Source organism: Acinonyx jubatus, chromosome D1 (genome assembly GCF_027475565.1).
Source record: "Acinonyx jubatus isolate Ajub_Pintada_27869175 chromosome D1, VMU_Ajub_asm_v1.0, whole genome shotgun sequence".
In the NCBI taxonomy this organism is placed as follows: domain Eukaryota; kingdom Metazoa; phylum Chordata; class Mammalia; order Carnivora; family Felidae; genus Acinonyx; species Acinonyx jubatus.
Window position 1 is genome coordinate 50,902,799 of NC_069390.1, and position 122,588 is coordinate 51,025,386.

The 122,588-nt window shown below is 38.8% G+C and overlaps 2 protein-coding genes across 4 annotated transcripts; both read left to right on the forward strand.

Moving 5' to 3' along the window:
* Positions 1-14,884: 14,884 nt before the first annotated feature.
* On the forward strand, positions 14,885-74,570 carry LOC106989642 (interferon-induced very large GTPase 1-like). Of its 3 annotated transcripts, XM_053203542.1 has the most exons (4): positions 14,885-14,972; positions 31,960-32,056; positions 63,947-64,151; positions 65,513-74,570. In XM_053203542.1, the coding sequence occupies exon 4, from the start codon at positions 65,515-65,517 to the stop codon at positions 72,808-72,810; it is 7,296 nt and encodes a 2,431-aa protein (XP_053059517.1). In that variant the 5' UTR covers positions 14,885-14,972; positions 31,960-32,056; positions 63,947-64,151; positions 65,513-65,514; the 3' UTR covers positions 72,811-74,570. The 3 variants fall into 3 exon arrangements, with proteins under 3 accessions (XP_053059517.1, XP_053059516.1, XP_053059518.1); XM_053203541.1 differs by lacking the exon at positions 63,947-64,151; XM_053203543.1 differs by lacking the exons at positions 31,960-32,056; positions 63,947-64,151 and having other exon boundaries at positions 14,888-14,972.
* A 40,552-nt stretch (positions 74,571-115,122) lies between these two features.
* MRPL17 (mitochondrial ribosomal protein L17) lies at positions 115,123-118,209 on the forward strand. The gene is made up of 3 exons (XM_015079305.3): positions 115,123-115,382; positions 115,682-115,750; positions 116,102-118,209. Exons 1-3 carry the CDS (start codon positions 115,209-115,211, stop codon positions 116,375-116,377), a joined length of 519 nt encoding a protein of 172 aa, XP_014934791.1. The 5' UTR covers positions 115,123-115,208; the 3' UTR covers positions 116,378-118,209.
* Positions 118,210-122,588: the final 4,379 nt, after the last annotated feature.

Consider the following 122,588-nt stretch of genomic DNA (forward strand, 5'->3'; position numbering starts at 1 on the left):
AATGAAATCTTGTCATTTAAAACAACGTAAATGGAGCTAGAATGTATTATGCGAAGTCAACGAAGTCAATCAAAGACAAACACTACATGATTTCACTAATATGTGGAATTTAAGACACAAAACAGATGAACATATGGAAAGGGGATACCACAAGAGACTCTTAATGATAAAGAACAAACAGTGTTGATGGAGAGACGTGGGTGGGAGATGGGATAGATACGTGATGGATATTAAGGAGGGCACTTCTTGCGATGAGTCCCGGCTGTTGTATGTAAGTGATGAACCTCTGAATTCTACTCCTGAAACCAATATTGCACTGTATGTTGACTAAATAACATTCAAATAAAATTAAAAAATTTTTAAAGTCACTCTAACTGCTTATGCTCTTTTAAGTAACTTTATTGTTGGATGACGAGATGACCTGAAGGAAATTATTGTGGATCTCCTTTCTCAGATTTCCCAAATGGAGCTGAATGATGGTGAAAGTCGAAGTGTTGACCAGGTGCCAACAAGACACATGGTGCCTTTGGCAAAGGGCTATGACTTCCATCCAGTAGCAACCACTGGAATTCTGGACTAGAAAACTACCCATGTGTTTAAGGTATTTCCCCCACTTGAAAGGCCTGTTGGCCTATTATTAGGTTTTAAAAGAAACCTCTTAAATTATGAAAGAACATAAAATATTTTGAGATCTGAAATACCCATTTTGTCCTAGGTTATAACATATCATCATTCTAAGAGGGAAGGAAATGCATGAAGGAGTTCTGTCATTAAACAGTAATACTACATTCAAGAACATATAACAGTGGGGACCACTGGGAATACCAATTGCACACATAAACAGGTGGCTTTCATGACGTTGGTCCCCGCATTATATCCCCTGAGGACTTCCTAACCCCCCCAAAATAGGTCACAGTTGATAATGTTTTCAGACAACATCAACAAGAAGTATTGTTTACATACGGCAACTCAATGTTGGAGGGCCAAACATTCAACTTCTAAAGTAGCTGCACTCAAGTTTGTTGATGATTGTATTATAACTTAGGAGGAAAGAGGAAAATACACTCAATGGGCAGAATTAATAATAATTTCCCCATGGCATCAGAGGAACTAATAATAGTGATGGGGTATGGATTTTTATCAATGCTTGGGCTTAGCCAAGAACTGGCAGTGTAGTCCAGAAAATGGGCTTCAAGCGACTGAAGGATAAAACCAGCACTATGTCATAGAAAATTTTATGCATTTTGAGGACAAAATCAAAGTTGGGTATCTCAATGTTCACTAAAAACACTCTTCCCTGATATTATATACCCTCTGATATTATATTTATGAGAAGGGCACATTGTCTCTGTGGTATTTTTACCAACAACTCATAACCGCAATATAAACATCAAAGGAATCCAAATTGAGGGAAATTATATAAAATACTTGGCCATTATTCTTTGAAACTGTTAATTAAGGCCATGATAAATAAAGGCCAGACTGAGAAACTATCACAGACCCAAAGAAAATAAGATGTGACGACTAGATGGAGTGTTATCGTGGAACAGAAAAAGATAATAGTGGAAAAACTGGTGAAATTCAAATAAACTCTGGAGTTCAATTAATAGTAATGTACCAATGTCAATCTCTTAGTCTGATAAATGTTTCATAGTTATGGAAGATGTTAACATTAGGGAAAAGTGACTAGAAGGTAGGCAGAAACTACACACACACATACATATACATATACATATACATATACATATACATATACATATGTGTGTGTATGTGTGTGTGTGTGTGTGTGTGTGTGTGTGTGTGTGTGTGTGTGTGTGTAAAACTCACTCTACTATCTTCACAACTTTCCTTTAAAACCAAAATGATATTCTGGAGGTTGGCTGGGAAGACGGTGAAGTACGAGGACCCCAGCTCACTTCATCCCATGGATACAACTAGAGACCACTCACATCAGCATACACAACCCAGAAAATGATCTGAACACTAGAGGAAATAACTGCACATCTAAAGGTAGAGAAGCCACATCAAAGAAGGTAGTAAGGGTAAAGATGTGGCCTGGGAGCAAATGGATCATGGTCATCCACAGTGGAGAGGGAACTGGTGGCACAGGGAAGGGCAGGAAACAGACTTTTACCCCAGGGAGCCCATAAAAAAATCCCCATAATATTTGCCTTTGAAAGCAAATTTCATGAGTTCTTAAAACCAATGTGACTTAAAACTTGGAATTTTTATCAATTGGTGGGCTTGGCTCTAGGAGAGCCAAGAGGGCATTAGCAGAGTCCCTGCCCTTAAAGGGACAGAATGGCAAACAGACTGTGCAGATACAGCATAAAACCAACAGTTTGATTTGTTTGCTTTTTTTAATATAATTTATTGTCAGATTGGCTAATATACAGTGTGTACAGTGTGCTCTTGGGCTTGGGGGTAGAAGAACCAGCAGTTTGAAAACACCAGGGGCAGATGGGAAGAAGAGTAATTTGCTCATTTCAGAGTATGGCCCAGAGACACAAGGATCACAGGGGGACCCCTCCAGGAAAAAAGGACTGGCAGGCACCATTTCCCTCCCAACCCCCAGCATAAACAACAGCCACAGCTGACACTCATCACCTAACTTGCTTACACCAAAGCACACTCCCCACCCCGGAACACCGCTGTGCTTTGGGTGGATCTGCCTTTCTTACACATACTTCCCTTAATCTCAGCACTGTGAGCCCTGTCCCCGCAAGAATTTTGGCACAAACCCTACCAACACCACATCTCCCAACCCACATGTTGTGTGGGTCAGTCCCAGTGGTGGCAGGGGAAGGTCCCATTTCCCAAGCAGACCACCACACACCTTGTTAAAACATGCCCCACCCCTCCCTGGTGGGGACCAAACACTACCCAAAAGAGGCAAACAGAGCCTCTGCAGACAATCAGAGTAAAGGAAAAAGAGGCCAAAACTCAACAGTAGTACTCTTCCTAGAGTGCCAGGGGAGCAAAAGACCCTGCAGTGCAGGGCACTACAAGACCTCTTCTTCATAAGTCTACTACCATTAAGAACAAAAGAAGTAGGGGTGCCTGGGTGGCTCAGTCAGTTAGGTGTCCGCCTTCAGCTCAGGTCATGATCTCACAGTCCATGGTTTGAGCCCCGCTTCAGGCTCTGTGCTGACAGCTCAGAGCCTGGAGCCTGCTTTGGATTCTGTGTCTCCCTCTCTCTCTGCCCCCTCCCCTGTTCATGTTCTCTCTCTGTCTCAAAAATAAATAAAAACGTTAAAAAAATAATAAGAGAAGTAACTGACTTTCCTAACACACAGAAACAGACACAGAGCGTTACAAAAATCAGGAGACACAAAATATGTCGCAAACGAAAGAACACAACCACACCATAACAAGACACCTAAGTGAAATGGATATAGGTTAATATGTCTGAGAGAGAATTAAAAGTAATGATCATTAAAGATACTCATTGGACTTGAGAAATGGGTGGAGGACATCAGTGAGACCCTTAACACAGAGATAAAAAAGAACCAATCAGAGATTATGAACACAATAAATGAAATTAAAAATACCTTTGATGGAATTAATAGCAGAAAATATGAAGAAAGGGAATGAATTAATGACTTGGAAGACAGAATAATGGAAAGTAACCAGGCTGAACAAAGGAGATGAAAGAAAAGTAAGCAAATTCAGAATAGTCTTAAGGAACTCAGTGACTCCATCAAGTATAATAACATTCGGATTATAGGGATATCAGAAGAGGGAGAAAAGGGGGCCGAAAATTTGTTTGAGGAAATAATAGCTGAAAACTTCCTGAATCTGTGAAAGGAAACAAATATTCAGATGTAGGAGGCAGAGATCCCCCTCCCAAATTCAACCCAAGGAGGTCCACACCAAGACACATAGTAATTAAAATGGCAGAAAGTAGTGGTAAAAAAATTTTAAAGCAGCAAGAGAAAAGAAAGGAAATCCCATCAGACTATCAGTGGATTTTCCAGCAGAAACTTGATGACCAGAAGGGAGTGGCATGATATATTGAAAGTGCTGAATGGAAAAAATCTGCAGTCAAGAATACTTTATCCAACAAGGCTATCATACAGAATAGAAAGACAGATAAAGATTTTCTCAGAAAAACAAAATCTAAGAGTTCTTGACCACAAAACCAAAAAATGCTACGTGAAATAAGGCAGTCAGAGAAAGACAAATACCATATGATCTCACTCATATGTAGAATTTAAGCAACAAAAACAAACAATCAAAGAGAGAGAGAGAGAGAAATCCAGAAACAGACCTTAACTGTAAGGAAAAAACTGATGGTTACCAGAGGAAGGGTAATTGGGAAGATGGCTGAAATAAGTTATAAAGATTAAAGAGTACACTTATCATGATAAAAATAAATAAAATAAACACTAAAATTATATTCTTCATTATTGTAGTTTTATAGTGAGTCTTAAATTCAAATAATTAAATTTCTCTAATTTTATTTTCCTTTTTCAAATCATCTTTCCTATTCTAAGTCCTTTGCATTTCCATATAAATTTTAAAATCTTCTTGCCAATTTCTTTAAAAAAAAACCTTTTAGGGTTTCTCCCATTAATGAAAAGTACACTTCATGGGAAGACATTGGAGTAGGAGGATCCTAAACTCAACTCCTCCCACAGATAAAACTAGATAACACCCACATCAGTGTCAATGAGCCAGAACACAATCCATACACTGGTAGGCCAGACTTGCCACGTTTAAATGTACAGAATAATTCACACTGAAGAGGGTAGGAAGGACAAAGACACAGTACAGAGCTAAATCAGACTGTCCACAAGATGGAGGGACAGCGCAGCCATGGAGAAGGAAAAAACCAAACCCTCACTCCAAGCACTCGGGCACAGGCAAACTGGATGAGGATGAACCCACATAACATCTGACTTTGAAAACCAGAGAGGCATAATTTTATGAATTCCTACAATGAGTTGGACTTAACACCTGAAACTCGTTTCTCTTTTTCCCCCCAAATTTTTATTTAAATTCCACCTAGTTAACAAACAGTGCAATATTAGTTTCAAGTGTAAAAATTAGTGATTCATCACTTACATACAACACGCAGTGCTTTTCTAAAGGGCACTTAATACTCATAACTGGTTTAACCCATCCTCCCACCCAACTCCCCTCCAGAAACCATCTGTTTGTTCTCTATAGTTAAGACTGTTTCCTGGTTTGCTTCCCTTTTTTTCCATGTTCATCTCTTTTGTTTCTTAAAGTCAACATATCATTGAAATCATAGGGTTTTTGTCTTTCTCTGACTGACCTAGTTTCCTTAGCATAATACTCTCTAGCTCCATTCACATTGTTTCAAATGGCAAGATTTCATTCTTTTTCATGGCTGAGTAATATTCCATGATATATATTCAATTTTGGATGTTGAGTTTATATATATACACACACTCCATCTTCATTACCCACTCATTAGTCAATGGATATTTGGGCTCTTTCCATATTTGGCTATTGTTGATAATGTAGCTATAAACATCGAGGTGTGTGTATCCCTTTGAATCAGTATTTTTTTTTTATCCTTTGGGTAAATTACCTAGTAGTGCAATTGCTAGGGTGTAGGGTAATTCTATTTTTAATATTTTGAGGAACCTCAATACTGTTCTCTAGAGTAGCTGCACCAGTTTGCATTCCCACCAACATTACAAAAATGTTCCCCTTTCACCACATCCTTGCCAACACCTGTTGTTTCCTGTGTTGTTGATTTTAGCCACTATGACAGACGTGTGGTGATATTGTAATTTGGATTTGTAATTCCCTGATGATAAGTGATGTTGAGCACCTTTCCATGTGTCTGTTGGTCATCTGTGTGCCTTCTTTGGAAAAACGCCAATTCATGTCTTCTGCCCATTTTTTAATTGGATTATTCAATATTGGGTGTGAATTTGATAAACTCTATAGATTTTGGATATTAATCCTTTTTCAGATACGTCATTTGTAAATATCTTCTTCCATTCTGTAGGTTGAGTGTTTTCTTCACTATGCAGAAGAGGCTTTTTATTTTATGTAGTCCCAACAGTTTATTTGATATTTTGTTCCCTTTGTCTCAGGAGAAACATCTAGAAAGAACTTGCTACTGATGATGTCAAAAAGATTACTGCCTATGTTCTCTTCTAGAACTTTTATTGTTTCAGATCTCACATTTAGGTCTTCAATCAATTTGAAATTGATTTTTGCGTATGGTGTAAGAAAGCGGTCTAGTTCTTTCTTTTGCATGTTGCTGTCCAGTTTTCCCAATACCATTTGTTGAAGAGACTATCCTTTTCCCTTTGCATATTCTTTCCTGCTTAATCAAAGATTAGTTGACCATATACTTGTGGGTTCATTTCTGGGGTTTCTATTCTGTTCTATTGATTTATGTGTCTATTTTGTGCCAGTACCACACTATTTTGATTACTACAGATTTGTAATATAACTTAAAGTCTATAATTGTGATGCTCCCAGCTTTGCTTTTATTTTTCAAGGTTTCTTTGGCTATTTTCAGTACCATACCAATTTTAGGATTGTTTGTTCTACCTCTGTGAAGAATGCCTGTGGTATTTTGATAAGGATTGCATTAAATGTGTAGATTGCTTTGGGTAGTATAGACATTTTAACATTTGTTCTTTCAGTACATGAGCATAAAATATCTTTCCATTTCTTTGTGTCCACTTCAATTTCTTTCAACAGTATTTTATAGTTTTCAGAGTACAGGCCTTTCACCTCTTTGGTTAGGTTTATTCCTAACTATCTTATGGATTTTAGTGCCACTGTAAAATGGGATTGATTCCTTGATTTCTCTTTCTGCTTCATCATTATTGGTGTATAGGAATGCAACAGATTTATGTACACTGACTTTGTATCCTGTGACTTTACTAAATCCATGTATCAGTTCTAGCAATTTTTTGGTGGAATCTCTGGGGTTTTCTATATAGAGTGTCATGTCATCTGCAAATAGTGAAAGTTTGACTTCTACCTTGCTTGTTTGGATGTCTTTCACTTCTTTATGTTTCCTTATTTCTGTGATTAGAATGTCTAATACTATGTTGAATAAAAGGGGTAAGAGTGGACACCCTGTCTTGTTCCTGATGGTAGAGGAAAATTCTGTTTTTGTCAATTAAGGATGATATTTGCTGTGGGTTTTTCACATATGGCCTTTATTATGTTGAGGTATGCTTCCCCTAAACCTACTGTATTGAAGGTTTTTATCATGAATGGATGTTCCACTTTGTCAAATGCTTTTTTAGCATCTACTGAAATGATTACATGGTTCTTATCCTTTCTCTTATTAATTCTTTTATTGATTGATTGGAGAATATTAAACCACCCTGGTAACCCAGGAATAAATCCCAGTTGATCATGGTCAATGGTTTTTTTAAACATATTTTTGGATTTGGTTTGCTAGTATTTTATTGAGACTGCATCTATGTTCATCAGGAGTATTAACCTGTAGTTCTCTCTTTTAGTGAGGTCTTTATCTGGTTTTGGTATCAGGGTAATGCTAGCCTCATAGAATGAATCTGGAAATTTTCCCTCATTTTCTGTTTTTTGGAATAGTTTCAGAAGAATAGGTATTACCTCTTTCTTAAGCTTTGGTAGAATTCCCCTGTAAAGCCATCTGGTTCTGGAGTCTTGTTTGTTGGGAGATATTTGGTTTGGTTACTGTTTCAGTTTCTGTCCTATTATCAGTCTGCTCAAGTCTTCTTCTTCCTGTCTCAGTTTTGGTAGTTTATCTGTTCCTAGGAATTTATCCATATCTTCTAGTTTTTCATAATATGCTCTTATAATTATTTGTTATTTCTGTGGTGTTGATTGTTATTTCTCCTCTCTCATTTGTGATTTGTTTATTTGAGTCCTTTCTCTTTTCTTTTTGATAAGACTGGCTAGACATTTGTCAATTTTATTAATTTTTTTAATTTTCTCAAAGAACCATCTCCTGGTTTCATTAATTTGTTCTATTGTTTGTTTAGTTTCTATATCATTTATTTCTCTCTAATCTTTATATTTCTTTCCTTTTGCTGGAAAGAATTCCTTCTTTTCTTTTTCTAGCTCCATTAAGTGTAAGGTTATGCTGTTTATTTGGGATTTTACTTGCATCTTGAGATAGGACTGTATTGTTATGTACTTCCTTCTTAGACCGCTTTTGCTGCTTCCCAAAAGTTTTGGCCTGTTGTGTTTTCATTTTGATTTCTGTCCATGTAATTTTTCATATCTTATTCAATTTCCTGGTTGACCCGTTCATTGTTTAGTAGCATGTTGTTTCACCCCCATGTATGTCTGATCTTTCCAGATTTCTTCTTATAGCTGACTTCTAGCTTCATAGTGCTGTAGTCAGAAAACATGCATGGTATGACTTTAACATTTTGTATTTGTTGAGGCCTGTTTTATGACCCAATATGTGATCTATTCTGGAGAATGTCCTATTCTCACTTGAAAAAATTGTGTATTCTGCTGTTTTGGGATGGAATGTTCTGAATATATCTGTTAAGTCCATCTGGTCCAGTGTGGCATTCAAAGCCATTACTTCCTTATTGATTTTCTGTTTAGATGATATGTCCAGTGATATAAGTGAGATGTTAAAGTCCCTTACTATTATGGCATTATTGTGGATTAATTCCTTTATGTTTATTATTATTTTATATATTTGGGTGCTTCCATGCTGGAGGCATAAATACAATATAATATAATATAATATAATATAATATAATATAATATAATACAATTATTATATCTTCTTGTTGGATTGTCCCCTTAATTATAATATAGTGTCTTTCTCTGTCTCTTATAATGGGCTTTGTTTTAAAGTTTAGTTTGTCCAATATAAGTATTGCTGCTCCAGCTTACTTTCGACACCCATTTGCAAGTTAAATGGTTCTGCATCCCCCTCACCTTCAGTCTGCAGGTGACTTTAGGTATAAATGAGTTTTTTCTAGACAGCATATAGATGGTTCTTGCTTTTTTTATCCATTGTGACACCCTATGTCTTTTTATTGGAGCATTTAGTCCAATTACATTCAGAGTAATTATTGATATATATATATTTATTTCCATTTTATTACTTCTTTGGTGGTGGTGTCTGGAGATTTTCTCTGAACCTTATGGTCTTTCATGTTTTGCTGATTTTCTTTAGTGATATATTTGGATTTCTTTCTCTATCCTTTGTAAGTTTATTTTTGGTTTTTACCACATAGTTACCATTAGGTCTATATAAAACCTCCTCTGCAAATTAACAGTCTATATTAAGTTGATGGTCACTGAAGTTTGAGTCCATTCTTTTTCCTCTCCCTCTCCATGGCCCCACATTTTAGGTACACATTCTATTTTATACCTCTTTTTGTGTGCGAGTTCCTTGACTCATTTTTACAGAAAGATTCATTTTTACTGCTTTTGTGTTTCCTGCCTTTACATTGTCCCTTTTGGTCTCTCTTTTTGACTCAAAGAGTATCCTCTAATATTTCTTACAGAGCCGATTTGTGGTCACAACTCCTTTAGTTTTTGTTTCATTCTGAATGATAGCGTTCCTGGATGCAATATTCTGGCTGCAGAATTTTCTTATTCAGCACTTTGAATATACCATACCACTGCCTTCTGGCTTGCCACATTTCTGTTGAGAAATCTCCAGCTAGCTTTATTGGCCTTCCCTTCTAAGTCAATGACTTCTTTTGTGTTGCTGCCTTTAAGATACATTTTTGTACTCTTTTTTGAAAATTTAATTATAATATGCCTTGGTGTTGCTCTGCATTTGTTGATTTTGATGGCAGTCTCTGTGCCTCCTGGATCTGGATGTCTGTTTCCTTCCCCAGATTAGGGAAGTTTTCAGCTATTATTTTTTCAAATAAATTTTCTGCCCTTTTTCCTCTCTCTTCTTCTGCTGTATAACACTAATGTTATTACATTTCATGCAGTCACTGAGTTCCATAGGTCTATTCTCACTCTGCATAATTCTTCTTTCTCTCTTTTTTTCACCTTCCTTGCTTTCTATTGCTTTGTGTTCTAGGTCATTAATTCATTTCTCTGTTTCTGCTGTTGATTGCATCAAACACGCTTCCAATCTTGTTTATTGCACTCTTCATCTCTGATTATTTCTTTTTCAATTTTTTATCTCTGTGGTAAGGGTCTCACTGATGTCTTCCATTCTTTTTTCAGGTCCAGTGAGTATCCTTATGATCATTGCTTTAAATTCTCCATCAGGTATGTTACTTATATCTGTTTAGCTTAGATCTCTGGCCATGGCCTTATCTTTTTCTTTCATTTGGAATAGATTCCTGTGTCTTCTCATATGCCTAAGTATCTGGCTGCTTCTGTTATTAGAAAAGCCAGTTGTGTCTTTTGCTCCTGAAAGTAATGGCCTTATGAAGAAGAGATCATGGAATGCCTAGGGCCTGGCAGTTCAGGGACTGTCTTCAGTGTGTGCTCCATGCACTGTGCTTTTCTTTTCTGGCTGTTCTATCTTTCAGGCCAGTCCTCTGCAGAGGTTCTCCTGGCCTGCTGTTGGCAGTGTTTCATCCCTAGTCTGAAAGTGGTGAATTTTAACTAGGCGTGCTGCTTATAAAATGAGACCTGTCACCACCTCTTCTAGAACTGGGGCCCTGCAGAACTCTCTGGTCAGGAAATGGACTGTGGGCAGGGGCCTGTGCTGGTCTTCTGGGGAGGCACCCACACACACACACTGGGACTGAGGCAAGCATGACTAGGTAGTGGGGTTCTACCAGAGCACACGGGGGTGGGACTCGGTGTATGCAAGTTAGGCAGCCATTGTCCTCCTACTGTGTGCTCCTTCCTACAGGTGGCTCTGTGTTTATGCTGAGGGGAAGGAGAGGAGAATGGTGCAGGCCAGCTCCTTTTTTCTCAGAGAAGTGTCTCCATAAACACTGCCTCTCAGGGACAAGCTCCAAGAAGAGCAAATATTCTCCTCACTGTGTGTCCAGGTGCTATTCATCACACTGTTCCCATGCTATCCACTGACGGGTTGTTTGCCTGCCTTCTCTCCAGAAGCAGGGCAGTACCCTCCAGGCTCTATCCCAGCCAAACCCTCTGACCCTTAAAACTCCAGGCTTTAAGTCCCGCTGGTTTCAAGAACTCAGGAAATTCGGCGTCTTCTGCTTTCCGAGTCAATGGCTATGGGGAAATGTTCCTCTTGTGCCTTCCACCCCACCCCACCACCCCCCAACACACACCATGTTCTCCTCTCTCTCTCACCCTCAGCTGTACCTAAGGCTCCCTCACCTCCAAGCTGCCATAATTTATTTCTGCCCTAAACCTCATCTCCACACTTCCTACCTTGTTTGATGGGATCTCTTCTCTCCCTTCAGTTATGGAGTTTGTTCCATCAGTCTTCATGTTATTTCTGGAGTATTTAGGATGATTTGACAGTCATCTAGTTTATATTCATGGGACAAGGTGAACCTAGGGTCCTCCTACTCTTCCCCCATCTTCCCAATCAATGAACATTTTATATGTCTTCATTTATTCTTCGATTTCTTTGGAATTTTTTTATAATAGAAGAGAGAGTTCATAAATACACTAACACTTACATAATCAGTGTTTTTTTATAGCTACTCACTGAATTAACATGGAAAAGATGTTTTCAAGAAATCGTGCCAGAACAACTAGATATTTGTATAGTGGGGGCAATGAACCTTCATCCTTGTTTCCCACCATTAACAAATGTTAACAGAAAATGGGTCACAGAAGTCAATATAAGAGCTAAAACAATTAATTTTGGGGAAGGAAACAAGAAAGAAAATCTTCATAACATTGGGTTAGGCTAGGCAAGACTTCCTGAAACAGGACACACAAAACACAACACAAGAAAAATTGATAAAAGAGCATTCATTGAGGTTAAAATAGTTTTACCCTCTGAAAGACATAGTTAACAAAAGAAAATCTCAGAGGCACATGGGTAGCTCAGTCAGTTAAGTATCCAACTCTTGATATCAGTTCAGGTCGTGATCTCACAGTGGTGAAATCAAGCCCCACATCAGGTTTTGTGCTGAGTGTAGAGTCAAATTAGGATTCTCTCTCTCCCTCTCCCTGCCCTCCCCCACTCTTGCTTTCTCTCTCTCCCTCTCTCAAAATAAATATATAAACATTTAAAACAATATCAAGCCACAGAATGGGAGAAAACTTTGCAAGACATATTGGACAAAGTCTTGTATCCAGAATATATAAAGAACATTTAAGAGTCAAAAAGAAAAAAAAAGACAAAACTGGGAGAATATTTGAACAGACATTTCACAAAAGAAGATATACAAATGATCCGTAAGTACATAAAAATGTTCACAAGAATTCATTACTAGTGAAATGCAAATTAAAACCATAATGAGATAGCACTGCACACCACACTCAAATGACTAACAATACTAGTGTTGACAAAAATATGGCCAACTGGAATTCACAAACACTGCTGGTAAGAATGCAAATGTAAAATTATACAGTCACTTTAGAAAATGTAGTTAACCAGGGGCACCTGGGTGGCTCACTCATTAAGGGTCTGACTTTGGCTGGGGTCTTGATCTCACAGTTTGTGAGTTCGAGCCCCGCTTCGGGCTCTGTGGTGACACCTAGGAGAATGAAGCCTGCTTCAGATTCTGTGTCTCCCTCTATCTCTGTCCCTCCACTGTTTTTGCTCTGTCTCTCTCTCTCTCAAATATAAATAAACATTAAAAAAAATTTTTTTTAAAAAAAGAAAGAAAATGTAGCTAACTGGAACAAATTTGTTTTCCAATTCTCCATCCCTGAAAGACTCCAGACTCATTTTTACAGCACAACTATATACTCAGAAACAAATGCCTATCTCATAAAATAGTTTGGAGAAGGGAGAAAAGAGAGAGCAATCAATTTCCTTTATAAGGGTATTTCATCGAGCCACCAAGTTGGACAAGGACCCTGCAAGGAAAGAAAAGTATAACCCAAACTTATTCATGAAGATGCAAAAATTCTTTATGATAATGTTTGCAAATCACATCCACTATGCCTAAAATGGAACAGACACAGCTCTTGTTCACAAGCAGCTCACAATCCAGGAGGGAGCAAAAATACAATGAGTTAAGTGACACTGAAGATATGAAATGTGACAGTTGGTCAACTGGTCAAATAGAGAATGCAACTGGTTGTTCATCCAAGAACTCTTTACAGGGAGGTAGCCTTTCAACTAGCCTTGGAAGAACAAGTTAGACAAAGTTAGAAGCTCTTTTCTCAGTGTAAGACTTGGGGTGACATTCCTCATCTCTTGTGATTAGCATCTTTTAACTTCATTATTTACTTGCATATCTGTTTCCTACCCCTGCCCCTTAAAACACGGTTTGTATGGGCAATGGTCAATTTAGTCACACATATTTCTGTGATATTAGCATAAGGCCTCACACTTAGTACATGTTCAGTAAAGATTTACTGAAGTCTTAGGAAAAAGAATTATTAATCTTGTTATTCCCGATCTGTGTATGGAAGAGTCTTTTGAAGAGAAAGCAGGAAGGAAGAAGCCAGAAGACCTTGGAGCAAGGAAGATTAGAATACATCAGTTATCTCCCCATTGTAGGCCTGAAAATCCAGAGACAAACAAGATGCTGAGATGGAATGAATGTCCAGACAGTGGTAAGTGAAATACAGAGGGAATTACTTTAAGGGAAGCGAAAGTTTGTTTCCACAAGCCTGACCTCCATTCATGCCTCTAAAGAGAGCATGGCTAAAGTATTCCTTTGTCCTTTCTCTTTCTTCTAGATGACTAGATTAGAGGCTGGAGGAAAGACATAGTGGGGGAATGTAGAAGAAATGTCCTGAGGAAAGACAATCTTGTCACTGAACTCTAAGACTTAAGTGATTCCCATTTCTTAACTCCACCCCAAACTCATCATCATCCAATCTCCTAGTAAGTTTCACAGAAAAAATCCAAAGGTAGTTATTTCAGGCAGAGGTTAACCATAGCCCATCTTGCCCATAGGACTATATATAAACCAAACATATAAAACAAACATAAAAGGAAAAAATCCTAGGACCTGTAATGCAAATGCAAGTGAGGTGATGTTGATTTATTTATAGTACAGATGTCAGGAAAATATCATAGATTATAGTGTAGCAAATTGTTCAGATATCTGAACCTGGATTGTGTGGTTTGCTGAGCCCCAGAATTACTGTTTTTCCTCTATCAGGAAGTTGTTTCAGGGAGTGGATGGGTCAAAGGTTGCTGAGTGCCATAGACAAACTTTACACCGTTTCTTGGGTACAATTTATACCTGGTGAATTCCTCACCTGACCACCAGTCATCCTTACCACATTGAACACATTTCCTATAAGAAACCTAAGGGGAATGTCAAGCAGCCTAATAAACTCAAATATATCTCTTATCTCTGCAATTCTCTTAGTCATCCTTTGAATGATTTATAAATCCTATGAGTAACCTGTTGGGATGAGCACTGGGTGTTGTATGGAAACCAAGTTGACAATAAATTATATTTCATATAAAAATAAAGTAAAGAAATAAATAAATAAATAAATAAACAATAAATCCTGTGAGTAGAGCTGACTGTGAGCTTCATTTTTGCCAGTTCTCATAGATGTACTCCTTAAGACATGATTTCTAAAGTTTCAGATATGAAAGCCTGTGCTCTTTCTACTATGCTGCACTAACTCTAGGCTGGAAATGAAAAAGGGTATTGGAATAAAGCACTATAATGTGGAGTACAACTCCTTTTTTGGGTGGTTGATATTTGACTGCTAACAACTTTTTAAACTCCTCTTTCACTCTTCCCCTTGCATCCACATCTGGGTAAACTAATGAGAAAGCCCTGATGTTCCCATATTTAGCATCAGCACAAATGCAAACCACACACACCCTTCCCAAAGTACAGGAAGTTTTACCCAGCCCCACCCCTCACCACAATAGAAACCCAGGCCACTTCCTTTCCTTGCTCTTCAGACATTTCAGACGTCCTCGAAAGGTCTTCCCTATTCTCCACAGAGATCTCAATTATGTAAGTAATGAACCTTTTCATTCAATGTGTGTGTGTGTGTGTGTGTGTGTGTGTGAGAGAGGGAGGGAGGGAGGGAGGGAGAGAGAGAGAGAGAGAGAGAGAGAGAGAGAGAGAAGGAGAGGGAGGGAGGGAAGTAAGAGGGAGAAACATGTTATCAGTCATAACATCCAAACCAAATTTTGGAGGGGAAGTTCATCTGTGTGTGCTGATAGCCATACCAAGCATCCTAGGAAAATCTATTTATTCTAGCCTCTAGGACTCATAGAAGCATCCTTACCTCTTTCCAAACTTCCTTCTTTGTCATTTGGGGGGGAAAGATCACAGAATCTTAATTGTGCCGATTTATTCCACAAACATTGACAGACTTCACATTACAGGAGAGTAGTTAACAGCACAGGTGGGGGTTTAGGATTTCCTAAGCTGAATCCTGGCTATGTGGTCAGGACAAGTCATTTAACTTCTCTGTGTCTGATCTTTTCTTCCATTTCCAAAATAACACTATCTAGGAGTGGTGTTCAAAATGGTAAATGGAAAGGCAGAAGCACTGAACATTCTGGGTGGAGTCTGGCTCTCTATAGCACCCAGAATTAGCCTTTTAGCTGCTGTTGGATTGTGGGGAAGGGTATGCAGTCTGGATGACCAGGACATCAAAGACACCCTTGTAGCAGCAGCTGTTTACCACTCCGTATGGAAGTATTTCAACATTTTCATAACCAGCGAGCTGAATGTGCACCAGTTTAGTTGATGATAATAACAACAATAACAGCAGCAGCAGCACTTACTTCAAAGGATTGTTGTAGAAATTACAATTAAGAAAATTAACACCAATGCTTAGTATCCCACAGTTAGCAAGGGATTAAAAATGTATGAACTATTATTACTATAATACTGGGCTCTCCTCTAGGTATAACACAGCACACACAGACAGAAATAAACCTCTGTAAGGGAGAATATGATTTAAAAAAATCTGATTTAGCTAGTTTTGTCAATGATTGAGAACAAAGTCATATTTCTCATAATCAAGTAAGGTCTGCCATAACCAGCTATTTTTATTTAATAACAGATCAAATATCCATGAAAGTTTTCATAGATATCCAAATTCTTTGACATTCTTCACATCAAGAAGTAGGGTCTCTGTCCTCTCCTCCTGAAACTGACCAGGTTTTGTGATTACCTCAACCAAAGAGCACTGCAGAAGTGACACTATACAGTCCATTGCTAGGTCATAAAAATGCCATGTATTTTCCACCTTGTTTGCTAGGAACACTATCTTATGGGGTCTTTAACCACCATATAAGAAGCCCAACTACAATGAAGTTACCATCTAGGAGACAACATGAAGAGATCACACAGAGAAAGGGGGCAAAAAGAAATAGAACAAAGTCTATATTACACAACTATTTATATAAATTAATAATATATACTCATGTAAAAAAAGGACTATACATTTTACCAGTACACTTACATGGCCACACACATTACCATACATATCAAACCCATTAAAGTGGGTGTCTATGAAGGAAATGAGAATAAAAGTGGAGATGGAAATAAAAGGGAATAAATAAATAAGAGGATGTGGTAAAACTGAAATCTCCATTACATGGCTGGTAAAAATGTAAAACAGTGCAATGGCTGTGAAAAACAGGAAGCTCTTCAAAAAGTTAAACACAGAATTACCATATGACCCAGCCTTTCCACTTCTAGATTTCAATTCCAAGAGACGTTCACATAAAAACTTGTAAACAAATTGATAATGGCAGCATTATTCATAATAGCCAAAAAGCAAAAATAACCCAAATGTCCATCACCTGATGAATGGATAAACAAATGTGGTAGACCCACACAATAGAATGTCATTCAGCCATAAAACAGAATGAAGTACTGATGCATGCTACAACATGGATGAACCCTGGAAAAAACATGCTAAATGAAAGATGGTAGACACAAAAGGCCACATACCATATGATTCTACTTATATGAAATGTTCAGAATGGGCAAATTCATAGAGATAGAAAGTACATTAGTGATATCTACAATAGTGAGGAGGGGAAATGAGGAGGTACTGTTGAATGGGGATGAAGTTTCTTTGGGGTGATAAAAATGTTCTGGATTTAGATAGATGATTGACAGATAGATAATAGATAGATAGATGGGTAGATAGACGAAAGAAAGAAAGAAAGAGAAAGGAAGGAAGGAAGGAAGGAAGGAAGGAAGGAAGGAAGGAAGGAAGGAAGGAAGGAAGGAAGGAAGGAAGGAAGGAAGAAGGAAAGAAAAGCAAGAAAGGAAGGAAGAAAGAAAAAATTGTCTCCTATTCACTGGATTGTCTCTTCACTCTTCTGGTAGTGTCCTTTGATGTACAACATTGTGAACATAGTAAAAACCTTTGAATTATACACTTTAAAATGGATAAAAAATGGTGAATGTTATGTTATGTGAATTTATCTCAATATATTTATTAGGATTTATCAGTACATATACTAAAATTGTAACGATACAGAGATTAGCGTGGCCTCTGGGCAAATTCATGAAGTGTCTTACATTTTTCTGTTTCTGGTCAAGAGCCATATTCACTAGTTGGCCCAATATTGTAAAATCATATGAGTCCTCCTCTCCAACTGGAAATATGAGTCATCCACAGCTTCTGCCCTGGTTGCATACATTTGTCTAATCTCAAGCAACAAAATCATTGTTTAACTAAAAAAAAAAAAAATTCAACACAGATTCATAATAAAGTTAGCACACTGACAATACAATGAAAGTTGTTTAATCGGGAACATCTCCCACAAATATATAGGAAACATCATATTTAATGGTGAAATGTTAAAAATATTCTCTTTAATGTCAAGAACACTAAAATATACCCTGTATCAAAGTCCTTGTTCCACATTTAATTACAGCTCCACTGATCACAGTCAGATAACAATTACAACACTAAGGATTAAAAGATAAGAAATAAAATGTCTAGGGGCACCTGGGTGGCTCAGTCAGTTAAGCGTCTGATTCTGGCTCAGGTCATGATCTCACAGTTCGTGGGTTCGAGCCCCATGTCAGGCTCTGTGCTGATAGCTCAGAGCCTAGAACCTGCTTCAGATTCTGTGTTTCCCTCTCTCTCTGCCCCTCCCCCACTCATTCATTTTCTCTCTCTCTCTCTCAAAAATAAATAAACATTAAAAAAAATAAAGTTTTTAAAAGAAATAAAATGTCTATTATTTGCGGATAGTATGACTACCTGCCTAAAGAATTCCATAACATCTATAATCACATTGTTATGATTAACAGAAGGGTCAGCAAGTTTGTTAGGAGAAAATCCTGATGAAAAAGTATAAACCTAGCCTAAGAAATTGGTGTTAACAGAATGACATGGAAGACACTTGTCACAAATACTCCATAATTAAATTCACAGGGTTTTCAGAGAATCCATAAATCATTTTGAAGATTCCAGCCAGTCTGCTCAAGGTCAGACTAGATTTACCTCTTTGTCTAGATTTACCTCTTTGCTGGCTAAAAGTTAATTTGCTTATCAATGAAAAAAAGAGCAAGACTTAAGTGATCCCAGACTTTTACAAATCTGTTTTTGCAGTTTGTTCACTGACAACAGTCTACTCTTTGTATCTATCCCATGAGTACATTTGCATGTGAATATATAACTAAATGTCACCTATATTATTCTTTCATGTCTGTATAGAAGCTAAATTTACAAAATTGTATGCCTGCAAGAAACCATACAGAACGTAATTTTTATTTTTATTTTTATATGAAATTTATTGTCAAATTGGTTTCCATACAACACCCAGTGCTCATCCCAACAGGTGCCCTCCTCAATGCCCATCACCCACTTTCCCCTCCCCCCTAAACCGCCCCCCTCATCAACCTTCAGTTTGTTGTCAGTATTTAAGAGTCACTTATGGTTTGCCTCCTTCCCTGTCTATAACTTTTTCCTCCCTTCCCCTCCCCCCTGGTCTTCTGTTGAGTTTCTCATGATCCACATATGAGTGAAAACATATGGTATCTGTCTTTCTCTGCCTGACTTATCTCACTTAGCATAACACTCTCCAGTTCCATCCACGTTGCTACAAATGGCCGATTTCAAGAATGTAGTTTTTTTAAAAAAGAGAAGCAAACCAAGAAACAGACTCTTAACTATAGAGAACAAACTGATATTACTGGAGGGGAGGTGGGTGGGGTGGATGAGTTAAATAGGGGATGGGGTTAAGGAGGGCACTTGTGGTGGTGGGCACTGGGTGTTTTCTGTAAATAATGAATCACTAAATTCTACACCTGAAACTAATATTACACTATATGTTAACTAATTGGAATTTACATAAAAATTTGCAGAAAAAAAATAAATATATATGTAAAAGCATTAAAAAAAGAATGTAATTTTAAAACCATGTAATTAACACTAACAATAGAATAATAAAGAATCTAAGAGTAAATCTACTGAAAGTGTATAAGAACTTTATGAAAGAAAGTTATGGAACTTTATTGAGGCACATAAAGAAATACCTAAATAATAGAGAAACAAACCATATTTGTAAAGACAAGTCTCAACAATGATGGCATTTTCCCCCCCAAAAAAATTCTCAAACTCAATGTAATTATAGACAAAAGCTTAACAAGGTTAAAAGTTTACATTAAAATAATATGAGAATCTATTTAAAAGTCAAAAGTAACCAACACTACTAGAAGAAAAAAAATAAAGGGGAGGTACTTGCCGAAGCAGATAATAAAGTATTTTACAAGTCAATACCATTTAGAATAATCTCTAATAATGACAGAGGATAAACAAATATGGCAAAGGCAGAGAATAAGAGCCTAGAAAACAAAAACCTTCCATACACAAGCTCTGTTTATTAGAGAGACAGTGATACAAATCAGAAGAGGAACATTATTAGATTAATGAGGGTAGGAAAATCATCTATCTGTATGGAAAATATTCAAGATTCCTACTCACATAGATTAATGATTTCTTTTTTTTTTTTAACGTTTATTTACTTTTGAGACAGAGAGAGACAGAGCATGAATGGGGGAGGGTCAGAGAGAGAGAGGGAGACACAGAATCTGAAACAGGCTCCAGGCTCTGAGCTGTCAGCACAGAGCCCGATGCTGGGCTCGAGCTCATGAACCGTGAGATCATGACCTGAGCCGAAGTCGGACGCTTAAGCGCTGAGCCACCCAGGCGCCCCCAATGATTTCTGATAATAAGGCAATTCCACTCATATGAGTACATCTTTTAGAAAAATTTCAAACATCTTCAAATAGGAACTTGCACAAAAATTGACCAGTCTTTATGTTGCAGTATGCTCCCCCTAAACATACTTTATTGAGGGTTTTTATCATGAATAGATGTTGTACTTTGTCATATCTTTTTTCAGCATCTATTGAAATGATATGTTAAAAATATCATCTATTGAAAGGATCATTCTTATCCTTTCTTCTATTAATGTCATGTATCACATTGATTGATTTGTGAATATTAAACCACCCTTGCAACCCAGGAATAAATCCCCCTTGTCCATGGTGACTTTTTTAATGTATTGTTGGATTTGGTTTGCTAGTTTTTATTGAGAAGTTTTGCATCTACATTCATCAGAAATACTGGCCCATAGTTCTCTTTTTAGTGGAATTCCTATCTGGTTTCCTATCAGGGTAATCCTGGCCTCATAAAATGAATTTGTAAGTTTCCCTCCCTTTTCTATTTTTTGGAATAGTTTGAGAAGAATAGGTACTAATTCTTTAAACATTTGGTAGAATTCCCCTGTGAAGCCATCTGGTCCTGGACTTTTGTTTGTTGGGAGATATTTGATTACCGATTCAATTTCTTTGCTGACTACCGGTCTGTTCAAGTTTTCTGCTTCTTCCTGTTTCAGTTTGGGTAATTTATATGTTTCTAGGGACTTATCCATTTCTTCTAGGTTGTCCAATTTGTTGGCATATGATTTTTCATAATATGCTCTTATAATTGTTTGTATTTCTGTGGTGTTGGCTGTTATGTCTCCACTCTCATTTGCAATGTTGTTTATTCTGGTCCTTTCTCTTCTATAAATTTTGATAAGTCTGGCTAAAGATTTATCCATTTTATTAATGTTTAATTAATTATTAATTAATTAATAATTAATTATATATTTTATATAAATTATATATTTTTATTATATAAATTATATATATTATATATATTTTTAATATATATAATATATATAAATTATATATATATTATGTATATAATATATAATATATATATAAATTATATATATTTTTATTATATAAATTGTATATATAATTAATTAATTATTAATTATAAATAATTAATAATTAATGTTTAATTAATTATTAATGAAACCTCCTGGTTTCATTGATCTACTCTACTGGGTTTTTTAGTCTCTGTATCATTTATTTCTGCTCTAATGATTCTTATTTCCTTCCTTTTGCTGGCATTAGGCTTCATTGGTTGGTCTTTTTCTAACTTCTTTAAGTGTAAGGTTAGATTGTTTATTTGAGGTTTTTCTTGTAGACCTACACTGCTATATACTTCCCTCTTAGGACTACTTTTATAGTATCTCAAAGGGTTTGGAGCAAGTGTTTTCATTTTCACTTGTTTCCATGTAGTATTTTTTAAATTCTTCTTTGATTTCCTGCTTTATCCATTCATTGTTTAGTAGCATGTTGTTTAGCCTCCACGTATTTCTGGGATTCCCAAATTCTTTCTTGTGGTTGACTTCTAGCTACATAGTGCTATAAAAAGGTGCATGGTATGACTTCAATCTTCTTGTGTTTGCTGATACCTGTTGTGTGACCTAATATGTCATCTATTCTGCAGAATATTCCATGTGCACTTGAAAAGAATGTGTTTTCAGGATGTCTTAGGATGGAGTGTTCTGAATATATCTGTTAGGTCCATCTGGCCCACTTTGTCATTAAAAGCCATTATTTCCTTGTTTATTTTCTGTGTAGATAATCTGCCCATCGATGTAAGTTAGGCGTTAAAATCTCCTACTATCATTGCATTGTTATCAATTAATTCCTTTATGTTTGTAATTATTTTATGTATTTAGATGCTCTCATGTTGTGTGCATAAATATTTACAACTGTCTAACTTCTTGTTGGACTGTCCTCTTACTTATAACATAGTGCCCTTTTTTGTCTCTTATCACAATCTTTAAAGTCTAGTTTCTCTGATACAAGTATTGCTATTCCACCTTTCATTTGACATCCATTTGCATCATAAATGTTTCTCCATCCCCTCACTTTCAATCTGCAGGTGTCTTTAGGTCTAAAATGAGTCTCTGTTAGGTAGGATATAGATGAGTCTTGAGGGGTTTTTTTAATCCATTATGATACCCTATGTCTTTGATTGAAATATTTAGTCCATTTACATTCAGAGTAAGTATTGATAGGTATGTATTTATTGTCATTTTATTACATGTTTTGTGGTTGTTTCTAGAGATTTTCTCTGATCCTTTCTGTCTTTCTCTCTTTTATATTTGCTGATTTTCTTTGGTGATATATTTGGATTTATTTCCCTTATTCTTTGCAAGTTTATTTTTGGGTTTTGATATATGGTTACCATTAGGTTTGTTTATAAACTGTTCTCCAATTACCTATATCGGATTAGTCTATAGTAAGTTGAGGGTTGTTCCAGTTTGAACCCATTCTTTTCTCCTTTCCATCCTCCATGCCCACATTTTAGGGTTATGTTATTATATTTTATATCCTTTTAATGTATGTGAGTTCCTTGACTGATTTTTAAAGAAATATTCATTTTTATTGCTATTGTGTTTCCTGCCTTTACACTGTCACTTTTGGTCTCTCTTTTACACTCAAAGATTCTTCTTTAATATTTATTGCAGGGCTGGTTTAGTGCTAATGAACTTTAGTTTTTGTTTGTCTGTAAAACTCTTTATCTCTCCTTCTTCTGAATGACAGCCTTACTGGAAGAGTATTCTTAGGTATAGATTTTTCCCACTCAGCACTCTGAATATATCATGCCACTCCCTTCTGGCTTGCCATGGTTTCTGCTGAGATATCTCCAGTCAGCCTTATGGGTTTTCTGCTGTAAATTAAGGACTTCTTTTGCCTTGTTGCTTTTAAGGTTTTTCTTTGGCACTTTTTTTTTCAAACTTAATTACAATATATCTTAGTGTGGGCCTGCTTTTGTTGATTTTGATGGGAGTTCACCGTGCCTCCTAGATCTGGATATCTATTTCCTTCTCCAAATTAGGGAAATTTTCAGCTATTATTTTTTCAAATAAACTTTGTGTCTCCTTTACTCTCTCTTTTTTTGTCGGACTCCTATAATACAAATGTTATCATGTTTGATAGAGTCACTGAGTTCCCTAAGTCTATTCTTGTTTTGCACAATTCCTCCTTCTCTCTTCTGTTCAGCTTCATTTTTCTCCATTGCTTTGTCTTCTAGGTCATCAATTCAATCTCTGCTTATTCCAATCTGCTATTCATTGCATCTAGCATGTTTCTAATCCATCAATGCACTCTTCATATCTGATTGACTCTTTTTTAACTCTTTTATCTCTGTGGTAAGGTCTCACTGATGTCTTCCATTCTTTTCTCAAGTCCAGTGAGTATCCTTATGATTACTGCTTCAAATTCTCCATCAGGTATGTTACTTATATTTGTTTCACTTAGATCTCTGGCTGTGACCTTATCTTGGTCTTTCACTTGTGATAAATCCCTATGTTGTTTTTGTATTTTATCTAAGCTAGTTATTTCTCCTGCTCCTGAAAGTAATGGCTTTATGAAGAAGAGGTCATGCAGTGCCCAGGACCTGGTGCTTTAGGGAGTGTCTCCAGTATGTGCTGCATGCTCTGTGCTGCTGTGTTTCTCTGCTCTATCCTTCAGGCCAGTCCTCTGCAGAGGCTCTCCTTGTCTGCTGTGGGCAATGTTTCACCTCTGGTCTGAACGTGGTGAGTTTTAACTAGGTGTCTGGTCTGCTTATGAAATGAGACCTGCCACCACCTCTTCTGCAACTGAAGCCCTGCAAAACTCTGGTTGAGAGATGTAGTGTGCACAGGGGTTTGTGCTGCTCTTCTAGTGGAAGGGCTGATCATGCTGCGATTGAGGCAACATGAATGAGAAGGGCAGTTCTACTGGAGCACAGAGGATGGGGCTTGGTGTATAGAGTTAGGCAGCCAGTGTCCATGCTCTGTGTACTGCTTCCTGTAGGTGGCTCTGTATTTATGCTGATGGACAGGGGAGGGAAATGATGCCAGGCAGCTCCTTTTTTCTTAGAGAAATGTCTCCATGAAAGCTGTCTTTCAGGAAAATACTTCAAGTAGAGTAAATAATCTCCCCACTGTGTGCTCCAGGTGCCTTTCACCTCGCTCCTTCCACTCTATCTGTCCCTGGGTTGTTTGCCTGCCTTCTCTCCAGGAGCAGCACAGTGCCCTTCACACTCTACCCCAGCCAAGCCCCCTGACTTTTAAAACTCCAGGCTTTAAGCCTTACTTGTTGCAAGAACTCACAAAATCCAGCCCCTCTCACTTTCCAAGCCAATGGCCATGGGGAAATGTTCTCCTTGTGCATTCCCCACTGTGTGCTCCTCTCTCTCTCTCTCTCTCTCTCTCTCTCTCAATCTCTACCCGCCCCCTTCTCTGTGACCATGTCTCCCTCCACTCTGCAACAGCCAGGGCCCATTTCTCCTCTAAACCACATCTCCATACTTCCTACCTTCTTCAGTGTGGTCTTTTCTCTTCCTTTCATTGTGGAGTTTATTCTGTCAGTCTTCCTGTCAATTTCTGGGGTATTTAGGATAAGCTGATAGTTATCTAGTTGTGTTCATGGGGCAAGGCAAGCCTAGAGCCCTTCTATTCTGCCATCTTGTTTCCCCTAGCTGGTACTTTCTTATACTTTTTATCTCCTTGTTGAAGTTCTCACTGTGTTCGTCCATTTTTCTCCTCAGTCTGATGAGCACATGTATGACCGTTACTTTTAACTTTTTACCAGGTAAATTATGTATCTGTCTCATTAAAGTTTTTTCCAGAGGTTTTATCTTATTCCTTCATTTGGAACTTATTCATCTATTTCTTCATTTTTCTTGATTCTCTATGTTGGTTTCTATACAGTAGATGAATCAACTATCTCTCCCAGTTTTGAAGGAATGGCCTCAGGTTAGAGGTGAGCCTTGTTGTTCAACCCTTCTTCAGGCCTTTGTTGTCTCTCAACCTTTGTGCTTGTCCAAGTAACCTATTATATTTTTAATAGTTTCCAGTAGTTGAAGACGTGCCAAGACCTGTCACTGTTCCTAAAGGGATGATCTAAACACCTAAATTCAGGATTTTTAGAAGCCAAACCTTCATACAGCAGATTTTAAAAGAATGCAAATATATACAGTTCTGTAGAATCACAAATATAAGCCCCACTTGCCAGATGATCTAGTGGTGTCCCCAGGTGCCAGTCTGAAAAATTGGGGCTCCAGGTGAGTATGTAACATTTTTTCTTGGAAATACCAGCAAGCTGGAGCAAGGCAGAGGGAGAGCCCCAATATGGCATCCACAACCTATATTCCTTGAGAGAAGCTCCACAGTTCACTAAATGTGTGCCAAACCTGAAGCCTGCCCCTCAGGCCAAACTTAAGGACAAGTAAGAAGCCTCCTTCACAGAAATATTGGGGAGTGGGTGGAGTACGCCTCAGGCTGCTATCTGAATACAGTCCCGGGGTGGTAGCCTATCAAGAATCACCTTTCTGATTGCCACAGTCCCATGGAACTCCTGGCCACCAGAGCAAGGTAATCAAGGGGCCCTGTGGAGCATGGCAGGAGAGTACAGCAATAGCTCCTGACCTCCATGTTTTTTGGAAAGGATTACAGCCAGCTCTTAGGTGCATGTTTAATTAGAAGTCTGATCCTCAGGCTACAGCCATGATGATTAGCTAATAGGCCTCCTTCACAGAAAGACTGAGCTCCTAGGTCTGTGGCCTCTTGCTGTGCCCTAGGGGTAACAGGGGTCTAAAAACTCTTCTCCTTTGATTATAGTCCTTTGGGACCAACAAGCATAAGTTCCACTGGCTTCCAGAGCCAGGTGATGTAAAGCTGTCCTCTGGCAACAGCCACAAAAATCAGGGTGCTGGCTAGGGGTATGAGCTCCCTTCTGGGTGACATTGACTACTACAATCCCATGAGACCAGGGCCTGAAGCTCCCCTTGACTCCAGACACAGGTAGTCAAGAGGCATCCCCTGAGAAAAACTGCCACAAAGATTGGGGGACCAGAAATATATAAAATCCCCCTTTCAGGAGATACTGGTGCTCTGGAACACAGTAAAGGGAGAGTGTAAAGATGGTGCCCACCAGTCTCCATCCCCTGAAGGTGTTCCAGCAGGTTCCCAACTATGTGTGTTAAATTAGATGCCCACCCCTTAAGCCAATGCTTTAATATGAGCAGGTGAGTCTCCTTCACTTTAAGCCTGGACATGGTCAGCTACTTCTGAGCTGGGCCCTAGGGCAGGTAACAGAGTGTGTGGGCCTTTTAATAGTTGTGTCCCAGATCACTACAATTTTGTGGGTTTCAGCTCACAAGTCTAATTGGTTTTCAAAGTTAGATATATTTGGGGGTTCATTTCTCAAGGGCAGGTCTAAAAGTTGAGGTTCCAATGGGTTCAACCACTTCACTCTTTAAGGGAAGCTCTGGTTTTGAGGTTTTTCTTTTCCCATTTCTGGTTTGTCACAACAGGGGTACAGTTTATGGCAAAACTGTGTCCCAGCCTTTCCTCCCCACTTCAATGTGGTTTTCTTCTTGTTTGCCCATTGTGCAGTCATCACTCAGCCAACCTTAGTTTTTTTAAGAGGAAATTATTCCATATGTAGCTATAAAACTCAGTGTATCCATGGAAGGAGGTAAGTTCAGGCTCTTCCCATGCTGTCATCTTGAACTGGAGATGAGTGTATAAGCTCTTTTCTGGGAGATACCAGTGAGCTGGAACAAGGCAGAGGGAGAGTGCCAAGATGGTGTCCACAGCCTACATTCCACAAAAGCAGCTCCATAGTCCACTAGATATATGCCAAACCTAAAGGGTGACCCTCAGCCTTGCTCAAGACAAACAGACTGGTATCCTTCACAGAAAGACTGAGAGTTGACATGAGATTGAGAAATGAAACCCAGTCCTTTCTCAGTACTGGGGGGTTGACCTACGTAACAGGAGCCAGCTGTATGGTGGAATGAATTTGCTTGTAAATCTGATTTTGAGGTCATGGGATTTCTTCACCCTCTTCACTAGTTTATACAACATTTACTGAGATCTTGCCATATACAGAAAATGTGCTCATACCATGAAAGAATCTGAAGTGGATCAAACACACTCTGTCATCCATCTATATACTCATAGCATAGCAATAGAGAAGACATGAGCACTGAAACAAGACTCAGCAGAAGAGTGCAAAAAAAATCCGCTAAGAACTGTAACATGGTAGCACTCATATAGAAATTCTCAGAGATTCAAATTAAACACAAGGGAACACTGCACCTAGAGACATTTCCCTTGATGCCCCTTGTTCTCATAGAGTTGATCTTAAAACCAATTATGTGCTGGGGAGAAAATAACTCCTATTTGAATGTTTCTTCAGGCCAAGAAACTTATAATATAACCTATATCATTCTATTGTCATTAATGTAATGTGAGCTAGTACTACCAGAACAACTTCTTTCCATTACTCAGCTCCTTCTCACTGCTTAGGTCACCTTCCTCTCCCCCAAGACTTAAGTAAATGTAGCTAGTTACTGTTGGTTCTTGGATCCAAATTTGTCTGTAACTGATATCAAAACTCTTGCTTGTTAGAAAACAAAACACTTTCCATGGGATTTACATATGAGGGAAAACTGTCAGCAATAACGTGACTAAAAAGTTCTAATATAAAAGATAGAGAACAGTGAAATTCTCTCCTTCTCACCATAAACACACAATATGCGTTTAACAGTTTAAGCTTGCTTTAGTGTTGAATCATCCAAATGAGCCAACATAATGTTGGGAATGTTGTTAATTTTCAACTGAACAACTGTAGAAAAACAACTTTAGCAAAAAAAAAAAAGTCTTTTACAGGAGATAAAAACTAAATCTAACATAAAGGTCTTTCACAGAAAATAAAAGTAACAAGTTTTATTACAACCGGGGGCCTGCTTCTCTTTGTCCTTGAGTGACTTGTGAACTGGAACAGTAAAGCAGTTAAAGCACTTTTCCTGAGGAAGAAACTCTAATGTGCCCATGTCTTTTCTCCCTAATTCTTCACCTATCCTGTTTCTGCTATGTTTATTATCACGCGTTCACCACCCCTCACCATTGGTACACACACACACACACACACACACACACAAACATCAATTTTAGTCTTCTATTTACAGTAATTTTAAATTCTTTTAATGTTTATTTATTTTTGAGAGAGACAGAGTGTGAGTGGGAGAGGGGCAAAGAGAAAGGGAGACAAAAATCTGAAGCAGACTCCAGGTTCCCAGCTGTCATCAAAGATCCTGACACAGGGCTCAAACTCACAAACCGCAAGATCATGACCCTAGCCAAAGTTGGATACTTAACCAACTGAGCCACCCAGGTGCCCCTATTTGCAGTAATTTTTAAAACCAAGATCTCACACACACACACACCAGGCATCACAATATAAACAAATAAATAAACAGGATTCTTTTTAATCAGCTGGATTTTTTATTTTATAAACTTGATATGTTACATTTTCTAAATTTAAGGTGTTCGGTGTATTACTTGATTCATTTATGCAATATGATTGCCATTCAATATTATGTATAAACACATTTATATATTATTATCTATATTCACTATACTATGCGTTAGATTTCTATGGCTTATTTGTCAGTCATTACAAGTTTGTAGTCTTAAATAGCATCAGTTTTTATTCCCCCATGCCAGCTATCAGCAGAGAGCCATTTTACTCTGTTTTTTTGGTAGGTTTGACTTTTTTTGATTGAACATATAAGTGATATCCTACAATACTAGTCTTTCTCTGACTTATCTCACTTAGCATAATGTGCTCAAGGTCCATTCATGTTGTTGCAAATGGCAGGATAACCTCCTTTCTTGTGACTTAATAATATTCCATTACAAATATACACCACAGTCCGACTTTGGCTCAGGTCATGATCTCACGGTCTGTGAGTTCGAGCCCCGCATCGGGTTCTGTGCTGACAGCTCAGAGCCTGGAGCCTGTTTCAGATTCTGTGTCTCCCTCTCTCTCTGCCCCTCCCCTGTTCATGCTGTCTCTCTCTATCTCAAAAATAAATAAACGTTAAAAACAAATTTTTAAAAACAAATATACACCACAGCTTTTCTACCTATCATTCATTGATGGACATTTGAGTTGTTTGCATATCTTGACCAGTGGGAATAATGCTGCGATAAACATGAGTGTGCCTATATCTCATCAAAATCTTGTTTTCACTTCCTTTGGGTACATACCCAAAAGTGGAATTGCTGGATCGTATAGGTCTATTTTCAATTTTTTGAAAAACCTCTATATTGTTTTCCACAATAGTAAGACTAATTCCAGCAGTAGTGTATAGGGATTCCCTTTTTTTTTTTTTTAATTTTTTTTTCAAGTTTATTTATTTTTTTTGGGACAGAGAGAGACAGAGCATGAACGGGGGAGGGGCAGAGAGAGAGGGAGACACAGAATCAGAAACAGGCTCCAGGCTCTGAGCCATCAGCCCAGAGCCTGACGCGGGGCTCGAACTCACGGACCACGAGATCGTGACCTGGCTGAAGTCTGACGCTTAACCGACTGCGCCACCCAGGCGCCCCTAGGGATTCCCTTTTAACCCTATCCTTGCTAGCAATTATCATGCCTTCTTGAAGATAGCCATTCCAATAAATGTGAAGTGATATTTCACTATGGCTTTTATTTGCATCTCCTTCATGATCAGTGATGCTGAACATCTTTTCATGTGCCCATTAGCCATTTTGATGTTCTCTTTGAAAAAATATCTATTTAGTTCTTCTGCCCATTTTTTACCTGGATTGTGTGTTCTCTTGTTGTGTTAGTTCTTTACACATTTTGGATATTAATCCCTTATCCAAGATATGGTTTGCAAAATTTCTCTCATTCTGCATGCTGCGATTTCATTTTGTTAATTGTTTCTTTCATTGCATAGAATTTTTGCTATTGTTGGTGCTTTTGGCCTCATTCCCAAAAAAAACTATTCCCAAGACCAATTTCAATGAGTTTCTTCTCTATACTTTCTTCTAGGGGGTTTAAGGTATCAGAGCTTATGTTTAAGTAATCCATTTCAAGTTAATTTTTGTCAGTGGTGTGAGATAGGAGACCAATTCCATCATTCTACATGCGTTTCTCCACTTTTCTCAGCAGCATTTGTTGAAGAAACTATCCTTCTCACCATTGAATGTTCTTGGCTCCATTACCAAATATTATTTGAGTATATAGGGCATGATATAATTCTAGGATTTCTATTCTGTTCCTTTGGTCTATTTATTTTTACACTAGAGCTACACTGTTTTTTATTGCTATGACTTAGTAGTATAGTTAAAATCACGAAGTGTGATACCTCCAGATTTGTTCTTTTTTTCCTCAGGATTTCTTGAGCTACTCAGGGTCTTTTGTGGTTCCACCACAAATTTTAGGATTATTTCCTCTTATTCGGTAAAGAATATCTTTAGCATTTTGATAAGGATTACATTAAATCTGTAGATAGCTTTGAATAGATTGGCCATCTTAACCATATTTATTCTTAGGATTCATGAGGATGAGATGTCTTTCCATTTGTTTTATGTCTCTTTCAATTTCTTTCAGCCAAGCCTTCTGGTTTCCATTATACAGATCTTTCACATCCTTAATTTATGCCTAAGTATTTTATTGTTTTTGAAGTTATTGTGATTGGGATAATTTTCTTTCTTTCTTTTTTTTTTTTTAAGTTTTTATTTAAACTCCAGTTAGTTAACATACAAGTGTAGAATTTAGTGATTCATCACTTACATACAACACCCAGTGCTCATTACAACTGCCCTCAAAACCCATCCCCCACCTACCTCCCTCCAGTAACCCTCAGTTTGTTCTCTACAAATAGTTAAGAATCGGTTTTCTGTTTTGCCTCCTTTTCCCCTATGTTTACTTGTTATGTTCCTTAAATTCCACGTATGAGTAAAATCATATGGTATTAGCTTTAATTGACTTACTTATTTTGCTTAGCATAATATTCCCTAGCTCTACCCATGTCGTTGCAAATGGCAAGATCTCATTCTTTTTTATGGCTAATTGGCTAATATCCTGTGTGTGTGTGTGTGTGTGTGTGTGTGTGTGTGTGTGTGTGTGGTGTGTGTACTCACCACATCTTCCTTATTCATCCATCAGTCCTTGGACATTTGAACTGTTTCCATAATTTGGCTAGTGTTGACAATGCTGCTATAAACATCGAGGTGCATGTATCTGTTCAAATCAGTATTTTTGTATCCTGTGGGTAAGTATCTAGTAGTGCGATTGCTAGATCATAGGGTAGTTCTATTTTTAACTTTTTGAGGAATCTCCATGCTGTTTTCCAGAGAGGCTGCACCAGTTTGGGTTCCCACCAACAGTGTAAAGAGGGTTCCCTCTTTTCTCCCCATCTTCACCAACACCTGTTGTATCCCATGCTGTTAATTTTAGCCATTGTGACAGGTGTGAGGTGATAGCTTACTGTAGTTTTGATCTGCATTTCCCTGATAATGAATGATGTTGGGCATCTTCTCACGTGTCTGTTGGCCATCTGTTTGTCTTCTTTGGAAAAATGTCTATTCGTGTCTTCTGCCCATTTTTTAAACTGGATTATTTGGTTTATGGGTGTTGAGTTTTATAACTTCTTTATATATTTTGGATACCAACCCTTTATCAGATATGTCATTTGCAAATATCTTACCCCAGTCCATAGGTTGCCTTTTAGTGTTGTTGCTTGTTTCCTTCATTGTGAAGAAGCTCTTTATCTAGATGAAGTTCCAATAGTTCATTTTTGCTTTTCTTTCCTTGGCCTCAGGAGACATATCCAGAAAGAAGTTGCTATGGCCGATGTCAAAGAGATTGCTGCCTGTGTTCTCCTCTAGGAATTTGATGGCTTTCTGTCTCACATTTAGGTATTTAATCCATTTTGAATTTATTTTTATGTATTGTGTAACAAGTGGTCCAGTTTCATTCTTTTGCATGTTGTTCTCTAGTTTTCCAAACACCATTTGTTGAAGATTTTCCCCTTGTATATTTATTCCTCCTTTGTTAAAGATAATTTTCGGTTTATATCTGGGTTTCCTATTCTCTTGCATTGATGTATGTGTCTTTTTTTGTGCCAGCACCATACTGTCTTGATCACTGTAGCTTTGTAATATAAATTGAAGTCCAGAATTGTGATGCTACCAGCTTTGCTTTTCTCTTTCAAGACTGCTTTGACTGTTTGGGGTTTTTTGTTGCTTCATACAAATTTTAGGATAGTTTGTTCTACCTCTGTGAAAAATGCTTGTGGTATATTGATAGGGATTGCATTAAATGTGTAGATTGTTTTGGGTAGTACAGACAATTTACCAGTATTTGTTCTTCCAATCCATGAGCTTGGAATGTTTTTCCATTTCTTTCTGTCTTCTTCAATTTCTTTTTTTGTTTGATGTTTGCTGTTGTTGTTTGTTGTTGTTTTTTAAGTAGGCTCCATGCTCAGCATGGAGTCCGAAGTGAGGCTTGAGCTCATGACCCTGAGATCAAGACCTGAGCTAAGATCAAGAGCCACACACTTAACTAACTGAGCCACCCAGGAGGCCCCTCTTCAATTTCTTTCATCAGTGTTTTACAATTTTCAGAGTATAGACCTTTTACCACTTTGGTTAGGTTTATTTGTAGGTATCTTACAGGTTTTGGTGCAATTGTAACTGGAAATGATTCCTTGATTTCTCTTCCTGCTGCTTCATTATTGGTGTATAGAAATGCAACCGATTTCTGTACGTTGATTTTGTACCCTGCAACTTTACTGAATTTGTGTGGGTATTTTTTGGTGGAGTCTTAAGGGTTTTCTATATCATATCATCTATAAATATCATATCATCTATAAATACTGAAAGTTTTACTTTTTCCTTGTCAATTTAGATACAATATTATTACTTCTTGTTGTCTAATTGCTGAGGCTGGGACCTCTAGTACTATGTTTAACAACAGTGGTGAGAGCGGACAACCCTGTCTTATTCATAACCATAAGGAAAAGCTCCACTTTTTCCTCACTGAGGATAATAATAGCTGTGAGTTTTTCACAAGGCCTTTATTATGTTGAGGTATGTTCCCGCCACCACTACTTTGTTGAAGGTTTTTATCATGCATGGATGTTGTACTTTGTGAAATGCTTTTTCTGCATCTATTGAGAGGATCATATGGTTCTTATTAATGTACTGTATCATGTTAATTGATTTGTAAATATTGAACAACCTTGCACCCCAGGAATAAATCCCACTTGATCGTGGTGAATGATTCTTTTAATATACTATTGAATTTGATTTGCTAGTACTTGTTGACAATTTTTGCATCCATGTTCATCAGGGATATTGGCCTGTAATTCTCTTTTATACTGGAGTCCTTGTCAACATAATCCTGGCTTCCTAGAATGAGTTTGATAGTTTTCCTCCCATTCTCTTTTTTGGAACAGTTTAAGACGAAGAGATATTAACTCTTCTTTAATGTTTGGGACAATTTCCCTGTGAAGCCATCTGGTCCTGGAATTCTGTTCCTTGGGAGATTTTTAACTACTGATTTAATTTCTTTGGTGGTTATCAGTCTGTTCAAGTCTTCTATTTCTTCCTGTTTCAGTTTTGGTAGTTAATATGTGTCTGGAGATTAATCCATTCCTTCCAGATTGTCCAATATGAGGGCATATGATTTTTAATACATTCTCTTATAATTGTTTATATTTCTGTGGTATTGTTTGTTATTTCTCCTCTCTCATTTGTGATTTTATTTGTTTGGTTCCTTTCTCTTTTCTTTTGCATAAGTCTGATAGACGTTCATCAATTTTATTATTTCTTTTTTTCTTGTATTTATTTTTGAGAGAGAGAGAGAGAGAGAGTGCGCGAGTGAGCGCAAGCAGGGAAGGAACAGAGAGAGGGAGACACAATCTGGAGCAGGCTCCAGGCTCTGAGCTGTCAGCACAGAGCCTGATGCAGGGCTCGAACTCACAAACCACGAGATCATGACCTGAGCTGAAGTCGAATGCTTAACTGACTGAGCCACCCAGGCACCCCCAACTGTATCCTCATTAGTTGGTTAGTTGGTTAGTTAGTTCGTTCATTAGTTAGACTTTTTGGCAATTTGACACTCCTCTTTATCACAACTCTTCTCCATTTGATTCTTTTAAGTCTAATTTCCTGAACCTAAAGTCAGTTAATATTTGATTTTTGTCTCACTTATATGCCAGTCACTAGGTTAAACTACAGAATAATCACAACAAATGCAAAAGTTTCTTATTACAGCCAGTGTTTCCACAAACCTTGGCACCCTTCTTTACTATTTCCTTGTGTCTTTCCAATACCCCTTCCATAGCTGGGGGAACAGAATTCTTTCCTAGTCCCTACCCTAACCCAACCTGGTTCCATCTCATCACTCTCAGGATTCTGTCTTTCTGACCATACCACGGAGAAATTAAAAGCCTCAACGTAAATAAATTAAACCACTCACCTCTCTGACCACACATACCTACAAACCTGTAGCAATCCATCCTTTCCTCACAGGGAAGAGTTGTCTTTAAAAAAAAAAATTGCCTTAGCTACAATAAGGGTATTCCCTGTGCTCAAAACTTCACATACTTCTTCTCTGGCTATTTCTCTAACAATTACAACCTCTTTTCTCCCTTTATCTTCCCTATCTCCTATGCTATTGGTTTTCCTTCTAATAAAAGAATACATATATTTATCATCTTACCCTTCACTCTAAGCTTCTCCATGTAGTGTGCTTTTCATCTCTCCGATGAATCTGTTCTGCACAATTCAAAGACACCTTTCAATGGCCAAACATACTGATTTTGCTTTTGGTTATCTTGCTTGATCTCTCAGTCATAATTAAAACTATGGATACTCTTGAAGATGCATTCTCCCTTGCTTTCTCTTATTCCTTTTTTTCTCTAGTGACACCCTTTCCTTTATCATCTTTTTCCTTCTGCTCATCATTTAATATTGACATTTCCTTCATTTTTTCACTTTCTGAGTCTACACTCTCTGAATGACCTCATTTCTTCTGACTTTGGCTATCATTTAATTGTTAATGACTTCTAAATCTCCATAAGCAACTGAGGCTTTTTTTTTCCAGAGTTCTGATTTACACATCAAACATCTTACAGGACCTCACTGACAATTTCCTTACATATATAATAGAAATAATGATGATGATGATGATGATGATAGTATAAGTTTTGAGAACAGACAACTTGGTTTGAATCTGAGTTCTATGAATTAATATATAGATCATCTTGAGTAAGTAATTTCAGTTACACAAACCTCAGTTTCCACATCTATAAAATGAGGATATTAGTATCTAATTTCTCCATTTGCTGTAAGAATTAAATGTAATAACTTATATAAACACAGTTATTATTTGCTATATGACAAGTATTAATTATCTGTAATAATAACAAATATATATTACTTAATGCACAAATATGAACCAGTCACTCTACACACATTTTCTCATTTTACTTTCAATTTAGGACAACAAAAATTGAAACTATTTTACTCCTCTGTTTTTTCCATAATTTATTTTCTACATAAATACTCCCTTTCTTTCTTATATGGACACAAATACTAAGACAGTCTCTCAGGCTGAAAAGGGGAGACATTTCTCTCCCTTCCTTTCCTTTCTACCTACTAGACAGGTGAAATAGTCACTAGATTATATCTCAGATCTCAAATTTCTCTCCCCCTCTCTATTCCCAGTTATCATCAACCTATTTTCTGACCCTATACTTTCTATCTGTTATACTTCTATGATCTCTCTGCCTCCTGTATTGCTCCTTCAAAAAAAACAGAATAGAAGAGGGGCGCCTGCGTGGCTCTGTTGGTTAAGTGCCCAACTCTTGATTTTGGCTCAGGTCATGATCTCACAGTTCATTAGTTTGGGTTCTGTGCTGGCAGTGCAGAGGCTGTTTGGGATTCTCTCTCTCTTCCTCTTTCTCTGCCCTTCCCCTGCTCATGTTCTCTCTCTCATTCTCTCTCCCTCTCTCTCTCAGTCTCTCTCTCCCTCTCAAGATAAATTTTTAATAATAGAATAGAATAATCTTTAGAAAGTGACAATCGTATCATTTTCAATTCCCCCATTAAATCAATTCAGTGATTCTCCGTTGCTTATAGACTGAAGTCCAAATGCCTGATCAAATCCTACAGCATCTCTACCTGACTGCAGCTGTCTGAAAGGCCATCCTTCCATCCTTCCCCATCCATGTTTCCCCTTCATCCTAACTGCTAATTCATGTCCCTGCTATACCCAAAGGTACAGGAATCTGTGTCTTTGCCTGTGCCATTTCCTCTATCGAAGTTCACTTCTGCCTTATCAACTAGATGAACTCCTAGTCATCCTTCAGTATTCTCCTCTGACACTTCTTCACCCAATCTTTCTAGAAGTCTACTAAGCTGAGCTGTTATTTTCCATCTCTGTTTCTCTAGGTTTTACACCTACCACTATTAACACATATTTTCTGTCATACAATATATATTTACTTTCAAGTCGCTGTTTTTTTCTAGTTTATGAATTCTTAAGACAAAGATTCTCAGTGACTTTATCCCCATCTCTTGACACAGATAACTTTTTCAATAAAAATCTATGTAACAAATCAATAAGTGTATATCCCATGCACATATGACCACACACTTTATACATATTTTTACTTATATTCCCAAACACAAACACTTATACAACCAGGAACCATAAAGCATGAAAGTAGGAAAAATAAGGCATGTTCACCTGGGCTTAGAGTAGGTAAGGTTGCACAAATAATGGGTTTTTTTCTTCCTACCTTGAACTCAAGAAGAAAATTACAAATTGGCCACTTTACCTTCTGCATGAGATCAGGGTAACGTATGTACACTGTGACAGAGATGATAGAGCAAACTATTGGGTCTTTTGGTAACAAAAGTCCTCAAAAGCTGTCATATTCATCTCAGTTTCTAGATCCAGAGATTTTCAAAATCAAAATACCAGGTTTCCATGTAGGCTTCTGCCTGTAGCAACGGGAAAAGTACAAGGGGATGGAAGTAGAGTCAGCAAAGGGCAGAGAAGTATCGGCCAGGGTCCAGTTGTTACAAAATGAGGTCAATGTAGAAGGTTATTACCCTAGAGATTTTAGTGTAAAAGCCCTATTTTTTTCTACTGTACAGAATCTGATCCCTGCAGGTACCTCTTTATACCTCAAATCAGTCATTTCTAACAGGCTTACCTTGCTTGCAATGGGCCGTGTTTGGACCTTGGCCAGAGTGTGGTGAGTTTTAACTATGCATGCTCTGGTTAGCTTATTAAATGAGATCTGATGCCACTTCCACTATAACTGAAGCCTTGTAGAATGGGGTGCAGGCGGGGGTTTCTGCTGACTCTGCAGAAGGGGCCTATTGCACCGGTGTTAGGCACACTTGCCCAAGAAAGGCAGAACCAGCAGGGTGCAGGGTGGTGGGACCTGTTGTAAGCAAGTTAGGCAGTCAGTGGTGGCTGTGCTGTTATTGAAGTTTATTTATGCTGGAGGTGGGGAGGGACATGGTGCCAGCCAGCTCCTTTGTCCCCAAAGAGAGGTCTCTGTGCTATCTTCTCTCAAAGAACTTCCGGAAGAGTGAATAATTTCCCCTCATGTGTCCCCTAATGTTCCTCAAATCATGTTTCACGCTGTCTGTCTCCAGGTTTCTTGACTGCCTGGACCAGCACAGTGTACTTTGGGCTCTATCCTAAGCCAAGCCTTCTGACTTTTAAAACTCTAAACTTTAGGAATGTGCTGTGGTGGGGGCCTGCCTTGGTCTTCTGGGGGAGTGTCTCTCTGTGCTGGGACATAGGCAGTTTTGACCAAGAACAACAGATGCACCTGAGCGCAAAGGTGTAGGATTTGTAGTAAAACCATCTAAGGAGCCAGTGTCTGGGTTAACCACCCTCAGCAGGCATCTCTGCTCCTATGCTGAAGGTAGGGAAGGGAAATGGTGCTCACTGGCTCTGTTTTCCTTAAAGAGGCATCCCTGCAAATGCCACCTCTCACAGATGCGCTCCAAGAAGATCCAACAGTCTCTCCTGGTGTGCCTTAGGTGATCCTCAGATTGCATCATCTACCCCCGAGGTTGCTTGCCTGCCTTCTCTCCAGCAGTAGGGCAATGCCCTCAGGTCTCTCTCCCAGTCACGCATGCCAACCTCTAAAGCTCCAGTCTTTGAGCCCCACTGGTTGCAAAAGTACAAAAATCAGCTCCTCTCCTTTTCCCAGCCAATGGCTTTGGGGAAGTTTTCTCGGGCATATCTCTGTGCACCCCACTCTCTCTGGTCTCTCTGCAATCAGGGCTCTTTCCCCTCTGCAGTACCCACAATCCATTTCTCCCCCAAGTCACATCTCTGCACTTCCTACCTTCCTCAGTGTTGCCTCTTCTCTCCCTCTAGTTATGGAGTTTGTTCTGTCAATCCTCAGGTTGATTTCTTGGATATTCAGAATGATTTGATAGTTATCTAGCTGTGTTCAAGGGACAAGACAAGCCAAGGATCCTCCTACTACACTGCCATCTTAACTCCCCTGAAACTATTTCTTTTTCTAATGCTTAATCATTAGTGCAAAGGAATACCACTGATTTCTGTAAACTGATTTTGTAACCTGCCACTTTACTAAAATCAATCATTAGTTCCAATACCTTTTTGACTGGCTCATTGGGATTTCTACATACAAGATCATATTACCAGCAAACAGCAACTATGTCACTTCCTCCTTCCTGATTTGGATGCCTTTTATTTCTTGTTTTGCCCAACTGCTGTAGCTAGGACTTCCAGTACTATATTGAATAGGAGTACTGAGAGTAGGCAATCTTGTCTCCAGAGCTGAAAAAAACATTGCAATTTTTTTCCGTTGATTATGTTAGCAGTGGATTTATTGTATATGGCTTTTATTATGTTGAGGTATGTTACTTTGATACCATATCTGTTAAGGATTTTCACTATGAAAAGATATTGTATTTTATCAAATGCTTTTCTGCACCTATTGAGATAAATGTGAGTCACATAAATGTGAGATTTTTGCTTCTCATTTTATTGATGTGATTCATGTGATTAGTTATTGATGTGATTAATGATTTACATATGTTGGACCATCCTCACATCCCAGGGATAAGTCCCACTTGTTCATCGTGTATAATCCTTTAATGTGTTAAGTTTGGTTCACTAATATTGAATTGAGAATTTTTTCATCTATATCAGAAATACGGGTCTATAGTTTTCTTGTGATATGCTCATCTGGTTTTGGTATCAAGGTAATGTTGGTTTTGTAGAATAAGTTTAGAAGTGTTCCGTCTTCCTCAATATTTTGAAAAGTTTGAGAATTGGTGTCAATTCTATAAATGTTCAGAATGCTCTACAGAAACTGGTCCAGGAGTTTTAGTGTGGGGAGGGTTTTTTTTGATTACTATCTCAATCTCTTGACTGGTATGGATGGGTCTTTTCAAATTTTCCATTTCTGGGGTGCCTGGGTGGCTCAGTCAGTTAGGTGTCTGACCTTGGATCAGGTCAGGATCTCAGGGTTCATGGGTTTGAACCCCACATCAGGCTCTGTGCTGACAGCTCAGAGCCTGGAGCTTGCTTCAGATTCTGTGTCACCCTCTCTCTCTGCCCCTCCCCAACTCGTGTTCAGAGATGAATAAACATTAAATTTTTTTAAAATTTTCTATTTCTTCCTGATTCAGTCTTGGAAGGTTGTGTGTTTCTAGAAATGTATTCATGTTTTCTAGGTTATGTAATTTGTTGGTATGTAATTTTCACAGTAGTCTAATTATTCTCTATATTTCTATAGTATCAATTGTAATGTCTCCTCTTTCATTTCTAACTTTATTTATTTGGGTCTTCTTTTGTTCTTAGTCTAGTTGAAGGTTTGCCAATTTTATCTTTTTGAAGAACCAGTTTTTAGTTTCATTCATCTTTTCTATTATTTTCTGGTATCTATTTCATGTACTTCCACTGATTTTTATTATTTCCTTCCTTCTGCTAAATTTGGGCTTAATTTGCTTCTCTTTTTCTAGTTCCTTGAGGTGTAATGTTAGGTGTTTGAGATCTTTATAATAATGTCTTAATATATTCATTTATTACTGTAAACTTGCCTTTCATAACTACTTTTGTTGCATTCCACTGATTTTTTTTAAGTAAAACAACCAACAAAAAGAAAAGTGAAACAGTTTTTCATAAATTCAGGCCCCTGACACAGAGGGAGACAGAGTCTGGGCTGGAGGTTAATCACCATCCTACCAGACTCAAGGAAGGGACCTACTAAGAACATACTAATACGTACTAAGAACACAAATATGAATATGGCATTGTCACTGTTCTGATAAGCAGCTACAGAGGCAGAATATTATCTAAACAAACAAGTAACTTAGGTTAAAAAAAATACTTTGTTTGAAAGTATTATTGCCATAAGGAGAAGGAGACCTGCAATAAGCAAAACAATCTAACCACAGAGGTGCAAGCATCTCAAAGGTCAGGCAGAAAGGAATTTTCTTCTATGGGGAAATGTCAACAAGGCTAGAAAGAACAGGCTATAGACGGAGTGGAATAATCCAGTAATGTTTTTCCCTGATTAAGTAGCTGTGTGCTGAGTCAAGATAAGAGTTGATCAAAGTTCAGAGCCCTGGAGAAAGGAGAGAAGCTTAACTAATGTTTAGTTAAATTACAAACACTTTACTTAGATTGATCAGTGTGGACAAACAGCTCAGCTAATCTTTTATGAGACAAAAATGGGAATTTAAAGGGTCCATGTCTGTCCTCATTATTAGTAAGTTAAAAAGGGAGACCTCCATCCATGAGTCTTAACTAAGTCATACAGAGAAGAGTGGTTTTTTGCAGCAAGCCTTTACTAGAACACATTTCCAGAAGGACTCAGAAAAAATTTAATATTGTTATTATGATTCATGTAAGCATCAGATGCTATTGTAAACTCAACCTAGGTATTAACTCAACCTAGAAGTATAATGGAAGTCTTCACAAATAAGGAGAACCTTGAACTGGGTCAGGAGTATAGAGTCCTGGGCAGAGAAGATGGGGAAGGGTTCATGTAAATAATGATGTAGGGGAGGAAAAATTTTCTCTTGTCTCCTTCCAGTTTTAGATTTGTTGGCTGGTCTAATAATTAAATTGGCACAAGACAGATTAACAGAGGAAAACCAAATTTAATTATGTATATACAGGAGTCCCACAAAGACATGAAGAATCAAAGCAATCAGGAAATTAAAGCTATTGAGCTAATGAGAAGGAATTAGGGGCCTAGGGTTTCAAAGGGAAGGAAGACAACTCACAGGAATATGACAACAAATGTTTAGTAAACAAATGTTTGCCATGCAATGCAGATAAGTCTTTCTGATATAAAAAGTTATTTCTGATAATAGCTCTCTTTCTGGGACAAATCCCCTATTTAAATTCTCTAAGCAATTAAGAAACAGGTAAAAAGCTTTTTCTGGAATCTACTGGTTCTTAATTGCCTTCAGCTCAAAACAATCCATATGCCAAAGTGGCACATTTTGGGGTGGCATATTCTACTCCCCTTCAGTCCTGCCTTTGAAACTTCCCCAAGAAGTCTCACAGTCCAGAAATTGAGTTGGTAGGTTGCTCCATTTCCCTGAACCAGTCTCTTAGTTCTGACAATGGATCACTTTCATTAAACCCATTTAAGGAGACAGTAGCCTCCCAAAATTAGGCTTATATTGCATAAGCAATCCAATATTTAATGAGGCATTTCTGTGGAAACAAAATGGAAACAATGGTTGATTCGAATCGACTATAATTCCAGTTTCTGAGGTGTGAAGGCAGCCAGTGAAGAACATTTCTAGATGTCAGGCTCAAAACATCTTCAAATGGAGTGAGGGCAGGCTGTGGCAGTCTGCCAGGTTTTCCTGGTTTACAATTTGAATGTCTCTGATGGTCTTTCTGAATGGCCCACACAGCAACCAGAATGGAATTACCTATACATGAGTCGTTGGGGTGATTTCTTAGAAGTTTATATCAAGCTGTCCAACTTAACCTTGCAGAGCCTCTAGAAAAGGGTAGTTTCTCAATGATTCCAAGGCAGGAAGGTGAGAGAAAATTGGAAATGTTAGTTTAGACTGCTGTAGCCAAATATTGAAGGAAACTAGAAGAATTCAGACTCCAGTCCAGTTTATACATAGAAAACAGAACCTCAAAGACAACTAACAGAACTAGAATCTGATACCCACCAGGGTGCACTATGGTTTTTGCTAAAACATAATTTCTCTCTCTCCAGGCACCCCTGTTTCTATCAGAAATAACCAAACTAAAACTAATTTGTTTGCACAATAAGTCTAGTCTCATTAAGTTAACCTGACTACTTACGTAAATGCAGCAAGAATACTAATTAACCATATAGGCTCTTCTAAGTCTGCGTTGCTAGAACTTTTCATAAAGAATCTCAGACTAGACTTTTAAAAACCTCTCAAGGCTAGGAAGCCAAGCCAAGTGCTAGCCATTAGACTTTACCTGTAATACCTATAGATTTGGGTGAATTCCTCTCTTGTCAAACTATCTTAAATAACCTGAGGTTCCTGGGACTGCCAGCAAGTGAATTTCCTTACTCACCTGCTAAAGCTTCTGGGACCATGTAAGCAGGTACTAGGCCAATGTTTATTGGTTCCATAAAGTCAACCTTAGTTCCTTAAAGCTGTGTGGTCATATCTGGGTCTATTACATATCTGAGTATTACATCTCTCCCAAAGATGACATTCCAATCAAAGCCTTGGTTTATATATATATATAAACATATAACTAATGTTTCCAATTGTGTGCTGTTATGAGAACAGATTCTTTTTTTTTAAGTTTTAGATTTTAATTCCAGTATAGTTTACACACAGTGTTATATTAGCTTCAAGTGTACGATATAGTGATTCAACAATTCTATATATTACTCAGTTCTCATCATGTTAAGTGTATTCTTTAATCCCCATCACCTCTTTTACTCATCTTCCTACCCACTTCCCCTCTGATAAATATCAGTTTGAAGGACAATAGATTCTTATTAAACTTATGCATAACTATATTGTCATGAAATAAGAATACTTAAGAGTATACTTAACACCATATTGAAAGCTTCTAAATTCTGAAGGTATCAGAAAGAGAGAAAAAGATAAATTTTTCACCTTTGTTCACAAAGGTATATTTTACCAAACTGCTGGTAGCTTGGGAGAAAAGAGAAAAGGGTGTCCTTAAATCTGGGAAAACAGAACACAAAGAACCAATGTTTCCAACCAAAAAAAAAAAATCATATAAAATTATAACTATCCTCATCAGTTCTTCAGTTCCATATAATTATTTCTTATTGATCTTGATCTTTTGTTAGCAGTTTCATAAGTCATTAGGTTCTGCATTAGAGCTCTACAAATTCACACCCAATTTACTGGTATGATCTGAAAGGTTTCAGAGACCTGTACTTGTTAGAGTCGTTTCCATTAGTCTCCTTGAAGATGAACCACTTTTACAGGAACATGTTGCAAAGCATTAGAATAAAACAATAAGTGTCTGTAAATGACAAAAGATTAAGAATAGCTAAGGTTAGGGATGCCTGGGTGGCTCAGTCAGATGAGTGTCCAACAGTTCGTGGGTTCAAGCCCTGCAGTGCAGAGCCTGCTTGGGATTCTCTCTCTCCCTCTCTCTCCACCCCTCCTGCGCTCTCTCTCTCTCTCAAAATAAATAAATAAACTTAAAAAGAAAAAAATAATGGCTATGGTTAAAGATCTGATGAGAGTTCATTATAATGCAATTGAAAAGGAAACCTGGTTATTTCTGTGGCATACACCTTAAGATGATAACTGGGAAAGGAAGACAGAAAAGATAGCCAACTAGGAGAATCCTGGGTTCACTCCTCCTAAAGACACAACAAGGCAACAACTATAGTATTGCAACTCACTCTGAAAATGATCTGAAGACTGGCGAACAGATCTTCCATAGCTAGGCATAGAGAGAAGGCCCTTTGGCCTTCTTTGGGATAGAGATGCAATCAGGAACCAAACTCTGAGTGGGAGCAATATCATAAGCATGGAGGAGCAAGGTGATAAAATCCCATACCGGGCACCCCAGCCCTGGAGACCCCCACTTGGAAGGTGTGTCCCCATAACAACTGACTTTGAAAAATAGTGGGGATCAACTCCAGGAGGGCCAGAGGGTGAAAGAAAATTGAAGAGGAGGCTCCTGGGTTGCCCAGTCAAACATCTGACCCTTGATTTCAGCTCAGGTTTGTTTTTTTTTTTTTAGTGTTTATTTATTTTTGAAGAAAAGAGAGACAGAGCGTGAGTGGGGGAGGGGTAGAGAGAAAGGGAGATACAGAATCTAAAATGGGCTCCAGGGTCGGAGCGGTCAGCACAGAGCCCAATGTGGGGCTGGAACTCACAAGCCGCAAGATCATGACCTGAGCTGAAGTTGGTCACTCAACCAACTGAGCTACCCAGGCACCCCAATCTCAGCTCAGGTCTTGATCTCAAGGTCATGAGTTCAAGCCCTGTATTGGGCTCCATGCTGGATGTGAAGCCTACTTTAAAAAAAATTACTTTAAATATAAATGGACTAAATGCTCCCATTAAAATATATAGGGTAGCAAATGGATAAAAAAATAAGATGCATCTAATGTTGCTTAAAGACTCATTTCAGACCTAAAGATACATACAGGGATGGAAAAAGGCATTCCATGCAAATGGAAATGAAAAAGGTGGGGTGGCAATAGTCAGATTACATACACATTAAAACAAAGACCATAACAAGAGACAAAAAAAGGTAACTACATGTGATAAAGGGATCAATCCAACAAAGGGATACAACAATTATAAATATCTATACACCCAACATAGGAGTACCTAAATATATAAAGCAAATGTTAACAATCATAAAGAGAGAAATTTACAATAACACAGTCATAGTAGGGGCCTTTAACAACCACTTACATTAAAGGCGATAGATCATCCAGATATAAAATCAGTAAAAAAAAAAAAAAAAAAAAAATTGTGGCCTTGAACAACACCTTAGACCAGATAGACTTAACAGATACATAGAGAACATTCCACCCAAAAATAGCAGAATGCACATTCTTTTCAAGTGCACATGGAATGTTCTCCAAAATAGATCACATGATATGTCACAAGTCTCAATAAATTTAAAATTAAAATCATATCAAACATCTGTTCTCAGCACAGTGGTTTGAAACTAAAAATCAAGTACAATGAAAAAACCTAGAAGAAACATAAAGTGGAGGCTAAATAACCTGTTACTACACAATCAATGGATTAATGAAGAAATCAAAGAGAAAATTTATAAAATTGTTGGAGATAAATGAAAATGAAAACACTATCATTCAAAATCTTTGGGATACAGCAAAAGCAGTTCTAAGAGGAAAGTTTATAGCAATAAAGGCCCACTTCAAGAAATGAAGAAAACTCAATCTATCCATTCACATAGAGGAACTAAAAAAGAATGACACAAAGCCTAAATTTAGTAGAAGGAAGGAAATAACAAAGGTTAGAGAGGAAATAAATGAGAATTTTTTTTAAAAATTAGAAAAGATCAAAAGCTGATTTTTCAAAAGAGTTAATTCTTTGAAAAGATAAACCAAGAGCTGATTCTTTGAAAGATAAACAAAATGTATAAACCTTTAGCCAGACTAATCAAGAAATAAAGAGAACTCAAATAAACAGTATCAGAAATAAAAAAGGAGACGTTACAACGAACACCATATAAATACAAAAAACTGTAAGAGATTACTATGAAAAAGTATATAACAACAAATTGGATAATCTAGAAAAAATAAATTCAGGGAAACATACATCTTCCAAGACTGAACCAGGAAGAAACAGAAAATATGAACAGACCCATTACTAGTAGCAAATTTGAACTGATAATAAACAAATAAAACAAACAAACAGATGTCAGCACAAACTAAAGTCAGGATCAGATGGTTTCACAGGTGAATTCTACCAAACATGTAAAGAAGAGTTAATACAAACAAAAAAAAAAAAAAAGAAGAGTCAATACATAACCTTTCTCAAAACTATTCTAAAATAGAAGAGAAAGGAATGCTACAAAATTCATTCTATGAGGCCACCATGACCTTGATACCAAGAGAAACAAAAGCATTATGGAAGGAAGGAAGGAAGGAAGGAAGGAAGGAAGGAAGGAAGGAAGGAAGGAAGGAAGGAAGGAAGGAAGGAAAAGAAAAAGAAAGAAAGAAAAGAAAAGAAAAGAAAAAGAAAGAAAGAAAGAAAGAAAGAAAGAAAGAAAGAAAGAAAGAAAGAAAGAAAAAGAAAGAAAATTACAGACCATTATCCCTGATGAACATGGATGCAAAAATCCTCAACAAAATATTAGCAAACCGGGGCGCCTAGGTGGCTTAGTCAGTTAAGTGTCTGACTTCAGTTTAGGTCACGATCTCACAGCTCATGGGTTCAAGCCCCACGTTGGGCTCTGTGCTGACAGCTTAGAGCCTGGAGCCTGCTTTGGATTCTGTGTCTCCCTCTCTCTCTACTCCTTCCCCATTCAAGTTTTGTCTGTCTGTCTGTCTCTCTCTCAAAAACAAATAAACATTTAAAAAAATTTTTTTTAATATTAGCAAACCAAATTCAACAATACATTAAAGAAATAGTTCACCACATTCAAGTGGGATTTATTCCAGAAATGCAAGCATGGTTCAATATACACAAATCAATCAGTGTGATACTCCACATTAACAAAATGATGAATAAAAATCATATGATCTTCTCAATAGATGCAGAAAAAGCACTTGATAAAATTCAGCATCTATTCATGAGAAAAATTCTGAACAAAGTGGGTATAGAGAGAACATATCTCAAAAACACAATAAAGGCCATATATAAGAAAACACAGCTTAACATCATACTCAATGATGAAAAGCTGGAAGTTCTTTCTCCTTAGATCAGGAACAAGACAAGGATGTCCACTCTCACCACGTTTATTCATTATAGTACTGGAAGTCCTAGCCGTAGCAATCAGAAGAAAAAATGAAAGGCATCCAAATTAGTAAGGAAAAAGTAATACTGTCACTACTTGCAGATGACATGATACTATATGTAGAAAATCCTAAAGGCTCCGCCAAAAAACTATTAGAACTAATAAATGAATTCAATGAAGTTGTAGAAAACAAAATCAACATAGAGAAATCTGCTGTAATACAACTACCGAAAGAGCAGAGAGGGAAATTAAGAAAACAATCCCATTTACAATTGTATCAAAAAGAATAAAATACAGTACTTAGAAATAAATTATCCAAAGAGGTAAAATACCTACTCTGAAAAATATAAGACATTGATTAAAGAAATCGAAGACAACACAAATGGAAATACATACCATGCTCACAGATTGAAAGAATTAATATTGTTAAAATGTTCATACCACCCAAAGCAACCTACAGATTCAATGACATCTCTTTCAAAATACCACAAGTATCTTTCACAGAACTACAACCAAAAAAAATCCTAAAATTTGTATGGACCCACAAACAGGCCCCAAGTAATCAAAGCAATATTAAGGAAAAAAAAAAAAAACAAGGCTAAAAGTATCACACTCCCAGATGTAAAAAATTGAGATATAATTGACATATAACATTATATTAGTATCAGTTGCATATGATTCAATATATGTATGTATTAAAACATGATCACAACCATAAGTCTAGTTTACATTGCATCACCATATATAGTTATTTTTTTCTTGCAATGAAAACTTTTAAGGTATACTCTCTTAACAACTTTCAAATATATAATACAGCATTATCAACTATAATCACCATATTATACATACTTTGCATACCCAGGACTCATTCATTTTATAACTGGAAGATTGTACCTCTTGGCCCCCTTCACCCTTTTGTCCATCCCCCACCCCACCCCCACCTTTGGCAACCACCAATCTGTTCTTTGTATCTATGAGTTCAGTTCTTTGTTTTTTGATTTCCACATATAAGTGAGATCATAAATACCTGTCTTTCTCTATCTTAATTCATTTAACCTAATGCCCTCAGGGTCCATCCATGTTGCTGCATATGGCAGGATTTCCTTCTTTTTTATAACTGAATAATATTCTATTATGTATATACCAGACATTCTTTATCCATCCATCCATCACTGGATACTTGGTCATTTCCATATTTTGGCTACTATATTGCTGCAATGAACATAATGGCATAGATCTTTTGGAGTTAGTATTTTCCCTTGGATAAACACACAGAAGTGGGATTGCTGGATCATTAAATTTTATAGAACCTCGAATAGGATGGACACTGCAAAAAGAGCCTAAGGCAACTCATAATGAGCACTAGGGACACAATTCCTGAAATACATATTCTCTAACCACATGATTGAATGTAGCCTCAAGTTACTTTCCCTCCTATTACCTGCTTATTTCTTTCTTAGCACTTAAAAAAATCTGAAGTTATTTTGCCTATTCAAGCATTTACAAATTTGTGGTCTGCTTCCTTCACCTAGAATGTAAACTCCACAAAGGAGTCTTATTCATCCATCAACCCACAGCACCAGAACATTTCCAGGCATACTGAAAAACCTCAATAAATATTTGTGGAATAGATGCTGGGATTTTAAACATATCTTTGCTAAGCCTCTGATCCATGGTACTTATATGATCTAGTTCACTTAAAGGCACATTATCATAATGGGTAGGAGAGGAGAGATAGTCAACAAAGAGAAGGTCCCTAGACAGGACTGAGCAGGATGAATACACTGGAGATACACCCTAGACTGGGTAATTGGAATGTATCAATACGGCTTAAAAAGAATTTTTCCATAAAATTGTGAGGGCAGAAGTGAGACTAAATAATAAGTGCATGGGATGCACTCATCAGTTTATGTCATCAACAAATGTTTATTGAGCCAGAAGTGCTAAATTTCAAGTTTCCTTCCTATTTTTCTTTAAGAAATCTATCATTAAAAAGAAAATGAGGAAGCTAAAAGCTTGTGGAAGAGGCAGGATCCAATTTTCATTTAAATGGAATGGGAAGAATGGTTTTCTTGTCCAAAGCAAAGCAACCATGAATGTAAGATACTCAAGATATTGTACACTCCAGATATAAAAATCAAGACCGAAGCAGAGATAAGTATGAGCAGGATTTAGAGGACAGAAATTTTTTATGTCAACTTTATTGAGAAATAATTTGTGCACAATAAAATGCATCCTTCCATATTTTGATGAATTTTACCAGCTTGAAACCACTGAAACCTTGAAACCATTCCTACAATCAATGCACAAAACATTTTCATCCTCCTAAAAGATTCTCAGTGCTCCTTTGCAGTCCATCCCTCCCTCTGTCCCACCCCTAGGAAACCACTGATTTTAGTTACTATGAATTATTTCGATATATATATATATTTTTTATATATTTTTATATATTTTTATATTTATATTTATGTATAATACATTATGTATTATATATATATGGAATAATACATTATGTATTATTTTGTTGATGGCTTCTTTTGCCCAGCCTGATTTTTTTTTTTACTTTTTCAAGTTTATTTATTTATTTATGTTTAAGCTGTTTTTTTTCTGAGAGAGAGAGAGAAAGAGAGACAGAGCACACAAGCAGGGCAGGGACAGAGAGACACAGAGAGAGAGAGAATCCCAAGCAGGCTCTATAATACCAGTATAGAGCCCGATGTGGGGCTTGAACCCACTAACCCTAAGATCATGACCTGAGCCAAAGTCGAGAGCTGGATACTTAATCAACTGAGCCACTCAGGCAACCCTATTTATTTATCTTGAGAGAGAGAGAGAAAACAAACGAGTGGGGGAGGGGCAGAAAAAGAGGGAGAGAGAAATTTAAGTAGGCTCTGCACTGACTGAATGGAGCACAACACAGGGCTTGATCTTATGAACTATGAGATCAGGACATGAGCCAGAATCAAGAGTCAGGCACGTAACAGACTGAGCAACCCAGGCACCCCCCCACTGGCATAATTTTTAAATTCAATCATGTTGTTGCAAGTGTAAGTAATTATTCAATTGTATTGTTGAGTAGCATTTCATTGCACATCATATTGTGTTTCTCTATTTACCTACTGACTGACATTTTAGGGTATTTCCAGTTTGGGGCTATTATGAAAAAAGCTGCATGAACTCTATACAAAAATCTTTGTATGAACATAGATTTTTACTTCTCTTAAATGCATACCTATGAAATTTCATTGTTGTGTGGCAGGTGCATATGTAACCTCTTATGAAATTTCCAAACAATTTTCTAAAATAGTTACCACCAAGAGTAATGAGAATTCTAGTTGCTCTATATTCTCCTTGACACTTGATATTGTCAGTCTTTTTAATTTTAACCATTCTAATGAGGAGTACTATCTTATTGCGGTTTTAGTTTGCCTTTCCTTGATGACTGATGTTGACCAATTTTTCATTTACTTATTGAACATTAAATGTATTATTTTGTTAACTGTTCAAGCTTTTTGCCCATCTTAATTACATTCTCTTACATACTGTTGAGCTAAAAGAGTCTTTATATAATCTGGATACCAGTCCATTGTCATACATATACATTGCAAACATTTTCTTCCATTCTTTGGTTTGCTTTTTTTCCATTTTTAAATTGAGGTATAATTGACATGACATTATAGCCTTTTAATTTTCTTTTAATCTTTAATTTTTCTTGATCCTTTTAATGTGTTCTGAAATTCAGTTTGCTAATATCTTGTTGAGAATTTTTGCATCTATATTCATCAAAGATATTGGTCTATAGTATTCTTGTAGTGCCTTTATCTGGCTTTGGTATCAGAATAATGCTGACCTCATAAGATCAGGTGGAGAGTATTCCTTCCTTTTCATTTTTTTTGGAAGAGTCTGAAAAGGTGTTAATTCTTCTTTAAATGTATGGTAGAATTTACCAGTCAAGACATTTGGTCCTGGGGTGTACTGTGTCTAGAGAGTTTGGTTATCAATACAATCTCCGTACTCATTATTTGTGTGTTCAGAATTTTCTATTTCTCATTTATTTAGTCTTGGTGGTTGGTATGTTTCTAAGAATATATTCATTTCTTCTCAGGTATCCAATTCATTGGCATATAAGTGCTCATCATAATCTCTTATAGTTCTTTGCATTACTGTGGTGTTAGGTTTAATGACTCCTTTTTTATTTCTGATTTTATTTACTTGAGTCTTTTTTTTCTTAGTTTAACTAAAGGCTTGTCGATTTTGTCTTTTTCATAAAACCAGCTGTTCATTTGATTGATTCTTCTACTATTTTTCTGCTATTTCATTTATTTCCACTCTGATCTTGTTATTTCCCTGCTTCTACTAATTTGGGGCTTTGTTTATTCTTTTTCTAGTCCTTGAGGGGTAAAGGCAGGGTTTTTATTTGACATTTTCATATTTCCTTAATATACCTATTTATAGCTATAAACCTTCCACTCATAACTACTTTTGAAGCATTCCATAGGTTATGGTATGTTGTGTTCCTCTTCGATTCATTTTTGAGATATTTCTCTATTTCTCTTTCAGTTTTTCTTTGACTCATCAGTTGTTCAGGAGTGGGTTGGTTGATTTCCATATATGGAAATTTCCAACTCTCCTCTTATTGATTTCTAGTTCCATACCGTTGTGGTCAGAAAAGATACTGGATATAATTTTAATCTTAAATTTCCCAAGACTTGTTTTGTGTGCTATCATATGATGTATCCTGTTCCATGTGCTCTTGAAAGGAATATGTTCTGCTGCTGTTGCATAGAATGTTCTGTAAATGTTTGTTTGGTCCATTTGGTCTAATGTGTATTTCAAACCCACTGTTTCCTGGTGGATTTTCTGTCTGGATAATCTATCCATTGCTGCAAGTGGGGTACTGATGTCCCATTATTATTGCATTATCGTCTATTTCTGCCTTCAGATATGTTAGTATTGGCTTAATATATTTAGGTGCTCTGAGGTTGGGTGCTTATCTTTTTATGACTGTTATATATTCTTGATGAACAGACATTTTTATCATTATATATTGACCTTCTTTGTCTCTTGTTACCATTTTTTGTTTAAAGTCTATTTTGTCTGATATTAGTAAAGCTACCCCCACGTTCTTTTGGTTTCCACCTGCATGGAGTATCTTTTTCCATCTCTTCACTTTGAACCTATGTGTCTCCTTAAAGCTGAAGTGAATCTCTTGTAGGCATCATATAGTTAGGTCTTGTTTTTTACTCCATCTAGCCATTCTGTGCCTTTTGATTGGTGAGTTCAATGCATTTACATTAGGAATGTTACTGATATGTAAGGATCTACTAATGCCATCTTATTAATTGCTTTCTGTTTGCCTTATATTTCTATTGTTTCTTTTTCCTTCAGTTTCTGAGTACTTTGTAAATTTGTTGTTTTCTGTGGTGTTTCCCCTTTAATCTTTTGCGAATCTACCCTATGTTTCTGATTTGTGGTTATCATGAGGCTTATACATCTCATAAATAAAAGTCTTTTATGTTGGTTGCAATTTAGTTTTCATTGCCTACAAAGGGTCCCCCCTTTTGCTTCCTCCTTTTACATTTTTAATACCATAATTTACCTCTATTTATATTATATATTATTATAATAGCTATAGTTATTTTTAATATTCTTTTAACTCTTATAGCATTCAGTGGTAAACACATTATGTTAGAGAATTAGAGTTTTCTAAATATTTATCTTTACCAGTATGTTGTATTTTTTATAAGTTTTCATGCCACTAATTAGCATTTTGTTTCAGCTTGAGGAACTCCTTTCAGTATTTCTTGCAAGGCAGGGCTAGTGGTGATGAAATCCCTCATTGCTGTTTGTCTGGGAAAGCCTTTATTTCTCCTTCATATAGAAAGGTTAACTGCCAGATAGAGTATTCTGTTTTATTTTTTTAATATTTTTAATATTTATTTATATTTTGGAAGACCACAAGTGGGGGAGAGACAGAAAGAGAGAGACAGAAGATCTGAAGCAGGCTCTGTGCTGACAGGCTGACAGCAGTGAGCCTGATATGGGGATCGATTTCATGAACCACGAGATCATGGCCTGAGCCAAAGTTGGACACTCAACTTTGAGCCACTAGGTGCCCCAAGCATTCTTTTTTTTTTTTAATTTATTTATTTAAATTAAAGTTAGTTAACATACAATGTAGTATTGGTTTCAGAAGTAGAATCCATTGATTCCTCTCTTACATAGAACACCTAGAGCACATCCCAACTAGTGCCCTGCTTAATGCCCATCACCCACTTAGCCCATTCCCCCCACCCATCTCCCTTCCAGCAACCCTCAGTTTGTTCTCTGCATTTAAGACTCTCTTATGGTTTGCCTCCCTCTCTGTTTTTATCTTATATTTCCTTCCCTTCCCCTATGTTCATCTGTTTTCTTTCTTAAATTCTACATATGAGGGAAATCATACAATATTTGTCTTTCTCTGACTTATTTTGATCAACATAATGCACTCTAATTCCATTCATGATGTCGCAGATGACAAGATTTCATTCTTTTTGATCGTCAAGGAAAATTCCATTGTGTGTGTGTGTGTATATATGTATATATATGTACACACACACACACACACACACACATATGTATATATATCTCATATCTTCTTTACCCATTCATCAGTTGATGGACATTTGGACTCTTTCCATAATTTGCTATAATTGATAGCACTGCTATAAACATTGGGGTGCATGTGTCCCTTCAAATCAGCACATTTGTATCCTTTTGATAAATACCTAGCAGTGCAATCACTTGGTTGTAAGGTAGTTCCACTTTTAATTTTTTGAGGAAGCTCCATAATGTTTTCCAGAGTGGCTGCACCACTTTGCATTCCCACCAATAGTGCAAAAGTGTTCCCTTTTCTCCACATCCTCGCCAACATCTGTTGTTTCCTGAGTTGTTAATCTAGCCATTCTGGCAGGCGTGAGGTGGTATCTCATTGTAGTCTTAATTTGTATTTCCCTGATGATGAGTGATGTTGAGCATCTTTTCATGCGTCTGTTAGCCATTTGGATGTCTTCTTTGGCAAAGTGTCTATTCTTTCTTCTGCCCATTTCTCCACTAGATCATTTGTTTTTTGGGTGTTCAGTTTGACAAGTTCTTTATACATTTGAATACTAACCCTTTATCCGATATGTCATTTGCAAGTATTTTCTCCCATTCCATTGGTTGCCTTTTACTTTTGTTGATTGTTTCCTTCGTTATACAGAAGTCTGTGTCTTGATGAGGTTCCATTAGTTCATTTTTGCTTTTCTTTCTCTTGCCTCCAGAGACATGTCTAGTAAGAAGTTGCTGCAGCTGAGGTCAAAGAGGTTGCTGCCTGTTTTCTCCTCTAAGATTTTGGTGGTTTCCTATCTCATATTTAGGTCTTTCATCCATTTTGAGTTTATTTTTGTGCATGGTATAAGAAAGTGATGCTGTTTCACTCTTCTGCATGGTGCTGTCCAGTTTTCCCAGCACCATTTGCCGAAGAGACTTTTCCATTGGCTATTCTTTCCCGCTCTGTTGAAGATCAGTTGGCCATACATTTGTGGGTCCATTTCTGGGTTCTCTATTTTGCTCCACTGCTCTATGTGTCTATTTTTGTGCCAATACCATATTGCCACTCTTGATGATTACAGCTGAACTGTAATGCCTCCAACTTTGGTTTTCTTTTTTGACATTACTTTGGCTAATGAGGGTCTTTTCTGGTTCCATACAAAGTTCAGAATTGTTTGTTCTAGTCCTGTGAAGAATGCTGGTGTTGTTCTGATAGGGATTGCATTGAATGTGTACATTGCTTTGGGTAATATATACATTTTAACAATATTTGTTCTTCTACTACTGCATGAGCATGGAATGTTTTTCCACTTCTTTGTGTCTTCTTCAAGTTCTTTCATATGCTTTCTATAGTTTTCAGTATACAGATCTCTTACCTCTCTGATTACGTTTATTCCTAGGTATTTAATGGGTCTTGGTGCAACTGTAAATGGGATTGAATCCTTAACTTCTCTTTCTGCTGCTTCATTATTGGCATATAGAAATGTAACCAATTTCTGTATTTTAATTTTATGTTCTGCCACTAGCTGTATTCATGTATCAGCTCCAGCAGTTTTCTGATGGAGTCTTTTGGGTTTTCCACACAGAGTATGTCATTTGGGAAGAGTGAAAGTTTGACTTCTTCCTTGCCAATTTGGATGCCTTTTATTTTTTTTTGTTGTCTCATTGCTGAGGCTAGGACTTCTAGTACTATGTTAAACAACAGTGGTGAGAGTGAACATTCCTGACCTTAGGAGGAAAGCTCAGTTTTTCCCCAATGAAGATGATATTAGCTGTGGGTCTTTTGTATATGGCCTTTATGATCTCGAGGTATGATCCTTCTATCCCGAATTTCTTGAGGATTTTTACCAAGAAAGGATGCTGTATTTTTGTCAAATGCTTTTTCTGCATCTATTGAAAGGATCATGTGGTTCTTATCCTCTCTTTTATTCATGTGTATCATGTTGATTTAATTTGCAAATATTGAACCAGTCCTGCATCCCAGAGTAAATCCCACTTAATCATGGTGAAGAACTCTTTTAATGCACTGTTGAAATCAACTTGCTAGTATCTTGATGAGGATTTTTGCATCCAGGTTCATCAGGGATTTGGCCTGTAATTCTCTTTTTTAGTGAGGTCTTTGGTTTTGGAATCAAGGTAAGGCTGGCTTCACAGAACGAGTTTGGAAGCTTTCCTTCCATTTCTTTTTTTTTGGAACACTTTGAGAAGAATAGGTATTAAACTGTTCTTTAAATGTCTGGTAGGATTTCCCTGGGAAGCCATCTGGTCCATAACTCTTATTTTGGGGGCCACTTAGAGTATTCTTGATTAACAATTTTTTTCTTCCAACACTTCACATAGGTCATTCCAGTCTCTCCTGGCCGGTAGGGTTTCTTCTGAGAAATGCACTAATAGCCTAATGGGGGTTCCTTGTAGACTACCATCATTTTTTCACTGGATTTTAGGAGTTGCTCTTTATCTTTGATTTTTGACAGTTTCATTATAATGTGTCTTGGAGGTCTTTTTGCACTGAGATAATAGAGTGATCTCTTGGCTTCATAAACTTGGATGTCCAATTCTCTCCTCAGGTGTGGAAAGTTCTTGGCTATTATTCATTTAAATAAACTTTTTGCAACTTTCCCTCTTCTCCTTCTGGAATCCTTATTATTCTGATTTTTTTTTCTTTTTATAAAATCCTATGCATCATGCAGATTTCAGTCTTTTCTCAATCTTTTTTCTTTAATCTCCACTAATCGGGTTATTTAATTTTCTTGTCCCCTAACTCACTTATTCTGTCTTTCACTTGTTCTACTATTGTGTACATGCTCTCTATTGCATTTTCCATTTCATTCATTAAGTTCCTCAGCTCTACTCTCTAGTCTGCTAAGGATGTATCACCAGACCATCTCATCCACCAGGGAAGTAAAGCACGAGCACACGTATTAGGACCTGAAAGATGGTGAACTATGTCTTGGAACGGTGAAGCCAAAGGAAAATTGGTGGAGGTCTGTAATGGTCCTGATGTGCAAATTGGTTACCTGACCTGTATATACGGGCAAAAGACTAATCGAACCATTTAGTAACTGGTTTCCTCCAAAGTTTCCCTCAGGATAGTTGGCATGCTCACACACAAACCTACAAGTTTTATCTAGTAAAGTGAATGACTAGGGTCTTCAACCACAACTATTTCAACCTATTCTCAAACTTCAAATGGCTAAGAAGCCTGCCTTGCTAGCATGGAGCCAGGAGTGGAATGCAAGTGCCTAGTGGGCTACTTTTGGTAAGCAGAAGTAGTGCTACAAGAAGAATCAAATGCTTGGTTAAGGTATCCAATGCAAACCTCATTAGACCCCAGAAAAGATATTGGTTGATATAAACAGGATAATGTCAATGGAAGTTGGAACGCACTAAGAAGTATGTAAACACCCACTTGCTGAATGACCTAGCCCTGAAAATGTTGGGAGTGATAGGCCCATACACAGCCATGGCTGGCATTTGGTGATGCATGCAAGAAGGATGGAAGCAAGTGGGGGGCAGGGAACATGGGTTCCCCCCCGGGGCCACCACAGCCACTATGCCACAATGAGTAGGAAGGCCACTGTGGTGAGACTTGAAGCCTTGGGCGTGGGCCCAGGTGGAGCTGCCACTGGTGCAGATCTTGGTGATAGTAGCAAATATTCAAATGAGAACTTTGAGGGCTGGGGGCACCTGCATGACTCATTGGTTGAGCTTTCAGCTCTTGATCTCAGCTCAGGTCATGATTTCATGGTTCGTGGGATCAAGCCCCATGTTGGGCTCTGAGCTGACAATATGGAGCCTGCTTGTAATTCTCTCTCTCTGCCCCTCCTCTGCTCTCATGTATGCACATGCAAGCAGGCTCTCTCCCTCTCTTTCAAAATAAATAAATTTTTTAAAAACTTAAAAAAAAAAACTTTGAAGGCTGAAGTGGAGAAAGGTTCCATGTGAACAGCAATTGAACATGGGTCAGTTGGTCCTGAGAGATGGGCAAGCGCCATTGTGAAAGAACAGGCAATTGCCTCCATTGTCTTCGGCCAATCAAAAGGTAGTCGATTCATATTTTAAAAAAATTCACCTAGAGGAGGATGGGGACACAGTAGGAGGACCTTAGGCTTGTCTCATCCCAGGAATACAACTAGGTAACTATCAAATTATTCTAAATACCCAAGAAACCAATCTGAAGGTTGACAGAACAAACTCCATACCTAAAGAGGGAGAAGAAGCCACATCAAAGAAGGTAGGGAGTGTGGAGACGTGGTTCAGGGGAGAAAAAGATCACAGGTGCTGTGGAGAGTAGGGAGCCATGGTTGTGGAGAAGGGTGAGAGAGGTCAGAACACACAAGGGAACACAAAAAGACAAGATTTCCACAAAGCCATAGGGTGAGAAAATGACAGGGGCTGCTTTGTATACGTTCTTGCAACCAGTGAGTCTTAAAGCCTGAAGTTTTAAAGGTCAGCAGGCTGGACTGGGATAGAACCCTGAGGGCACTGCCCTGCTCCTGAAGAAAGGTCAGGCAAACAACCTAGGGGAAATGGCCTGGAAACAGTGACCTGAAGAATGCTTGGGGCACACAAGGAGGGAGATTATTTTCTCTCCTTGGGGCACATCCCTAAAAGCAACATTCATGAAGAAGCCTCTACAGGGACAAAGTTGCTGGCTGGCACATTTCCCTCCTCCACCCCTCAGCATAAGCACAGAGCCACCTGCTAGCAGCACAGCACAGACACTGGGGCCTAACTTTCTTACACCAAGCCCCAAACACCTGTGCTCTGGCATGACTGACCTTCTTGGTCAAGCTTGCCTCAGTCCCAGTGCAGCAGGCCCCTCCCCAAGAAGACTAGTACAAACCCCTGTCCATGCCACTCCCTAAAGCCTGAAATTTTAAAAGTTATCAGGCTGGGCTAGAGCTCAGAGGGCACTGTCCTGCTCCTGGAGAGAAGGCAGGTAAACAACATAGGGGCACACAGTGTGGAAACAATGATTTGAAAAATGCACACGGGGAATTATTCCTTCTTCTCAGAGTGCTTCCCTAAGAGGCAGCATTCATGGAGAAGCCTCTAAGGGGACAAAGAAACTGGCTGGAACCATTTCCCTTCCCCACCCCTCAGCATAAACAGAAAGCTACCCTGGGTAGCAGCCCAGCACTGACACTAGCTGCCTAACTTGCTTACATCTCGTCCCACACAACTGTGGTCTGGCGGGACTGCCCTTCTCAATCAAGCTTGACTCAGTCCCAGCACAGTGGGTCCCTACCCCAGAAGACCAGGAGAAACCCCTACCAACACATCTCCTAACCACAGAGTTCTGCAGGGTCTCAGTTCTAGTGGAAGTAGTATCAGGTCTCATTTAACAAGCAGACCAGACCCCACCTAGTTAAAACTTGCCACATTCTGACCAAGGAGCAAACATTTTCCTAATCGGGGTAAGGAAACAGACATCCACATCCAGGAGACACAGGGAACTCCTTAAAATCAACAAAACTGGCCAACATCAAGACATATTGTAATTAAATTTGAAAAATAGAGTGATAAAGAAAAAAATCCTAAACGCAGCAAGACAAAAGAAGTCCTTAATTTACAAGGGGAAATCCATAAGGCTAGCTGCAGATTTCTCAACAGAAACTTAACAAGTGGTTAAGTGGTATGATATATTCAAAGTGCTGAATGGTAAAAATCTTCAGCCAAGAATACACTATCCAGCAAGGCTATCATCAAAACAGAAGAAGAGATAAAGAGTTTCCCAGACCAACAAACACTAAAGGAGTTCATGACCACTAAACCAGCCCTACAAGAAATATTAAAAAGGACTCTTTAGTGCAAAGGAGAGACCAAAACTGACAAAGACAGGAAAGGAACAGAGAAAATACCCAGAAACAATTACAAAGCAAGTAATAAAACTGCACTAAATGCATATCTATCAATAACTACTCTAAATGAAAATGGACTAAACTCTCTAATCAAAAGATATAGGATGTCAAAATGGAAATAAATAAATAAACAAACAAACAAATAAATAAATAAATAAATAAATAAATAATAAAGAAGACTCATCTATACGCTGCCTACAAGAGACTCATTTTAGACCTAAAGACACCTGCAGCTTGTACATAAAGGGATGAAGAAACATTCATAACGCAAATGGATGTCAAAAAAAAAAAAAAAAGCCAGAGTAGCAATACTTACTTATATAAGGAAAACTAGATTTAAAACAAAGACTATAACAAGAGATAAAGAAAGGCACTTTATTATGACTAAGAAAACAATTCAACAAGAAGGTATAACAATTGTATGTTTATGCCCCCAACATGAAGCACACAAATACATCAAAAAATTAATAATACACATAAAGAAACTCATTGACAATAATACAACATTAGGGGACTTTAACACCCACTTACATCAATGGATATATCATCTAAGCAGAAAAACACTAAGGAAACAATGGCTTTGAATGACACACTGGACCAGAAGGACTTAACAGATATATTCAGAACATTCTATCTTCAAACAGCAGAATACACATTCTTTTCAAGTGCACACAGGACATTCTCCAGAATACATCACATACTAGGTCACAAATCAGGTCTCAACACATACAAAAAGACTGAAATCATACCATACCGAAACCAGATAAAGACTCCATTAAGAAAGACACCAGGCCAGTATCCTTGATGAACATGGATGCGAACACTGTCAATAAAATACTAGCAAAACAAATCCAACAGTACATTAAACGAATCATTCACCACGATCAACTGGGACTTATTCCTGGATTGCAAGAGTAGTTCAACATTCACAAATCAGTCAATGTGATACATCATGTTAATTCAAGAAATGACAAGAACCATATGGTCCTTCCAATAGATGCAGAAAAAGCATTTGACAAAATACAACATCCATTCATGATAAAAACTGTCAACAAAGTAGGGTTAGAAGAAGCATACCTCAACATAGTAAAGTCTATACATGAAAAACCCACAGCTAATATCATCCTTAATTGGGAAAAACTGAGAGCTTTTTCCTAGCATCAAGAATAAGACAGGGATATCAACTGTCACCACTTTCATTCAACATAGTACTAGAAGTCCCAGCCTCAGCAATCAGAAAAAAAAAAAATCAAAAACATCAAAACTGGCAAGGAAGAAGTAAAACTTTCACTGTTTGCAGATGGCATGATACTCTATACAGAAAACCTGAAAGACCCCACCAAAAAGTTACTAGAATTGATACATGAATTCAATAAACTTGCAGACTACAAAATCAGAGTAAAGAAATCTGTTGCATTTCTATACACCAATAATGAGGCAGCAGAAAGAGAAATTAAGGAATCAACCCTATTTACAACTGGACCATAAACCATAAGATACCTAGGAATAAACCTAACTAAAGAGGTAGAAGATCTGTACTTTGAAAACTGTAAGACACACTGATGAAAGAAACTGAAGAGGTCACAAAGATATGGAAAACCGTTCCATGTTCATATGGATTGAAAGAACAAATACTGTTAAAATGTCTGTGTTACCCAAAGCAATGTACACATTTAATGCAATCTCTATCAAAATACCACTAGCATTTTTCAAAGAGCTAGAACAAACAACCCTACAATTTGTATGGAACCATGAAAGACTCTGAATGGCCAAAGCAACCTTGAAAAAGAAAAGCAAGGCTGGAGGCATCACAATTCCAGACTTCAAGTCATATTACAAAATGCAGTTTTCAAGACTGGTACCAAAATAGACACATAGACCAATAGAACAGAATAGAATACTCAGAAATGAACCCACACTCTATAGTCAATTAATCTTCGACAAAGCAGGAAAGAATATCCAATGGGAAAAGGACAGTCTCTTCAACAAGTGGTGTTGGGAAAACTGGACAGCAACTTGCAAAAGAATGAAACTGGACCACTTTCTTACACCATACACAAAAATAAATTCAAAATGGATGAAACACCCTGATGTGACACATGAAACCATTCAAATCCTAAAGGAGAACACAGGTAGTAATCTCTTTGACATTGGCCATAGCAACTTCCTACTAGATATGTCTCCTTAGGCAAGGGAAACAAAAGCAAAAATAAACTATTGAGCCTTCACTAAGATAAAAAGCGTCTGCACAGCAAAGGAAATAAATCTAAAAGACAACCTACGGAATGGGGGAAGATATATTTGCAAATGATTTATCTGATAAAGGGTTAGTATCCAAAATATATGAAGAACCTATAAAACTCAACACTCAACAAATGAATAATCAAATTTAGGGTCACATGGCTGTATCAGCCGGTAGAGCCTGTGATGCTTGATCTCGGGATTGTGAGCTTGAGCTCCATGTTGGGTGCAGATCACTCTAAAAAATAAAACAATATTTTAAAAATGAATAATCAAATTTAAAAATGGGCAGAAGACATGAAGACATTTTTCCAAAGAAGACACACAGACAGCCAACAGACACATGAAAAGATGCTCAACATAACTCATCATCAGGGAAATACAAATCAAAACCACAATGAGATACCACCTCATACCTGTCAGAATGGCTAAAATCAAAAACACAAGAAATAACAAGTATTGACGAGGATGTGGAGAAAGGGGAACCCTCTTGTACTATCCGTAGAAATGTGAATGGTACAGCCACTCTGGAGAACAGTACGGAGTTTCCTCAAAAAGGTAAAAATAGAACTATCCTATGATCTAGCAATTGCACTAGGTATTTACACAAAAGATACAAAACGCTAATTCAAAGGGATAAATGCACCCCTATGTGTATCGCAGCATTATCTTCAACAGCCAAATTATGGAAGGAGCTCAAATGTCCATTGACTGACAAATGGATAAAGAAAATGTGGTATATATATACAACGGAATATTACTCAAGCATAAAAACGAATGAAATCTTGCCAACTGCAAGGATGGTGATGTAACTAGAGAGTATAATGCTAAGTAAAATAAGTCAGAGAAAGACAAATACCATATGATTTCATTCATATGTGGAATTTAAGAAACAAAACAAAGGAGCATAGAGCAAAAAGGAGAGAGGCAAACAAAGAAACAGATTCTTAATTATAGAGAACAAACTGATGGCCATCAGAGGAGATGGGTGTGGGGATGGGTTAAATAGTTGATGGGGATTAAGTAGTTCACTTGTTGGGACCAGCACCAGGTGATGTATGTAAGTGTTGAATCACTAAATTGTACATTTGAAACTAATATTACACTGTATATTAACTGAAATTTAAATAAAAATTTTAAAAATAAAATTGAGGGGAAAATAAATAAAAATAATATTGAATGTTTATTACTCATCTGTTTCTTAATCTTATAAATTACAGCTTATAACTTTATTAATTTCAGTAATTTGTAGATTCTTTTGGCTTTTCTATATAAACAATTATATCATTTTTCAAATAAACACAATATTTTATTTAAAAAATTATAGTAAGATAAAAATTTCTCAGCTCCAGAATTTCTGCTTGTTTCTTTTTTATGATCTAGTATCTTTGGTAAGTGTCATTTTATTTACATATCTCCCCCTGATTTCCTTAAATAGTCTTTCTGAGTTTTTGTAGCTCACTGATTTTCTTCAAAACAGGTATTTCAAATTCTTTATGAGGAAGGTCACAAAATTCCATGCCTCTGAACTAGGTTATTGAGAATTATTATCTTTTGTTAATGACATGTTAATGACATTTCTCATGTCCTTGTAGTTTTGCTGCTTTGCATCTGAAGTTGGAAGACGCCTCCTTAAATCTTTACTAGTTCCCTTCAGTCAGAGGATTCTGTGTATTGGTACTATTATATCTGGGGTTTTCTCTACCTTTGTATGAATACAACTGCTCCATTATTCTTGCTCTCTCTTGTGGCAGAATTCTTAACCTTTTAGGTCTTGTCTGGTTGTTACAATTCAGCAGATTGGCTACTGGAAACTTCTCTTTCGTTTTCCAGAAGGTGGTGCTATGGCTCAACTGTATGGTTTCTCTCTTCCTCACAAATCCTGATCTGTTTTGCTAACAGCACTCTAACAGACTAGCTCTCACCACTGAACTCAGGAGCATGCACAGGAAGTCAGCCACAATGGGAGGTGGGGTGTATTTGTCAGCTTAGCACTTGGTCATTGAGGGTGTCCTTGGACCTGGTGGGGAAATCCTTGGGTGAGGTTCTCCCAAGAGGCTCATGGGGGGGACTTCCTACTGAAATCTTGAGTGTAATCAACAGGGACCATGTCCCTTTAAAGTCCTTTGATATTCTTCTTTCCCAATCTCTTCTCCCTTCTCCCAGTCCTGACTTGATACTCTGGGATCAATACCCAAAAATGGATTTCTCCAGCCATGTCCCACACAATTGGGAGTAGATGGGCAATCCACTATCCTTTAGCCCCACTGGAGAGGTCACTGCCAATGGACAGTTCCAGTCCACCAATGTCAGCAAATTTGTGCAGGAATCTCCCATCAAGAGGGCTGGATTTCTGCAAATTCTTTCATCTGTGTGTATCTGCCCAGGACAGCACACTCCAGGTTTTTTTCTGAATGTGGCCAGGGGGCTGGGGCAGACTTGCTGGTTTTGCTGGTTCCATGGCCCATACTGAGGTCTTCTGCCTATTACCAGATTCACAGGAGGATGAGACTACTCCCATGTCCCTTGGCCTATGGTGCTGTATCTCACAACTCCCACTGAGGCACTTTTGTTCACAGATGGATGTCTAATAAGTTGTTTTAAAAGGGAGCCAAAAAAGAGGAACATCTTATACCACCATGATGCTGATATCTGCAAGTGAGTTAAAGGACAGGACAGTAAATAAATATCATAATGGCCTAAGAAGAAGTGACAGAAAGACAGGAAAGAAACCACTCAACACAGGTTTGATAGAAATTTAAGAAAGGAAATAAAATTGGTGGTGCAACTCTTGTTTTTTGTTTGCTATTGAATAATTTGTTTTAATTTTTTTCTTTTTGTTTTCAAGTTTTTATTTAAATTCAAGTTAGTTAAGATACAGTGTAATATTAGTTTCAGGTATAGAATTTAGTGATTCATTACTTACATACAACACCCAGTGCTCATCACAGCAAGTGGTCTCCTTAATCTCCATCACTCATTTAACCCTTCCCTCTACCCACCTCCCCTCCAGTAATTCTGTTTGTTCTCTGTAGTTAAGAGTCTGTTTCATGGTTTGCCTGTCTTTTTTCCCCTACGTCCATCTGTTTTGTTTCTTAAATTCCCATATGAATGAAATCATATGGTATTTGTCCTTCTCTAACTTATTTCACTTAGCATAATACTCTAACTCCAACCACATCATTGCAAATGGCAAGATTCCATCTTTTTTCTTTTTCTTTTCTTTTTTTTCTTTTTCTTTTTTCTTTTCTTTTTTTTTTTTTTTTGTGGCCATTCTTGGTTTTAAAACAAACATCAGGCTATCAAACTCATGCATATTTCGAAACTCCAACCCTCAGCTTAATGCTTTCCATGCAATCAATTCTGTGTAATAGGAAATGCCAAAAGCCAGGCTTCAAGGTGCAACTCACCCTGGTAACTAAAAGGCAATCCATGTTGAGAACACCCACAAGGATGTCTTGCCAAAGGAAGAAGAAGAAGAAGAAGAAGAAGAAGAAGAAGAAGAAGAAAAGAAGAAGAAGAAAAGAAGAAGAAGAAGAAGAAGAAGAAGAAGAAGAAGAAGAAGAAGTAGTAGTAGTAGTAGTAGTAGTTTTAACAAAATATATTCATTGGAACAATGAAAGGAGGAAATGAGAAAGCCTTGGAGACTTGCATCTTTAGTACATTCACCCTTTGGCTATGTGACTTCTAAGGTCATAACACAGGTTAACTGAGTGTCTTTTCTTCCCACAGCCATGGCCACAGCAAGGTCCACCCCTGATGAGCCCCTGCTCAGAGGCAAAAGAACACATGATCTCCAGGAGATGTTGACAGAAGTAGGACTGGCACTCGAGTACTGGTTGCCCAAGTTGCAGGAACACCTGGGTGTGACTTGTGCCCAGGCCTTACAACACCTGGAAGAAAAAGACCTCCAGAAGCTGAAATCTCAAGCACGACATTCCTGGGAGAAAAAAGCCCTGGAGATGCTTCTTAACATGTCACACTCAAATAGTCTTTCAGAGTTACAGGAGTCTCGGGTGGAGATGATAAAGAAAATGCATAAGTATGCAGAGCAGACACTGCAAGAGCTAAGAGACTTGCTGTCAGAAGGGAGGCAGCAAGAGGAAGAAGCAGTGAGGAAAAAACAGGCAGAGCTGAGACAGGCAATCGGGATTCCTGAAGAATACTGGCCACCCCCCCAAAAGTCCCTACAAGAAGTCATGGAAAACATTCAGAAACAACTCAACCTCATGGAGGGGACATTGTCTCACAGGCAGAACCTCCCAGATGGAGAGCTGGTGAGATGGGCATCTGGAGGGTTGGCTCTGCAGGGAATTTACAAAACTAGCAATGAAAGGGGTTTGATAGAGAATAGAGAGGAGCTACTCAGTGTCCCAAAGAACTTCTCACTCTTTGGCCCTGAGCAGGGCACACGGATGGAAACAAGAGAATTTACATCTTCTCAAGCAGAATCCACATTCACCCAGACGATAGAGAAGCTGGGCTTCAGTGCAACTGCCTCAGCCAAAGGTGAAGGTTGGGGATTTAGCCTGAAAGCGAGTGTACATCACAGCATACATTCAGAATCTAAGAAAACCCAACAATCACATTCTGAGCACTCTTATTTTTGCTCAACCAAGTTCAGCTACATCCCGCTGGCTTCCTGCCACTTTCCCACTGATCAGCTCCAGTTATCCAAGGCTGCTCTCCACGAATTAAAATGCATTGAAGACCTTCTGGGTCAGTCTGAAGGCTCAGACAGACTCCCTTTGCTAAAGTCCAGGAGTGAAGCCTTCTTCCACAGGTTTGGCTCTCATGCTAACCAGGGCCCTCTGCACTTGGGAGGAATCTACTGGTGGAAAGCCATTTCAGAGGGTTTCCAAAGTGAACAGCTGGCAGAAGTGAAACAGCAGTCAGCCAAGGCCCTGGATAGTTACATAAGGGGCAGCTACAGTGGCTTTGGAATTCAAGTTGCTACAGACGTGGCTGTGACAGACTCTCATTCAAAAGAAGACTCTCGGAGCACAAGCTCCCAAAATCTCCAAACCAAAATCCAATTATCTGTGGCCCAGACAGGTGGCCCACCAGAAGCAAATGACCTTTTCCAGTGGAAAGCTGGCCTAGTTGCCAGTAATCGAACCTGGTGTGTCATTGACCGGGGAATTCAACTGGTGCCCGTCTGGGACATCATCCTCTCCAGCCACAGAAGTGATTTTCAACATCCTCTTCAGGTAGCTATGTGCCTGAAAGACAGCTACACTGCTCTGACTGGCCTCACTACCCAGATCCAGAGTGGAGAAGAATTACTCAGTGTTGTGAAGAAGGCCAGGGTTTTCCTAGAGGATGTGAAATCCTGGGAGGTATCTGACCCTGAAGAGCAGCTTAAAAAACTGATAAGTTTCATGCAAATGTTGAGTCAAAAACTAAAAAGTTATGACACTTGGATTAACATATGCCTGACAGATAGGGATCTGCAGAATTTTCTGGTGAACACTGTCAACTTTTGCAAAAGGTATTCCATTTATGAAACCAAATTTATTAAATCTCAGTTGCGCAGCCTTTTGGATCCTCACATCTATAGCGTGACAAACTTTCCTCAGGCTCATTCCATCATGCAGTGGATCTTCAGGTCAGAGTCAGAGCAGGAGTATATCAAAATCTCCCAATTTTCTGAATTAATTAAAATCTTTCAAAAAACCAAAAATGACTTCATGGAAGTGAAGATTAAGTCCGAGTCCCCAGAAATAGTGGAGGAAGCACAAAGAAAGGCCACGTATGAGGTCAGCCTGTCTCTTCGCTGCTTCTTGAATTACCTCCAAGAGACAGAGCAGCCAGACATACAGCTTTTGCTACTTTCCATTGCAACTGGCGCAGGTTACCACGTGGTAAACAAGACTTTTCGGTATCTCCTGGGGTGTGATGAGCTAGACTTTCTAGTGCATGAAATGCAAACTGCCCAAGATAAATACCAGGAGCTCAAAAATATTTGCAGCCACAGGGCTCATGCATTCCTGGTGCTCACAGGTCTGACAGCCACTGTTGGAGTTACAGCTGTTTCTCCAAAGGAGAAAACACAACGTTTGACATTTATAAGACAGTACATGGGACAATCATTGACTAAAGAAGTTGTAGATGTCCTCACCAAACCTGGAGCAGATCATGATTGGGTAAACCTAGAGAAAGACTTGAGTCTGCTCATTGATGGGAATTATGAGGCCACCACCCCTTCATTGCAAATGGATGAAGTGAGAAAACATTTGCAAAGTATCTTCCATGAAAAGGAACTGCCTCATGAACCACATGATAATGAAAACAACAAATGGGAGGCCACAGAAAATGGAGCTTTCTTAGAATTGCTCCAGCGTCTAGGCCTAGAACACTACTACCCAAAGAGGATGAGCAGAGCTAATTTCCATCTAATCTACAAGACTTCTGTGTACAACACCCAGCCCAGCTCTGAACGGGAGCTTCCCTTCTACTTCCTACAGAAGCTACTCATGTTGGATTATGGGCTGAGATATCTGGTCTTCAAAGATGATGGAAACACAGAGAATCAAGTCTATCTAAGTGCCTCAAAACAGAAAAATGAGGTTTTTGATCCATATGATGATTTTTTTGAAGACAATGATAGTCCCACTAATCCTTCAGATCCTAATTCCAGACCCCACATTCACCCTATGGATATTCAGATGGCAATTCTTCACTGTGCTGATGATTTTGCTAGACAATATATTCTGGCCAAACTTTCCATTTGCCAGTTTGCCCTCCCTCTTCTTATACCTAATCCTTGCAATTCTCAAATTGAATTCTCTCTTTGGTCTCTCAGTCAAATTAGGAGAAGCTGGCAGCAAGCAAGGAAATCAACAAAAGACTCAGCAAAGAACAATTACAAGAATCAGCAAATGTGTCGTGTCTCTACCCCCATTGTGTCCTTTGTTAGGGTTGGAAATGGCTTCTCCGCTTCCAAATCTCAGATTATGAACTGTATTCTCAGTAAACGTAAACATGATATCTTTTTTCATCGCCATTGCAGAGGGAGTAGCAAAGACTGTCTCTTGATGGGGGGTGTAGTGGAAATCTGCTGGTTCTGTCCTGGGGGTGAAGATGAGGACAGATTTGACAACTGTCTGACCTTCACCAATCTGCATGGAGATGCCAAGGAACATGAGAAGCAACTCACCTTCCTGCAGGAGATCTCTTCTCTCATTGTAGTCCTCATGGCAACTTCTGATGGCAATCAAGAAAACCGAAACATTATCCGTGGCCTGTGTGAGCTATCAAAACCTTTGATCTGTCTGCTTGATGACAAAGAAAAAACCACAGCCAATAATTCTGGCCAAAAAGTGAGAATTGGAATCAGGAACAGAAATGAGGCAGAATTAACAGAGGAGCTCAAAACTACAATCAGACATTTGCTAGAGCTCTCTGACACTACTTTTAGCTTAGAGGACTGTGCCCAGATTGCTCGTAAGCAAGGATTCCTTATTGATGAAGACCAGAGAGACTGCAAGGAAGCCAAAGAAAAGGTAGAGGTTCTCATGGCCCTATTAGGAGAAATGCAGATATCTCAGATGAAGGAAAACTTACTGCCCCTTCAGGGACACCTGTGGCATCTTTGGTGTAAAAAGGACAAAGAACTCTATCATCTGAGAGAAAAGGGAAATCGGAGCATTGAACAACACAAGAGTGAGATTGAGGCAGAAAAACGAATAATACGGCAGCAACAATTGACCAGAGCCTTTCCTCTCAATGAGTTAATGCAATCTGTCCTTGAAATTATCCAAAACCATTCAGAAACTCGTACCAAACTCTACTTCTTACAATGGCTGAGTGTGTCTTTGGACAACCTGACTGCAGGACACTTGGAAAAACTGAATGAAAAGAAAAAGGCTTTGTGGTCACTGGTACAAACAGAAAAGAAAAAAGCACCAAACAACATCTCCCTGAAACACTGGCAAAATGAGATAGAAGCTATTTCTACAGAGATTACTGACTGCACCTTGGGAATTGAACAACTTCTCAGAGAAATAGGCCAGATCTATGAAGTTCTGGAAGAAACGTTCTCCACAAAAGATAACCTTTTTCTCTCCCTTCCCCAGATTGCTGCAGATCTAATGATATCTGGTCTTCCCATTGAGCTGATGGATGGGGATGCTTCATATGTGCCTCTAAAGTGGGTAGCAGCTATTTTTGACAAGGTCTCTGAGAAACTTGGAGACAAACGACTGTTTGTTCTCTCTATCCTTGGCCTGCAGAGCTCAGGGAAGTCCACCCTGCTGAATGCCCTTTTTGGGCTGCAGTTCACTGTCAGTGCTGGGAGGTGTACCCGGGGCGCCTACATGCAGCTCCTGAAGGTGGAGGAGACATTCACAGAGGAACTGGGCTTTGACTTTGTGCTTGTTGTGGACACAGAAGGACTTCGGGCCCCAGAACTCAGCAGCAAATCCCAGAATCGTGACAATGAGTTGGCAACCTTTGTTATTGGACTTGGAAACTTGACTCTGATTAACATTTTTGGGGAAAATCCATCAGAAATGCAAGATATTCTACAAATAGTTGTCCAAGCCTTTCTGAGGATGAAACAAGTAAAAATCTCTCCTAGCTGCCTTTTTGTCCATCAGAATGTAGGGGAAGTTACAGCTAAAGACCAAACTATGGAAGGACAAAGGCGGCTAGAGCAGAGATTAGATGAAATGGCAGCAAAAGCAGCTGAACAAGAACAGTATTCAGATGTAACCCGATTTAGTGATGTCATTAAGTTTGATGTCAATACTCATGTCTACTACTTTGCTCACCTCTGGGATGGCAATCCTCCAATGGCCCCTCCCAATCCTTGCTACAGCCACAATGTCCAGGAACTGAAAAGTAGAATTCTTCTCACAGCCAAACAGGAATCTAGGGGAAGCATCATGAAGATATCAGATGTAAAATTCCGAGTCCAAAATTTGTGGGGAGCCCTGGTGAATGAGAACTTTATTTTCAGTTTCAGGAACACACGAGAAGTCATGGCCATGAGCAAATTGGAAACAATGTATAACTACTGGACCTGGGAGCTGAGGAGTCATGTGCTGGGTTTGCAGAACCAGCTAATCAACCAGATTCAGAATGGGAAAATCCAGACATTCAGAAAAAGCACATTTAAGGCGCCAGTCACAGAAAAATATGAAGCCATCAAGCAAGAACTTGAAAAATATTTTAATGAAGATCCAGATAGTGAAATACTGGTTCAGTGGAAAGCAAATTTTGAAAATAAGCTAATGATCCTTACAGAGGCACTTATTTTAGAAAGCCAAAAAAAAGCTGATGAACTTATTAGTTTTAAGAAAAGTCAAGAAAAACTGGACAGCAAAAAGTCAGGTTATGAAAAGGAATTATTAGAAAAAAGCCGAAGGTTGGCTTTAACTGTCAAAGGCACAGAATTGAGTGAGGAAGAGCTACATGAGAAGTTCAATCAACTTTGGGAAAAATGGGTCTATGCTGTGTCCTCAACTCTCCCTCCAGTCACAGAGCCTAACATTGATGTGGATTCTGAAAACATCCTTTTGGAGTATTTCAAAAAGGAGAGAAATATTGTAGACACACTGAAGGAAAATCCTGGAGAAAAGTTTCAAATCAAATATGACAAACATGTCAAAATGAACACGAAATATTACATAATTACAAGGACATTAGAGGGCTATGATAAAATGTCCATAGATAAGACTACTGACCACATTATTTCAAGATATACTGAAACTATTAAGAATATTTGGACACAACAGTGTGATTACAATCCAAATTATTTCCATGAAGTCCTGAGAATAATAGATGAGGAAGTGAAATCTGCAAACACTGAGGGAAGATACACATTTACAAGTAAATATGAAATTGATTTATCTTTGTGTTTATTCCAAAAAGCATCAGAGACTTTTAAGAAGATGCACAGGGCATTCAAGAGAGCAAATGATCCTGTAAACCATCTGGAAAGTAAGAAAGAGGATTTCTTCATGAGTTTTAAGATATCTTGTCAAGAAGCAACTTCAGTCAAAACATTTGTTGATTTTCTGTGGCACAAACTCACTCCTGCTGTCTCTACCACCATATGGGAACAAATGGTCCTCAAAATTGCTGGGGATATGAGAGCTACCTGCCCAGCATTCAACGGAAACAAGTCTAACCTGGAGAAACACATTCTCATCTCTCTGGCAGAAGAAGAAAATTTTGATAATTACTGGGATTACCTTCATAATTCAGAATCATTTTTTAGGAATTACATTCAAAACCATATTAAAACATATTGTTCAGACAAAGGAAGTGAAAAAATAAAGACTTTTTTAAAAACAACTTTAGATGATATCAAGAATGCCATCCTCTCAGCTATTCATAAATCTACAGTAATAGCCAAAGATAAAAGCAGCACTGTGTCTGGGTGGTTGGATTTGTTCTGTGATCACCTGGGGAGTAATGTGATCTTTCCAAGAAAAGACTTGATAAGCATTGAACACCAAGAGATAAAAGATATTGAGTTTCTCAAAGAAGCTATGAGTGAAGCTTTGGATCCCACAATGAAGAGAGTAGAAGAGAACTATTTGAATATGTCTGAACAAGAAATGATTCTGGAAGTTCAGAAAATGCTCTCTGAACATCTCTCTGGCTGCTGGAAACAGTGTCCCTGGTGTGGAGCAATTTGTACAAACACAATCCCTGGACATGAAGGAAACCACAGTGTTCCCTTCCACCGTCCTCACGCTGTTAGTGGAGGGTATTTTTACAAAACAGACAATTTTGTCATTGATTGCTGTACTAATTTGGTAGCAAGCGATCTTCTCTTGGTTTTGAGAGATGACTGGAAAGTCCCATATAAGAACTATCGACAGGCAGGAGGGGAGTATGCCAAGTGGAGCTTCACCCCAGACTCAGCTACCCAGCCATACTGGAAATGGTTTGTCTCTCACTTCAGAGTAAAGCTAGAAGAAAAATATCAGAAAAAATTTATAAATAAAGGTAAAATCCCTGATGCATGGGACAAAATAAAAAAGCAGGATGTGCTCGATGACTTGAAAAAATGGTAAAACTCAATGAACCCCAATACTCAGACAATCCTAAAATACCTCCTCCTCACAGTAAGAATCCTCATTATTTCCTTTTTTCAAATGAAAAATCTAAAAATCAATCAACTAACTTTAAGTCTTGTGAAAAGATTTCATTTTCATTGCCTCAATTCCTTCTGGCTCAAAAACATATTTCTAAAATATATGAACATATGATAAAATCAAATAAAATCCATTTAAAATATCTACTGTACATTTTAAACTATTATTCAGAATGTTTTTATTTTGAAATATATAATGTTATATAAAGTCTCAGAGAAAGTCATTTTCATAGGAGGAAAACAAAATCATTGCAGACTACTACAAATTTACAAATTTCTATAAAATAAATATATGGATATTTCATACAATATTGACTGGAAGCTACCAAAAGCCTTTTTTTCTTTAATCCTGTGAAACTGTGAGAAAAAGTTACTAATCCTCAAATGGAAAAACATTCACGGAAAATTCATGATCCCCAAGCATAGCAATATTTAGGCATATTCTGTTCCAGAGAGGAATAAAACAGAGACTTTACCAGAATAAAGTATGCATCAATTCAAGAAATGTTATCAAGCAAATATAGAAAACAGAAATCAAATAACTGTTCTTCTCATTTAATCCTCACCCTCTTCTTCCCTGGCATCTTGCCTATATATGTTAGAAAAGGGGGGGTGGTCACAAGAGCTTAGGTATTCAAAGCTTGGTGCTGTATACAAGTCTGAAATAAACTGGCTTTTGGAACATAATTTATGACCAGCTAACATAATTTATGACCAGCTAAAAAGGGCCATTTTAACCGAAGCTGTGGATAAGGTCAAATCTGATTAAGCCATTGATGATTTTAAAAAAACTATTTCCTTAAGAATAAAATATCAACTATTCCTTTAAGAATAAAATATCAAAAACTATACAGTTTTTTAGGTTCTAATATTTTAATAAGCAATTCTTTTTATACATTCAAGTATAAGGAAATACTTATCTCCACATTAGGTGATAAGTAACTTTTCATACTGTTTAAGTCATAGGGTCACGATCAGAATAAAAATGACAATCACTCTGAAGCTAATCAAGGACGTGAGAGGGGAAAGAAATAGCCATTCTACAAACCTACACCTTCTAAAACAATGACTTACACTAGGTTCTCAAAGCTGATGATCTAAAGGAATCCTGATATAAAGAAGAAAATTTATGTCGGACATAAGGGCATCCATTGGCTTCTATTTAAGACACACTATCAACCCCTCCATAGCCAGTGAAAAACAAACAGCACAGGGAACCATAGTCAAAGGACTGGAATCTTTAAAGTTAGGAGATAGGAGTAATGACTCTGCTGTTTTATTACTCGAAAAGTTTTCCAGAATACTATCAGTTTCAGGTAAAATGACCCATGTCTCCAAAAGAAGTCCTGGAACAGAAAAATTATAAAGGATAAAGGAAACAGGTATTCTTGAACAGCACAATTTTCCTTTTGTTCTCTGGAAAATAATCTCATTAAGAATTGGAAGGACCTACCAATATGATTAAGCTGAAACGGTGATGGAAACAGAATCCCTGCATGGTTCCTGTCTTGCAAATCACTGTATCCTCAAAAATTGCAATGTTCAGTTAACATTTGCTGAATGCTTTTTGTATTTGTTTAATGAATCCAAAATCACCTTTAAGAAGTATTACATATCATGTATTAACTTTGATTTTCAAGCCAAAATTGTGTATAAATAAAGAAGATCTTTGACAAATTCCTCAGGCATTTAAGCAGTATGATTATTCAATGAGATACAGATACTATGCTCAAGAGATCCCAAATAAACTGGCAAGAAGTAAATTGGGATAGAGAAAAGATGACTGTATAGGAATGGAGTTTTCTAGGATAGTAATGGAGAGTGTAAAGCTGCCATGAAGGTGGAGTCAAGATTAAAGAGATTATAGTGAGAGATTCTTCCTTGGGAGATTATTAGAGTAAAATAACTTATTGAGAGCAAGGCCCTCATGATGGGATTAGTGCCCTTAGAAGAAGAGACACCAGACAGACCCTCTCTCCCCATGCCATGAACCAAGGAAAGGCTATGTAAGCCCACAGTGAGAAGGCAGCCATCTGCAAGCCAGGAAGATTGCTTACCACAAATCTAACCAGGTAGCACGCTGATCTTAGGTGCTCCAGAACTGAGAAATAAATTTCTGTTTTCTAAGATACACAGTCTATGATTATTTTGTTTCAGCAGCCCAAACCAAGACAGTGTGTGTCTAAAAATTCACCCCCTAAAGTTCTGGCAGATTCTTCCCTTGGACTATAAGAAAAGACACATGAATCATACAATTTTTATTTTTTCCCTTGCCTCAAAATAATTCCCTTGAACCATTTTAAACCCTTTAGTAAGGTGTGGGAGTGTTGTGGTACATGAGTGAACAAGGAAGGGAAGGAAAGTGTGTGTATCACCATTGATATTATCATGATAATTACTAATACTGCTATCTTTGTAGCAGTGGTACCTGTGAGGCCTTGGGCATGTAATTTAACTTCTCTGTGCTCAAGTGCCCTATCTGTAAAATAGTACATTTCTCATGCAGTTGTTGAGAGAAATAAATGGATTGCTGTATATAAAGCATTTAGGACAATGGCATATACATAGTAAGTACCCTATAAGTAATTATTATGTTATACTCCCTCTCTCAGGTTCCTTCTTCCTTTGCTTTTGCGTAACATTTTGTTAGAATCACATTGATAGGTTAAGATAGCCTCATGTGACTAAGGTTCATTGGCAGGAATATTTAACAAGGACTCCTTGGGAAATCATAATTAGAACATAGTAAGTTCTCAATAAATGCGATTATCACTTATAGCTCAAAATGCATCTCAAGATATCAATGTCCTTTGATACTTTATGAGTAGTTACAATGATTTCAAATACTAATCAACCAGTCAAAAACTTAGAGGAGTCACTGCCAAAATTGTTTAGCAATGTGAAAATAATATGTCTTAAATTCCTCAGAAGCAGGCCTAACACATAGACTGACATAAAAGTGACTAATTACAAAACTTATCCCAGTAAAAATGAATAAGGGGAAGCAATGAGGGAAAGGCAATTTAAGGTGAGGGAATAAATAAGTAGGTTTAAGTCAAGTTTTAAGAGTTAGGGAGTGTCAGCTTGCTTTTACATAGGGCCTACACAATTTCCTGGCTGTGTGATCTCGAATGAGTTCCTCAACCTGTCGCTGCTTTATTTTCTTCACCTATAAAAGGGTGCCAACTCACAGGGGTGCGAGGATTACTTGGGACAATGTACATGCCTGGCACAGAGTACACGTTCTAATGACGTTCGGTGGCAGTAGTAGTAGCATTAGCAGCAGCAGCAGCAACAGCAGCATAAGTCACATTAATAGAATTACAGTAATTATTAACATTATTGTTATCATTGCTATTCTACTAAAATGTAGTTATGCCTGTAACTTGTTCTGAACTCTAAGTTCCTGAAAAAAGAGGGTCCATGTCTTGCTCATTTCCATATGCTCAGTATCTTGAGTGGTACTTACCACAAGTGTAGGTGATAAATAATGACTCTTAAATATAATGGACAAGTTTTCTACATATTGGAGGTGAAGGTGATGACAGGTGGAAGGAAAAGAAAGAAACTGAAGATGGTTCTAATATTTCACACAGTGATAATGCAGCTCAATTAACTAAACAAAGGTCACCAATGGCCTCTGCTTTGTTAAATCCACTTTTCTTTTTTACTTTCAATAATCTTACTTGACCTACCAACATCATTTTATCACTCTCACCTCCCTGAAACACTTTCTCCACTAGGATTTGAGAATACTGCACCCTTGTTTTCCTCCTCCAGTCACTCTGCTTTACCGGTTCTTCCTCTACTATTAGAACTCTCAATGCTAGCATACTCTGAGGGCTCAATCTTTGGTCTTCCTTCTATATCTAGACTCTCTCTCCCTCTTAATGTGTCACCTGTCCCCAAGGCATTAAAGAGCACCCATACATTGACGATTCCTAATACATATGTCTCACCAATACCTCTTTCCAAATGTCAAACACTTGCCTATTCAACACCTCCACTTGGAAGTCTTAAAGACATCTCAGGTGTAACACGCTCAAAACTGGACTTTAAATCTCCCCTCACCTGAAACCTGCTCTACCCACAGCCTTCCTCATCTCATTTAAAGGGAAATTCATTGTGTCAGTCCCCCAGGCCAAAAAATACTCTGATTCATCCATAATTCATCTCACCCCTCTCATTCATTGGTAAATCCTGTGGGATCTACTTTCAAAATATATCAAGATCTAACCACTTATCACCACTCCACTGCAAGCACTGAGGCTCAACAGCCTGCTAACAGATTGCCATATCTATAGCCTATTCTCCAGAAGGCAGTCAGAAAGCTCTCTTAAGAATTTATGCTAGATCATTTCAATCCTTTGCTCAAAACCCTGAAATAGCTCCATTTCTCATTCAGTGTGAAAGCCAAAGTCACAAGAGTCATCAAGGCTCCTGGTTACTGGTCTGATCTACTCTCCTACTTCTATCCTCTTTGGTCACTCACTCCAACCATACTACTTGCTATTCCAAAACATTCATTGTTCGGACCTTAGCTGTAGGTCTTACCTCTACCTGAAGGAATATTCTTCCCCCAGATATCCAATGTGAAAACTCCCTTATGCTCCCAAATACTTCTAAGTCTTTGCTCGTATTTCATCTTATGAATGACACCTTTCCTAGACCACCCTAATTAATAAAACAGTCTGCACCCCTACCTTACCTCTGGCATCCAGGTCCTTATGTATGACTTTTTTGTTTTTAAACTTACCATCTTCTGGACTCTATCATATACTCATTTGATATTTCATTTATTGTCTAGAATATAAGGTCCATAAGAGCAAGAGATCTCTTTTGTTAACTGTGACACCCTTGGCACCTAGCACAATGTATACTTAGTTCAATAAAGGTACACAATAAATATTGCTGAATGGATAAATAAATGAATCAATCTGTTTTAAAATGAACAGAGTTGGGGTGCCTGGGTGGCTCAATCAGTTAAGCGTCTGACTCTTCATTTCGGTTCAGGTCATGATCTTATGGTTTGTGAGTTTGAGCCCCACGTCGGCCTCTGCACTGACAGTGTGGAGCCTGTTTGGGATTCTTGCTCTCCTTCTCTCTCTACCTCTCTTTCTCTCTCTCCCTCTCTCTCTCTCTCAAAATTATAAATAAAACAAAAAAAAATGAACAGATTTGTTTTTTCATGTGATATCAAATTACTCTCTCAGGCTCTTTGCTTTCAACCTAAAGAACTTCCTTTAGTATTTCTTTAAGATGTGTCTTCTAGCAACAGATTCTCTCATGTTTGTTTACCTGGAAATGTAGTTTGCCTTCATTTATTTAAAGACAGTTTTTCTGGAATAAGATTCTTGATTAATACCTTTGTTTTCTTCTAGCACTTTGAACATACCATCCCACTGCCTCCTGGCCTCCTGGTTCTGGTGAGAAGTTGACTATTAATCTTATTAGGGTTCCCTTATACAAGATAAGTCCATTTCCTCTTGCTGCCTTCAAAATTTTCTCCTCCTTTTTAGTTTTCAGCATTTGGACATGCAAATTAATATTTATAAATAAATTTGAAAAGTTTTTAGCCATACTTCTTCAAATATTTTTTTGCACACCTCCCTCTCTCTCTCTCTCTCTCTCTCTCCTTTCCTTCTGGTACTTACATTATGTATGTGTTGGCATGCTTAATGTGTCCCACATTTTCCTGAGTTTCGGTTCACATTTCTTCATTCTTTTATTCTCTGTTCTCAGATTATACATACTTGCATAATCTCTATCAGTCTACCTTTAAATTTGCTAGTTCTTTCTTCTGCTGGTTCATATCTACTGTTGAGCTCCTCTAGTGAATTTTTCATTTCAGCTATATTTGTCCCCTACCTTATCCACAAGGGATACATTCCAAGCCCTCCAGTGGATGCCTGACACCACAAATAGTCCAAATTCTATATATACTATGTTTTCTCAGATACATACACACCTATGATAGTTTAATTTATAAATTAGGCACAGTAAGAAATTACCAATAACTAATAATAAAATAGAGCAATTAGTAAAAAGTTATGTGAATGTGGTCTCTCTCTCAATATCTTATTATACTGCACTTACCTCTTTCTTCTTGTGATAACGTGAGATGATAAAATGCCAACGTGATCAGATGTAGTAAGGTGAATGACATAGACATTGTAATGCAGCACTAGGCTACTACTGACCTTCTTTTGATGTATCAGAAAGAGGATCATCTGCTGCCAGACACAGTTGACCATGGGTAACTGAAACCACAGAAAGCAAAAGCATGGATGGAGGGGAGGGGGTGGATTGTTCTACTGTACTTTTTAAACTCTAGAATTTCCATGGGTTTTTATATTTCTTTTTATTGATATTCTTTATTTGATGTGACATTGTCATCATATTTACTTCTCTAATCCTGCTTTTATTTAATTCTTTGAACATTTTATAATGGCTACTTTGAAGTCTTCTACTCTAATTCTAATATCTGATTGCTCTCATAGGCAGTTTCTGTTGTCTGCTTTTTTTTTTTCTGTTGTATGAGTCATACTTTCCTATTTCTTTTAACATCTTGTAATTTTTTGTTGCCAAGTAGACATTTTAGGTAATATATTATAGCAAGGTGGATATTGGTCCCCTTTATGGGTCTTGTTATTATTTGTGTGCTTAGTGACTGGCTGGACTGTTTTAATGAAGTGGATTCTCTATTCTCCTCCCCCCATTCTGCCTCTTTTGCAGTCTTATGCCTCTGATGTTCTTCCTCAGAGAATGCAGCCAGTGATAAACACAATCACCCTGGGGTGACTGGTTTTAGCAGGATTCTATTTGTCTCTTTCTCTGATCTGTTCAGTTTACCACCACCTTCAATATGACACCCACCTGGACTCCACTAATTCCTCTCTGATGGTTCCATTCTTTTCAACAGTGCCCTAGGGCGTAAGAGGTTTCACAGTCTGCTCCAATAAACTGTGAGCAGGGTTAGTTTTTAAGGCCAATCTTTGAGGGTTTTCTCCTGACCCCAGGGTGAGTCTTCCTGTCTCTTTCCCTAATTCTCTTTGGCAAACTACCTGGCCTATAGTTTAGCATGTTACTGTCATAGAGTTATTAGCCTCCCCTTAACTCTTACCACCAAAATCTCCATTGTTTTCAGAAGCACCCTTAGGTCTTAACTTCCCCTCACACTCTTTTAAATAAAGTCAATTCTTTAGGGGAGAGCTTCAGGGTTCTCTGTTCTTATGAACTGCCTATTCACCTAAAAATCTCTGAGCTACTCCATAGGCACTGAGTAAGGGCAGCAGCCTTCAGCCTTCTTGGCTTGCCCTTCCCAGCATAGAACACATTCCCTACAAGTGAGCTGAGGTCCCAATATATTCAGCCTGCCATCCCTGTGGTAGAAACCCCACACCTATGGGTGGGGCTAGGTGGAAGAAGGGAGCCCCAATTTCTCAGCAGCACTCTCTTACAAATTAGCCTCTACAACTCGAAGTTGGAGGGGATGAAAAATGCTGGCCACCTGCCCCTCCCAGTAAAATATCCTACACCTCTTCACTGGGAGCTGAAGGAAGAGGGAACCCCATCTTCTCATCCACATCTGCTTACAGTGGAAGGAAGAGTGGGTCATGGATCATGCCACAGACTCTTTTGCTGTTCTTACCAACTTTTAATAGAGTTTCCTGAATAAAATTTCCTTCATTTGCTGTATGGCCTTAACATAATTCCCAGAAACTTATCATTGGTTGATTTTTTAAATAAATTTCACCAGCTATACTATTTCACTGAGAAATGGATCCATGAAGTTCCTCACACTGCCATTTTAGAAGCAAACCTCTTCAAACACAGGCAGCAACCTCTTTCACCTCACACACAGCAACTTCTTACTAGACACATTGCCAGAGGCAAGGGAAACAAAGCAAACATGAACTATTGGGACTTCATCAAGATAAAGTTTCAGCACAGTGAAGGAAACAATCTACAAAATTAAAAAGCAACCTACAGAATGGGAGAAGATATTTGCAATGACATATCTGATAAAGGGTTAGTATCCAAAATCTATAAAGAACTTATCAAACTCAACACTCAAAAAACACAAAATACCCCGTTAAGAAATGGGCAGAAGACATCAATAGACATTTTTCAAAAAAAAAAAAAATCATACAGGTGGCTAGCAGGCACATGAAAAGATGCCCAACATCACTCATCATCAGGGAAATACAAATGAAAATCATGATGAGACACCACCTCACACCTGTCAGAATGGCTAAAATTAAGAACACAGAAAACAACAGGTGTTGGTTAGGATGCGGGGAAGCGGGAACCCTCTTAACACTGTTGGTGGGAATGCAAACTGGTGCGGCCTCTCTGGAAAACAGTATGGAGGTCCCTCAATAAGTTAAAAATGGAACTACCCTACAATCCAGCAGTCGCACTACTAAGTATGCAAAAGGACAGGATACAAAACTACAGATTCGAAGGGGTACATGCACCCCAATGTTTACAGCAGCATTATCAACAATAGCCAAACTATGGAAAGAGCCCAAATATCCATTGACTGATGAATGGATAAAGAAGATATGGTATATTGGGGCATCTGGGTGGCTCAGTCGGTTAAGCATCAGACTTTTGATTTCAGTTTAGGTCATGATCCCACTGTCATGAGATCAAGCCCTGTGTTGGGCCTCTGCACTGAACATGGAGCCTACTTGATGTTCTTTCTCTCCCTGTCTCTCTCTCTCTCTCTGCCCCTCCCCACACTTGCAAATTCTTTCTCAAAAAAAAAAACAACATTAAAAAATGTGGAATATATATACAGTGAAATACTATTCAGGCATCAAAAACAATGAAATCTTGCCATTTGCAATGATGTGGTTGGAGCTAGAGTATATTATGCTAAGCGAAATACGTCAATCAGAGAAAGACAAATACCTTATGATTTCACTCATATGTGGAATTTAAGAAACAAAACAGATGAACATATGGGAAGTGGGGGGAAAGGAGAGAAGGAAACAAACCATAAGAGACTCTTAACAATAGAGAACAAACTGAGGGTTGATGGAGGAAGGTAAGTGGGGATGGGCTAAATGGGTGATGGGTACTAAGGAGAGCACCTGTTATGATGAGCACTGGGTATTATACGTAATGTTGAATCACTAAAATCTACTCCTGAAGGACAGGGCTCCTGGGTGACTCAGTCAGTTAAGCGACCAACTCTTGATATTAGCTCAGGTTATGATCTCACAGTCTGTGAGTTGGAGCCCCATATCAGGCTCTGTGCTGGCAGTGGGGAGCCTGCTTGGGATTCTCTCCTTCTCTCTCTTTCTCTGCCTCTTCCCCACTCATGCACTCTCTCTCTCTCTCAAAATAAATAAATAAACTTTAAAAAAAAAATCTATTCCTGAAACCAATATTACATTATATGCTATCTAACTAGAATTTAAATAAAAATTTGAAAAAGAAAAAAAAAAGTAGAACTCCTCTAAAATGGAACAGATTTGTGGAATCGTTAAGGAACAGATTTAAGAATGCCATTTAGGAGTACCTGAGTAGCTCAGTCGGTTAAGCATCCAACTTTGGCTCAGTTCATGGGCTTGTGAGTTCGAACCCCTCTTCACCCGGGTCAGGTTCTGTGCTGAGAGCTGAGAGCCTGAATCCTGCTTCGGATTCTGTGTCTTCCTCTCTTTCTGCTTGTATCCTCTCTCTCTCTTTCTCTCTCAAAAATAAATAAATGTTAAAAAAAAAGAATGCCATTTTTTTAAATATTTACTTTTGAGAGAGAGAGAGAACACATGCCCACACAAGTGGGGGAGGGGCAGAGAAAGAGGGAGAGAGAAACTCCTAAGCAGGCTCCTCACCCAGCACAGAGCCCATGCCAGGCTCCATCTCACCACTTCAAACTCATGACCACGAGATCACAATCTGAGCCAATACCAAGAGTTGGACACTTAACTCACTGAGCCACCTAGGCACCCCTAAAGAATGCCATGTAGAATATGCTGAGTTTGATCCCAACCTGTTAAAGAATTTATGAGTTTTCTATTGATTAACCTGCCTGGTCACCTCCCTGAGCTTCCTTCTTTATTCTCATAAGCTCTCTAGTAATTAATTTTGCTTTCATTTCTGCTCCCATTATCTTCCATTTGTACTTCCTCTCACCCAATGCCTGACTGCAAAAACAGAAACAAAACAAAACACATATATACCTGCTTCTTATCCAATGTTGCATCCTACTGCTGCCATAGAGGTGCACCACTTAGTTCTCCTTCAAAAGAACCTGCTAAAGGACAGCTTCAAGGTGCTACCCTTTTGGATCCACTATGGTGCTCATACCAAAGTCACAAATGGTGTTCAGATGTGGGCTACCCCCAGCCAATGACTGAGCATGATGGGATTATTAGAGCTGGACTGTTCCCACCCACTGCAAAGCTCCTCCAGCAAGCGATCTTTGCTCAGGACCTGAGAGTTTGCCAGAAGTGTGCTGTAATCTGAAACTTTTCCTACCTTATCCTTCTTCCCCCTCTCCTTTACTGATGTTAGACTAGCATTATGATCCCACGGTGCTCACTGATAGACACTTGCTCCCACCACTTTATCCTTCATATGCATGTCTCTCATTAAATCTCTGATATGTCTAATCTTATTTCAGTGTATGTTTCTTGAATAGCTCAAAGTTACAGAGATGGTACTGAAATGGTCCCAGAAATGGGAAATAAAATAGAGTTTAGAAACTGGCTCACTGACCACCAAGCTGACAAGGAGGACCCAACTTGAGTAGAATGTAAAGCACAGTCCCTCACATAAGATGGCAACCAAATTGCTAAATAATTTACCAGTGGCAATTTCATAACATTGTTATCAGTGTGACAATTCAGATATTTAAAAAATATGGAGAGAACACTCCCTATAGGAAAGTGAGGTTGACTGGTTATTAGAAAGTTGTACTGCCACCCTGCAGAGAAATAATGAGAAATTAGGGGTAGTTAACAAATAATTAAAGCCTGTGTATAAGAGTCTAAGGGACTCTTATGCAGCTTACAAAGAAGCCATTGTCCCCTGCAGTGGAAGAAATGAGCACATTTAAGACGCAGACTCAGGACTTAACAGTTAGAGTCACAGATATCCAGAGATGTTCAGCCAGGGCAAGTCTGTTTTGCTAAGGTCAGGGCCCTGACTGGGAAAGTCAAGAACCTGGAACCTGGAACCTGGAACATGGGATGGGCTATCTCAGTGGATACCTGCAAGGATTACTGAGATTACATTCCAAGAGAGCTACAAGAATTACTTAGTATGTATTAGCACCATATGATCCTCTCAATAGATGCAGAGAAAGCATTTGACAAAATACAGCATCCTTTCCTGATAAAAACCCTCAAGAATGTAGGCATAGAAGGATCGTACCTCGAGATCATATAAGCCATATATGTAAGACCCAACCCTAATATCATCCTCAATGGGGAAAAACAGAGAACTTTCCCCCTAAGGTCAGGAACAAGACAGGGAGGTCCACTCTTGCCACTGTTATTCAACATAGTATTGGAAGTCTTAACCTCAGCAGTCAGACACACAAAGAAATAAAAGGCATCCACATCAGCCAGGAGGAAGTCAAACTTTCATTCTTCTCAGATGACATGATACTCTATATGGAAAACCCAAAAGATTCCACCAGAAAACTGCTAGAACTGATTCATGAATTCAGCACAGTTGCAGGATATAAAATCAATGCACAGAAATCGTTTGCATTCCCACACACCAACAACGAAGCAACAGAAAGAGAAATCAAGGAATCAGTCCCATTTACAATTGCACCAAAAACCATTAAATACCTAGGAATAAATCTAACCAAAGAGGTGAAAAATCTAGACACTGAAAACTATGTAGAAAGCTTATGAAAGAAATAGAAGAAGACACAAAAACATGGAAAAATATTCCACGCTCCTGGATTGGAAGAACAAATACTGCCCAAAGCAATCAATACTACCCAAAGCAATCTACATATTCAATGCAATACCTATCAAAATAACACCAGTATTCTTCACGGAGCTAGAACAAACAATCCTAAAATTTGTATGGAACCAGAAAAGACCCCAAAAAGCCAAAGCAATCTTGAAAAAGAAAACCAAAGCAGGAGGCATCATAATCCCAGACTTCAAGCTGCATTACAAAGCTGTAATTATCAAGACAGTATGGTATTGGCACAAAAACAGACACATAGACCAACGGAATAGAATAGAAACTCCAGAACTAGACCCACAAACGTATGGCCAACTCATCTTTGACAAAGCAGGAAAGAACATCCAATGGAAAAAAGACAGTCTCTTTAACAAATGGTGCTGGGAGAACTGGGCAGCAACGTGCAGAAGGTTGAAAGTAGACCACTTTCTCACACCATTCACAAAAATAAACTCAAAATGGATAAAGGACCTGAATGTGAGACAGGAAACCATCAAAACCCTAGAGGAGAAAGCAGGAAAAAAAAACCTGTCTGACCTCAGCCATAGCAATCTCTTACTTCACACATCCCCAAAGGGAAGGGAATTAAAAGCAAAAATGAACTACTGGGACCCTATGAAGATAAAAGGCTTCTGCACAGCAAAGGAAACAACCAACAAAACTAAAAGGCAACCAACGGAATGGGAAAAGATATTTGCAAATGACAGATCAGACAAAGGGCTAGTATACAAAATCTATAAAAAGCTCACCAAACTCCAACCCAAAAAACCAAATAATCCAGTGAAGAAATGGGCAGAAAACATGAATAGACACTTCTCTAAAGAAGACGTCCGGATGGCCAACAGGCACATGAAAAGATGCTCAACGTCGCTCCTCATCAGGGAAATACAAATCAAAACCACACTCAGATATCACCTCACACAGGTCAGAGTGACCAAAATGAACAAATCAGGAGACTATAGATGCTGGAGAGGATGTGGAGAAACGGGAACCCTCTTGAACTGTTGGTGGGAATGCAACTTGGTGCAGCCACTCTGGAAAACAGTGTGGAGGTTCCTCAAAAAATTAAAAATAGATCTACCCTATGACCCAGCAGTAGCACTGCTAGGAATTTACCCAAGGGATACAGAAGTACTGATGCATAGGGGCACTTGTACCCCAATGTTTATATCAGCACTCTCAACAATAGCCAAATTATGGAAAGAGCCTAAATGTCCATCACCTGATGAATGGATAAATAAATTGTGGTTTATATACACAATGGAGTACTACGTGGCAATGAGAAAGAATGAAATATGGCCCTTTGTAGCAACGTGGGTGGAACAGGAAAGTGTTATGCTAAGTGAAATAAGCCATAGAGACAGAGACAGATACTATATGTTTTCACTCTTATATGGATCCTGAGAAACTTAACAGAAGCCTATGGGGGAGAGGAAGGAAAAAAAAAAAGAGGTTAGATGGAGTCCTACGTGGCAATGAGAAAGAATGAAATATGGCCCTTTGTAGCAACGTGGGTGGAACAGGAAAGTGTTATGCTAAGTGAAATAAGCCATACAGAGACAGAGACAGATACCATATGTTTTCACTCTTATATGGATCCTGAGAAACTTAACAGAAGCCCATGGGGGAGAGGAAGGAAAAAAAAAAGAGGTTAGAGTGGGAGAGATCCAAAGCATAAGAGACTCTTAAAAACAGAACAAACTGAGGGTTGATGGGGGGTGGGAGGGAGGGGAGGGTGGGTGATGGGTGTTGAGGAGGGCACCTTTTGGGATGAGCACTGGGTGTTGTATAGAAACCAATTTGACAATAAATTTCATATACTGAAAAAAAATAAAATAAAATGTGAAAAAAAAGAGAATTTACTGATTATAAGAATATAAAAAAAAAGTATGGTACTGGCACAAAAACAGACACTCAGATCAATGGAACAGAATAGAGAACCCAGAAATGGACCCACAAACGTATGGCCAACTAATCTTTGACAAAGCAGGAAAGAATATCCATTGGAATAAAGACAGTCTCTTCATCAAGTGGTGCCGGGAAAACTGGACAGTGACATGCAGAAAAATGAACCTGGACCACTTTCTTACACCATACACAAAAATAAACTCAAAATGGATGAAAGACCTAAATGTAAGACAGGATGCTATCAACATCCTCAAGGAGAAAGCAGGCAAAAACCTCTTTGATCTTGGCCGCAGCAACTTCTTACTCAATACGTCTCTGGAGGCAAGGGAAACAAAAGCAAAAATGAACTATTGGGACCTCATTAAAATGAAAAGTTTCTGCATAGTGAAGGAAACAATCAGCAAAACTAAAAGGCAACCAATGGAATGGGAAAAGATATTTGCAAACGACATATCAGATAAAGGGTTAGTATTCAAAATCTGTAAAGAACTTATCAAACTCAACACCCAAAAAACAAATAATTCAGGGAAGAAATGGGCAAAAGACAGAAACAGACACTGTTTCTGGAATTGCCCATTGTAAGTTGGGTTATTTTGGACCCACCAAAGCATAGAGTCAGAAATGCCCAGCAGCAATCCATTGTAATATAGAAATAGTATATCCAAGATCAAGTTTGAGTAGAACAGAGGGCATAAGTAAGTATGACCAGGTAGCCCAGAATGCCAAGTCATCCACCCTGGTTGAACCAGGACCCCACCCTCAGTTCACATCTATGGCTTTATGAGGATCACAAACAAACAGCTAAAGGAAATGAGAAAAGCTCAAAAATCCCTAAGAGACAGCCGCATCTGGGAGTCGGAATGCTCATGGGTAGAAATTAACTAAAGAGCTACAGAAAAGCTGCATCAGTCCCAGGGATAAGAGCTGTGATATTTGATTCTAGGATAAAGCTACAAGAAAAATTTATTTCATTGGGGAGAGAGAGACAGAGTTATATGAAAAACTCCAGAGGCAGCATCAAGGACAGAAACAGAAACAGATTAATGGTCTCAATGTCCAGCCTTCACAATGGCCATTGAGTTCACACCCAGAGAATCTAAGCACCTGGCTAGGCAGTAGAGCAGCCACCTGAGTATACTTGCCTTCTCATAATTAGCCTATGTGTTTGCTATCAGAAGAATCATAATTTTCATATTCTGTGGGGAAATTCATTCCATTTACCAACGCAGGTCAGTCCAACTAAAAAATCACAAAAACAATGGGAAAAAAAAAAACATAAAGAGAGAAACTAAGCTGGACACAGAACTATCCCCAAGAAAACAGTTAATGCTGGAACAGAAAAAAAAATTTTTTTAACAAGCAAAATTAATGTACTATTCCCAGAAAAATGTGAGATACTATCCAAACACAAGATGCTTCCATAAAGAGTCATCTTTGACAGCCTCCTCTCATTATTCATATCTAATCTATAACCATGATCTGTCAACTTTACCTCACAAATATCTTTCAAATCTACTCACACCTGTCTACCACCAACATTCTGATACAAACTGCCACCATCTCTCTTAGTCCCCTACCAGTTGGTCTTTCCTCATTCGTTGTTGCCCATCCAATCCAGTTTCCAAATTTTAGTCAAACAGTGGTTTTTAAAATTTAAATATGATCATATCATATATTACCACCCTCCCTTGAAATCTTTTTTATGATTTCCCAAGCCTCTATGAAGAAAGGCCAAAATTGTTAACGAAGTAGACAAACCCCTCCCCAGAGTGGATCCTGTTTATCTTTCTGGCCTCATCTTCCATCACTCTCCCACTTATACATTATTATGGAGCCCAAATGGCCTTTTTAAAAATTTATTTACTTGAGTGCCCCATGTCTCCTCACTTACCACAGGGCCTTTGTGTACATTTCTTTGGTCTATAATGTTTTTCTCCACACTTCTTCCTTTTCTAGTTTTTTGACAGTTCAGCTGGAGTCACTTTTCCAAGGAAGGCTGCTCTGACCTCCCAGCATTAAGTCAGCATCCTCACCCATTTGGATACTCTACTAACCCTCTGTAGCTTTCTCACATGTTCTCTAACTACCATGGAATTGAATTAGAAGTCAGTAACAGAAAGAAATTTAGGGGGTGGGGGGGAAGCCTGAATGACATAAGAAAACCAGGAAAAGATGATGGAGAATGGTGGTGATGATGATATGAGTCTTGTGTCTTGTAAGCCAAAATGAAGAGACTGTTTCAAGTAGCAGTGGCTTGTCAACCCTGTCAAATCCTACTGAGAGGTCAAATAAGGTAACACTGAACATTTTCCATGGACTTGGCAAAATAGAAGATTTTACTGACCTTGGTAATTGTTGTCTCATCGGAGCTGTGGGAGAATAGGTCAGATTAAATCGGGCAGAGAAGTGAGTGAAAGGTAAGTTAAATTCTCTACGTTTGCTGTGACAGCAAAAGTAGACAATTCTTCCGATAAATTTGTTGTGAAGGGAAAGAAACAGAGTAGAGTACAGGGGTATATGGGATATAACAGATTAATTGTATGATTTTAAATTTCCCTTATCTTTCCTTATTTTTGCCTGTTGGATCTGTTTCTGTAAGATATGTTTAACTGCCATTATGAATGTTCGTTATTTTTCCCTCCCTGTATATTTAAAATAACTTTTTCACTGTATTACTATTAGTTCTTCTTGCTGGATTTTATCTTTTATTAATTGAATTTGCCCCTGATAGTCTATGGCTTTTATCAGTTGCCTTTATTGTCAGCACTGATAAGCTTGGCCTTATTTTGACAATCTTATTTTAGGGTTTATTTTTTTGTGTATTATTTCTGACTGTTTCTTTTTCCTTTTCTGGCCTACTGGATCAGTCAAACTTTACCTTTTTTTCCTTATGATATGCATTTTCCACCTTTATTCTACCATATGAATTTTTTTAAGTATAACAAATATACCTGGTTTATTGAATGAGTTGGGATCAGTAGGTACAAGCAAAAAGCAATTTTATTTTTCTCATGACTGCCTCATTTAGTCTGTGCAGTGGACTCAGTTCTCATCAACCATGGAGGAAATATCAAGTGAATCACCTAGTTTTCTCAGTGAATCTTAGTCTTTAAAAAGTTTAATATAGTCTAATACAATCTTATTCAATTGAAAACTTATCTCTTTCACCAACTCCAGACCTGCCTCATGGCAACAGGAAAAGAAACTGAGGTTACCTTCTTAACTATTTTCCCGACTTGTTCCTTTAATCTTCCTTCATTTCTGTGCTCTCACTACTCTACAGTTGAAAATGGGAAGATATATAAATGACTAATAAGCATACAAAAAGATGCTCAACATCATTAGTCATCTGAGAAATGCAAATCAAAAGCACAGTGAGATTCCGCCTCACACCCACTAGAACAGCTATAATCAAAAAGACAAAAAAAAAAAAAAGAGAGACAATGACAAGTGTTGGTGAGGTTGTGGAGAAATTGGAACCCCTATGGGAATGTGAAAAGTTAACAGCTACTTTGGAAAAGTTTGTCCGTTTCTTAAACTGTTAAATAAAGAGCTACACCATTACCCAGGAATTTCACTCCTACACACACACCCAAGAGAAAGGAAACATATGCCCACACAAAAAATTATGCACAGCAGCTTCTTCATAACAGCCAAAAAGTAGAAACAACTCAAATGTTCATCAACTGATGAATGGTAAACAAAATATGGTAGATTCATACAATGGAATATTACTCAGCAATAAAAAGGAATGAAGTTCTGATATGTACTATAACATAGATGAACCCCCAAAACATTATACTAACTGAAAGAAGCCAGACATAAAGACCAAATACTGCATGAAACTATTTATGTGAAATATTCAGAATAGGTAAATCTATAGAGACAGGAAGTATATATAGCGGTGGTTGCCTAAGGCTGAGAAGTAGAGGTGGGGGAGGGGAGGAATGAATACTAATGAGTTCAAGGTTTGTTTTGGAAGTGATGAAAACAATCTAAAAATAGATTATGGTGATAGTTACACAACTCCATAAATAAAATAAAAACTACTCAATTGTGCATTATAAATAAGTAAAGCTTATAGTATGTTATATCTCAGTAAGGCTATTTACAGAAAAAGTAATTAACAACAGGCCATCAAAATGTCAGTATGCCCCCAAATATAGAAACTACAGAGGTTACATTATCTAAAATTAAGAACAAATACCCCCAAACCATTAACAACTTGGAAATTTTTAAATATCTCTCTATATAAAGTAGAAATCAAAGCCAAAATCACAGACTATTTATAAATGATTGACAACTGTAACATTGTACAGTGTATTACAAATATATGGGTTATAGGAAAAGGAAAGCTCTGAGGAAATTTTGGTCCTGTAGATACATAAAATACTTAAAGTAATAATAAAAGTTAATAAAATTTTCAAGTAAACAATGATTATATTTATTATTAAAAAACATAAAGTAAGTAGAATTAAAGGTGGATCACTGAAATGAACACAGAAAAAATCTTTTGAAAAGTCTGAACAAGACGAAAGGGAAATATATATAAATAAGAGAAATAAAAAAACAGAATAGAATACTACATTAGTATATTATATATAGAATATAATACTATAATACTACGTTTCTTTCTGAAATATGTATTTCAAGGAAAATATAAATGATGAAATATGGCTTTAAAATTGGTTTCGGGTGCGCCTGGGGGACTCAGTCGGTTAAGTGTCCGACTTCGGCTCAAGTCCTGACCTCACAGTTTGTGGGTTCGAGCCCCGCAATGGGCTCTGTGCTGAACACTTGCTCAGAGCCTGGAGCCTGCTTCAGATTCTGCGTCTCCTTCTCTCTCTGCCCCTCCTCTGTTTCTGCCCTGTCTCACTCTGTCTCTCAAAAATAAATAAGTGTTTAAAAATATATATATATATATTTTAAATTGGTTTAGGGATGGGGAGCCTGAGTGACTCAGTTGGTTAAGCGTCTGACTCTTGATTGTGGCTCAGGCCATGATCTCACAGTTTGTGAGATATTTTTTAAAAAATGAAAAGTAAAGAGGGATGGTGAGGGGAGGTATGGCAATGTATGGAATTCTCCCTTTTTTGGTAACTGTGCCTGGTTGTAAGTAGCCCATTTGTCAGTTAGGGATATTTTGAGGTGATTAGCCTGATGGCCTTGTCTGTATTCAGCCAGCTGTCACTGTGGGCCGCTTCCACATTCCATTGTTCAACCCTGTTTTCCTAGAAGCCACCTCTACACAGATGAAGAAAGAAAAGTAAAAAGAGGGACAAAAGGGAGGTAATGACAACACAGATGAATACCTTCTGGAAATAGGAGGGGGCATTTGAGGTGTCTTACAGGCTGCTCCCAGAAGTTTCCAATTATTTCTGATTATTAACTAGTGAGATATTGTGACATAATAATAAATATGTATTCAGTGTTTGTCCAGGTTCCTGGCACAGTGCTCCTAAAAGTCTTGTAATTTCACGAGTGATGGGGTAAGAGCAGTATCCTTTGTTATTCTTAATAAGTCCTTTTCAAACACAGCTGAGTTTATGCTAATGAGGTAACTCTGGATGGGCCTCTAGATAGCTTTAGAATAGGGGCTAGTTGCTAGAGAAACTAATCATGGAATTAAAGGGCTGAAACCTTCAGCCCACTGGCCCCTCTCCACCTCCAGGCAGAGAATGACTGGAGACAGAGTTAATCACCAATGGCCAATGATTTAATCAATTGTGCCTATGTCATGGACCCTCCATAAAAAAAAAAACACTTAAATGAAGGCATTCAAAGACCTTCTGGCGTGCTAAACATATCCACAGGCTAGGAAGGGGATGTACCCCAAACTCCACAAAGATAGAAACTCCTGTATTTGGGACTCTAACAAACCTCACCCTATATGCCTCTTCACTGGTTGCTCATTTGTATCCTTTCTAATATCCTTTATAAATTAACTGGTAAGTGAAACCCCTGAGTTCTGTGAGCCATTATAATAGCAAATCATCAAACCTGAAGATGGGGTTACCCAATTTGAAGCCAAGTTGGAGAAGTGTGGGTAACCAGGGACCTACGACTGGTGATTGGCAACTGAAATGGGAGGCAGTCTGATGGGACTGAGTCCTTCAACACTGGGGTCTGCACGAACTCAAGTACTTACTGTCAGAATAAAATTAAATTACAGGACATCTAGTTGGTATCCACAAAAACTAGAGAATATCTTGGTATGGAAAAATCCACACATTTGGGGTCAGAGTGTTTTGTGGGTAGAAGCAGATCTTAATAATAATAATGATCATTAGTAGTCCTTCTAATCAAAATAAAATTATGAGTAAGTGTCCTCATGATGTATGGTATAGGTAATGTGAATTAAAAGTGATTTCAGAGGTGCCTAGGTGGGTCAGTCAGTTAACTATCCAACTCCGTTTCAGTTCAGGTCATGATTTCATGGTTGGAGAGTTCAAGACTTGCATTGGGCTCTATGCTGACAGCAAAGGGCCTGCTTGGGATTCTCTCTTTCCCAGTCTCTCTGCCCTTCCCCCATTCATTCTCTCTTGTCTCTCTCTCTCTCAAAATAAATAAACTGTTTTTAAAAAGTGATTTCAAGAGAATGAAATAAAAGTAAAACGCCTATTCCAGTACCTGGCATTTATTCAGTCAACATTAATTAAGAAAAAGCAGCAGCATGGTAGTGGTTAAAAGCAGAGAATCTGGTATCAGGTTGTCTGGGATTGAATTCTGGCTCCTCCACTTACCAGTCTTGTGATACGAACAAGTTGTATCTCTGACTCTATATTTCCTCAACTATAAAATGGGGATTATAATAGTAAGTTGTTAGGAAAACTTGTTAGTGTTGTGACTGAAGAATGTGAAATGGTTTCCAGACTAACAGGGGCAGTTAGGGAGGGTCATAAAGCAGCCAGATAGTTACAGGTCAGGAATGACAAAGAATTCAGTGTCACAAGAACAGCAACGGTGAGGAGCAGCAGGAAGAAAGATAAGGCTGCAGAGACAGGCAAGAGATCACTAAAGAAAAGGTTGAGAGGCCAAGATTTGGGCCTCTGTGCAGGAGCTCATCCAGGGGCCTGAAGCTTATACAATTTAGAAGGCTCTCTTCAAGAAAAAGAAAACATGATTATAAATCCAAAGGTAGATACAAAAAGAATTTTTAAAAAATGAATACTTGTAGAAGAAAAGGAATGTAACAAATGACAAATGTTAAAAAGTGACAACTATAGGGACGCCTGGGTGGCTCAATCGGTTAAGCATCTGACTTCAGCTCAGGTCATGATCTTGCAGTTCGTGAATGAGTTTGAGCTCCACGAAGGGCAGGCTGCTGTCAGTGTAGAGTCTGCTTTAGATCCTCTGTCCCCCTCTCTCTCTGCCCCTCCCCGACTTGTGCACACACTCTCTCTCAAAGATAATAACTACACATTTTTTTAAGTTGACAACTATAAACCACAAAATCCAAAAACAACATATTTGTATTAATTAACTGATTGATATACCTCTAAAACCTTTTCCTTCATTTTTGGCGGTATACTTTTCATATGTCGACAACTTTGTATTGTTTTCTGTAGTAAGGATAGAAAACTAGTTCAGTCTTTCTTCTAACATGTTATCTAAATTTGTTATTATGACAGTTGGAATGTGTAAAAGCATACAGCTTCACACTGTTGTACAATTTGTAGTGTTTACATATGTGTGCCCTACGAACACAGAAATTCTAAAGAATTCTCTTTCACATGATTCCCACCAAAAAAGGAGGGGGGAGTTTAATGCATTTTAAATGGTAATGCTACTTAAATAAATCAAGTGTATTTAGGAATACAGAACTTGCATTTTGACCAAGTATCAATGAAAACCAAATCCTTGCTTACAAATCTTAAACACTGGAAGAATTCTCCAGAGATCAGCTTCTGGCTCCATATATTTCAATTCTTGTTTTTCTTTCTTTTTTTTAAAGTTTTATTAATCAACTTACTTATTTTGAGAGAGAAAGAGAGAGAGTTAGTTTGCACACAAGGTGGGGAGGAGCAGAAAGGGAGAAAGAGAATCCTAAGCAGGCTCCACACACAGCGCACAGCCCGATGCAGGGCTCAATCTCACAACACTGAAATCATGACCTGAGCTAAAATCAAGAGTTGGACACTTAACCAGCTGAACCACCCAGGCACCCCTCTCTTTCACTAATACATTTTTCTAGTGCTAGCACCATAACACAGGTTCACAATGCATAGTACCTGGACTGTGGTCTTGTAATATGAACTTCTACGAAAACATACGAGGGCTTTTTCAAGAAATATCTGATTCCAAGTCTGGAGCATAAAATGTACAGAAGGGTCTAGAAATTATTTGCATACCAGATAGAAAAGAAGCTATCAAAAACAACTAAGGTCATGACAAAAGGACTCAGGAGCCAACTTGAAAGGCCTCTCACTAATTAAAGATTAGACAATCTGAGCTTCAAAAGAATAAAAATTATAATTTATTGAAATCTATCAAATATGTTTAACATTGATCGCTTTCAGAAAATATCAAGGAACCAATAATTCATTGTTTTGAAAACATCACAATAAACTAATAATTAAATTACTAATTAATAAGTTAAAGAAAAAGAATCAACCATATATCCTTCCTTTCCCATTTGATCTCTACCCCTGGGCTACAAAGTAGTAGAGAAGGGGAAGTATTTCTCTATGAAAGGATTCTCACCTATAAATCAATGAAAATTAGAATTTCACCATTTTGCATCCTCCACTGAATTACTGCATCCAAGCTTTGAGCACCAACAGGCACTACCACAAAAAGAGTGACGACTATGTGCCTCCTAACTGAAAGAACATAAAACACCAAAAGGAGCAAACATAAGTCTAATCCAGTCTCTGGATCAAGCTGCCAATTTACACAAAATACAGAAGACTGAAGCAAATTGAACTGCACCAACAGTATGCAGCCAGAAAAATGCAGGGTGGAGGAATAGGTCGAGTATCATGCATTCGTAAGGAAACCTGTGAAGAAAAGAAAGGAAAAGAGGGGAAATCTTGTAGAATAATAGAAAATAGAAGAGATATCACATTGTTTTTTAATAGGTAGGATTAAACCATAGTGACTAGGGATAAACCCTTGGGAGATAAAACTGTAAATAAAAGCAAGTAAGCAATTAATATAAAATTAAATCAATTAATATAAAAGTCAGAAGAGTAATTACTACTGAGGGAATGAAGATTAAGGATTAAAATTGAAAAGGGGCACTTAAGAGAAGCACAGAGAGAGTTAGTGAGTTCTATATTTTGACCTAGCAGTGGTTACAAATGTGTTTGCCTTATTGTCTCCTGTATTTGTATTTTATTTTCTCTAAATAAGATTTTTAAAAACACAGTAGAATTAAAGATATAAACCTCAAAAAGGGGATGAGTTTGGGAGGTGGGGAGGTCAAAGTGGTGAGGCAAGGACAGAATTAGAGCACTGCAGGTTCCTTGGCAATAGCTCCCTAATAGGGCCCAATGCCATTGTTATTGCTAATGCAATCTACGGGATTTGCATTTATTCAAAGTTGGAAAAGTTGTGAACCAGGGCATATTCTCTGGGAACAACCTGTCTAGTAGTTTAATTATCTTTAACGCCTTTCCTTTGAACCAGGAGAACAATACTATTCATCTTGTAATTTACATTGTGATTCCCACCAATTCTGCTGTGGTAAACACAGTAATGTGCTACCCAGATCTTCCTTCAAGAAAACACTTGCTGCCCAGCTGAGGGGAATAGAACAGAGTAAGCAGCTATTCTTCAGCCGTCAGATCCTTCAAATCTGCCTCAACCACAGAGAGCCCCTTCACCTGAACTCATAATCTTCTTGGGGCAGCCTACATGCAGTGACTAAGCGAGACAGAATATAAAAAAAACATCTGACCAGTGTCGCCTGACAGAGCATGCTATGATGGGCTACGTTAGTTCCAGAGCTCCCCACCTGGCTGATGATGGTTTGTGGGATTTTCCTCACAGTTTAACTTCTTCTGCCCCCTTTCTAGGTGTTCGTCCCTTATTAATAAACACGCTGCTTCAGCATTTGCTTCTGGAGAAACCAATCTGTAACATCCTTTAAGGCCTGGTGAGAAGACTGCTACATCTAAGTGGATTTGAACAATGAGGTTGTGGAAAATAAAGCAACCGTGCAGAAAAGAAATACGGGCTGCATACTATTCCTACAGAATGCCGCTGTCAGAAGAGAGCGGCATACTTTAAAGGGTGAGAGAATGCAGGCCTTCCAGCAGTGAACAGCAGGCAGGGAAGTAAACTGTGGCCCACAGCTCTGTTGAGAGCAGTGGAGAGGAGCACGAGATGTAGCTGCCAGGTGGGCAACTCATCAGTAAATGATAATTAGAAAACAAAAAACTGGAGGGTAAAAAAAGACAGAGAGAGAGAGAGAGAGAGAAAGGTAAAATTGATGAGCAGAGCAAGAATAGATATTTTTTCTAAATGGTCTTGGAGGTGCAAGTGAAAAAGGCAGGATCAAATAAAGAAGCCTAGGCCTTGAAAATGGATTCTTGAGGAGGAAAGAGGTAGGGATAATAGTTAAATTGAGCCAAAACAAGGAGCCCTACCCTGGTTTCATGTGCTCTGGGCTAGAATTATTCCTGAAGAACAGACTCAGCATCCTGTGTACTGGGGAGGCACCTATGTGTCCAATTGCAGATCCCCACCATCACCCCAGCTCCCTTCTACCTGCCAAGTTAAATAAATCTGTAAAGATTACCCAATGCCTTTCTTGCTTTAGCACCTAGTTATTCAGGGTCTCTGGAGTCACAATGAAACTGGGAATCTTAATGTGGGGTTCATAAATAAACAATACCCACCTCATAAGAAACTACTGGTCTTAATAAAAACATCACAGACACTCTAAACCATGAATATTTCTTGCTTTTCTCTTGCCTCCCATTCTAACTATAACTATCCTTATAGCCGCCCCATCTTATTTCTGAAGCCCTACTTCATCCATTTGAATTTCTGCTGAAGCTACATAGAAGTTGTAGACCCACCACTTACCACAAGATGGTGGTAAAGAGCCTCATCAGGATAATTCTGATCTTTTTCTCAACTTCTGCACTGTTGACATTGGGGCCACCTAATTCTTTGTCGGAGGGGGCTGTTCTGTGTATTGTACAATGTTTAGTAGCATCCCTGGCCTTTACCCATTAGATGCTAGTAGCACTCCCTGCAGTCATGACAACCAAATATTTGTGCAGACATTGCCAAGTGTCCCTGGAATATTTGGGTTCTTTGGTTGAGAACCACTATGCAATAGGACCCTGAAGGGTTTTGAATAGGAGAGAGAAAGAGAATCAGATTTTGATGAAATTTTTTAAAAGCTTTGTTAGGTTTTTTAAAAAATAACATTTATTCATTGAAAAAAATTACAAAAATGTGGAAAAACATTTAACAAGGAATTTTGGGGGCACCTGGGTGACTCAGTCAGTTGGGTGTCCGACTTTGGGTCAGGTCATGATCTTGCAGTTCATGAGTTCAAGCCCTACATCAGGCTCGCTGCTTTAGGGCAGAGCACACTTCATATCCTCTGTCCCCCTCTCTCTGCCCCTCCCCTGCTTGCACTCTCTCAAAAATAAATAAAACACTTAAAAAATAAAAAATACAGGCACCTGGGTGGCTCAGTCAGTTAAGCGTCCAACTCTTGACTTTGGCTCAGGTCATGATCCCATGGTACATGGGTTTGAGCCCCATATCGGGTTCTGCGCTGACAGCACAGAGCCTGGAGCCTGCTTTGGATTCCATGTCTCCCTCCCTCTCTGCTCCTCCCCCACTCATGCTCTCTCTATCTCTCTCTTTCAAAAATAATCATTAAAAAAAAATTTTAGTTAAATAAAAAATAAAAAATAAAAAGGGAAGTCTAAAACACACAAAATCCAGCCACTCAGATTAACTTCTGTGAACATTTAAATGACCATCCTTCAAAGCATATGGACACATGTTAAATACGTACAATTTGTCATGCATGGTAATATATAGTACACATACTCTCCTATAATCTTCTTTTCCATTCAAAATCTATTATAAACACCTTTCAAGATCGACAATATGGCCTATTTTCATGCCTGCATAATATCCTTTTGCATGTAATCAACCAAGTTTCTACTGGTAGGCAGAAATTCCTAAATTTTCACTATTATAAATACCATTGCAATTTAATATCCTGGAACATGCACATCTTTGCACAGCCTGAGATTGACAGTTTATACTCAATGTTTCTATATAGCTAGAATTTTGCCAGGGTACAGAGCTTTACAAAGTGAATTACACATGGATCTTTTTTTCCCTTAATGTCATTTATTTTGAGAGAGAGAGAAAGTGTGCCTGCACATGGGTGCAAGCAGGAGGAGGGGCAGAGAAAGAGGAAAGAGAGGGAGAATCCCACGCAGGCTCTGCGTTGTCAGCATGGAGCCCGACGTGGAGATCGATCTCACAAACTGTGAGATCATGACCTGAGCTGAAATCAAGATCTGGATGCTTAACCTACTGAGCCACCCAAGCATCCCTACACATAGATCTTATTCCAAAGGTGTACACAGACTGGTAGTGAAAAATGAACACAGGACACAATAAAATGTGATAAATGGCATGGCGGAAATGTTGGCAGAAATGAAGAGAATATAACTAAGTATGCACCTGGGATAGTTTCACAGACATGGGCCTAGAAAGTCAGTATAAAAGTTAGTATCAGCTTCTCAATGCTATGGTGAAATAGAAAACCCTAAAAGACTCAACCAAAAAACCGTTAGAACTGATAAGTGAATTCAGTAAAGTTGCAGGATACAAAATCAATGTGGAGAAATCTGTTGCATTCCTACACACTAATAATGAAAAAACAGTAAGTGAAATTAGAAAACAATCCCATTTAACTGAACCAAAAATAACAAATTATCTAGAAATAAACTTAACCAAAGAGGTGAAAGACCTGTACTCTGAAAACTGTAAAGCACTGATGAAAGAAATTCAAGATGACACAAAGAAATGGAAAGATGGAACACATGGCTGGCTCAGCTGGTTAAGCATCCAACTCTTGATTTGGTTCAGGTCATGATCTCCCAGGTTCATGAGCTGGAGCATTCCATTGGGCCCCGTGCTGATGGCATAGAGTCAGCTTAGAATTCTCTCTCTCCTCTCTCTTGTCTGCCCCTCTCCTGCACATGTGTGCTCTCTCTCTCTCTCAAAATAAATAACTTAAAAAAAAAAAAAGAAATAGAAAGACATTCCATGCTCATAGGTTGGAGAAATAATTAATGTTAGAAAGTGTATACTACCCAAAACAATCTACACATTTAATGCAATCCCTATCAAAATACCAACAGCACTGTTCACAGAACTAGAACAAACAATCCTGAAATTTGTATGAAACCACAAAAGACCCTGAATAGACAAAACAACCTTGAAAAACACAAAAACAAAAAAAAAGCAAAGCTGGAGGCATCACAATTCTGAACTCCAAGTTACATTACAAAGTTGTAGTGATCATGACAGTATGGTACTGGCACAAAAACAGACACATAGATCACTGGAACAGAACAGAAAACCCAGAAATAAACCCACAATTATATGGTCAATTAATCTTCAACAAAGGAGGAATAAATATTAATGGAAAAATCTTCAACAAATGGTGTTGGGAAAACTGGAAGGCAACGTGCAAAAGAATGAGACTGGACCACTTTCCTATACCATGCACAAAAATAAACTACATCAAAATAAAAAGCTTCTGCAGAGCAAAGGAAACAATGAACAAAACTAAAAGACAACCTACCTACTGAATAGGAGAAGATAGTTGCAAATGACATATCTGATAAAGAGTTAGTATCTAAAATATATAAAAAAACTTATCAAACTCAACACCAATAAAACAAATAATCCAATTAAAAACTGGCAGAAGACATGAACAGACATTCCTCCAAAGAAAACATCCAGATGGTGAACAGACACATGAAAAGATACTCAACATCACTCATAATCAGTGTTATGCAAATCAAAACGACAATGAGATATCACCTCACACTTGTCAAAATGGCTAAAATCAACAACACAAGAAACAAGTGCTGGTGAGGATGTGCAGTAAAAGGAACATTCAGGCACTGCTGGTGGGAATGCAAACTGTTGCAGCCACTGTGTGGAAACAGCATGGAGTTTCATCAAAAAGTTAAAAATAAAACTACCCTACTAATTCAGTAATCACACTACCGACCATTTACCCAAAAAATACAAAAACACTAATTCAAAGGGACACATGCATCCTGATGTTTATAGCAGCATTATTTACAATAACCAAACTTTGGAAGCAGCCCAAGTATCCACCAACAGACAAATGGATAAAGGAGATATGGCATATACATAATGGCATAATATTCAGCCATAAAAAAAAAGAATGAAATCTCGCCATTTGCAACAACATGGATGGAGCTAGAAAGTATAATGTTAAGTGAAATAAGTCAGAAATACAAATACCATATGATTTCATTCATGCAGAATTTAAGAAACAAAGCAAATGAGCAAAGGGGAAAAATAGAGAGAGAGAGAAACCAAGAAATAGACTCTTAACGATAGAGAACTGATGGTTATCAAAGGGGAGGTGGGTGGGTTAAAGAGGTGATGGGAATTAAAGAGTAAACTAACAGGGATGAGCACTGAGTAATATATAGAATTGCTGAATCACTGAATTGTACATGGGAAACTAATATAACATTGTATGTTAACTATACTGGAATTAAAATTTTCAACTCAATTTTAAAAAGTCAGTCTCAGCTTGTTTTTCTTCAAGGGCTTGTTTGTAACAACCATTTGTTTAAATGTCTATTTCCCTGTTTCCCCTGCTCCCTGTGTGCAGGCAAAGAGTCAACTGTTTCTTCCACATATACACTGTATTTATCACAGAGCCTCATACTTACTGAATCTTCAGGAAACGTTTGTTGAATGGGGGGTATATTTTGAAAACTTGCCTGCCTAGAGAGCATTCTTCTAAAGAGAGGAAAGGAAGAATCACATAGGAGCAAGTGGGCTATGGATATAAATTTAAATTCCCTCCAAACTTCCCAAACTCAAGGACAGACCAGAAAAGAGGGATGGGAAAGAGAAGGGAAAAGAAGACAGAAAGATAAGTTAATGTGTACTTCTATGGTGTTCTCTTTCCTCTTCTGAAAAGCTTATCCAAGGGGCGCCTGGGTGGCTCAGTTGGTTAAGCATCCAACTCCTGATTTCAGCTTGGGACATGATCTCACGGTTTGTGAGTTCACGTCCACATCAGCATCTGTGCTGACAGTGCAGATCCCGCTTGGGATTGTCTCTCGCATGTGCTCTCTCTGTCTCTGTCTCTGTCTCTGTCTCTCTCTCTCTCTCTGCCCCTCCCCCAATTGGGCTGTCTCTCTCTCAAATACACAAACTTAAAAAAAAAAAAAAAGCTTATCCAAGAAGAAAGCTGAATGGCCTTTACAGAAGGGCAATGTGGGATGCATCCTAAGTCTTACACTGCAACTCAGATGATATAGAAAAATACTTTACTTTCCTTATTTTAGTCTTATAATCTAATATCGCTCCCAAATCTCCATTCACTGGTGACAAGGAGAAAAAAATTAATTCGTTTCAATCTCATTTAAACTTAACCCAATCTGACATTTTAAATATACTCTTAGGAAGTATTTGGTCTCTATTGGATAAAAAAATGCTTGATCACTAAGACAGCCTCTCCTTCCCCTGCTTCTGTCCCCAAAAATACGGTGGTGAGAATGTATGCTCCTACAATCTTCTGGCATTGAGAAGAGACTCTAGCCTCATGCTGCTTTTCCTTGTTGTGGTGGCTGCCACGTGCTGGTCTCTGGAGCACTGCCCTTTGTGCACCCAATTGCTGAACATTCTGCAGGATACTGCTACTGAAATGACTAGTTAATATGGAGTCTAGACTTTTGGCAGGGACAATGTTCCTGAGCTACTGATGATGTACCAAGAATTCTTCTGGCTGCAGAACACTGAGCTTCCTATCACATCTTCCACCTCAAAAGTTGGCCCAGCAGTCCAGTTCAGAGTTGAGTCAACTCACTCTGCTATTGTAGGCATATGGCAGCCCCCTGGGCTTCAACTCAGCATCCACAGCAAATAAAAACTCAGAGCATCTTTGTAAAGGTAAACCCCTGAGTCTCCCTCTACCTCACCATGTGACTGCATACTACATTTCTGTGAATGAGTCCCAAAGTTAATATGTGGCAAAACCCATTTTGGACATCAAAAACTAATTATTACGTCAGTCTTACTTCTTTCTACATTCTTTGTAAAAAAATCCTAATCTCCCTCCTGACAAATGAGTGCCTCCGATTGACTAAAGAAAAGCCCTAATCACGCCACCTTCATCCACATCCTTATCCCCAATTTTGTTGTGTCTGATGACCACAAAGCCTGGGCTCTTTTCACTTCATCTCTAGACCTTTAGCCTGGAGAGGTTAAGGAGGTTTGAAAATCAGAAGGAGACGGACTGGAAGAAAACTGCCTGGTCACATCACATCATACTGGTCTTGGATTCTCACAGAAGCATCCTTAGTTATTGTTAAAATCCGTTACTGTAATTAAAAATCTGACATTTTGGAACCTTGACCATTCATTCAATACACACTCACAGAGCACCTATTATGTGCAACATACTCTGACAACGTAACCCACTGTAACTTTCCTATCGCTGCTGTGACAAATTACCACAAACGTGGTGGCTTAAAACAAGAGATTAATTCTCTTGTTTAATGAAACCTCTCTTGGGGGTTTAATGTTCAAAACTGAGTCTTATGGGGCTCATTGACTGGGGATGACTTAGTGGCTCGGCCACATTCCGTTTGAAGGCTCTAAGGGAAAGTCCATTTTCTTGCACTTTCAGATTCCAGAGGCTGCCCACATTCCTAGGCTTTTTACCCACGTCCATCATCAAAGCTAGCAACAGCCAGCCAAGACTTTCTCATGCTACATCACTCTATCTTTGACCCTCTCACCTACCTCTGATAAGGACTCTGTGATTACATTGGGCCCACCTGGAAAATCCACCTCAAAATTTTTAATCATATCTCCAAAGTTCTTTCTGTCATATAAGGCAATATGTGTGCAGGTTCTGAGGATTAAGGCATGGACATGTTTGGGGCGGGGGGGTGGGTGGGGGGGCTTTATTCATCAATACCACACCTATCAGAGAGAAATAACCCTTAGTGAGTCAGCGGGCTATAAAAGAATATAGCTTTTCTGCCTTTTTCTTTTTATTTCCTGCTTTCTTTCTTTCTTTTTTACCTTTTATAACTAAAATATAACAGTTATACTAAAAAAATACACAGGTTGTATGTGTACAGTTCAATGAATTATCACAAAATAAACACACTCAGATAACTACCATCCTGATCAAGTTATGGAACACTACCAATATCCCAGAATCCATCCCCACCCACCCAATCATGCCCAATCATGCCCTCTTCTAATCACCATACCCTCTCTACTCCAGAGGCTCACCATAGATTAGTCCTGTTTCTAATAGGAAATTGGAATGCTACAATGTATATGTTTTGTGTCTGACTTCCTTCACTCAACATGCTGAGATTTATCTATGCTGCTAAATGGAGCTGTAGTTAGTTCATTTTCATCATTGCATAATATCCCACTTGTGACAATATTGTAATGTATTTATCCATTATACTACTGATGGACATTTGGGTTGTTTCCAGCTTGGGCATATTTTTAATAGTAATGCTACAAGCATTCTTGCATATGTCTTTTGTTGTATCTCTATACACATTTACATTAGGTATATACTAGGAGAATTGCTAGGTCATAGTAGAAATCTACCTATCTATATATCTATATATAGCCTCAACGTCAGGAGAGAATACCAACCAATTTTTTGAATGGCTGTGCCAATTTATATCCGTACTAGCAATTTTTGAGAGAGCCCCAGTTGCTTTTCATATTCACCAACACTTAGTATCATCAGTCTTTTAATTTTAGACATTCTGGATATGCAATAGTATCTCATTCTAATTTTGATGTGCATTTCATGGATTACTATGAGGTTGCTCATAGTAATGAGTTTTTCATGCTTTATTGACTATTTGCATATTCACTTTTATAAAGTTCCTGCTCAAGTCTTTTTACTGTCTTTATTTTGTAAGAATTTTATAGGATGTTTGCTTTTGTTTTTGTTTTGTTTTGTTTTTTACATATTTTGCATGCAAGTCCTTTGTCAGTTATATGTGTTGTATACATGGCTTCTGTAGGGTCAAGGGCAAGCTGCTCCAACATGGGCCACGTAGGCATACTGATCATTTTAAACAAAAGTTACTTCAGAGCCTGTGCAAGAGAAACACTCAGACTCTTCTCTGTCCCACTGAAAGCAGGAAATAAATCTCCCATGTGAAGGGTGCCCTCCCTGTACCAGGAGGTAAAGAGACATCCTTATGACTAGAGATGGGAAATTTGGAGCTGAGAAGGTTGTATAACCCACCCCCCTCCTACTTTGTTACTCTTTACTAGTTTACTACTTTAGCCCAAATTCCGTTTAGAATTCCTTCAACTGGGTGGTGCCTGGGTGGCTTAGTCTGTTAAGTGTCTGACCCTTGATTTCAGCTCAGGTCATGATCTTGAGGTGGGTGAGATCAAGCCCCATGTATGGCCCTGTGCTGAGCATAAAGCCTGCTTGGGATTCTCTCTATCCCTCTCTCTCTCTCTGTCCCTTCCCCACTTACAATCTCTCTCCCTCTCTGCCTCAAAATAAACATTAAAAAAAATTCCTTTAATTGAAGCTCCTGAAGTTTTCTTTGTCCTGTCAATATCTCACATTTTATCGTCTCTTTGTCTTAAAAATTATACAGACTGCCTGCCTTGGTCATTTCTTTAGATTTCAATTGCATTATTGGGCGTTCATGCACATGTAATTAAACTTTGGATTTTTGTCCTGTTGATCTGTCACATGTAAATTTAATTCTTAGTCCATCTGGAAGACTTTGAAAGGATAGAGAAGAATTTCTCCTTCCCTTCACTTCTCTGCCACAAATATATGAAATTTAAATGTTAACTGATTTCTTATGGATTCAGTTATCATTCTCATTTTTGTTAGTATACAACAAAACAAAATATAAAAATCTGCGTTAAATAAGTCTTACACATAAAGAGTAAATTGTTATTGAAAATACATCACCTAAATAAATGGATGGGCAGGTTTTTTTAATTAGTTCATGTATCCTTAGATGGATAATACCCACTGGTAAAGTGAGACTGGGTTCAGTGGAGATTAATAGCAAAAAAAAAAAAAAAAAAAAAAAGAGAGAGAGAGAGAGAGAAAGAAAGAAAGACAAAGAAGATATTGGACCACTTGGAAGTGCAGGGTTTAAAAAGGTACATTAATTATTGTTGTTTAAGGCATTATTTACAGTAGAACTAACAACACATTCAAATAAATCTAAATCTCTTAAATACAAGTAGATGGTAGGAATGAATAAATGACCAGAGAATTAGTTGAAAAATAACAGCAATTGAAAGATGTTAGCCAGGTGGCGCCTGGGTGGCTCAGTCAGTTGAGCATCAGACTCTTGATTTCAGCTCAGGTCATGAATCCATGGTTGTGGGATTGAGTTCCACATTGGGCTCCATGTTGAACATGGAGCCTGGTTGAGATTTCCCTCTCTCTCTCTCTCTCTCTCTGTCTGCCCCTCTCCCTCACTCAAGCATGTGCACTTGCTCTCTCTCTCTCTCTCTCTCAAAAAAAAAAAAAAAAGATATTAGCCAGAACAAAAATGATATGCATTCACAGTACCCAAACTTTAGTCAAAAGCTAATGAAAGAACTTTTAATGGTATGTACATTTTACCTCAATAAAGCTATTTTTTTAAAAAGCCAATTAATGTCCATGACTGACATAAATGTCCATGAATAAATGTCCTGAATAAATGTCCATGACTAACTTACCTTCAGTATATACTGCTTTTCCTTTTGGATGCAACATTAAACTGTCAGAAATAAACAATTTTCATCTCCTAATTCCTGAAATTATATGAAATATGCAACCATCTGGGAGCAAGAATTCCTGTCCCGCAAAGGTTCTTCTAGCTGGACTAAGAATCAAATAACATGAAACAGATTAACAGAAGAAAATCAGATTTAATAGCGTACATATAGGGAATCCACACAGACACGGAAATTCCAAAGACAGTCACATAAAATGAGGTGTGTGTGTGTGTGTGTGTGTGTGTGTGTGTGTGTGTGTATTTTCTATACACCTCATGCATACATACTTCACATATATTTCATATATGTATTTCATATATACACATATATATATATATATCATTCTGAACTAAAGAGAAGGGGTGTAGGCATCTGGAATTTCAGAGGAAAGGAATGCACTTCACAGGGTGATAAGAGCAAATGGGTAGCTGGGAAGATGGCGGCAGAGTAGGAGGACCCTAGACTCGAACAAATCATCCTAAATACCCCCAAAATTGACCTGAAGATTGGCAGAACAAACTCAACAACTAAAGGTGGAGAAGAGGCTACACTGAAGAAGGTAGGAAGTGCAAAGATATGGTTTGGGAGAGAAATGGACAGTGGCTGCTGCCATGGGGAGAGAGCCTCAGGCTCAGAGAAGGATAAGAGACCGACCAACACATAGGGGAACACGTGGGGAAAATGAATCCCCATAGCAATCAGCTTGGAAAGTGATGGGCTGAGTGTTATGACTTCTGTCAACCAGTGGGTTTAAAGCTTGGAATTGTAAAGGTTAGCAGGTTTGGCTTGGGGAGAGCCTGGAGGCATTTGCTCTTAGGAAGAAGGCAGGGCAAACAGCCCACAGACATACATCATGCAAACAGCAGAAACAACAATCTAAAGAACGCCTAGGGCACACAGTGGGGAGATTATTTGCTCTTCTCCAAGTGTGTCCCAGAGAAGCAGTGTTTACTGAGAGACCCCCTCTGGAAACAAAGGAACTGGCAGGTGCCATTTCTCTCCCACCCCCTCAGCATAGGCACAGGGCCACTAATAGGACGCAGCGCCTTACTTGCTTACACCAAGCCCCAACCCCTGGCACTCCAGAGAAACCACCCTCCCAGTCATGCTTGCCTCAGTACTAGGGGAGGTTGGAGGGGGGGGGGGGCTCCCCCGAAGACTGGCTCAACCCCTGCCAATACTTCATCTCCCAACCCTGGAGTTTTGTGAAGCCTTGGTTCTGGTGGCAGCAGCAGGTTTCATTTCACAAGCAGACCAGAGCACACCTAATTACAACTCACAGCATTCAGGCCAGGGACCAAACACTGCCCCCCAGCAGGCAAGGAGAGCTTCTGCAGATGACTGGCCTGAAGGACAGAGCATCCAGAACATAACAACAGGGTACATGCAGCACACATTGAAGACACTCCTGGAAGCATCAGGCCCTGGGGAACAGGGGACACTACACTGCAGGGCACTACAACACTTCATCTTCATAAAGCCATTACCATCAAGAACAGGAGATGTAGCTGACTTTCCTAATACACAGAAACAGGCACAGAGACTTAGAGATCCCAAATGAAAGAACAGGATAAGGCCATAGCCAGAGATCTAAGTGAAACAGATGTAATTAACATGCCTGATGGAGAATTTAAAGCAATGGTCATAAGGATACTCACTGGATTTGACAAAAGAGTGGAAGACATCAGTGAGACCATTAACACAGAGATACTGAATAACATAGCAGGGATAAAGGCTCAATAAAGGAAATGAGAAACACACTTGATGGAATGAATAGCAGGATGGAAGAAGCAGAGGAACGAATTAATGACCCAGAAGACAAAAGTAATGGACAGTAATCAAGCTGAACAAAAGAGAGAAAAACAAAGTATGCAAAATGAGAATAGACTTAGAGATCTCTGTGATTCCATCAAATGTAATAACATTCCTATTATAGGAGTCCCAGGAGAAGAAGAGAGAGAAAAGGGGCAGAAAATTTATTTGAAAGATAATAGCTGAAAAATTCCCTAATCTGGGGAAGGAAACAGATATCCAGATCCAAGAGGCACAGAGAACCCCCAACAAAATCAACAAAAGTAGATCCACACCCAGAAATATCGTAATCAAAATGGCAAAATGTAATGATACAGAAAAAAATTTTTAAAGCAGCCAAACAAAAGTCAGTTACATACAAGGGAAACCCCATAAGGCTATCAGCTGATTTTTCAGCAGATGGAATTACTGAATCACCATATTGTACACCTGAAACTAATATAACACTGTATGTTAGCTATACTGGAATTAAAATAAAATAAAATAAAATAAAATAAAATAAAATAAGCAGATGTTTGGTAATGAGATGTTTGCCCTACCATACAGATGGGTCACTCAGATAAAATTTATCTCTGTTAATAATTCTTACTCGGGGAAAGACCCCCAATTTAGATTCTTCTGCATGGTTAAGGGAGGAACAAATCTTTCTCTTGAGCCCACAGGATCTCCAGTGCATTCAGCTGAAAATAATCCACATACCAAAGTGGCACATGGTGGGGCATGGGGGGTTGCAGAACAGGACGCTGTCCTGAACACCTTCACAACTAAGATATAAGTGAATGAAGATATTCATTAAGCTTTTTCTCATTACTGAAATTAAGGAAAACACATAATACATTTTGTAGAAGGTTATTTCCCAGAATGATTTTTATAAATCTTGAATATTCTAAGATAGATTAGATAGACAGATTTTTTTACTTGGGGAACAGTGTACCATAATAAGATTCAAGATGGGCAAAAGGAATGACTTTATCTCTAGAAAATGAGGGAAGAGTCAATGTGAAAAGTGAGGTGTGAAAAAAGAACCAAAACGCTATTTCTACTACAGACACATTCCTAGGCAGATCAATTTTAGAAGAGACATGTAGAGGTTGAGGACTTGGTAGAAATTGCCTTAAAATTGTCAATACATGTGTATCTCCCGCAAAGTCATTGTGTACCCCCAGGGGTGTATATATTCCTTTTAAAGATAGCTTTCCTAGAATATAAATGCTATGAATGCAGGAACTTGGTATAATTTTTTTTTTCACTGCTTGTGTTGGATATTTTGTTTGCCTCCCTAGATACACTTTCCATCCTCCTCTGTCCCAGTGTGTACCCTGACACCGGGCTTCTTGCTTGAAATCTACTTTTTAAACTTTCTTGTCTCATTTTCCTTCTGTCTGTAAAAAACCTTCCATTTTATACAACTCTTCAGGGCTCCTATCTACTTGCTAGATGGGATCCTGCCAAATTCATGAATTCTTGAATAAAGCCAATTACATCTTCAAATGGACTCAACTGAAATGTGTTTTTTAACACAAGCAATGTACCTAGCCACAGAGTAAATCCTCAATAAATATCTATTAAATGAAAGACAGGGGGAGGGCATAAATAATTGTTCAAAATAAAGGTGGAATCAAGGGACACAAAGTTCTCTCTCTCTCTTTTTTTACAAACATATCAAAAAGACTTAAAAAAGAAAAAAAAAAAGCACAGCACTAGGTTGGAGGTAGAGAAGCAGGAGTAGGAGAGGAGATGCCTGAGTCAGAGTCCTTCCTTGACCTAGAAGGACCTTCTAATCCCAGCAGCAGGCAGTTTATTTCACTAATAATACAAGGAAATGAAGCAGGGAGGGGAATGAACACCACAAGAAAAGAGTAAGCCAAGCTGGAAACAGCTAGTCATCATTTCCAAAGGGAAACACACCATAGACAGTTATGCTGATTTCTGTCCAAACTCCATGTCCCTCTAGCCCTGGACCACCTCAACATTAGATGCATATATATCAGTAACTTATTTTTCTAACTTCAACTGCTTACAAAGTTTCTTGTTTCCTTTTGGGATGTGTTTGATTTACAGTTGTTCTCAATATCCTAATGACTCTAATTGTGGGAAACTCACTTTAACTTATTCTAGTATGATCACAATTCTATTTGATACCAGACACTGACTCTGTCTTTACCTAATCCTTCCTGGAACACTGAATCCAGAGAGGTGTTAAGACCCTGACTTGAAAGTAAGACAAATATCAGGAGCCAGGACCTATGATACTTCTAGGATAGAACCACAAGTTGGCTTAGGGTCCAAATGACAATTGCTTCCCACCATCATCACCACATCTCTTGCTGGGCTCCTGTACTGGCTCCCAGGACATTCTTCATGGAAGCTTCAGCAGAATACAATGCAGTCCTTCAGAGTACAGGAAAAAGCTTGTTTGTCTACTTAAAACATCTCTGACACTAAATATGTGGGTTTTCCACATCAAGCAATTCTCTAATTCTCTATGGACACCGACTAGGGGTCCAACCAGTCAATTCTGATACTAACTACCTGGAATTAGCATAGACCTCACAGGTTAAGGGCTCAGTTCCCCACTTCAAATGCCAATTGCAAGTCCCAGGTTGTAACCTATACTTCTAACCAATCAGCTATAAAATGGGAGTTCCCATGATCCCCTCCTCAAATTTGATAATTTGCTAGAATGGCAGGAAAGCACTCTACTTACAATTACTGGTTTATATAAAGGATACAACTCAGGAAAAGCCAAATGGAAGAGATGCATAGGGCAACGCATGTAGGAAGGGGTGCAGAGCTTCCATGCCCCTCTGGGCATGCTAAACCCCCCAGCACTTCTGTGTGCTCACCAACCTGGAAGCTCCCCAAACCCCATTATTTAGGGGTCTTATCGAGGCACAACTGACTAAATCACTGGGCATCGGTGATTATGTCAATCTCCAACCTCCCAGGAGGTGGGGAAAACACAACCCTCTAATCACTCTCATCACATAGCTAAGTTCCTCTATTAACCAACCCCCCTTCTCCAAGAGTCACCTCATTAGCACAAACTCAGTATGGCTGAAAGGACATTTATGAATAACAAAAAATACTCTTTCATTCCTATCACTCAGAAAATTCCAAGGGTTTTTGCTCTGTGACAAGAAGCTGGACAAAGACCACCCCCCCCACACACACACGCATCTCATATCACAACATCACACAGGGGTTCTATGCAGTAATGTGGCAGGTCCAACCCCCTTCTCCCAGAAGAAGCTATGAAATTTCATGTATAACAATTTCCTCTGGACTAGGGTCTTTCTTCTTCAGCTGCCTCCCAGAACACTACTTGAGATCACTTTCCTCACCTCGGCCAGACTAACTACAGTCACTACCAACACCACCTCAGGGGCTCAACTTGGATTCTCAAAAGAGCTACTCCACGTCCCGGCTCACCCAGGAAACTCCCATTCATCTGAGCACCTGAGGCTCAGCTGGACACTCAGAGCCATTTGGTATCTAGTGGGGAGTTAGGAGCAATCTGCCTTTCCACAAGCACAAGGAGGTGAACTATCTGTAAAGGATTTTAAAATAGTAATAAAACCAACCAAAAATTAGCCTGACACAACAATGCTAAACAGTGTTAGTGATAAAATAACACTTGCACAACAATATTTGTTGGTCGAAATTCTAAACAGTTGTTATGGTTACTGTTGAGTTATAATGATATATATGGAGGCTTCAAATGATCACTTTTTAAAACCAATTCAGTAACAATTTTATTCTACAGGAAAATTAATTTGGGGAACTATCAGTTACACAGTCAAATTCAGCCACATATGCTACTTTTCACAGTTAACTCATAAGAACTTATGAACTTCCAAACTCACTTCCGGTGCTTTTTGGACTCCAACCCTTCTAGTAGAACATAGCCCTGCTTCGAAAACAGTAAACTTAAAATAAACAATCTTAGGGGTGCCTGGGCAGCTCAGCCAGTTAAGTGTCTGACTTTTGGTTTCAGCTCAGGTCATGATCTCACAGTTCATGAGATCAGGTTCCCAATCAGGGCTCCTCACTGACAGCACAGAGCCTGATTGGGATTCTCTCTCCCTCTCTCTCTGCCCCTCGAGGCCCTGCTCACACAAGCACTCTCTCTCCCTCTCTCTCTCAAAATAAATAACAAAGAACCCTTTAAACAATTTTAGTTGCACAAAATTTTCCTTTTCCAAGTTAATTTTTTAAGGTAACGTTTCAGATGAGGCCAATCAGACACAAAAATATCTGCAAACCACCAGGATAAGTCTTGAACAACATACAGTAAAACACCAAGGTTTAAAATTGTTCCATGGGGGCGCCTGGGTGGCGCAGTCGGTTAAGCGTCTGACTTCAGCCAGGTCACGATCTCGCGGTCCGTGAGTTCAAGCCCCGCATCAGGCTCTGGGCTGATGGCTCAGAGCCTGGAGGCTGTTTCCGATTCTGTGTCTCCCTCTCTCTCTGCCCCTCCCCCGTTCATGCTCTGTCTCTCTCTGTCCCAAAAATAAATAAACGTTGAAAAAAAAATTTTTTTTAAATAAAATTGTTCCATGAATACCAGCCCACAAAGCTATTAACTATGCAACCACAAAATGTAAGGAAGTTGACATACAAAAAAGAATCAAATTTTTGAGGACGGCCAGAAGTGACAAGAGAAGGCTTTCACATCCAAAAATAATAAAGGACAATGTCTGATACTGTATATCTTCACAAGGTGGACAGTCCTTTTAAAGCCATGATCAAATAATGTCAGTTGCAGTTCATTTTCTCTTAACTTTTGCAGAAGAAAATCTTCACAAGATTTTACCAATAGAAATTTACGATGAATTTTCAATCGTGGAAATCCTGACAGCTGCAAGAATTGATCCCAAAGAAATAAGACACAGGCAGTATTGTAATTCCTGGAATTTATTGTGAAACATGATTTGTATAAATCTACGCCAATGTATCCATGTGTTTAAGACTTTTCCTAAAGGGGCACCCGGGTGGCTCAGTCAGGTAAGTGTTGGACTTCAGCTCAGGTCATGATCTCCTGTCTACTGAGTTCAAGCCCCACCTGGGGCTGCTGACAGCTCAGAGCCTGGATCCTGCTTCAGATTCTGTGTCTCCCTTTGTTTCTGCCCCTCCCCTGCTCATGCTCTGTCTCTCTCAAGAATACATTTTTTTAAACATTTTAAAAATTTAAAAAAAAGACTTTTCCTAACTACTTGTATATCTGTTGCTTCAGACGAAAGAAACTTTTCAAAACTAAAATTAACAAGAAGTGTTCTCTGGTCACTAATGAGAAAAGAGAGAGACAAATCTAAGTGTGCTGTCCACTGAACATGAGTATGTGAAGACCAGTGTGTTGGTCTCCTAGTGCTTCTATAACAAAGTGTCACGAATTGGGCACCTTAAAACAAATTTATTGGCTCATAATCTTGAAGGCTGGAAGTCCAAAATCAATGTAACAGTTGGGCCATGAATTCTTTTAAGGATCTAGGGAAATTTTTGTTCCATGCCCTTCTTTTAGTTTCAGGTGTTTGTCAGAAATCCTTGGCAATCCTTGGCTTGCAACTGCCCAACTGGGATCGCTGACTTCTTGGTCACATAGCATTCTCCCTGTGCGTGTCTCTAGTCTGCACAACGTTGTCTGCACTCTGTGCCTGTCTCTGCACTTGTGTTCTATGAAGACGCCAGTCGTTTGGATTAGATGCCCACCCTACTCCAGTATGACTTCATCTTAATTAATTGCAACTGCAATAATCCCCTTCCCAAATAAGGTCATATTCTGAGGGTGGAGGTTGGGAAGGGTTAGGGTTTAATATATGTTTCTTGGAGGGTGGGGGAACACACAATTCAACCCACAACGAGGAGCACTTTTGACAAAGTGATTGCAAATTTGCAGACATTAAGGCTTAAAAACAGAACACCAGACCATCACTGCACTTTAACACAAATGCATAGGTATGTTTCTTACGTTTTAAAAAAATACACTGATGCAAGTGAAAAGTATTAACCCATTAGTTTTCCTTAGAGTGCTGTCGTTTTTTAATTGGGATCGTTACTGTGTACTTTAACAAAAGAAAATTTTCACTTGCTGCGCTTCTTTTCTGAGCATCATTGTTATTCGTTTCATTTCACCATTATAACGAAAAATAATTCTGTGGAAAGGAAAGTCACGCTTAGGGAGTCAGACACGCTGGCTCGCCAACGCTGGGGACGGGCAGGACCGCCGGCTACAGCGCCGCGACCCCGCGGGGGAAGGTGGGGGGATGGGGGGGCTTCACCTCAGATACTCACTTTCCCAGCAGGCTCCGCGGCGGAGCTTCCCGTCGCCCTAGAGGCCACAAGACGACTGACTTAGCCCAAAAGGAACTGGACGGCACGCACCGTCCCACACTAGGTGGCGCCTGGTTCCCCTGCGCGACGCTGAGAGCTCGGAGCGCCTTGAGGCCCGCCCCCCTCGCCTCCTCTGGAAGGAACTAGCACCTCTTCTCCGCCCTCCCCCAGGTTGCCAACGAGGCAGGCTGTGATACTCATGCGCAAACACGTCCACCACGCACCTAGGTACAGCGCATGCGTCCTCTCAAACCCGTCTCCCCGCAGCTTCTCCCTTCGAATTTCCAGTTCCGGCCTCCCAAGGGCGGAGACAAGCTAGGAATTATGCGGCTATCGGTCGCAGCCGCCATCTCCCATGGCCGCGTATTCCGCCGACTGGGCCTTGGTCCCGAGTCCCGCATCCACCTGTTGCGGAACTTGCTTACGGGACTTGTGCGACACGAACGCATCGAGGCGCCATGGGCGCGCGTGGACGAGATGAGGGGCTACGCCGAGAAGGTGAGGGGCGGGGTCCTCTAGTCCACCGCGCGCGTCTGGCCTGAGATCCGGCTGGACTTGGGAGAGAAGTGGCATAGCCCTGGTATCCCCTGCCCAAAGGCTGGATCCCTTATTACCCTGAGTTGAGTCCACTCCTCCGGCCCCCAAATGGGCTCCTGGTGAGAGCTGCGGAGTTAGGGGTGGCCTGAATTAGCGGGATGCCTTGCTAGGGGAATGAATGAGTTGTAGCCCGGCACTAAAGGAGTAAGATTTGCGCCTCCTTTCTTGCTCGGGTTGAATCAGTGATGTTGTCTTCTCAGCTCATCGACTATGGGAAGCTGGGAGATACCAACGAACAAGCCATGCGCATGGCTGACTTCTGGCTCACGGTGAGTGCATCCATTCTGTCTGCCTCCCATATCTTATCCTTTGCTCCCTGTGGGGAAGGGGATTGTTAGAGGAAGGACGACTGGGCAGAATTAAGCTAAGATACTCACTTTTACGCACACATATTGTAAACTAAGTTAGAAACGTGTGCCTTAAGTTAGTTGAATGCTATGTGAATCAACCTGCACAACTGCCTGCAACCCCTCTGTGTTAACTTTGACACTACCACTTTAGGGGGTGGGAGAGTTCAGTGTGTACATGTTTGGACCCTGCTTTGGGGAGTGCTGAAAGTTCAATATGTCACTGCAGTGGTGCCTGACTGTCCTCTCTCCCGAATAACTCTCCCCCTCTAGGAGAAAGACTTGATCCCCAAGCTGTTTCAAGTACTGGCCCCTCGGTACCAAGGTCAGAATGGGGGCTACACGAGAATGCTGCAGATCCCAAATCGGAGTAAGCAGGATCGGGCCAAGATGGCAGTGATCGAGTATAAAGGGAACTGCCTCCCACCCCTGCCCCTGCCTCGCAGAGACAGCAACCTTACACTTCTAAACCAGCTGCTTCAGGGCTTGCGGCAGGACCAGAAAGCAAGCATCCACAGCTCCCACACAGCTCAAACACCAGGGATTTAACTGGAGCCAAAGGGTGTATAGCACCCTCATCAGTGCCCATGCTCACAGTAATCTCTAAGAAAAACTGGAGCTAGAGTCATTAACGGACAGTCTTAATGGAAAAGTTTCTGGGGAACCAGATAAATCATCTCTTTGCACAGTAGATAAAATTCATTATATGAATGTATGTATGTATGTATGTATTTTTTTTCCTCTCCTTGGGATTTCTGGAGAATGAGAACTATCCAAATGCTCAGTCTCCTTGGGTTAGTGAATTCACTGCTTATGTTTCTGGCTCTTCACTTGGGTTGTTTGGTTAGCACAGTTTTGTTTTTCTTAATGCCAGTTTATATGGGGCACGTATCCTATAATTCCAAACTGGCCTCCAAAGGTGATTGAGTTTTGACATCTCGCATAGAGATTGAGCCCCTAGGATTTCTTAGAGAAAGATTACTCCCTGACAGGGACCTAGAATTGAACACCTAGAATTGAACCTTCCATAATAATCTGATACTTTGGGAAACTTCAAGAAACACTACAACTATTCCTGTTTCTAGGCAGGATCACATATTACCCCCATGTGTTCCCCTCAGCCCCGAATAGACCTTAGAGGACAGGACCTGAGAACTCAGATGTACTACCGTCCTGGTCAGCGTCTTTGGAAGCATTCAGTAAAGGATAAGCCCCTTCCTCTTGGAGTTGGGGGTGGGGGAATAAAGGAGATAGTTGAAGTAGGAGAAGGATTAGGAAGTTAAATGTGATGGGAATTTCCTGGAAGCTTTTATTGTTGTCAAATCTGGGCTTCTCTGGGAATTCAGAAAAGGGAAATCCGGCTTCCGAATGGCCACGGCATAGGAGAAGTGGGAGGCTCCTTTATATCCACTAATTAGTGTGAACCCAGACTTAGCCCAGCCAGGCTCCCCATTCCTCAGGCTCAAAGGTTTGACCAGGGTAGTAGTCATGGGAAGACTTGTAACTATCATTCCTGCCTGAACACTTGAGACAGCAAGGCCTGACAATTCCTGTATCTCTAGCACAGTGAAAAGAAGAAATTTCATCTTAGGCTGGACCTTCAGAGTGTAATGGGCTTGCTGAACCTAACCATTGTCAGAAAATAAGGTGAGGGTCGAGGGGGTCACTGATCTAGTGACAGAGCTCTATGCTATGTCACTGCAGCTGCTCTAGGCTTAAAATTCATCTGCTCCCAACAGGGTTCTTCCATCTCTTTCCCTCTAATTTGTCCTTCACACTATTGCCAGAAAGCTCTTTCTGACATGTTTTTAGTAGCATATCATAGATACACAAAGCATTTTTTCAATAAACCTACAATTCTGAATGCTTCCCCCAAATTCACCCCCTTCCTATCCTCTTGGCATGAACATTCACCTCACCTAGATATCTTGGAGTAATCCCCAACTCCTAGAGAAAGTACTTTCTTTAGAATTAAAACCGCATCTGTTAAGTATTATCACAGGTGGGTTATGGCTGGACTCTACTAGCTTTTCCTCTCAGTCCCCAGAAACCGACCTCCCCTTGGGGCTTTCAACAGTTCCTGAGCATCTAAGCATCTGCTACTATCCAGCATCATTTTAGTCCCTAGGGATACAATCTTGACCAACTGTTTGGTATATGTCAGGCCCTAGGCTAGGTACTAAGGATATAGAGGTGAGAAGAAACAACCTTTGCCGTCAAGGAACTCACAATCTGAAGTGCCACTTCTGCTGCCACGATGGCCTCAGGGACAGTGCATCTTTAATATTTTGGCCCATAAAAGAATACATGAGTCCCAGAACACTTACTGAAGGCTCAGGGATAACACAAGGGAAATAAACAACAACACATCCGTTTTCTAATCTGGCCTGTAAGTAACTTTTTTCACCTCGGTGGAATATGCCCTCAAAATCCATCTAAGTACCTCTTTAATAAATTCCAAACCCTCAAGAGAGGGGCCCAGATAAACTGGAGTTCCCTCTTTACTTTCACAGGTTCTCTGTCTTGGGCCCCAGTTCTTTATGGCAAGGTTGACAGCTATGCCCACTTCTTTCAAAAAATGACAAGGGTACTCCAGCTTCACCAAACCAGTGACGTAATGTAGTACAGCCCAGTATCCAAAGGAGACACTACAAAAGCCAGGCACTGCTTACTTACACATATTCTATAGTCAAATGAGCAAGTCTTGTTGCTTTTATTTCCATAATGTTTCTAAAATCTGCAGTCATCTCTCCCTAGTCTGAAATCTAAGACATCTCTATCTCGGATTACTGCAAAAGCCTCCTTCCTAACTTGCCTCCCTCCACACTGCAGATGAAGTAAGAGAAATGTGATGTTTTAATTCTCTGATGATCTACAGTGCCTCCTCCTTTCCTATGGGGAAAGAATCCAGGTTCCTTACCATGGTCCCCTTGGTGACCAGGCATCTGTTCACTGCTCCATTTCCCTCCCTTGCCTCCCAATTTTATGTTCAGGAAGCATGGAAGTCCTTATTTTGACTTTCCCTGTGCAGAGCTCCCCTTATTACCTTTTGTTCATGCAGTCTCTACCACCCAGAGAACTCTCCCCCTTTTACCTGCCTAACTTGTACATGGACTTTTGGCATTGGGGTGGCTCCTCTGACCATCCCCACACCTAAGTTCCTTGCTTTGTGAACCTAGGTGTTGCTACAATATTTCTGTAATGCCCTGAATTTACCACGTTGCACTCTAGTTCCCTACAGCTACAGCAGTTGGTTCCCAAACATTCATTAGTCAAAGGTAGTCCTAGTATTTCCATTCCCTTGCTGTTAATGGGCTCAGCGATGGACAGGCCTAAACTAATTTGAAGCAGTACGAATCCGGTCTCTACTGTGCTTGATAAGAATAAGGTAGCATGTTATTGTGAGTGCCATAACTGGCTTTAGTCTGAAGATAACACGGAATGGTAGGTCAGAACAACTAAGAGAAACTATATAGTAATAATCTTTCGTGATTCTTCCCACTTGCCCTGGGTTTTCTGTTAATTGCTACCAAAACTAATCTGATATATTGATTTGTACCACTGAGCCTTTAGTGTTTCTCAAAAATGCTTTACTGTGACCCACAGATCAAAACATATTTTACATCAGAGTACTATTCACATATATGTAATTGAAGCAAAAGCATCACAAAATATTATTTACCTTAACAAATATGATTCACACTGATATTGTCAAGTCTTTTCTTGTTACTTTTTTAAAATGCTGGTGCCGGTTCGCTAAAATAACTTTTACAACTAACGGTTTATAACCTGTGTTTTGAAAAACACTGATCTGAACCGATATTACAGTGACTCACCATTGCCTTTGCTGGATAAAATCCAGACTTCTCTCGTGACACAAAGGCATTCGATGGCCTGGCCCAGCCGCCTCTCAGCCTCTTCTACCACTATTTGCTATCCTTCCTAGGAAATTACTTCTCTGAATATATCATACCTTTGTGCACGAGGCTTCTACTATAGCTTGCCTCCTTTCACGTTACTTCTTACTAATCATGTGCTTCTCCTCAGAAGTCACTTTTTTGAGGCTACCTCCAAACTTCACACAACCCTCCAAACAGAACTAGGTTCCTCCTTGTGTGCAGTTACAGTCTTCTGGCATATGCTTATCAAAGTGCCTGTCTGCTTCACTGACTCCACTCAGCGGAGCTCCCAAAGCCGGGAACTAGGACTCAAATCTGCTGGATAACTCTTCCTACTATAGGACCTGATTCATAATATGCTTATTAAGTGAGGAGGAGTGAGCCATACGTTATCCATGACATTCAACTCGATAGCTGAGCTTGACAAAACCAATAAACATGGTACTATGCAGGCACAGTGCTAAGCTACACTGCTGGAAATACCAAGACTAAAGAAATGGGGTCCTTCCTCTCCAGGGATTTACATGCTCATAATGACTGTCAAGAGTGTGTGTGTCTTGCACGCATGCTCACTCTCTTGCTCTCTCGCTCTCTCTCTCAAATAAACATTAAAGGAAAAAAAAGAATGTGTGTGTTTAATTCATTTCCCACACATTTCATATTCCAACTTCCTGAAATATTTCTAACCAACCTATCGGCAGAAGACACCTATACTTTTCCCAAGTTTTAACCAGAGGCTGAAATGATGTCTCTTGTGACTTATTCACTGAATTCCCCCAAGCAAAACTAGACATATTCCCGGTATTTCCAGTAGTCCAGTTTCATGTTGCACATCCTTCATTATAGCAATGACACAATTACATTGTTCAGCACCCATCACTAGACTGCAAACTCCTTGGGGGGTAGAGGAACATACCTAATTTACTATCATGCCACCCAACAGAGAACATGGGACAAAGTGGGCATCTATAAACGTCTATTGACCGAATCAGTGCATTGTGCTAAGTTTGTCAGCCTAGGTCTGCATTTTGGTTGGGCTCAGTAATTCCTCCCTTCCCTGGTTTCCTCCCATTTCATCTGAAAAAGAACTTCCTGCAAAGCTGATTGCCCATTGTTGACTGCAGGATAATGTTTGTACCCTTAGGCTTTCCTCTCCCTGCCCTTAAATGCATGGGCATATTATAGCTCTCCTCTGACCCTGGGACTTGAATTTGGTAGTTAAATTTCAGATGCCCTAATAATAGAAATGGTCTGTGTGTTATATTTCAAGGGAAAAAGTTTAAACTTTTCTGACATTTTAAATTCTGTTCCATAATACATGTTTAATATAAAAACTGGTTTTCCTCTTACAAATTAAATATTGTAAATTAGACACACAAGTTTCCTGTCAAAATTGGTGCTATAGGAAGATGAGCCTGTTTACACTGTGGCTTCACATTTACCCTGACACACTACTGTGTAGCCCAGCACAAGAAGCACAACATTGCAGTTTTACTGCTCCTCACTTTCAAGGAGATGAAAATACAAAAAAAAAAAATGTTCCTAGAGATATCACTGAAAATTTTCTGCCATTGTTCTGACTTAATTTGTAATTGCTTTTGCTTAAAATGACCTCAGAATCTTTCTTACAAGTATTTTTTTCTTTTGTCCCAGACGGAAAAATGGTTTCATTTTTGTATGTGCTGAGTTTGAGATGCCTGAGAGCATCTGGAGCTTAGGAAAGAGTTCTTCACTGGGAGAACATTTTGGGAGTTGTTGGCAATTAAAGCTAAGGAAATGGATGGGGTGACTCAGTGTATATATAGAAGGAAAGGAGGCTGAGATCAGACATTATGGGGCAGACAGGATATAGAAGCTATGAAGAAGACTGAGAAATTGCCTTTAAGATAGGCAAGAGAACCTGCAAAATTCACAATTTCTAGTACAATGCACATAGGCACTCAAAAAAATAATTATCAAATCTATTTAGCAAGCGTATTCCTTCTACATTCAAAGCACTATGGAAATACAGAAAATACAGAGACCCAGCTGGCCATTTGGAGGGAGAAGAGCATATAGTAAGACAGATACTATGAAAGTGGTGCACACAGGCATACTGAGTACCAAGAAAGAAGGTGAGCATGGAATTTTTCAGAGGAAACAATACAAGGGCTAAATCCTAAAGAATGAATAGGTATTCATTAAGCATGGGGGAAAGAAGTCAGCTTGGAGGACATTACAGGCAGCAAGATCTGCAGGTATAAATGCACTGAATTATGAAACAGCATGGAGTGGTTGAGAAATTCCAAGTAAGTAATTTGGTACAGCTGGAATTTAGTATTTGAGGAAGAAGTGGAGGAAATGAAGCAGGAAAGCCAAGCAAGATCAGGTTACAAAGGGCCCTGTAAGACATGATAAAGTGCTTAGTTTTTATACTGAAGACCAGGGAAAGCCACTGAAGGATTTTTAAATGGGGAGAAAAGGGATCAGATTTACATTTCAGAAAGATTATTCGTGCATGGGTCAGAGGGGCAAGACTAGAAGCAAGGAAACCAAATAGGAGGCTAGTTAATGAATCCAGAGGGAGTTGGTAGAAGACTAGATGAGGCCAGAGGCAGGGGAGATGGAAAAAAGCTGACCAGACAGCTACAGAGGAGACAAGAGACTAGACATTGTATGTAGTTACATGAGGGAGAGGAAGAACACAAGAGTCGAGGATGACACCAGGTTTCTACCTGGGCAGTTGGGTGGAGTAATTACATTCACAGAGAACAAGGATAGCAGAGGAAAAGCAGATTTGAGATCACTGTGCTGAACTTTGTTGTAGGCATATTTGTGTTAAGGAGCTGTCTCGTGAACAGTTATTCTGGAGGTCAGAGGAT

Coding starts and splice junctions, on each gene's coding strand:
- MRPL17 (XM_015079305.3), top strand. CDS start 115,209: ATGCGGCTATCGGTCGCAGCCGCCATCTCCCATGGCCGCGTATTCCGC. Junction 115,383..115,681: donor TGAGGGGCTACGCCGAGAAG/GTGAGGGGCGGG, acceptor TTGTCTTCTCAG/CTCATCGACTATGGGAAGCT. Junction 115,751..116,101: donor TGGCTGACTTCTGGCTCACG/GTGAGTGCATCC, acceptor CTCCCCCTCTAG/GAGAAAGACTTGATCCCCAA.
- LOC106989642 (XM_053203542.1), top strand. CDS start 65,515: ATGGCCACAGCAAGGTCCACCCCTGATGAGCCCCTGCTCAGAGGCAAA.